The 140537-nt window shown below is 53.3% G+C and overlaps 1 protein-coding gene and 2 long non-coding RNA genes across 6 annotated transcripts; 2 read left to right on the top strand and 1 right to left on the bottom strand.

The window, feature by feature from the left end:
• Nucleotides 1-42991: 42991 nt before the first annotated feature.
• On the top strand, nucleotides 42992-104904 carry TCERG1L (transcription elongation regulator 1 like). Its single transcript, XM_071446474.1, has 13 exons — nucleotides 42992-43419; nucleotides 44867-45013; nucleotides 46003-46183; nucleotides 58784-58942; nucleotides 80540-80665; nucleotides 85608-85702; nucleotides 86728-86816; nucleotides 88329-88483; nucleotides 93876-93945; nucleotides 95598-95733; nucleotides 99536-99625; nucleotides 101535-101653; nucleotides 103990-104904. The coding sequence occupies exons 1-13, from the start codon at nucleotides 43114-43116 to the stop codon at nucleotides 104144-104146; spliced, it is 1830 nt and encodes a 609-aa protein (XP_071302575.1). The 5' UTR covers nucleotides 42992-43113; the 3' UTR covers nucleotides 104147-104904.
• On the top strand, nucleotides 89894-91225 carry LOC139599293 (uncharacterized). Its single transcript, XR_011682211.1, has 2 exons — nucleotides 89894-90435; nucleotides 90466-91225. It is a non-coding gene; the product is annotated as an uncharacterized lncRNA (long non-coding RNA).
• LOC139599292 (uncharacterized) lies at nucleotides 91052-91805 on the bottom strand. Of its 4 annotated transcripts, none has more exons than XR_011682210.1 (4): nucleotides 91714-91805; nucleotides 91388-91651; nucleotides 91194-91346; nucleotides 91052-91154 (listed from the first exon to the last, which is right to left on the bottom strand). It is a non-coding gene; the product is annotated as an uncharacterized lncRNA (long non-coding RNA). The 4 variants fall into 4 exon arrangements; XR_011682209.1 differs by having other exon boundaries at nucleotides 91694-91762; XR_011682207.1 differs by lacking the exon at nucleotides 91714-91805 and having other exon boundaries at nucleotides 91388-91679.
• Nucleotides 104905-140537: the final 35633 nt, after the last annotated feature.

Raw genomic sequence — 140537 nt, 5'->3', positions numbered from 1 at the left:
CGGGATCAGGGACTGGGAGAGCCGGGATCAGGGACTGGGAGAGCCGGGACTGGGAGAGCCGGGATCAGGACCTTGGACAGCCGGGATCAGGACCTTGGACAGCCGGGATCAGGACCTTGGACAGCCGGGATCAGGCCTTTGGACAGCCGGGATCAGGACCTTGGAGAGCTTCTCGGGGATAGTGGGATCCCCGCTCCGTCCTGGTGAAATCTGAGTGTCCCGGGCAGGTTTAACCCGCTCCATCCCGGTGCAATGTCAGTGTCCAGGGCAGGTTTAACCCGCTCCATCCCGGTGCAATGTCAGTGTCCAGGGCAGGTTTAACCCGCTCCATCCCGGTGCAATGCCAGTGTCCAGGGCAGGTTTAACCCGCTCCATCCTGGTGAAATCTGAGTGTCCCGGGCAGGTTTAACCCGCTCCATCCCAATGCAATGTCAGTGTCCCCAGGCAGGTTTAACCCGCTCCATCCCAATGCAATGTCAGTGTCCCCAAGCAGGTTTTCCCTGCTCCATCCTCACACACTCAGGGTTGGGCAGGGTCACTGCTCCCCATCCCAAAAACAGTGGCTCAGGCTGTGGAAACCACACCAAAACTGAATTTCTCTGCCAAATAAATGCTGTGCTGAATTAGGTGCTGAAATGTTTCAGCAGAGAAGTGTCCTCTACGTAGAGGAATTTGGTTTTCAAGTAGGAAATTTGCTTCTCCTTGCCCTAAATTATAGAAAGGAAATATCAATGCCAAGGGATAAATTCAGGTAATGGAACTTTTAAATCCCCAGAACTGAGGCAGTCAATAAGGTGAAGGAGGTCCTGGTTTTAGGCTATTTCCAGCCCAGGTGATCTGACAAAAAGCTGCTCTGCAAGTTATCCAACACCTTTTCTGGGAGGTCTTGCAGAAATTTTGTGCTTGGCTTAGTACTGACATTTAAAGCTGGTCAAGAGCCATTATTCCTGGGTTTCTTCTATAAAGTGAAATCCTTACTGTAGCAGTTCTGAAAGGAGTTTTATGTTATTTAATCCTGTGATGTCTGAGTGCAGTAACAGGGCTCCCTTGGGAGGCTTGGGGCACTAATTTTAGGTGAACACCATTTGCTGCCAGTTCCCAATCACAGCGAGGAAAACTCATCACTGTGGTGCCACAAAGTCCTTAAAATGCACCAAGTTTGTGGGAACAAAGCTGGTTCTGGTGTGTCCCATTTCAGTGGTGTCTGTAAGGGGAACAATACCGGTAAAGCTTGGTCAGAGGTTGGTAAACGGTAGAACAGAAATGTGCAGGGCGAGTTTGCAGCTGCTTGTAAAACCTCTGGAGGCCGGGACAACACTTCTAGTGAGAGGAGAGGGCTGGAATGATGCTGGAATGATGCTGGAATGATGCTCCCATGGGAACTGTGGGAGTTGCTCTCTGGGGCTGAGGCTGGACCAGCTGGCTCAGATCAATGAGTCAGAAAAGCTTTAGCTGGGGGTCTGTCCAGCCCCCTCACATCCCAGTGCTCAAAGTTCATCCCGTTTGTTTCTGCAAACAGCAATTAGGATAATTACAGCACAGCCGCACATCCCTGCCGCTGGCCGCCGACCATCCACGCTCATGACATTCCCATTCAAATGAAGGTAATTTGAGCTCATGACATTCCCATTCAAATGAAGGTAATTTGAATTTGGCGTTCTGAGGCAGGTAAATAAAAGGAGCGCTGTGTTAGGTGGCAGCCCCTGCTGTTTCTAATGGCCTTGGCAATTACCGAGATGGATGGGCTGGGCACTCAGGGCTGGGGATGGGGGATGCTGAGGCCTGAGCCTCCTGCTCAGCTCCTGCCCTGCAGCCCCAGGGCACGGGAAACAAACCCAGAGCTCCCTCCTTCCAGGGGAGACAAACCCAGAGCTCCCTCCTTCCAGGGGAAATAGATAAACCCAGAGCTCCCTCCTTCCAGGGAGACAAACCCAGAGCTCCCTCCTTCCAGGGAAACAAACCCAGAGCTCCCTCCTTCCAGGGAAACAAACCCAGAGCTCCCTCCTTCCAGGGAAACAAACCCAGAGCTCCCTCCTTCCAGGGAGACAAACCCAGAGCTCCCTCCTTCCAGGGAAACAAACCCAGAGCTCCCTCCTTCCAGGGAGACAAACCCAGAGCTCCCTCCTTCCAGGGGAACAAACCCAGAGCTCCCTCCTTCCAGGGAGACAAACCCAGAGCTGCCTCCTTCCAGGGAGATAAACCCAGAGCTGCCTCCTTCCAGGGAGACAAACCCAGAGCTCCCTCCTTCCAGGGAGACAAACCCAGAGCTCCCTCCTTCCAGGGGAAATAGATAAACCCAGAGCTCCCTCCTTCCAGGGAGATAAACCCAGAGCTCCCTCCTTCCAGGGCAGACAAACCCAGAGCTCCCTCCTTCCAGGGGAAACAAACCCAGAGCTCCCTCCTTCCAGGGGAACAAACCCAGAGCTCCCTCCTTCCAGGGAGATAAACCCAGAGCTCCCTCCTTCCAGGGAGACAAACCCAGAGCTCCCTCCTTCCAGGGGGATAAACCCAGAGCTCCCTCCTTCCAGGGGAAATAGATAAACCCAGAGCTCCCTCCTTCCAGGGGAAATAGATAAACCCAGAGCTGCCTCCTTCCAGGGAGACAAACCCAGAGCTCCCTCCTTCCAGGGGAAATAGATAAACCCAGAGCTCCCTCCTTCCAGGGGAAATAGATAAACCCAGAGCTCCCTCCTTCCAGCCAGGCTCAGCTGCCCCTGCCCATGGGCTGCCCTGCAGGACAGGTTGTCACTGTCACCCAGCCTGCTCCGTGTCCCATTCCTTGGATGCAGTGTGGTCCCATGACCACCCTGATCTGGCACAGGTGCCCAGAGCAGCTGGGGCTGCCCCTGGATCCCTGGCAGTGCCCAAGGCCAGGCTGGACACTGGGGCTGGGAGCACCTGGGACAGTGGGAGGTGTCCCTGCCAGGGCAGGGGTGGGGTGGGTAGGATTTAAGTCCATTTTCCACCCAAACCATTCCATGCTTCCCTGATTCTTTGTCCCCAGGCTTGCCCAGGCAGTGCATTCCAGCTCCATTCTGAACACCTGGCCAGGTTTAGCAGGGCCAGGCCTCAGGTCCAGGCTGCTGCCCTTTCCCAGAGCCAGGACACAGCTCAGGACCAGCATCTCCAGTCCTTTCCTGCCCAAAGTTCAACCAACCAGGCCATGTGGGGTAAGCCCCATCCCTCATCCCTGTGCTCTGCTGTTCCCTTAGTGCAGCTCCAGCCCAGCCTGGGTTTGGCCTCAGCAAATCTTGGCTGGGAGTAGTTAAACCCTGCCTAACTCTGAGAACTCAATTGGAGAGCAAAGAACTCTCACTTAGAGAGAGTTGGGTAAAAGTAAAATATTGTAGAGTGTGGGGATCTCACCTGTGCAGTTTGTGAGGCTGGGGAATCCATTTAAAGGATGAATTATTTAATATTAACGCCCCCCTCACCCTCTGAGCAGGAGAAGTGGGTAATGTATAGCACAGGCACAGGCTCTGCCTTCCCCTGCAGCAGGATTGCCAGCGTTTATTTATTGCCAATATCATCAGCAATGTCCTGAGCCTGCTGAGGCTGCTGCTCACAAACCACTGGAATGTTTCTAGATGAAATACAAGATGGATAAAAAGGATCTTTATGCTGTCAGTTTGATGAATAATTACAGGATGGGAGAGACTGAAGAGCTGAGCTTGGTGCAGTTTCACCAGCAGAGTTAGGGCTGACAGAGAAATGGGGTTTTTTACTAGATTAACAAAGGCTGTGTTTACAATCCAAAAATTGACTGGATGGCCCCAGTCCTTTACAGGGGTATTAATGCACGTTTAATTCAAATATATGGCATTGATCCAGGTTGTGCTGAATGTAATGGAGCTTCCAGCACGATGGGCCTCTCCAAAAGCCTCAGCCTGTGAGTACTGGCTGGCTCCACACCTTCTGAGTCTGTTTTTCTGCAATTAATGACAATCCATGAACTTCCCTCGGCCCTGCCATTGGAAATCAGTGCCTGTGATGAAGCTGTGCCACACCAGCAGAGTCCCTTTGGGGCCACACCTCCAGCCCTGTGCTGTGTCTGTGTGTGTTCCTGTGGGAGATTGAACACTAATTTCCCAATTTGCATTCCCGGAGATCCTATCTATAAAAATAATCCTGGGAATGAGCTTGGAGCCCCTCAGTTCTGTAGGGGAGGGAGTAAAACCCCATTGATTTATCCCTGGAGCCTGGGAGAGCACACAAGGGGATGGGAGGAGGGGGGAACGTCCTTGAGCCCAAGGAGGGCTCAGAGGCTGTGCCAGGAAAATCCCTCCCTGTGAGGGTGCCCTGGCACAGAATGTCCAAGGCCAGGCTGGGCAGGGCTTGGAGCAGCTGGGCCAGTGCAAGCCCCAGTTCGTGTTCCTGAGTGCTCTGACCCCTCAGCTCTTCGCTGAGCTCAGGACTTTGCTCTTGAGAACAAAACCTGCCATCATCAGATGAAGAATGTGGGCAGAATGCCCCCAGGGTGGGTGGGCTCCGTGCGATGTGCTGAGCGCCTCCCGATTTCTGAACAACATCCAGTCTGGAATTTAGCCCAGAAAGTGCATCTGCCCCAGCAATTTACACCTCATTGGCTAAGCCTGAGGAGGGAGGAGATGAAGGTGATTAATTAAGGAAAAATAAATTAGTCTCACTTTGTGCGGACTGAGGCTGATTTGCCTTTGCACTGAAAAGCTGTCGGGGCTGGTTTGGCCTTGGATTCTGAACCACCACCAGGTGAGAGTGTGTGATGGACTGCCAGGGAGCAGCTCAGGGGAGCTCAGCAGCCTTTGGCTGGGGAGGGGAAAGTGCAGTGCTGCTCAGAAGGGCTCTTCCCCCGTGCTGCCATTTGTCTTTCCATAAGGTTTTGTTCTCACTTCATTCTGTGCTAAGTTTGATGCTAAATTTGCTATTTTTGAGACTTAAGAGTCTAAAGGAAAGTTAATCGCCCCTGAGAGTGGATAAAACTTTCCTGAAAGTATATTTATTTGGGGGAAAAAAATCTTCTAATGGTGTTCAGGCTCTGGGTGGGATCCTTTCTTCATGCTGGTGTAGATCAGAAGCAGAACACGTCTGCTATTCCCTGGGGAGCTCCTGAGGGGGACGTTCCTCAGGGCTGTGCATGAACCCCCTCAGGCCATGCCAAAGAGGGTCCCTGTGCTGCCCAGGGCTCTGCTGCCCCTGCACTCCCATCCCAGGCCCCTGTGTGGGCTCTGACTCTGTTTGTGTGCCTGAGCAGCTCCCAGGGTAGCTCCTGATCCCCGGTTCCTGACTGCCCTCATCACCAGCCCCGACTCCTCAGAGCTGAGGGTGCTCTGTTCTTCAGAGAGCACTCCCAGTCTTCTCTTCTTCTTTTAATGGGGCTGGGTTCTGTTGGCGGTTGGTTATTCTGAGCCCCTCATCACAGGGAAAAGCTCCTTTGGAGAATGCATCCAGGCTCTCCTTTGTGGGACACCAAAGGTTTGAGTTCATTTTAATACGTCAGAGTCAGGGAAAAAAAGTAATGAAGATTAAAAGGCTTATGACCATCTCCTTTGGACTTTGCTCTCCCTTCAGCAGCAGCATCTTTGTTGGCTCCAGGAGCAGGAAAATATCCTCTGAGATAATGAGACTGGCAACTTAAATCTAAATAAGCTTTTGCTTGGAGCAGGGCAGTGCAAATGTTGGCAACTTCATTGCCTGACCCTCAAATTCACAAGAGAAGACCTCAAGGTCACCCTGGGGTGAGAATGAGTAAGGGATGGAGGAGAGGAGGAAAACTGAAGCTGATCAAGCCTTTTGAAGTCAGTTTTGTTCCAGCTACACTGAAACTTGTTTAAAACTCAGTCAATTAAAGTAATAGGCAGCACACTCTCGTGCTAGGGAGAGCCACAAATGAGCAGCACAAAAAGAGAAATGTTTCCTTCTCTGAAGCCACTTAGATGAGCCAGATCAATAACACATCTGTGCCAGGGGAAAACAGCCATCAGGCACTCAGAACTCCTGGGTTTGAGCACATCTCCGGGCAGATGGGCACACACAGAAGTGCTGCTGCCAGGAGCTGTTGCAGTCCTGTCCCGTGGCCCCTGGAGCTGATGGGGCCGGCCGGCCGCTCCCGGAGTGACCGCTGGAGAGCACGAATCCCCCCACTGCCGGGTCCTCTGCCAGAACCCCTGGGCCATGGCTCCGTCTGCGGCGGGGTGGCACAGGCCAGAGCAGGACTGCGAAGCACTGAGGGGAAGGAAGGATGGAGTGGACACACGTGTGGATGCCAAGGCATCCATTAACCTTCATTGACCCAGGCGGGGCCAGTAATGGTGTCAGGGAAAAACCATTGGGGAGGCACTGATAAAGGGGAGGGTGTAATGGAAGGAGCCTCGAGGGAGCAATGAACGAAGCCCAGGGGAGGAGCGAGGGACACAACTGAACCAATAGGAATGGCCCAGGGGAGGGAAAAGGCTCAGGGGACAAATCATATGTTAGGTAAGGGAAGATTGACATAGAAAGTTCTCGAAATGAAAGGGGGTTGGTTACAATGATAGGTAACTGGCGGGAGGAACGAACCATTATGAGGGAGAACATGGGGGGAACCGAGGGTCAAACCAAATCTTAACTTATAAAGAATAACCAACTTTACAATAAAACCCGGATAAATGACACAATGCTACAAGCTGTCCCTGACGGGGCAGAGTAAATGACCCCGGCTGCTGCCACAGCAAGGGAGGGGTGGGTGGGACATGGGCACAGGGACAGAGCCTGGAGGGGACATGGAGTGAAGGAGCTCAGGAACTGTGTGCCAGGCTGTGGTGACAGCTCAGAACTGTGTGCCAGGCCATGGTGACACAGAGTGAAGGAGCTCAGGAACTGTGTGCCAGGCTGTGGTGACAGCTCAGAACTGTGTGCCAGGCCATGGTGACACAGAGTGAAGGAGCTCAGGAACTGTGTGCCAGGCTGTGGTGACAGCTCAGAACTGTGTGCTAGGCCATGGTGACAGCTCAGGAACTGTGTGCCAGGCCAGCTGTCACCATGGCCTGGCCCAGGGTTCCTGAGCTCTGTGTCACCATGGCCTGGTGTAGGAGCGTTGGGGGGTAGCACGGTTGGGATGGATGGAGAGCAGAGATCTCTGCAGCCAGGTCGGGAACTTGTGGTTTATTGCAAAGGGCCTGGGGGCAGGGGCCTGCTGGGATTTGGGGTTCATTGCAAAGGGCCTGGGTGCAGGGCCCTGCTGGGAGCTGCCAGCCACAGCTCAGAGCAGGCCTGAGAGAAGAGAGGGGTACAGAGGATGGGAGGGTAAGAGGCCATGGTGACACCATGCCAGGCCATGGTGACACAGAGCTCAGGAACCCTGGGCCAGGCCATGGTGACACAGGAAGGAGCTCAGGAACCCTGGGCCAGGCCATGGATTTCACATCCAGCCTCACCTTGGGTGTGAGACTGGGAAACTCCATCTCTCACCACAGCCAGCACTGCCATGGAGGGAACAGCAGCTCTGAAAATGCATCTCCAGCTGTCCTTCACCCTGGGCATGGCAAGTGCTGGCTTCCTTTAGGTGGAGGGGTCATTGCTCAGACATTCCTGGGCCTGGGGGGTGCTGGGGAGGGGATCTGAGGGCACGGGGATGGTGCCAGCAGCCCCAGTCTGGGGGCACAGGGATGGTGCCAGCAGCTCTGATTTTGGGGGCACTGGGAGGGTGCCAGCAGCCCCAGTCTGGGGGCACTGGGAGGGTGCCAGCAGCCCCAGCAGCAGCTCCATGATTCCCAAGCACAGCCATTTCCAGGCACAGCTTGGCCAGGTGCCTGCTGTTCCTTCCACACTTGCCAGACAGCTGATGGGGATGTGGAGCTCGGAGCTGGCCCCTCTGGGGCTGCAGCAGCCCATGCTTACAGCTCCCAGGGTTTTCTGGCTCCAGAACCCACGCTGGGAATGGTCAGGAGCCAGCAGGGGAGGACCATGGGCTGCAGGAGGGATGGCAAAGCACTCAGGGAAGCTGAGCTGGTGTTCTCTCCTCTGCTCTCCAGTTCTCCCAGGATAACAAGAGCTGCTGTTTGCAAAACAAGCAAGGGCTGGTTCAGGTGTGAGTTCCCTGTCCTGGGCTGTGCAGCTGCACTCGCAGTCAGGCTGCAGAGGAGCAGCTCCAGGCAGAGCTCAGAGCCCCTGGCAGGGCCTGAAGGGGCTCCAGGAGAGCTGCAGAGGGACTGGGGACAAGGATGGAGGGACAGGAAGGTGTCTCTGCCCATGGCAGGCAGTAGGTGACCTTAAAGGACCCTTACAGGATCTCTTCCAGCCCAAGCCATCCTCTGGCTCTGTTCCTTCTGCTCTGCAGCCCAGCCTGAGGAGATGCAGAGTTTCTTCCATCTGACTTCTGCTAAATGAAATTTGATGGCAATACTGCATCAATAAGCTCGCAAGGTTTGTGCTGAAGATGCTTGGCAGAGCTGAATGATTCCTTGGGGGGATTGTTCGGCACTTTGCAGCCTCCTCCATGAATCTCTCTTGGGGCTTAGAAGGGAGGAACAGCAAAGGGGAGGGTGGGATTCACCTATCAGCGACTTTATCAGTTACTTCCAAAGCCATACACAGAAAATGTTTTATGGGGGCTCTGTTATCTGCTACTCCATCTCCTTATTACAAGAAATTTCTTAGCAGGATGTTTTAATATCACTTTTTCTTTGCTTATCAGAAAGTCTAACGCTGAGCAAACAGGCCCCAGCTGCTTGGTGGGCTTTATCTGAGCTCAGAAATGCAGTGTAATAACAGATCTTTAATAATGCAGCACGGGGCTGTGCCTGCCTGATTGATGAACTCCATGGCTCCAGCAAGCCCCAGCTAACAGGGATTTACTGCTCCCCCTGCACCCAGCAGCGATGGGGAGGGGATGGGCTCTTTAAAGAGTCACCATTTGTTTCAGCAGGGCTTGGGATAAATCTGTCCTGCCCTGACAGAGGCCTGAGCCTTGCCTGGGGGCCAGGCAGACCTGGAGACAAGGAATGAGCCACAGGGGTGGGAGGGGGAGATGCAGGTGGGGATGGGCAGGCCAGGGCTGGCAGAGCAGCTCTGGGGTGTCTGCTCAGAGCTCAGTGTCACACACATCTTTTATGGAAAATCCTTTCCTTAGGATCTTTTCCTCCTGAGAAGCTGAGAGGCCTCAGGAACAAAATGTACCCAATGGTTATCTGCTGCTGTGGGATGCAACAGGTGCAGCTGGGATTGGGCTCATGTGCTTGTTTCTAATTCATGGCCAATCACAGCCCAGCTGGCTCGGACTCTCTGTCCCAGACACAAACCTTTGTAATTCATTCTTTCTTTTTCTATTCTTAGCCAGCCTTCTGATGAAATCCTTTCTTCTATTCTTTTAGTATAGTTTTAATGTAACATATATCATAAAATAATAAATCAGCCTTGTGAAACATGGAGTCAGATCCTGGTCTCTTCCCTCATCCTGGAACCCCTGTGAACACTGTCACAGCTCAGTGCCAGGAATTTCTCGTGTCCACCCTAAACCTTCTCCCTTTTCCATCCTAATGCCTGACAGCTTGGTTCAGCAGAGGGACACAAGTGCCAGCACCCCTGGCTGAGGCAGGAGAGGTCATTGGGTCCTCTGTGCCTTGTTGGCCTGGGCTGGACCACCCTTTGTGGCCCTTCCAGAGCCTGATCCCACCCAGAGCGCTGCCCCAGGCTGCCAGCCCAGCACTGACCCTCCCTGGGCAGAGCCTGGGCAGGGCAGGCTCTGGGAGTGCAGAGCTTCCACCCCTGAGAACACCAGGACCGGGTTGGGAAGAGGCTTTGGAGCAGCTCTGGGCTGGGTCTGGGGGGATCTGAGTGGGACCCATCCCACTCCAGCCTTGTTCCCCATGGTTCCAGCTCCTCAGCATGGTTTTACAGACCCTGAGTGCTCTGAATGTGTGCAGCCAGCTGGGTTTGCCATGGATAATCCATCATCCCTGTGACACTGCTCCTCACAGCCTGACAGCAGCTCCAGATGGCACTGGGGGAGCTCCTGCCCGTGGAGTGGCAAAAAATCTGAATATTGTCTTAGAACGTGCCACATCCAGTCCTTTCAAGAGAAGGGTCGGGAGGTGAAGGGGTTAAATGTGATGCTAGTCTGGGACATGCCAAGATCTTGGGCCTTTTCCATGTGAAGGGGAAGGAAAGCTGCAATTGGAGATTCAGGACAAACAAGGATTTGGGGGTTTTCCTGTAAGGAGCTTTTAAAACACCTTGGATTATGTTGAAGCATTTGTACCAAGTGATGAGTGGGGAGGTTTGTCAACATCTTCAGTCTCAGCTGCCTTCAGAAACCCAAATGTCACAGCCAAGAAAAACACAGTGAGAATTGTCTGAAAACTTTGAACTTTTCGGGGGAAAGAAAGCAATGACGACATTATCTACAAATTCCCTCAGAAGAGCTGTTCCCAGTGCTCCCAGGGAAGGAGCAGAAAGGAGTTAACTGCTGAGGGGGTGAGCAGAGCTGTTGAACAGACTGGGATGAGAATTCTTCATCCTCCTCTTTCCATTCTTCAGCTGAACAAATGGCAGAAGCTGCACGTTGCTGCTCCCAGCCCATTATTGTGCTCGTTGTCAGGGCAGCTGCTGCTCGGTTACAGAGCAGGGAGAGGGCTGTGCTGCCTCCAAAGGGCATCCTTTCACTCCTCCTGCTCCTGCTGCCACTTGGAAGGCAGATAAGGAAAATGAGGTTCTATTTTTCCCCGTGAATACCTGTTTATCCTCGTTGTCATGTCTCTGCTCTGAACTCTGGAATGCGGTGGGAGGATTTCTCTCGCTCCTCCCGGGGCTGTTGCACAACTAAATCACAGCAGAAGGCAGAGAGTTCTGGCACAGCCTCCTCCTCCTGAGTGTCTCTGCGGGGAAAAATAGCATCCTGCAACTGGGGAGCTGGGAAAGGACCTCAGGGATCATCACACATGGGCAGGGTCCTGGGGAGGAGGGGTCAGCCTTGAATTCCTGCAGTCAGGGATGGGTTGGGTGGAAGGGATCCCAAATCCCATCCAGTGCCACCCCAGCCATGGCAGGGACACCTCCCACTGTCCCAGGTGCTCCCAGCCCCAGTGTCCAGCCTGGCCTTGGGCACTGCCAGGGATCCAGGGGCAGCCCCAGCTGCTCTGGGAATTCCATCCCATCCCTTCCCCACCCTGCCAGGGAACAATTCCCAGCTCCCAGAATCCCATCTCAGTCCAATCTCTGGTCACTGCTCTTGCAGACACCTTGCTGGTGGCTCTGCCAGCCTCTCCTGAGGCACGTGCCTGCTCCTCTCCCTTCCCCAGCCCCAAACATCCCCCTGCTCCTTGAAAGGCATTTTTATGCCCTTGGTTCCAGCAGGAGAGCTCATTCCCCCTGCTAGGTTGGCTTTTCTCTCAAATACATGGTTGAGAGCTTTAATCTGCTGCAAGCAGGTGCCACTGCAGGTGAGCTCTGCTAAGAGCATATGTGTAATTATGCTGCTGAAGTCAGAAAAAGCTGTTATTTTAAAAAACTTCCTTTAATAGTCTGGGTAAGCGTTGGCAGCCAAACATTCTCAGCTGCAGATGTATTCAGCTTATTATTCCAAAACAAATTTTAGACTTGCAAAAATATTGAATTGAAGGAGCTTAAGTACAAAGGAAAAATGAGAGAGGTTTCATTCAGGGAGCTGTGGTCGGCTCCCAGCATCCCTCAATTCCCAGGAGCTGAAGTGAGCAGAGAAGCCTCAGCCCTAGGGGGAAATCTGGGATCAGAGGCTCTGGGTAAGTGGCTCTGAGAGATCAAAGAATGAAGGGGTGTGTGCTTGAAATCAAAGAACGAAGGGTTTCCATGTCCCACAGGCACAGGGTGGGGACTCCCTGGACAGGCTGTGCCAGTGCCTGGCCACCCTTCCGGGGCAGGAATTCCCCCATGCCCAGTGGCAGCCCCCGTGGCACAGCTCCAGGCTGTTCATGTTGTGCCCTGGGAGCAGAGCTGGCTGCACCCTGGGGTCAGGAGCTGCTCTGCCCAGGCACCACGGCTGCAGGGCTCAGGAGCTGCTGGGGCGGGGGCTCAGGACACCCCTCCATCCAAAACAACCACAATTACCCGTGGCTTTCTGGGAAATAACGACTCACACCTGACTCTCCCAGGGAAATGTGTGTCCGTGCTTCCCAGGCAGCCTTTGGAAGGGACAGAAACTTTTGGAAAGAGCAGGAAGGAGCCTTTGGAAGGGGCAGGAAGGAGCCTTTGGAAGGGGCAGCAGCCTTTAGAAGGGGCAGAAGCCTTTGGAAGGAGCCTTTGGAAGGGGCAGGAAGGAGCCTTTGGAAGGGGCAGAAGCCTTTGGAAGGGGCAGAAGCCTTTGGAAGGAGCAGCAGTCCATGGTGTGAGTGCTCCAGCAGGATCCCGTCCTGGCTGCAGGGAAGGGAAGGGAAGGGAAGGGAAGGGAAGGGAAGGGAAGGGAAGGGAAGGGAAGGGAAGGGAAGGCTCTGCTGTGCACCACTGCAGGCTCAGAGACTTGAGGGCAATTTGATTTATGGGTAAATAATCCTCATCCCCCAGCTCCTGAGCATTCATCTCACAGCGAGGGCTTTGCCTCCACATTCCTGATCCTGTACAGTGAAGGCCAGGTCGGGTGCACTGCAGAGTGCAGCCACAGGCTGCAGGTGTGTGGGGCTGCACGGCCAGAGCCCTCCCCAGGCACATTCCTGGGAGCTGAGCTGGCTGTGAGTTCAGGCCACAACAACCAGGTGGGAATCCCAGGCGATGCTCCAAGTGCCTGCTGTCCCACGGAATGTGAGCCCTCTAATGATGCAAGGCTGAACCCCTCCCGAGGGCTCCCTGCAAGCAGAGCTGCTCTCAAGTGTTGAATCATCGCACCAGACGAGCTCTGCTGGAGCACAGAAGGTGTCTGTGCCTCTCTGGGTGTCAGGGACCTCGCTGCTCCCGGGGCACGTGGATTGAATGTCTCCTGGGGTGCTGGGAAAGGACTTGGCAGTGGGGCTGAGAGGGGCTGGGAGGGTCCCTGGAGCTCAATGGGCACAGGAGGCAGTGCCAGCCCTTAGAGAGGGCTGGGGTCTCCTCCCAGGGACATTCCAGGTTCCCTGGAGCTCAATGGGCACAGGAGGCACTGCCAGCCCAGAGCAGAGCCCAGGCAGGGCTGGGGTCTCCTCCCAGGGACATTCCAGGGTCCCTGGAGCTCAATGGGCACAGGAGGCACTGCCAGCCCTTAGAGAGGGCTGGGGTCTCCTCCCAGGACATTCCAGGGTCCCTGGAGTTCAATGGGCACAGGAGGCACTGCCAGCGCTGAGCAGAGCCCAGGCAGGGCTGGGGTCTCATCCCAGGGACATTCCAGGGACACAGGGACATGCTGCTGTGCCCTGGCGTGGCCCTGCTGGGGCAGTGTGCCCCTGGGGTCCCTGCAGCCAGGCTGGGGTCCTGGTAAAGGAGCACTGCCAGCCTGCTCGGTGGGAATTCCCTGCAGGGTCACTGAAGTGCCCCTGAGTGAGTAAGTGTCTCCATTGCCCTGCTCTGCCCTCAGGGCTGCTCCTGGGCCAGGTCCTGCTGGGAAATGCCCTCATTTCCATTCCAAACCCCTCGCTCAGGAGTGCCAACGCTTCTGGAGATCAGAGAGTGAAAGTGGGCTCTGAACCTGCATTGAACTTCTGCTGAAACCTCTGAGTGCCCACTGAGGAGCAGTTCCATTGATTCCCAGCCCAAATCAGCAGGGCTGGGACAATCCCACCCTGGCATCCAGCCCCCACCAGCCACGGGGAGGTTTCACCTCCTGCAGACCCGGGGCTCACTGCTCCCACACCCTCCCAGCCACCATCAGAGATTTACTGGGCATTAACCTGTCCCAAAATGTCTTTGAACCAGAAATGCACTCGTTTACCTTTGTGGTGTGGTGTGATGTTTGCTTGATCCTGGTGAAACAGGGAAGACTTCCAGAGCTGAATCGAGCCAGGGGTAAATTATTCACATGCAGCATCTGGAAATCTTTACATTGCTCTCCTGAATCGGAGGCACTGGGAAAGCTGGAGCCCTCAGCTAATCCCCTTGTAATAACGTGTCACCCTTGGGGCAGTTAGAGCTGGGCTTTGGCACCTCTCATACAATAACGTGTCACCCTTGGGGCAGTTAGAGCTGGGCTTTGGCACCTTTCATACAATAACGTGTCACCCTTGGGGCAGTTAGAGCTGGGCTTTGGCACCTCTCATACAATAACGTGTCACCCTGGGCAGTTAGAGCTGGGCTTTGGCACCTCTCATACAATAACGTGTCACCCTGGGCAGTTAGAGCTGGGCTTTGGCACCTCTCATACAATAACGTGTCACCCTGAGGAGTTAGAGCTGGGCTTTGGCACCTCTCATACAATAACGTGTCACCCTTAGGGCAGTTAGAGCTGGGCTTTGGCACCTCTCATACAATAACGTGTCACCCTTAGGGCAATTAGAGCTCAGCTTTGGCACCTTTCAGCACTTGGAGAGCGCTGCTGGATGGGAGGCTCTGTGCTCCAGAGGGAAAGCTCCTGGTGGAGATCGCAGAGCAGGGACACTGCAGGGCAGGGACATTGCAGGGCAGGGACATTGCAGGGCAGGAATATTGCAGAGCAGTGAATATTGCAGGGCAGGAATATTGCAGGGCAGGAATATTGCAGAGTGGTGAATATTGCAGGGCAGGAATATTGCAGAGTGGTGAATATTGCAGAGTGGTGAATATTGCGGGCTTTCATCCCAGAGCCAGCCTGGGAAAGGATTCCTGGAAGTGCAGCCTCACCTTCAGAGGGGGGAAAACCAATCCCTGTGACAGGCAGGAGCTCGGGGAGAGGCAGCAGGAGCTCGGGAAGGGCAGGAGGAGCTCAGGGAGCATCAGGAGGATGCTCTGGGTGGGGATGAAGGGAAGGAGGATGCTCCGGGTGGGGATGAGGGGCAGGAGGATGCTCCGGGTGGGGGTGAGGGGCAAGAGGATGCCCCGGGCGGGGATGAGGGGCAGGAGGAGCTCAGGGAGCATCAGGAGGATGCTCTGGGTGGGGATGAAGGGCAGGAGGATGCTCCGGGTGGGGATGAGGGGCAGGAGGATGCCCCCGGTGGGGATGAGGGGCAGGAGGAGCTCAGGGAGCATCAGGAGGATGCCCCCGGTGGGGATGAGGGGCAGGAGGATGCTCCAGGCAGGGATGAGGGGCAGCCCCAGGGACAGAGGATCTGCCCCTCTGAGTTGGGGTCACTCCCAGCCAGCTCCGTGCAGTGCCCAGGGCAGTGCTCTGGCTGGCGCTGGCGCTGTCACCATCAGGGACTGCAGGCAGCGGCACCTCGGTGTCAAAGGGCATTTCTGGCCTTGGTGCTCCCTTTCTCTGCGTTTCTCTCGCCCTTTCTACAGACGGGGGGGATCAGGGGCCCCACCCCTCGGGGCACGGGGCTGCCCGGGCTGCAGAACGGACCCGGAGCTCGCTCGGGGCTGTGCCTCGCTGCTCCCCCGGGCCGGGCTGGGCTGGGCTGGGCTGGGCTGGGCTGGGCCGGGCTGGGCCGGGCTGGGCAGGGTTGGGCTGGGCTGGGCCGGGCTGGGCAGGGTTGGGCTGGGCTGGGCAGGGTCGGGCTGGTTCCAGGGCCACGCTGTGCTCCGGGGTCGGGGACACAGCCCCGTGTTTGTCACCACACCCTGCTGCTCTCAGGCACACCCCGGGCTGGCTCCAGCCTGGCATGGGGGGCACAGGGGCGGCTTGGTGGGGTCACGATTCTTTGTGGAACCACAGAATCCCAAATGGTGTGGGTGGGAGGGATCCCAAATCCCCCCCATTCCCACCCCTGCCATGGCAGGGACACCTCCCACTGTCCCAGGGGCTCCCAGCCCCAGTGTCCAGCCTGGCCTTGGGCACTGCCAGGGATGCAGGGGCAGCCCCAGCTGCTCTGGGCACCTGTGCCAGGGCTGCCCACCCTGCCAGGGAACAATTCCCAATGCCCAGATCATGCTCCTGCAGTGCCTCAGGGGGAAAGGGCTCCGTGTGACCCCCAGTGTCCCCTCAGTGCCAGCAGTGGCTGGGAGCAGCTGGAGCCTTTCAGCCCCAGCAATAATTCCTTTAAAGTCCAGCTCTCCCTCCAAGCCAGGAGAGCCGGAACCAGATGGAAGCTGACGAGGTAAACATGGAAATAAAAAGCTCAGAAATGGCTTTAATGTTTACTTTGAAGCAAAGTTATTTTAATGAATTCCAATTAACGTTAAAAAAAAAAAAATCACTTTTGCTGGATGGTCCCTATGGTTAACAAGGGATGCAGATGTTTTCTGCACTAATTGTTCTAATCTAAGTGTTTCCCTACTTTGCATTCTGAGTGCACCAGCTCTCATTGCCCCATGGTATTTAAACAGGAGAAAGTGATTCCACGATGCTTTATTTCCCCAAAAAGCAGAAAAAACATCCTGCTATACTTTGCATTTCAACGTTATCTGTCAAATTTGATGACTTTCTAATAAAAAAAAAAAAAAGAGCTGGTATTTCAAAGATCTTTTGTAACACAGTAACCAAGATATTCCAATTTAGAATTTTGTTTACTGTCAAAATATTTATTTCACCAAACTCTTGTCCTGTACTCCAAAAACTCCTCACTGGAATCTCCTGTTCAGTGAGGCCATCAAAGAGATTTGATGCAAAGAAAAAGTGAACTGGAGGCCTGGGTCTTCAGTTGTTGAAAAGCCATTGTAGATGATAAAGAATTGGGTTGGCAGGGGTCTCACAGCCCATCCATGGCAGGGACACCTCCCACTGCCCCAGGCTGCTCCAAACCCTGTCCAGCCCGGCCTTGGGCACTGCCAGGGATCCAGCTTCCCTGGGGATTCCATCCCAGCCCCTCCCAGGGAGCAATTCCTGCCCAAATCCCACCCAAACTGCTCCCTGTCTGTCTGAATCCCTGCCAGGGTTCCAGGGGCAGCCGCAGCTGTGCCAGGGCCTGCCTATCCTCACAGGGAACAGTTCCTAATTCCCAAAACGCCCCCTAAATCTGCTCTCTGTTTGACGTGGCGCTGCAGTTCACTCTAAGGGCAGGGAATGTGCAGGGGGTGGATGTGTGTTCCTGCTCTCCCCACCCAGAAACACCCTCAGTGCATGAATGGCTGCCAAAACTCAGGAAAGGCCAAACCCAGCTTAGACCTTGCCTTCTGCTGAGCCAAACTCCTCCTAGAGCTCCAAAGGCCGGGCTGGACGGGGCTGGAGCAGCCTGGGCTGGTGCCAGGGGCTGGGTGGGGCTGGAGGTGCCTTGGCAGGCAGGCAGGCTGGGATTCCAAGGGTTCTTCCCTGCGATTCCAGGAGTTCCTACGATTCCACGAATTCCATGTGATTCCATGGGTTCTTCCCTGGGATTCCACGAATTCCATATGATTACACAGGTTCTTCCCTGGGATTCCACGAATTCCATATGATTCCACAGGTTCTTCCCTGCGATTCCACGAATTCCATGTGATTCCAAGGGTTCTTCCCTGCGATTCCATGAATTCCATGTGATTCCATGGTTCTTCCCTGGGATTCCATGAATTCCATATGATTCCACAGGTTCTTCCCTGTGATTCCACGAATTCCATATGATTCCACAGGTTCTTCCCTGCGATTCCATGAACTCCTGTGATTCCAAGGGTTCTTCCCTGCGATTCCACGAATTCCATGTGATTCCATGGTTCTTCCCTGGGATTCCATGAATTCCATGTGATTCCATGCGTTCTTCCCTGTGATTCCATGAACTCCTGTGATTCCATGGGTTCTTCCCTGTGATTCCAGGAGTTCCCTGTGATTCCATGTGGATTCCCTGTGATTCCAGGGGTTCCCTGTGATTCCATGCGGATTCCCTGTGATTCCACGGGTTCTTCCCTGTGATTCCAGGAGCTGCAGGCAGGCTGCCAAGCCCGGAGCTGCAGCCACCAGGAGAACTCTCAGAGCTGCGGCTCATTAGCAGCGAGCAGCTGCTGGCTCATTGACAATTAACGGCGGCGATAATGAACACACCCGCTGCGGGGGGGGCTGGGGCTGCTGGGACACCGGGCAGGACCCGAGTGTCACATCCAGGGGGGACTGGAGCTGCTGGCATTCCAGGCAGGACCCGGGGGTCACACCCAGGGCAGGACCCGGGGGTCACATCCAGCTGGAGCTGCTGGCACTCCGGGCAGGACCCGGGGGTCACACCCAGGGCAGGACTTGGTGTCACATCCAGAGCAGGACTCAGGTGTCACATCCAGGGCAGGACCCCAGTGTCACATCCAGGGCAGGACCCCAGTGTCACATCCAGGGGGGAGCTGCTGGGACACTGAGCAGGACCCGGGGGTCACATCCAGGGCAGGACTCAGGTGTCACATCCAGGGGAGAGCTGCTGGGACATTGGGCAGGACCCGGGGACCCAGGTGTCACCTCCAGGGCAGGACCCGGGTGTCACACCCAGCTGGGGCACACCCAGCCAGGCTGGGGCACTGCAGGAGGCAGCGAGGGCAGAGGCAGGGGAATGTCCCTCCACGCTCTGACCCCTGTGCAGCTGGGAACTCACGCAGCAGAGAAAACATTGCTGGCATGGTTTCAAGTATGGAACCTCCAAGATAGATATTTTTATATATATTTATATAGATGATGCTGTTCATGCGTGAGGCAACCTGACTTTGCTGCTGCTGCATCAAAATTTTGCCCTGGAGAATATTTGAAAAAAAAAACCAAACCCAAACCCTCCTGAAATGAAACTCACTTCATTTGTTTTCCATTTCTGAAAATATAGGAGAAGAGTTTACAAATCCTTAACCATTTTGCTGCCTTTTAAGAATTCAGAAGGAAACAGCAGATCTGCAGCGAGGGTGTTCATTGTATTCCAAACCCAGAAAACATAAAAGCCAAGCAAAGCATTTGCTGGAGGAAATGTGTTTTTATACAAATTACCATGTCTGTACAAATTACAGCTTCCATCCAAATTACAGTTTTAATTCAAATAACAAATATTTAGCAGAGATTAACAGTGGTGGTGCTGCTGAATGAAGGGAGGGCAGAAAATGAGAGCAGCAGCCCAGGGTGAATAGGAAAATGCATGTACCCAGGGGTGGGATGGGGAAGGAAGGAGATGGAGCAGTGGCACAGGAGCCTGGGAGGGCTGTGCAGGCCTGGGGGGCTCCAGGGTTAATTCTGGGCCCAGGTTTAAATGTCTCAGCCCTGCAGAAGGATTCTGGCGAGATCAGGCCCCATGAGGGAACCCCCCCTGCTGGGAGCCTCCGAGGGACTCTGAGTTCAGGCTCAGATGTGGGGGCAGCTGCACTCGCAAGCAGCAGCAAACAGCCGAGAAACCTTTAAATTCAAACTGCAAAGGGCCCAAATGCAGCACACACAGCCCAGCCTGGCGTCACGCTGTGCCCTGCAGCACACGGTGACCAGTGCCACCATGGCAGCCTGCCACCGGTGCCACCGGTGTCACCAGTGTAACCAGTGCCACCATGGCAGCATGTCACCAGTGTCACCATGTCACCAGTGCCACCATGGCAGCGTGCCACCAGTGCCACCGGTGTCACCAGAGTCACCATGTAACCAGTGTCACCAGTGCCACCATGGCAGCGTGCCACCAGTGCCACCGGTGTCACCAGTGTCACCAGTGCCACCATGGCAGCATGTCACCAGTGTCACCAGTGTCACCAGTGCCACCATGGCAGTGTGCCACCAGTGTCACCAGTGCCACCGTGTCATTGTGTCACCAGTGTCACCATGAACCAGTGTCACCAGTGCCACCATGTCATTGTGTCACCAGTGCCACCATGTAACCAGTGTCACCAGTGTCACCAGTGCCACCATGTCACTGTGTCACCAGTGTAACCAGTGTCACCAGTGTCTCCAGTGTCACCATGTAACCAGTGCCACCGTGTCAGCGTGCCACCAATGTCACCAGTGCCACCATGTCACCAGTGTCACCAGCGCCACCGTGTCATTGTGTCACCAATGTCACCAATGTCACCAGTGTCACTGTGTCTCTGTGTCACCAGTGTCACCGTGGGGTTTTGGCCATTCTTGGCTGCTGCTTGTGCTTTTCCTTGTGGGTGCAAGGCTCCCATGAGCTCATTAGCATCAGCCCCAGCCACATCTTCTATGCAAATACTGGATCAGTTTATGAACTGCTCCTTGTTTTCAGTTTCAGGTGGGATAGTTATAAATACCCAGACAAAAATAGGCTCATTACAAAAGCTCTGGGCTCATTAGGAGATTCAAAGGTGAGTTGATTTCTCCTGTATTAACATATATTAACTTGTCTGGTTTCCAGAGTCCCCAGGGAATAATGTTATGGCTGGGCTGAGACTGGGGGTCACAAGTGATGGTGCTGGTGGAAAAAACCCAATTTTTTCTACATTGTTAATATGATAAGAAATTAGAGGCTAATTTGAGCATGCGATGGGTTTTTATTTTTGTTTTCTGTAGCTCTGTGCCTTTCCCTGACTCTCCAAACCTCTCTGGTTTTAGGAGAGGGGTGAGGTGAGGAGGGTCCTTTCTCAAGTTGGGTGTTAAACTTAATGGGGAAAAAAAGTCCTGAATGAGAATGAACTTTGCAGTGCTCCAGGTGAAGCACTGACCCCAATGCACCTGGTTTTCTATTAAAAAATGAAGATGTGCTGAAATTCCTTTTCTGCTGCGTGCTTGGGGAGGAGCAGGGCTGCAGGAGAACAGAGGGAAGGGCAGGATGAGCCAGGGGGGCTCCTGGCCTCACTTCTGGCCAGTACAAATGATGCTGTTTGTTGGGATGGTTGGGATTTTATTGGCACAAGGCTGGAGCTGCCCACGGCAGCCTGGACCTGGCAGAGTGGGGAGAAGCAGAAAAAGTCAAAACAGTGAAAAATTATCCTGGGTCTGTGCTCAACGGTGCAGGAGATGAGCCCTGGATCCCTGGCAGTGCCCAAGGCCAGGCTGGACACTGGGGCTGGAGCACCTGGGACAGTGGGAGGTGTCCCTGCCATGGCAGGGGTGGCACTGGGGGGGATTTGGGGTCCCTGCAGCCCACAGCAGCGTGTGCAGGAAGGCAGCAGCAGCTCAGACCCTGCTTTATCCTTTACCTCTGCCCAGCCCTGCCCCAGGGAGCTCTCAGCACCACTGCCCCAGATGTGTCCTGGGAGGGAATGATTTCCTTGGATTAAATCCCTGCTTTATCCTTTACCTCTGCCCCAGGGAGCTCTCAGCCACCCCATGGACAGCCAAGGCTCACCAGGAGTGTCCTGGTGCTGCTGGGCTGACCAAAGCCAGTGCCAGGCTTGGGCAAACAGCCCTGAGTGCCAAAGGAGCAGCAGTCTGGCATGTGTGAGGCAGTGACAGAGGTGTCCTGGTGGGGCTCCCAGACCCAGTTCCAGGAACACAAATGGTATTTTTGGTCCTGTTTTAGCAGTTGCTGTGTCTCTCAGTGAGGGCATGGCTGCAGTGTGTGTTTGCACATGCCAGCTCCATGCCTGCTCCCCCTGCCCTCACACCCTGGTGTGTGGCCATGGTACTTCATGAAAAATCCTTTCCTTAGGATTTTTCCTCCTGAGAAGCTGAGAGGGCTCAGGAACAAAATGTACCCAATGGTTATCTGCTGCTGTGGGATGCAACAGGTGCATCTGGGATTGGGCTCATGTGCTTGTTTCTAATTCATGGCCAATCACAGCCCAGCTGGCTCAGACTCTCTGTCCCAGACACAAACCTTTGTAATTCATTCTTTCCTTTTCTATTCTTAGCCAGCCTTCTGATGAAATCCTATCTTCTATTCTTTTAGTATAGTTTTAATGTAATATATATCATAAAATAATAAATCAGCCTTGTGAAACACAGAGTCAGATCCTGGTCTCTCCCCTCATCCTCAGACCCCTGTGAACACGGTCACACTGGTGGCTCCCAGAGATGGGGACAGGCTGTGGGGCTGGGGTTTCTTTATTTTCCCTGTGATTGCTGTGATCTGCTGCAATGTGAGGGGGTGGCCATCCTGCCTGGCATCTGCATTGGCTATATTTAGCAGCAGCACATAAATAACAGGTAGTGATGCATTAGTGCTGAGAGGGACTCCTCAGAACTCCTTCTTTAGGTGAGGACAGCAGCCCCTGGGCTTGGGCAGGTGCTGGGATGGAGCCAGGCTGGGGTGGGCCCTGGGCACAGGGACAGGTGGTGGCTCCTGTCCCTTTGTCACCCACAGCACACAGAGCTCTGTGTGTGTGTTAATCCCTTGGCTGTGCTGTGCTCCCTCCTCCCTGGGATCCCTGCTGGGTGTCTGGCTGTGAGTTCAACCAGCAGAGAGGGATGACTTGTTAATAGAGGTGAAAGGCCAGCTGAGCTGGGTGATAGCTGCTTGCCTGTGAAACGAGTCTAAGTTCACTCTTAATTCTTCTCCAAGGAAAACCCCAACTGCAGGGAGCTGCAGCCCTGGGCATCCCAGCTGGGACTGTCCTGCTGCTTGTCCTGTGCCTTGCCCGGGATTTCTGTCCTGGAGACTGAGCAGAGGTGGGGGCTGCACTGCCAGGGACCCTCTGGAAGCCAATTCCTGGCAGTAAATAACCAGAGGAAAGGAGGGAGCTCTGGGGAGCCTGGCAGGCTGTGCACCAACACTGGGAACCCATCTCTGGTCTCGGGAGTTTGGTTGTTAATTGCAGCCCTGAGATGTGGGAAAAGTCTCTGCTTCGGCCCGTGCGTCCAAAGAACGAGTCAGAGCTCTTCAGTTTTTGGTCTTAAAGTTGTTTATTAATTCTTATCTTTAAAATATTTTCTTCTGCCCAGCCGAGATCTGCTCAGCAGGGCAGCCACAGGCACTGTGACCACCCCTGGGGTGGTGTTGTCCTTTATACTACAAACTACATAGAACATATTGACACTGAATTCCAATACCTATCACCCATGTTAGTGCACTTCTACTCTAAATATAACATATTTACACTGAATTCCCAACATCTATCACCTGTGTTAGACAGTGCACTTCTACTCTAAATATAACATATTTACACTGAATTCCCAACATCTATCACCTGTGTTAGACAGTGCACTTCTACTCTAAATATAACATATTGACACTGAATTCCCATACCTATCACCTGTGTTAGACTGTGCACTTCTACTCTAAATATAACATATTTACACTGAATTCCAATACCTATCACCTGTGTTAGACAGTGCACTTCTACTCTAAATATAACATATTTACACTGAATTCCAATACCTATCACCCATGTTAGACAGTGCACTTCTACTCTAAACCAATCCCAAAGTGCCAACATCACTGCAGAAAATGGAGACAAGAAGAAGAAGAAGAAGAAGAAGAAGAAGAAGAAGAAGAAGAAGAAGAAGGACTGGACACGCCCGAGTTCCTCCATCTTGTCCCCAAAACCCCCATACCAAAAATCCTAAAATCTACATTTTCACCCTGTGATCATTTTGTTATTGCACCATTCAAACCTGTGTGACCTTCATGCCCTCATACAAAGCTGGTAACTCGCTCCAGGGCTCACAATCAAACCCCCAGGTGCTCTGGGCTGTGTGCCAGGGTCTCTGAGCCCCTGGTGGGGTCCCAGCAGCTCTGGACACCCAGAGGGATGCACTGAGTACCCCAGGAGCTGGCTCCAGTGGGGCTGTGCTATCAGCACTGATAAACTCCCTGCTCAGTGATGCACATCTCCTGCCCCTGCCTGGCCTGGGGAAGTGTGATTCCTTCCCCCAGACACCCCCTGAGCTCACTGCTGCTGGTCCTGATTGCAATCAGCCCTGGCCACAGCTCCGAGGTGAGGGCTCTGTGCTCCTGCAAACAGAGATGGGAGCACACATTTCTGCCAGCTGCCCAATGAATATTAATCTGCTCAGAATAAACTGGCTCATAAATAATTCCAGCTTCACAAAGTGAGGGAGTTTAAGATACTGCAAAGTTAAATGAACCATTAGTGATGTGTCTCTTTGAAGTTCCACCAGTGGTTGGATGTTGTTTCAGAGTTTTCCATCATGTACTTTTATTAATTTATGAACATGTGACAAAGAGCCCTTAGCTTTTGTTCCTTATCTGTCTTCTTATTGTTTCTGTTGAGAGGTGAGATGGATTTATTTGGATTACAGTGGTTGGGGCCCATTTCTAAGAATGAAAAGGCTGCAATGCTACCTTTTCAGTAGCATTGAGGAATGGCAAAGGAGGTGGCAGAGCAGCTCCATGAAACGAGGGCTGAGGATGTCAGAGCTGAGAGCTTTGAATCTGAAATTCCCTGCCTTGGCCAGGACAACACCTGAAGCCATCCTGAGTCCCCCATATGATAAACCAAGGATGCCATTCCCTATTTTGTGGGAGAAATCCTTTCTTGATGAGAATTCCTGGGCGGACCTGCCCTTTCTGCACGAGTGTGGGAGAACTCAGGGGAGGAAGCTCTGTTGGCGTGATTTTGTTAATACCAAAAAATTGGCCAAGTTTAATCCAATTCAGCTTACATAAGTAAAAAATGAAATAAAAGCTAGAATGGTTTGTGTTAGAAGGGACCCTCAGGACCATCTCATCCACCCCTGCCATGGCAGGGTCTCCTCCCTCTGTCCCAGGCTGCTCCAAGCCCCAATGTCCAACCTTGGGCACCTCCAGGGATCCAGCCCTGCTCTGGGCAGCCCTTTCCATGAGGAACCTTTCCCTATTCTCCCCATGCTCCCATTGTTCTCTTATTTTGAAGTAGAACACGTTGTTTAGGTGAGCGTCGGGTGGGTGAGATGAAGATTTGCCTTTGAAATCACAGAAATAGTCAAACCACATGAGCTTAATTATCAATCACTGAAACTGCAGAGAAAAATTTGTGGAACTGCCTCCTCCAAAATAAAAGGTCTAATAAACTGTGGAAGAAGCAATTTTAAGGGAAATGTTTATCGTAGTGAGATGATTTATTCCCTGGGAACCACTCTCAGCTTGACTTTTCTGAATCTCTCAGTACTGAACAATAAATTGCCACTTTGAGCCATGAAAAATTTGGAAGTAGACAAAGTCACAGTGACAGTGGCCAACTTTAATCTGCCATTTGGAGCTAATTAAAAGCTCCCCTGTTTGTGGGTGTGGGTTGGAATGCTGTTGGCATGTCTGGTTGTAGGAATGCCTCCAGGGCTGCTGGGATCTCCCCTCTGCCGTGTGGGGAAGGAAAGGCTCTGGGTTCTGTTTGCAGCTCTGCCCCTGGTGCGGGGAGAGTGAGCAGGAGCAGGGAGGTGCTGTGCCAGAGCTGCTGGGACTGCAGGAGTGCCAGGGCCTGGCTCTGCTCTCTCACACCTGCAGGGCTGATGCTGTGCAGGGTTCACCCAACCAGCAGCTGAAAGCCTGCCCCGATGGGGAGGCAGCTGCACGGTGGCCATCAATCCATTCCCTCTGGGAAACCAGGTGGGACACAGAGCGCTGGGCTCCCAAACTGAGAGCGGTTAAGGAATGCAGTTATTTATAAAAACATGCAAGCTGTACCGAGGGAGATAAGCCTTGCTTATGAATAACATTAGCCTAAAGTGCTCAGCTGAGCTCTCAGCCCTTGCCTGCCACTGCTCTCCCTGCAGATTGGAGGGGGGATAAGGGCCATCTGTGAGCCATGGGGAAGGGCTGCTGTAAGCTATTCCCCCATTCCAGCTCGGTTTTTCTCTTCCCACGTGGTGTTGCTTTGGACCTGGCCTCTTCCATCACTCCTGGTGAGGTGCCCAGCTCTTGGTGCCACCTGCCCAGGAGCCTTGGGGTGCCACACCTGGGGGTGCCACGTGTCCAGGGGTGACCCCTGGGGAACCTGGGCAGGAGCAGCAGGGTCAGGGTCAGTCCCTGTGTCCAGAGGATTGGAACTTTATCCCCATTATTCCTCCCTGGCACAGGTGCCCAGAGCAGCTGGGGCTGCCCCTGCATCCCTGGCAGTGCCCAAGGCCAGGCTGGACACTGGGGCTGGGAGCACCTGGGACAGTGGGAGGTGTCCCTGCCATGGCAGGGCTGGCACTGGGGGGGATTTGGGGTCCCTTCCCACCCAAACCATTCCAAGACTGAGCTTGGATGGTGCTGGTGCTGAGCCTGGAGAAAGAACAGGTCACAGTTCCACAAACTCTGCCCAGCCCCAGCCCCTGGAGCCCAGCCCTGGCACCTGCCCTGCCCTGGGCTGTCTGTCCATCCTCCCTGCCAGCCATGGGAATGTGGGGCAGCAGCAGCAGCAAAGATGGAGCTGGTTTCTGGAGGTGATTTTTCAGCTTTGTTCTCTCACAGAAAATTAATTAGGCCATTATCAGGGCTCAGCAGCAGCAGGTTGCCATGTGGCTCTCGGGTGTGTGGGTGGAGTCCTGGAGGTTTTCTGAGTCTTTTAATTACCAGCCATGAGTGTGGCAGAGCTGGAGGAGCTGTGTGCCCATGGAGGGAAGCATTAACTCTGTCTGCACGGGGGGCTCTGGGAATGTCTCAGTGCCCACAGCCAAACCTGCTCCAAACAGGCCTGGGGAGAAATGAACCCAGAAAGAACAATTCCAGGGCTTTGAATCATCGGGGCAGAGGCACTGGGGATATGTACATTCTGTTTGAATTTTAACAATCCTATCAAATCTGCCTTCCACACAGGGGGTTCGCGGGGCCTTTAGCATTGCCAATATTTCTCCTCCACTAAAAGCAAACTTTTATGTGTTCCCTCCTGGAAAACAAACCCAAACCCTTCCTGTTTTCACTTGGCTCATCTGATTTCTTGTACAGATTTCTAAAGTTTATTGCTTAAAAACAGACGCCCCTCAGCCACACACAAGGTGGGTGTCATTCCTCAGCTGTCCCTGGCAAAGGAAAACCTTTTAATTCCTATTTCCATGGCAGGATGCTGCACCCACCACCCAGGGCAGACTGAGAGACTCCTCAGCAGCTGGGAGTGAGGTCTGGGACAGGGTGAGAAATGAAGGGTCTGGTCCATAAGCTAAATAATTTTTATTTAGGTATTTATATATATATATATATTTTTATATTTATATATTTGTATATTTGTGTATTTATATATAAATATATTTATATATATTAAATATGTTTATATTTATATATTAGTATTTTCTATAATTTTATATATTTATACTTATAGGGTCATATATTATTTATTTATTTATTTATTTATTCATATATGTCTTTGTACATATAATATATACACATTTCTACGTAATATATAACTATTTAATACATACATTTATATATTTATATACTTGATTATATCTATATTTCTATATAAAATAAGCCCCCCCAAACCCAAGCAGATTTCATGGGTGGCTTCCTGGGGCACAAATCCATTGGATGGGCAAATGCAGCATCTCCTGGACCTTGGGACAACAAAGAATCCTGCATTAAAGGCTTGGGGCTTCTCTTTCTCTAATAACCTGGCTGTCTGAGCAGTGAGATGTTGCTGCTGCCCAGGAGCCCCTCGCTGTCATTCCAGGCTGCCCAAAGCTGATTGTGCACAGCACAGGGGAGGGAGAGGGGACATGGGCACTGGCAGCCTGAGGTGCTCGGCCCCTTCCCATGGGGTGAAAAAGGGGGATAATGGGAACCCCAGTGCACAGAAATGCATGGATTTGGGACCTTTCCTTATTGGGAGAAAATTCCAGCACATAATTCTGCCCTGAGGTGGAGAAACACCAAAGCATTGAGTGTTTGGGCTGTAGCTTTGAACAACAACAACAACAACAACAACGTTTCTGAGGGATTGTGGATTCCCCTGGAGTGTCCCAGGCCAGGCTGGGCACTGGGGCTGGGAGCCCCTGGGACAGTGGGAGGTGTCCCTGCCATGGCAGGGGTGGCACTGGGTGGGTTTGGGGGCCCTCCCAGCCCAGACCAGGCTGGGGTTCCATGGCTGTCCCCTGTGTGCTCCCTGTGCTGCTGTGCAGCCTCTGGCAACTCTGGAATGCCACAAGGGCTGTTGAAGCTGGAGAATTTGAGCAGCATTTGCTGCCCTGCAAACCCCAGCAAGTCTTTTTGTTCCATGGCAATCTCTGGATCATCCCCGTGCAATTGTGGAGACATATTGATGCATATAATTTTCATTCTGAGGACAGGCATTAGTTAACAAAAGAACTGAAAAAACCCGTCTAATAGCCTGTAATAACTCATAATGTCAAGCCCTAAATTGTGTTTCTGTGGCATTGAGATTGGCATTGAGATTACACAAAGGTTTTCCTCCACCAGAGGCTCTGGGAGACCTTGAATATTCCATTTGTTGATGAAGACAAATCCTCGCCGTGCTCAGCTGGGGTAGGTTAATGTCTGAGCGTGTTTCCTCTGCAATATGATGATAAATTAAAGGGCTGGTGCTGCCCACACGTGTGCAGCTGATCAGGGCCAGGATCTGGGCTCACACAGGCCCCATCCAGCTGGAAATGTGTTCTGTGTTCAAGGGCTGCTGCCATCCCCTCTGCTGCCGCTCCTCTCTGAGTCCAGCTGGTCCTGGAGCTGCTCCAGAGCTGCCTTTGCCAGGGGCTGGGCTCCATCCATCCCTGCCTTCAAACCCAGCGCTGCCTTTGCTGGGCTCCATCCTCTGGGTCCTTCAAACTCAGAGCTGCCTTTGCTGGGCTCCATCCATCCCTGCCTTCAAACCCAGAGCTACCCTTGCCCAGGGCTGGGCTCCATCCATCCCTGCCTTCAAACTCAGAGCTGCCTTTGCTGGGCTCCATCCATCCCTGCCTTCAAACTCAGAGCTGCCCTTGCCCAGGGCTGGGCTCCATCCTCTGGGTCCCTCAAACTCAGCTCCTCTGTGACCTGGGACTCACCTCCGCTGGGTGCAGCTCAGCTGATATGGGAAATTCCTCTGGAGCTCTCTGCTTCTGTCCAGCCTGGGTTCCTCATGTAAGGAATGTTCATCTGTCACATGGTTTAAAACATGTTTTCCTTTTAATTGAGTTTCCTCATTCTCTTTGTGTCACTCTGATTTTTTAAGTTTTTCCAAGCCTTCTGATGTTGACATTCTTGTAAGGAACTTTCTCACACACTTTCTGTAAATAACTCATTGTTTTGCATTCTTTTATGGAGGAGGAGAAATTTGATGGGCTGTTGGTTTGTGCAGTGTCATTGGAGAGGTGGCACTGTCACCCTGCAATCCAGGGTCACTTTTGGAAATCTAGAAATGTTGGAGTCAGAAAATAAACTTCCCTTTTTTCTTCACCTTGAGAGCAGCAGTGTGTGCTTGTGTTCTTTGGTGTCCTATAGTGTCCTTTGTTTCATTATTTTCCTTCCATCACCTCTTCTCACGTGTTTTATCCATCACTCTGCCTCTCCTCTGTTTTATTTACCCTTCTTGGTTTCTTCCCCCTCTTGCTGACAGGACAAGACACAGGTGATTTGCTCTAATGAAAGAGGGTGGGACAAGATTGGATTTTAGGAGGAAATCTGTCCCTGGCAGGGTGGGCAGCCCTGGCACAGGTGCCCAGAGCAGCTGGGGCTGCCCCTGGATCCCTGGCAGTGCCCAAGGCCAGGCTGGACCCTGGGGCTGGGAGCAGCTGGGACAGTGGGAGGTGTTCCTGCCATGGCAGGGCTGGCACTGGGGGATCTTCAATGTCCCTCCCCACCCAAACCAGTCCATAACACTCCAAACCCCCAGCTCTGGTGGGGCAGCAGAACAGAAAAGTGCTCATTTCCCACCCTGAATAATCCCATTTCCTCGTTTTGAAAAGTTGAGTTTAAAGAGAAATTCAACCTTTTTTCCCTTTGAATTTTCCTTCTGATCTCTGTGTAGGAATATTTCAGAGGTTGCACTGAACCAACTGGAAAGTAATCACATAAAGCTCCTGTCAGAATGTCTTAGTGCTCCAGCTAATGAAAGGACAAATAAAATACCAGCATTATTGCCAACCTTTGAAAGTTGCCTTTCTGAGGAGTCCTTTTTAAGTGCTAATTAATCAAATCAGTGATATTTTTCCAGGGTCAGTGACTCATTACTGCTGCACTTGCTGGAAGTGAAGAAGGCTGAAATATTAAACTAAATAGATCATAATTCTTCCATAGATGGCCAGGCTGTGTTTGAGGCAGGAGCAGCATTCTCTTGAGTCAAACCCATTCTGAATCACTTTCTTCTCCCTCTCTCCTTCCTTTTGATGGCACTACAGAAGCAGGAGGTGCCATTAGGGGAATCATTCCATGAACACCTGACTGGTGCAGAGGAGCAGCTCCAGGGCCACCCTTCCTGCCCCAGGAGCTCGAGGGCAGGGATGTGACCCCGCTGCCGCCAGGGCTCAGCTCTGAGCCCAAACCCTGCCGGGCACTGACAGCTCTGGAGGGCACAGCTGGCTCCCAGGCTGAAACTGGATTTTTGCTGGGATGGAGAACAGGGAGGGGAGGAATCCTCATTCCCAGGGCTGCCCTCTGCCCTGGAACTCCCAGCTGCTCCAGCTGTGCATCCAGAGAGGAGAGCTGGGAAAGGGTGTCAGAAGGAGATGCAGAGAGAGCCATGACAGGAAAAGGCAGAGAGAGGGGGCTGATGGAAGATTCCAGAATGGTTTGGGGTGGAAGGGACCCCAAATCCCCCCCGGTGCCACCCCTGCCATGGCAGGGACACCTCCCACTGTCCCAGGGGCTCCCAGCCCCAGTGTCCAGCCTGGCCTGGGCCCAGTTTCCTTTGGGGACTGGGGCCTGGGGCTGGTGAGAGGCTCCAGACAAATTCCTGGGTGGGATAAGAGCTGAGGTGCTGCAGGGGTGGCAGGGGTGGGGATGGTGGCTGTGCTGGGGAGCTGGGCACCCTTGGAACTCGGCTCAGGTGGGGCCATCCATGAGGGGAGGATGAAGCAGGGGTGGATGAAGCAGGGGTGGATGAAGCAGGGGTGGATGAAGCAGGGATGGATGAAGCAGCATGGCCAGGCCAGAAGCAGCCCTGGGGAGGACTCTCCTGGCCAGTTCCAAGCACTGGCACCAACGATCAATGAATCAATGATTCAAGAAGCCCACAGCCCTGGATTAATCAACAGCTCTGGATTTCACAGAGTCCACGGCTGCACCTGCTGAATTCTGATTGCCAGGCTGGGCTGCTCAGAGGGCAAGGGGAGAGGGGAGAGGGGAGAGCAGCTCTGCCTCTGGTTCCATCCAGGGCTGCCTGGGCTCTGCAGTCATTGGGGCTTTTGTCATAGACACATTTTATGGAAAATCCTTTCCTTAAGATTTTTCCTCCTGAGAAGCTGAGAGGCCTCAGGAACAAAATGTCCCCAATGGTTATCTGCTGCTGTGGGATGCAACAGGTGCAGCTGGGATTGGGCTCATGTGCTTGTTTCTAATTCATGGCCAATCACAGCCCAGCTGTCCGGACTGTCTCAGTCAGACACAAACCTTTGTTATCATTCTTTTCTATTCCTAGCTTAGCCAGCCTTCTGATGAAATCCTCTCTTCTATTCTTTTAGTATAGTTTTTTATATATATATAATATATATAAAACTATATATTATATATTATATATAATAATAATAATATTATATATATAATAATATTATTATAAAATAATATATATATTAATGTACATACTATATGTATTATATGTATAATAAAATAATTTAAATATAAAAATAATATAATATAATATAATATAATATAATATAATATATCAAGCCTTCTGAGACATGGAGTCACCATTCTCGTCTCTTCCCTCGTCCTGAGACCCCTGTGATCAGCAGCACCACAGGGTTTAATCTGGACAGGGGTTACAGCTCCCATGGCTGATGGCAGTCATTGCCTGCTCATGAATTCACTGCAATGGCTCCCTGGTGATTAGTCAGGCACTCCAGTGGCACTGGGGCACAGGGGCTGGGGGTCACACACGTCCTGCAGAGCCCCACCTTGTGCTGCTGTGAGCAGGAGCAGCCCTGGCATTTGCTGTGCTGAACTTTAGCCGGGCCCCCCGTGCCTCTGGGGCCTCCTGTGATCCGTGCTGTTTGTGTGTGATTGGATTAAAGCTGCTTTCATAACTGCACGCAGCCCTGTCTGGATTAGGGAGAGAAATTATTGCTGCAGGAAGGAAATAATGAGGGTGATCCCACGGCTCGTGCCTCTGCTGCAGCCTCCTCACACAGACACGGGCTGGGCAGGGGCTGGGGGGCTGGGGGGCTCCCTCAGAGGGGCTGGAGTTGGGGGGATCCCTCAGAGGGGCTGGGGGGATCCCTCAGAGGGGCTGGGGGACCCTGGGGGGCTCCCTCAGAGGGGCTGGGGCTGGGGGGCTCCCTCAGAGGGGCTGGAGTTGGGGGGATCCCTCAGAGGGGCTGGGGCTGCACTCAGAGCTCCTGGGAGCTGAACAGCTCCTGGATGCCGAAGCTGGGCAGGTGCCACAGGGTCCCAGCTGAAGCACAATGAGGTGTTGGGGTGCTTGGTGGGGCTCTCAGAGCCCTGTGACTTGGTCACTTCTCCTTGGGCCACGGGGCAGGGCAGGGCCTCAGCCTGGCTGGGCAGCTGGGCCCTCACCCAGCGTGGCTCTGGGTCTGGGACAGCCCTGCCTGGAGCTCCTGGGACACCCAGGACACATCTTCCACCCTGTGTGCTGTGAGAGTGGAGTTCAGCTGCCAGGAGCAGCTCCAGGGAGAGCTCAGAGCCCCTGGCAGGGCCTGAAGGGGCTCCAGGAGAGCTGCAGAGGGACTGGGGACAAGGATGGAGGGACAGGAGCCAGGGAATGGCTGCCAGTGCCAGAGGGCAGGGCTGGATGGGAGATTGGGAATTGGGAATTGTTCCCTGTGAGGGTGGGCAGCCCTGGCACAGGGTGCCCAGAGCAGCTGGGGCTGCCCCTGCATCCCTGGCAGTGCCCAAGGCCAGGCTGGACCCTGGGGCTGGGAGCCCCTGGGACAGTGGGAGGTGTCCCTGCCATGGCAGGGGTGGCACTGGGGGGGTTTGGGGTCCCTCCCAGCCCACCCCATGGTTCTGAAGGTCTGGAGGATCAGAGTGAACTCTGTGAAGCCAGGGCTGGTCTGGGATGCTCCATCCCGGCTCCATCAGGATCAGCTGCCCCAGGGACACACAGGAGCAGCCCTGGGGCTCAGGGAACTGCTGGGAGATCAATCCCCATCCCATGGGACAGGAAAAGTCCCCCATGTCCCCTGTGCTGGCCCAGCATGGCACATCTGCTGCTGCAGCAGCTGTGGGAAGTTGTTTTTTTAAAGCTTTTATTGGTATTCAACAAACAATAATAATGTAATCAGAGCCATCAAATCCTCAAGCACTGTCAAATTATTTCTGGGAGATGAAGGCAATGAAATGTTCTGTGCTCCTGGCAGTTTGTGCTGCAGAACCTGAGCAAACTGGGGAGCTTGGGAATGCAGAATGGCGCTGGTTTGGGGAGGAGCTGCCTGAAATGCCCCATTTCCCTGCCACAGGGGCACTGGGGGGGCTCTCCTGTCCTTTGATGTGTGGGGGCTGTCCCTGCTGTGTCTGACCAGCACTGCCAGCCCTGGCACACAGCCCTGCAGGGCAGCAGCACCTCCTGGCCCTGCCTGGGGCAGGCTGAGCCTCACCACACCTGGGCAGGTACAGGAACGGCCCCTCAGGGTGACACTGGGGGATATGGGTGACACTGAGGGGCCTGGGTGACAGGAACTGCCCTCAGGGTGACACTGAGGGACCTGGGTGACACTGAGGGGCCTGGGTGACAGGAACTGCCCTCAGGGTGACACTGAGGGGCCTGGGTGACACTGAGGGACCTGAGTGACAGGAACTGCCCTCAGGGTGACACTGAGGGGCCTGGGTGACACTGAGGGACCTGAGTGACAGGAACTGCCCCTCAGGGTGACACTGAGGGGCCTGGGTGACACTGAGGGGCCTGGGTGACAGGAACTGCCCCTCAGGGTGACACTGAGGGGCCTGGGTGACACTGAGGGGCCTGGGTGACAGGAACTGCCCCTCAGGGTGACACTAAGGGGCCTGGGTGACAGGAACTGCCCTCAGGGTGACACTGAGGGACCTGGGTGACACTGAGGGGCCTGGGTGACACTGAGGGGCCTGGGTGACAGGAACTGCCCTCAGAGTGACACTGGGGAACCTGGGTGACACTGAGGGGCCTGGGTGACAGGAACTGCCCTCAGGGTGACACTGAGGGACCTGGGTGACACTGGGGGGCCTGGGTGACAGGAACTGCCCTCAGAGTGACACTGGGGAACCTGGGCAGGTACAGGAACTGCCCTCAGGGTGACACTGGGGGGCCTGGGTGACAGGAACTGCCCCTCAGGGTGACACCTCAGGGATTTGGGGAACCAAACCCCTCTGTGGTTAAATGTTTGGGTATTTTTTACATTGGGTTTTCTCTGGAAAAAAACCCATGAAAAACCTTAAAGAAACCAAGAAACAGCCCAAGCCCAAAAGAGCCCACAAAGGCTGAGGTACCTCAGGGACCTTCCCCTCACTTTCTGCAGGGACACAGGAAGAGACCCAGAAGTTCATTACCAAGGAGAATTCCCGTGGCAGATGGAATTGTCATTGCCAGCAGGACCCTCTGGATTGATTCCCTTCTCCCTTTAGGACTTTGCTTGTCGATTGAGCTCTGCCTGCATTCAAACGCTTCCTTTTTCTTCCCATTTTCATCTGCTCAAAAATATCCTGAAAAGAAACTGAGTTGGTTTTTTTCCTCTCCAGTAGAACGGCACTACCAGCAGCTGCTCAGGGTATTTTAAAATGAAACAGAGCAGAGGAATTTCCTAATGGGAAGGGAGGATTTCAGTGGTTATTAGTCCTCCTTACAGCCCAAGCCCAGAGCAGCAGATCCCCATCCCCAGCTGTTCCCTTTGCAGAGGGAAGGAACAATTCTGTCAGCCAGGCATGGGGCTGGATTGGGCTTTGGTTTTTTGTTGTAAGGCTTCTGTCTCAAATTTGCAGTGTTCAAGTCTAGGGAATGCAATGCTTGAGGTCAATCAGGAGTCCTTGCTGAGCAGTGATTGTGACTCTTTCAGTGGCTTTGAGGGCATTTCCTCAAAAAAAAAAAATTAAAAAAAAAAAGAAAAAAGCAGTGATTTTTTTTTTTTTTAATCACAGAATCAGAGAATGGTTTGGGCTGGAATGGACCTTAAACATCATCACATTCCAGCCCTTTAAAATCCCCCCCAGTGCCAGCCCTGCCATGGCAGGGACACCTCCCACTGTCCCAGGTGCTCCCAGCCCCAGTGTCCAGCCTGGCCTTGGGCACTGCCAGGGATCCAGGGGCAGCCCCAGCTGCTCTGGGCACCTGTGCCAGGGCTGCCCACCCTGCCAGGGAACAATTCCCAATTCCCAATCTCCCATCCAGCCCTGCCCTCTGGCACTGGCAGCCATTCCCTGGCTCCTGTCCCTCCATCCTTGTCCCCAGTCCCTCTGCAGCTCTCCTGGAGCCCCTTCAGGCCCTGCCAGGGGCTCTGAGCTCTCCCTGGAGCTGCTCCTGTCCAGGTGAGCACCCCCAGCTTTGTCCCAGCTCATCCCAGCTCTGGCTGTGCAGCCATTCTGTGCCTTTAGTGCTGGGGAAATGCAATGGGAAGGGCTCCAGATGGAATAATTGCTTCTTGGTAGCTCGTTCTGCATCCTGGCACTGCCATTGGCACCCTGGGCTCCTGCAGGAAGTGTGCTGGGGGATCTGGGGCTCTGTCTCCAGCCCTGAACCCGCAGTAATGCTGATGTTACTTAAGAGCAATAATCTGGGAAGGGAAATAATTAGGAAACAAAAGTGTATTAAAGTTACTGCAAAGAGGATAAAGCCCATAAAACTGTAATTGCTCGGCTGATAAAGTGAAGTTTAAAACTTGCAATCAGCTTTGACATAATTGCGTTAATGCGGGGAGGTAAAACCACCTAATTAAGGAGCCAAAGCCATGTGTTCTTCCTTAGGATAACGAATGAAATGCAGGGGTGGGGACAATTTCCCCCTGTGAGACACCAGGGCCCGGAATCCTCCCCCTGCACTCATGAATTGCACTCCTGAGGATAGGTCTGGCATCCTGGGGCAGCTCTGGAGAGCCCTGGAGGGGCTGGAGGGTGGCCAGGGCAGGGAACGGAGCTGGGCAGGGGCTGCAGAATCCCTGAGGGAGCCGGGCAGGGGCTGCAGAATCCCTGAGGGAGCCGGGCAGGGGCTGCAGAATCCCTGAGGGAGCCGGGCAGGGGCTGCAGAATCCCTGAGGGAGCTGGGCAGGGGCTGAGCCTGGAGCAAAGGAGGCTCAGGGGCCCTTGTGGCTCTGCACAGCTCCTGCCAGGAGGGCACAGCCGGGGGGTCGGGCTCTGCTCCAGGGCACAGGGACAGGAGCAGAGGGAACGGCCTCAGGCTGGGCCAGGGCAGCTCAGGGTGGGCACAGCAGGAATTTCCCCATGCAAAGGGGGCTCAGGAGCTGCCCAGGGAGGGTTGCAGTGCCCATCCCTGCGGGTGGCACCTGGGGGTGGCACTCAGGGCTGGGGACAAGGTAGGGACTGGTCACTTGGTGACCCTGGAGGGCTTTTCCAGCCCCAGTGGTTCCAGAACTGTGATAACTTGAGCATCCCTCAAGGACCTGCAGTCCCTGTCCATGCTGGGAACAGCAGGATATCTGGAGCTCCTCACACAAGTGTGAAACTCATGAAAGAGTTAATTTCCAGATGAGTTATTTGGAGTGGACTCATTGATCTGGCTCCACCGAGAAGCTGCAACGCTCAGAATTTCTTCCTTAGCTCCCTGAGGTTCCTGGAATGCTTATGAGATGAGTGGTGGTGCAAGGACCAGCTCTCCAGGCTGGCAGGGACGGCTGAGGAATGGGAATGAGGGAAGCACCCCTGGAACCAGCCGGGGCTGAGGCAGCTGCAGAGCTTCTCCTGCAGCCCTTGGTGCCACGCCTGTGTCTTGGAGGGCTCAAAGGTGCAGCCTGAGAACGCTGTGTGTCTGCAGTGTCTCCTTGGAGACCCACAGAGCCCTCCAGGCAGCCTGCAGCCTCTGGGGAGGGCAGGAAGGAGGGAATCTGTCTGTCCTGCTGTGGTCATTAGCGCCTGCCAGGACAGACTGCCATGGACAGGAGAAGGGCTGGCCCTGGGGCCCTTCTGGAGCAGCTCCAGGGCAGCAGATCCATGGAATGAGGGAGCCCCAGCCTGGGTTGGGTTGGGAGGGACCCCAAATCCCCCCCAGTGCCACCCCTGCCATGGCAGGGACACCTCCCACTGTCCCAGGTGCTCCCAGCCCCAGTGTCCAGCCTGGCCTTGGTCACTGCCAGGGATGCAGGGGCAGCCCCAGCTGCTCTGGGCACCTGTGCCAGCAGTGCCAGGGTTTGAGGGAGGCCCCCACCTCCCTGGCATCTCCCCCCTGGTGTATTTTGTGAATTTGGAGCTCCATTGAGGCTGGGTTGAGCCATCCTCCCCCTTTTCCTGGATGTAGAGAGGAGCTGAGTTGCTGCATCTGCCGAGTGCTCAGCCCCCAGTTGAGCATGGAAACTTCTTTGGAGGCTTTTGAATGGATGCTGGATCCAAGAGAGCCGTGTGTGCTCTCAGGAGAGCTCTGGCACAAAGGGGGGCAGAGGCAGATATCTTTATCCTGCTTTTCTTTTATCTTTCTGCTGCTGTGCAGTGGCACAGGGGCTGCCTCCCCAGAAGGGTTAAATCCCTGCACTGGAGATGGATTCCAAGGAGCTGGTACAAAGCAAACCCTCCCCATTGACTCTGCTCTTTATTCTCCAATTCACAAAGAGAATGTTTCCAGCCTCTCCTCTCATGCACACACAAAAGATGCCTTTTTCTTTTTTTTTTTTGTATTTCTCTTGGTTTGAATGTTTTCTGTTTCTTCTCACAGCTACCCAAAGTGATCCTTCTGTGTGCAAACCCTGCCAAGCCTTACCCTGCACCTGGGCTGGTGTTAAAGATGAAAAGTGATTCAACTTCTGCATCCAACAGGATTAGAGGAAACTGAGGATCTGAGGGAATGGGCTCAGGTGTTACCCAAAGAGGCTGGGGCTGCCCCTGGATCCCTGCAATGTCCAAGGCCAGGCTGGACACTGGGGCTGGGGCTGGACAGGGCAAGGTGTTTCTGGTGGGATTTGGGGTCCCTCCACCCCAAACCAGTCTGGGATTCTGTATTTGCCTGTGCCCTCCTGCCCTGCTTTCAGCTGCCCAGGAACTGAAGGGCAGCGAGCCCTCGTTTGTTTTTCCTTCCTAAATTACCCGAGTTTGAAGTTTTGGTGCCGATAATTCCGACTTTGGATAAAACCAGCTTGTGAATATTGTATAAATACCAGAAAACAAATGGATTGAGTGCAGTCGAAGGGAAACTGCTGCTCTGCAGAGGGGATTTTGCAGGAGGAATGCTGCTGAATCCTCTTCCAGCCAGGCTGCAGAGGTCACCTCCTGCTGGAGAGCTGGGGGAGCCTCCCGAGGAGCCCGGGGCCATCCCCACCATCCCAGAGAGTGAGAAAGGCTCCTGGGGAGGCCCAGTCCTGCACACGCAGGTGCTCCTGCCGGGGTTTTCATTGCTCTGGAGCTACGCCTCATTTGCCTCCTCTTTATTTGATACCTCTTAATGGGGCTGTAACAAGGCTCATGGAAATCGATGGAATTCAGCAAAAATCCCATCAGAGAGCAGGGATTTCACACACCAGGAGCCAAAACAAGGGGTCATTTTCTGTCAGTCTTTGATTTGATGTGTTTGCCTGGGGCTCTGCTCGGTGGGAGCTGGACGTGTGCTCAGAGCAGCAGTGGGAGCTGCTGCAGCACCCAACACAAGCACCCTCAGCAGCCCCGAAATGCCATGGGAGCCCCGAAATGCCATGGGAACCCCGAAATGCCATGGGAGCCCCGAAATGCCATGGGAACTCTGAAATGCCATGGGAGCCCTGAAATGCCATAGGAGCCCGGAGATCCCATGGGAACTCTGAAATGCCATGGGTGCCCCGAGATCCCATGGGAACTCCAAAATGCCATGGGAGCCCCGAAATCCCATGGGAACCCTGAAATCCCACGGGAGCCCTAAAATCCCATGGGAACTCTGAAATTCCCCGGGAGCCCCAAAATTCCCTGGGAACCCCGAGATCCCATGGGAATCCTGAAATGCCCTGGGAATCCCAAAATCCCCCTGGAGCCCCGAAATTCCCTGGGAGCCCCAAAATTCCCTGGGAACCCCGAGATCCCATGGGAATCCTGAAATGCCTTGGGAATCCCGAAATCCCATGGGAACCCCAAAATCCCACAGGAGCCCCGAAATCCCATGGGAATCCTGAAATGCCACGGGAGCCCCAAAATGCCACGGGAATCCTGAAATGCCATGGGAGCCCCGAAATGCCATGGGAGCCCCGAAATCCCATGGGAACCCCAAAATCCCACAGGAGCCCTGAAATGCCACGGGAGCCCCGAAATGCCATGGGAACCCCGAAATGCCATGGGAACCCTATAATCCCATGGGTAGCTGCTGCAGTTTGGGATATGAGGGAATCGATCCAAGGCTCCGAGGAGCTGTGCAGGAGGGCAGGAGCAGTGCTGGGATGGAAGCCGTGGGCGCAGGGAGTTCCCGTTGTTCCCAGAGCAGTCCCGGCGGGCTGGGCTCGCTGCCCTGGCTGTCCCGCACAGCTGGAGCAGCGTGGGTCGCTTTGCTCCCTCCGGGGTCTCGCTCCTCAGCGCTGCCGGGAGCCAAGGGGCGGGCAGGGATCGGGGTTAGGCCGGGACTGGGCTGGAGCTGCCCGCGGTGATGCCCTCGGTGCCCCGCAGGGTCACTCGGGCGGCCGGGGCTGTGCCAGCGCTGCCCGGCAGGACCGGGGCTCCGCACACGGCTGGGATAATGGGATGATGGGATAATGGGATAAGGGGATGGGATGGATGAGGGGGAATCAGGGTGTGCTCACCCTTCCTCTGTCCCGCAGCATCAGCCGAGGACAGTCCCGGCCCCTGATGCTGCCCCGGGACTCAGAGCGCACAAACAGGCAGGGATTGATTCACCGGGAATGGGCAGGGGTGTAATTTATTCACTGGGAATGGGCAGGGCTTTGTTCACTGGGAATTGACAAGGATCTACACACTGGGAATGGGCAGGGGTTTATTCATTCACTGGGATTGGGCAGGGGTTTATTCCCTGGGAATCGGCAGGGATTCATTCCCTGGGAATTGACAAGGATTTATTCACTGGGAATGAGCAGGGATTTGTTCACCGGGAATGGGCAGGGATTGATTCACCAGGAATGGGCAGGGGTTTGTTCACTGGGAATTGACAAGGATCTACACACTGGGAATGGGCAGGGGTTTATTCATTCACTGGGATTGGGCAGGGGTTTGTTCACTGGGAATGAGCAGGGATTCATTCCCTGGGAATTGACAAGGATTTATTCACCGGGAATGGGCAGGGATTGATTCACTGGGAATGGGCAGGGATTTATTCACCGGGAATTGACAAGGATTTATTGACTGGGAATGGGCAGGGATTTATTGCCTGGGAATGGGCAGGGATCTGTTCACTGGGACTTGGCTGAGCGTGGATTGTGCCAGGATTCCGGGCGCTGTTGGCACCTCCAGAGGCTGAAACAGGCGCCGCAGGCGCGGCTGCACTCGGGGCTCCCCGGGATGCCTCAGGCTGTGCTGCGGGACCCGGGCTGTCCGTGGCCAGCGCTCCAAATGAAAGGGATTCCCGGCGATGCTGCTGATCCACAGCGCCCCTTCCTTGAGTCATTGGTGCATCGGCACCAGAGGGTTTGGTCTTCACCCGACGCTGTCTCACCAGACAGCCCCGGCAGGAGGAGAAGTGGTGAAGAATGCCCTCAGGGAGAGAAATCCATAATGTAGATATTAACAAAAGGCATGTCTCTTTGGAGTGCTCAGACTCATTTTTCAAACTTAAAAATGAAGATGATGGGTCTAAACCTTTTATTTCAGCACTAAATTGGCTTTTTGGCTGCCTGGAGTGCTCTTTGCAGTGTTCAGGGGCCAAGGTGTGCACTGAGGTGACACTGATCAGCTGTCTCAGGTGCCTTTCCCCCACTGCATCCAAGCGCAGCTCCTCGAGCACCACTGCATTTCACAGGGAACAGCCCTTTTTCTGTTTGTTGTTTTTTTTGCTGTTGATTTTGTCATTGTGTTTCCGTTCCTCTGCTCAGTCCCAATTACCGGGATGTGGTTTTGAGTTTTACAAACAGCCACACACTGAAACATTTAGCAGTGATCCTCTGTTCATCTGATTTCTGTCGTTTTGTGCATTACTCCAATCTCCATCTCCCAGTGTCTCTCAGGGTAATTAGAACCAATGCATTTCCCTGATCTCCTGCTCAGCCACAGATGATCATCATCTGATTCCAAAACTTCTAGGATATTACCTTTATGAAGGTTATTTGCTGCCATGGGAATCAAACTCCTCTGCAATGATCTTAAACCGTGAAGCTGAAACATTTGTGTGTTGTGTGAATTCAGGCTTGGCCCATTTTGCCGTTATTCGTTCCTTTAATTTTTTGCTGGAGCTGCTGGAAGCTGTGATGCCGTCAGCAGAGGCTCACTCAGCTCCTTCATTTCACAGCAGGGAGGAGACGGCAGGAGAAACAAACCCACAGGTTTGTGAGGGACAAACCCAGGGGTTGTGAGGGACAAACCCAGGGGTTGTGAGGGACAAACACACAGGTTTGTGAGGGACAAACCCACAGGTTTGTGAGGGACAAACCCAGGGGTTGTGAGGGACAAACCCACAGGTTTGTGAGGGACAAACCCAGGGGTTGTGAGGGACAAACACACAGGTTTGTGAGGGACAAACACACAGGTTTGGGAGGGACAAACCCAGGGGTTGTGAGGGACAAACACACAGGTTTGGGAGGGACAAACCCAGGGGTTGTGAGGGACAAGCATACAGATTTGTGAGGGAAAAACCAGGGGTTGTAAGGGACAAACCCACAGGTTTGTAAGGGACGAACCCAGAGGTTGTGAGGGATAAACCCAGGGACTGGAAGGGACAAAACCCACAGGTTGTGAGGGACAAACCCACAGGTTGTAAGGGACAAACACAGAGGTTCGTAAGAGAAAAACCCCTTGGCTGTAAGGGGCAAACCCAGGGGCTGGAAGGGACAAAACCCACAGGTTGTGAGGGACAAACCCATGGGTTGTAAGGGACAAACACAGAGGTTTGTGAAAGGTTTGTAAGGGGAAAACCCCTTGGCTGTAAGGGACAAACCCACAGGTTTGCGATGGACAAACCCAGGGGCTGGAAGGGACAAAACCCACAGGTTGTAAGGGACAAACACAGAGGTTTGTAAGGGAAAAACCCCTTGGCTGTAAGGGACAAACCCACAGCTTTGTAAGGGACAAACACAGGGGCTGGGTGGGAAAAACCCCCAGGTTTATAAGGGACAAACCCACCGGTTTGTAAGGGAACGCTGATGGCCCCGGGGGGCTCAGCCTGGAATCACCTGGGCTGGGCTGGACAAGGGAGCTGCCCTCGGGCAGCAGCAGCGGCACCAGGCTCCTCTCCGCTTGTCTGCCATGAAATTCATAGGATCCCAGACTGCTCTGGGTTGGAAGGGACATTAAAGTCCATCCAGGGATCCATTCCCACCCGTGCCATGGCAGGGACACCTCCCACTGTCCCAGGTGCTCCCAAACCCCAGTGTCCAGCCTGGCCTTGTGCACTGCCAGGGATGCAGGGGCAGCCCCAGCTGCTCTGGGCACCCTGTGCCCCTGCTCCCAGGGAAGAATTTCCTCCCTCTGTCCCACCCAAGCCCATCCTCTGGCAGTTTCAATCCATGCTGTTTTCCCTGCCGCCGGAAGGGTCTCGGCTGAGGGGCAGCCGTGGGACACCTGAACTCGCTGATGCCGCGGCACTCGCACGGCCTGGGGAAGGGGGAGATCGGGGGTCTCGGGCAGGTTTGGGGGCTTCTGGGGATGGCCAGCAGCTTGAGGACCCCCGGAGGTCGGAGGTGTTGGGGGGTCTGGGGGGTTTTAATGGCGAGGGGTCTCCGTGAACCTGGGGGTGCCGGCGCAGCCCAGCCTCCTCCGCCATCCCCCGCGGGCAAGGGCTGCCTCCGCACCTGCGGCCACCGGGGATCGCCCGAGAATCCCGCTTGCCCGAGAATCCCCCTTGGCCAAGAATCCCCCTTGCTCCTGCACCGAACGCGGCACGGCCGCGCTCCCAGCGGGGGCTGCACCGGGGCGGCGCCCCCTCCCTCCTTCTCTCCTTCCCTCCGTCCGTGGGTCCGTGGGTCCGTCGGTCCCTCCCGCGTCCCTGCCCCTCCCCGGGGCGGCCCCGCTCTGCCCGCCCCGCTCTCCCCGCGCCGGGCGGAGCCTGTCCGCGCTGCCGCGGGCTCGGAGTTGCGCCGGGCGGCGGAGGCGAGCGGAGCGCGGCGCTCGCAGCCCGCTCCATCCCGGGCCATGCAGGATGCTCCCGGCCGCCGCCCCGCGCCCGCCGCCGCTGCTGTGGCCGCCGCCCGCCGAGCCCCCCGCCCCGCCCTGGGCCTGGGTGCTGCCCGCGGCCGCGGGGCTGCTCCGGGTGGGCGCTGCCGCCGCCGGGGCCCCCCCTCCGCCGCCTCCTCCTCCTCCTCCTCCTCCTCCTCCTCCTCCTGGGCCGCCGCTGCTGCTGCCGCCCCCCGCGCTGGTGCGGCCCGGGCCGGGCTGGCGCGGCCCCGCCGAGCCCCCGCTGCTGCCGCTGCTGCCCGCGGCCGCCGAGCCGCTCCTGCACGGCCAGGTAAGGGCGGAGCCGCCGTGCGGGGACACAACTTTCCCGGAGCCGCTGCCCGGCGCCGGCACCGAGACCCCCGCCCGCGGGCTGCGGGGAGGCGGCGGGGGCTGCCCGGGCTCTGCATCCTCCGCTTCCCGAGCTCTGCATCCCCCCTTCCCCGGGCGCTGCATCCCCCTTTCCCCGGGTTCTACAGCTCCCTTTCCGGGGCTCTACACCACCCCCTTCCCTGGGCTCTGCATCCCCCTCCCTCGGGGCGCTGCATCCCCTCCTTCCCACGCTCTGCATTCCCCTTTCCCCGGGTTCCACATCCCCCCCTTCTCGATGCTCTGCACCCCCTTCCCCAGCTCTGCATTCCCCCTTCCCCAGCTCTACATCCCCCATTCCCTGGGTTCCACATCCCTTTCCCCGGCTCGGCATTCCCCCTTTCCCCAGCCCTGCACCCCCTTTCCCCAGCCCTGCACCCCTTCCCGACACTCCGTGCCCCGTGTGTCTGTCGGACCGGCGCTTCCCGCGGCTCTGGGAGCGTGCGGCGGGCGTTTCTCCGGGGGCAGAGGGGCTGCCGGGGCGCTGCGGGTCCCTCCGGGGGGCTGGGCTCCCCACTGGCTGCAGGATGCGCTCTCCGCAGCTGCGGCCGCAACGGGAGCGATGCTCCCGGCGCGCTCCGGCAGCCGGGGCAGCACCGCCGCCGAGCGTTCTGTGAATATTTATAAAGACGAAAGTTTTGAGCCGTGTCACTGGAACCAGCGTGTCGCGCCAGTGCTTTCCCTGATGAATATTTCAATTATTAATTGCTGCCGTGAGGCTGCTCGCAGTAGCGGAGCCCTCAGCCGGGTGTTCGCCCCTCTCCGCGGAGGGCTCGGAGCCGTGCGCGCAGTTTTGCCTCGGCTTTATGGTTTTGGGTAGACAAAAGTAAAAATAAACGCGAGCCGCGAGCGCTGTGGCGTCCGCTCGATTCCGTGTGATGATTTCCAGCCTTTTCGAGCTCGAGCGTCTCTTGTGGTTCGGGAGAAAACAGTCGGTGCTGCTCTAATGAAACGGGAACATCAATTATTCCCCAGCGGGAGACCGCTCGACGAACCTGCAGAGGTGGTTTTGCTGTGGGAACCCGTTTGCCGGGCGAATTTGAGTTGAGAAAAAAATACATTCCTGCGTTTCCTTTGGCTCTCCCGACGCATTTTCAGGCTCCTGCCGGCGCTGTACGGTTCAGTGTGAGCAGGGGAGCCCCGGCTGCCGGTGTGCCCTGCTCCAGGCTGTGCTTTGGGCTTCCCGAACCGCTCCGAGCTCTCACCCTGCCGAGCCCAGCGAAACACAAACCCTGGGCGGGCTGAAGGGACATCCCTGACATTTTCCGTCGCGTAATTAGGAGATCATGGAAAGCATCGGTTACTCGGGGTAAAATCCTTTTGTTGACCCTTCCTCTTGTGTTTGTTTGGTTTTTTTGTCCCCTCCGAAGTGGATATTTGGAGCTCATTCGCCGGTTGTGGGATTCTCCCCTTCTTCCAGCGTGGAATTCGTCCCGGTGCTCCCGCCCGTGTACAGCGCCGCGGTGCCGCCGCACGCCGGCAAGGGCTGGATGGAGAAAAGGCTGCCCAGCTGCAAAGTAAGTGCGAGCCTGGCCTGCCCGGGGGCTTTCGGGGCTGTTTTTATGGAGTACATCAAGTACATGAGCTGCAGAGTGCTGTGCGTTCAGGGGTGTGAGAGCTCGGTGTTTGTCAGGAGAGCCCTGCGGAGGAGAAATGTTGGGATGCTGGAAGGGGCAGGTGATGGAGCAGCAGTTGCAGCTTCGCTGCTCCCAAGTTTTAATAGGACTAAAATGTCGCTAATTATTCCTTCGGGTTTCCTACCAGATGTGATTATGGGGGTTTTCCGTCTTCCCTTTCTCCCTGGTTTTCCCACTGTCTGTCCCAAAAGGCTGCCACACTCAGGGGCTGGCAGAGCGGTGTCACCATGGGTGCTGCCACATCCCTGGTGCCAGGGTGGCCTCGGGGTCCCGTGTCCCCATCCCACCTCTGGTCCCCACATCTGCCCCTCTGCCAGCTGAGTGCTGAACATCTGGCGTTGTGCTGCTGTCCCTCAGCTGGTTCTGTGCTCTATCCTCCCTGTCCCTCAGCTGGTTCTGTGCCCTGTCCCTGCTGTCCCTCAGCTGGTTCAGTGCCCTGTCCCCCTGTCCCTCACTGGTTCTGTGCCCTGTCCCCCTGTCCCTCACTGGTTCTGTGCCCTGTCCCCCTGTTCCCCTGTCCCTCACCCCCGTGTCCCCAGGCTGGGGAGGTGGCCGCTGTCCCTGGTGCTGATGGGGTCACTCGGGGTGGCCGTGTCAGGACCAGGAGTGGCCGTGTCAGGACAGCTCTGCCTCCAGGCATCCCTGGCCTCCCATGCAGCTGCAGCAGCTGATCTGTCCTGTCAAAGCCAGTTAATTTTTTAGTGGTCACTTCACTTCAGCCTCAGCACTGAGGGACCCTGGCTTGGGCAGTTTGTCCCCAGCTGAGGCTCTGCCTGCTGAAATACCGAGTTAAAGATGCTTTGTTCTCACTTGCATTTCTGAGTTTGGGATCTCAGACCGTAACATTTTCCTTTCTTTCTGTTGGACAGATCTACCTGAACAATGCCTTTGCCCTGGATGCGGCCTGGGTGCAGCCTGAGGAGTCCAGGCTGTTCCAGGGGGCTGAGAAGCCTCTGCTGCTGAGCAATCAAGTGGCCATGGCTGTAGCCAGGCCAGCTGCTGCCTCCAGGCCACTGCCCACGCTCGTCCTGGCCCCTCAGCTGATCCCAGGTCAGGAAATGAACGCATCAATAATTGAGTGTTGCCTGTTTCTCGGTGGTTTTCCCTTAGGGCATCCCCCAGGGAGGCAGGGCTGCTCTCTAAAGCAGAGCTTCACTTCCACTCAGCTGCAATCCCTTCCCTGAGCAGAGCCCTGATGGCCAAGTGCAGCTCAGCCTCTGGATGACTCTGAGAGGAAGAAAGGGCCCGGTGTAATTACAGCAGATTGTGCCATGCTGTTCTGGAGCTGCTTGGTGACCCCTGCCAGGAAGGGACCAGCACTCCCCACCTGCTGAGTTTATTTTTCAAACAGAAATCACTGTCAGCCTCAGTGATTCTGTGGTTCTGTGTAGGATTCTGCTGGCTGCTCGTTTGCAGAGTTTGGTGGGCTCTGCACAGAGAGCCAGCAGGAGAGGAGCAGTGGATCCATCATCTCATTAAGGCTCAGTCATTTGTGAAATCAATTCCATTAATCTGCATAACTGAACAGAAGAACTAAAAGTTATAAATATTTACTGTGTAAATATTCTGTGACTCTTTAGGTAAGCGAGATTTACAGCTGGTAAAGAGCATTTATCCTTGCACAAGAGCAGACCATTCCAGGGCTGCATCTCTGTTTTGCGGCTGCAGGAGTAAATTAAAATAGCAGTTCTATACAGAAGGCTGAGGAGAAAAGTGCCACTGATGTTTCAGCCTCTAAATACACTCCTGAACTGGGAATTGGAATTACTGCCTTGCTGCCAGATGTTCCTGCCTTCCTCAGAGCAAAGGTGCTGTCCCTGGTGCTGAGAGCAGAGCTCCCCTTTCTGCAGGCTCTCCCCAAAAGCAGTTTGCATTGCAGAGCTGTGCAGCACCCAGGATGTGGTGTTTGCCATCAGTGCTGAGGTTCAGAGTGTGAGGAGGAGATCCTGGCTCCTGGGCTCGTTAATTAGCAGGGAGTGCCTTGGCACCTGTTGGCCCCTTCACCTGGGTCTGTGTTTTGGTGTTTGAGCAGAGCTGGGGCTCAGCCTCCTCTCCTCTGCCAGCCCTGCCCGGGGCTCAGCTGGAGGAGTCAGTGCTGTGGGGAAACCCTGGTATGAATTCATTTCTGTTTATTAGAGGATTTATTGGTATTTATTACACACAAATGCAGCTGCACACCCAGGCTGCCTGGGGAATCACAGGATGGGTGTGCTGCTGAGGGGGGTCTGGGCAGGGGAATCACAGAATCACAGAATTTCTAGGTTGGAAGAGACCTTCAAGATCAGAGCCACAGCCCCTCCTGTTCCTGCACCTTTTAAAGACTTCAATGTTTTAAAATAGTTCAGTATTTTAAACGTGCACAAGCGTATTTGATCACATGTAGAGTGGCAGATATGAGGCAGGAGCATTCCTGCCAGCAGCTGAGGGGCAGTGCCAGGCAGAGCAGGGACAGTGCCAGCCTGGTGCCACCTCATGTGCCCATGCCCATGGCTGTCTGCTCAGGAGCCCTGCTCTGGCCCCTGCTCCTCCTGCAGCAGCTGGCTCTGTGCTGGCTGCCAGCTGAGCTCCCTCGGGTGGGAGAGGGGCAGGGAGGAGCTCAAATCCCCCAACCATCTCTGTAAATAATGAGATCACAGAATGAATCCTGGAGTGGTTTGGGTTGGGAGGGACCCCAAATCCCCCCCAGTGCCACCCATGCCATGGCAGGGACACCTCCCACTGTCCCAGGTGCTCCCAGCCCCAGTGTCCAGCCTGGCCTGGGCACTGCCAGGGACCCAGGGGCAGCCCAGCTGCCAGGGCCAGTCAGGAATTCCGTGCCATCCTTGTTGAGCTGATGGTGCCAGTCCATCCCATCCCAGGCTGTTTGGGGCTCCAGAGCTCGTCAGGGACCTGTGGCCATTCCTGCAGGGTGGCCCCATCCCTGTCCTGCAGGCAGAGCAGGAGCTGCTTCCCCATGGCAGCGCTGGAAGTGCTCCCTGTGCAGTATCTGCCCTCAGTGGGAGCAGTGGTGAGGATCCTGGGGCAGGCTCTCAGTTAGGTGGGACAAGGGCACTTAATCAGGTTTCTGTGCAGCATTCACTCCAGAGCCGCTGTGGCAGAGGCAGCTCTGCCTTCCCCAGCCATCAGCAATGATATAATTGTTTTCTCAATGGAGCTGCAGCCTTCCTGAGCTCCAGGAGTGAGCACGGAGCCTGGCAAGGCTAATGTGCATAATTGAACAGCTGCAGCCCCAGCCACTCCAAGGTGCTATTTGCTGTGAGGAGCAGCAGTTATTGTTCTCTGCTGAAGTGCACACCATGAATTACGTGCTCTGTGTTGTGTGTTTCTGAGGAGCAGGGTGCCCTGTGCCCCTGGCAATGACGCCTGGCTCATGGCTTGGCAGTGGGATATCCCTGTGTCTGTTCCCATTGTAGGGATATCCCTGTGTCTGTTCCATTGCAGGGATATCCCTGTGTCTGTTCCATTGCAGGGATATCCCTGTGTCTGTTCCATTGCAGTGGGATATCCCTCTGTCTGTTCCATTGCAGGGATATCCCTGTGTCTGTTCCCTGTGCAGTGGGATATCCCTGTGTCTGTTCCATTGCAGGGATATCCCTGTGTCTGTTCCATTGCAGGGATATCCCTGTGTCTGTTCCATTGCAGTGGGATATCCCTGTGTCTGTTCCCTGTGCAGGGATATCCCTGTGTCTGTTCCCTGTGCAGTGGGATATCCCTGTGTCTGTTCCATTGCAGGGATATCCCTGTGTCTGTTCCATTACAGAGATATCCCTGTGTCTGTTCCATTGCAGGGATATCCCTGTGTCTGTTCCATTGCAGGGATATCCCTGTGTCTGTTCCCATTGCAGGGATATCCCTGTGTCTGTTCCATTGCAGTGGGATATCCCTGTGTCTGTTCCCTTTGCAGTGGGATATCCCTGTGTCTGTTCCCTGTGCAGGGATATCCCTGTGTCTGTTCCTTTTGCAGTGGGATATCCCTGTGTCTGTTCCCTGTGCAGTGGGATATCCCTGTGTCTGTTCCATTGCAGTGGGATATCCCTGTGTCTGTTCCCTGTGCAGGGATATCCCTGTGTCTGTTCCTTTTGCAGTGGGATATCCCTGTGTCTGTTCCCTGTGCAGTGGGATATCCCTGTGTCTGTTCCCATTGCAGGGATATCCCTGTGTCTGTTCCATTGCAGGGATATCCCTGTGTCTGTTCCCATTGCAGGGATATCCCTGTGTCTGTTCCATTGCAGGGATATCCCTGTGTCTGTTCCCTGTGCAGGGATATCCCTGTGTCTGTTCCCTGTGCAGTGGGATATCCCTGTGTCTGTTCCCTGTGCAAGGATATCCCTGTGTCTGTTCCCTGTGCAGTGGGATATCCCTGTGTCTGTTCCCTCTGCTGGGATATCCCTGTGTCTGTTCCCTGTGCAGTGGGATATCCCTGTGTCTGTTCCATTGCAGGGATATCCCTGTGTCTGTTCCCTGTGCAGTGGGATATCCCTGTGTCTGTTCCCTGTGCAGGGATATCCCTGTGTCTGTTCCCTGTACAGTGGGATATCCCTGTGTCTGTTCCCTGTGCAGGGATATCCCTGTGTCTGTTCCCATTGCAGGGATATCCCTGTGTCTGTTCCCTGTACAGTGGGATATCCCTGTGTCTGTTCCCTGTGCAGGGATATCCCTGTGTCTGTTCCCTGTGCAGTGGGATATCCCTGTGTCTGTTCCCTTTGCAGTGGGATATCCCTGTGTCTGTTCCCTGTGCAGTGGGATATCCCTGTGTCTGTTCCCATTGCAGGGATATCCCTGTGTCTGTTCCCTGTGCAGTGGGATATCCCTGTGTCTGTTCCATTGCAGGGATATCCCTGTGTCTGTTCCCTGTGCACTGGGATATCCCTGTGTCTGTTCCCTTTGCAGTGGGATATCCCTGTGTCTGTTCCCTGTGCAGTGGGATATCCCTGTGTCTGTTCCCTGTGCAGGGATATCCCTGTGTCTGTTCCATTGCAGTGGGATATCCCTGTGTCTGTTCCCTGTGCAGGGATATCCCTGTGTCTGTTCCATTGCAGTGGGATATCCCTGTGTCTGTTCCCTGTGCACTGGGATATCCCTGTGTCTGTTCCCTGTGCAGGGATATCCCTGTGTCTGTTCCCTGTGCAGTGGGATATCCCTGTGTCTGTTCCCTGTGCAGGGATATCCCTGTGTCTGTTCCATTGCAGTGGGATATCCCTGTGTCTGTTCCCTGTGCAGGGATATCCCTGTGTCTGTTCCATTGCAGTGGGATATCCCTGTGTCTGTTCCCATTGCAGGGATATCCCTGTGTCTGTTCCATTGCAGGGATATCCCTGTGTCTGTTCCCTGTGCAGTGGGATATCCCTGTGTCTGTTCCCTGTGCAGGGATATCCCTGTGTCTGTTCCATTGCAGTGGGATATCCCTGTGTCTGTTCCCTGTGCAGGGATATCCCTGTGTCTGTTCCATTGCAGTGGGATATCCCTGTGTCTGTTCCATTGCAGGGATATCCCTGTGTCTGTTCCCTCTGCAGGGATATCCCTGTGTCTGTTCCCTGTGCAGTGGGATATCCCTGTGTCTGTTCCATTGCAGGGCTATCCCTGTGTCTGTTCCTCCTCTGGAGAGGAAGGCACCATTTCATGTTTCTGCAGAGACAGCCCTGGTGTTTCTGGGAGGGAAGGATTCGCGTTTCTGTCTCCTGCGCTGTGTGGGTGAGGCCAGGGCTGGCCAGGTGCCCTGTGCCACTGTGCCTGTGCCAGCTGGGTGTCCTGCACATCCCTGTGGTGGGGTTCCACCGCCCCAGGGTGGAACCCAGGGCCCTGTGGCACAGGACATTCACCGGTGTCGCTGGCAGCTGTGCTGGGGTGGTTTGGCACTCCTGGACCATGCCACCAGTGCTCCCTGCCCGAGCGGATGTTCTGATGCTGTATCTGGGGAGGTTTTATGGAATTGTGGAAAGGTTGGGGCTGGAATGGACCTTAAAGCTCATTGGGTTCCACGTGTCTCCTGCATGGAGATGAGGTTGTCGGGTGGGGCATCCCAAGGAAATTACATTTTGATCCCTCTCATTCATGTCTCTTTGTCCTGATGGCAGTACCCTTTACAGAATCAAGACAGTGTCAGCACTGACGTGCAGATACACATCCAAACACGGGCCCAGCTTGCTAGGTAATTCCATTGACAGATTATGAATGAAATAGGGCTGCTCTCTGTTGAATTTGGGTTCTGTTTTCTCATGAAATACACCACCCAGGACCTCTGACCTCCTGTATCTCCTAAGCACAGCTCTGTGTTTGAAGCACATCTCCATTTATAAGCACTCGGGTTTTGGCTTCCCAAATTGGATTATCTGGTATTTAAGTGCGTGTGCTGGGGCTCCCTGTTTGGGGACAGAGAATAGCACAGCAGGACCCCATTCATGTCCCTGAAAAGCCATCAAACCTCTCTTTGTTTGTGGAGCATTCAAGCACTGCCAGCCAAGTGCTTTATTAGGTCTGGGAATGCTTGGCTTTAACCACAGCTTTCACGAAGTTTTTGTTTTGCTCATTAAGCTTATGGTTTTTTGGTGCTTTTCCCGTTATCTCCTCAAATCAAGAGAAACTTAGAGCGAAGTTTGTTTTCCCACTTCAATGACAGCAATAACCCCAGGAGCAATGTGTTTATGGGCAAGGCCGCTGTTCTGCCCTTTCCATAGCATCATCCCTCCTGACCCCGGGAGCTGCGTGTGAATAAATGCAGCTCTCGGTGCCTGCAGGGCAGGGCTGTCAGGGAACAGCCAGGGATTTCTATTTACTGCACACGAGCAGCAAAGTGAGCAGGGCTGCTCCTGGCAGTCACTGAGTGGCTTACAGTGCCAGCTGCTGATTTCCCCCTTGGAAAGCAGGGAGATCAGGAAAGAAGGGAGATCAGGAAAGCAGAGAGATCAGGAAAGCAGGGACATCCCTGCCTTTGTTTGTTTCCTTTGCAGGGCTATTGGTGTGTTTGTTTGTGTTTGCAGGGCTATTGGTGTGTTTGTTTCCCTTTACAGGAATATCCCTGTTCCCTTTGCAGGGACATCCCTGCCTTTGTTTGTTTCCTTTGCAGGGCTATTTGTGTGCTTCCCTTTGCAAGGGTATTGGTGTGTTTTTTTCGCTTTGTAGGAATATCCCTGTGTCTGTTCCCTTTATAGGAATATCCCTGTGTCTGTTCCCTTTGCACTGGGATATCCCTGTGTCTGTTCCCTGTGCAGGATTATCCCTGTGTCTGTTCCCTGTGCAGGGATATCCCTGTGTCTGTTCCCTTTGCAGTGGGATATCCCTGTGTCTGTTCCCTGTGCAGTGGGATATCCCTGTGTCTGTTCCCATTGCAGGGATATCCCTGTGTCTGTTCCCATTGCAGTGGGATATCCCTGTGTCTGTTCCCTGTGCAGTGGGATATCCCTGTGTCTGTTCCATTGCAGGGATATCCCTGTGTCTGTTCCCTTTGCAGTGGGATATCCCTGTGTCTGTTCCCATTGCAGTGGGATATCCCTGTGTCTGTTCCCTGTGCAGTGGGATATCCCTGTGTCTGTTCCCTGTGCAGGGATATCCCTGTGTCTGTTCCCTGTGCAGGGATATCCCTGTGTCTGTTCCCTGTGCAGTGGGATATCCCTGTGTCTGTTCCATTGCAGGGATATCCCTGTGTCTGTTCCCTGTGCAGTGGGATATCCCTGTGTCTGTTCCCATTGCAGGGATATCCCTGTGTCTGTTCCCTGTGCAGTGGGATATCCCTGTGTCTGTTCCATTGCAGGGATATCCCTGTGTCTGTTCCCATTGTAGGGATATCCCTGTGTCTGTTCCATTGCAGTGAGATATCCCTGTGTCTGTTCCCTGTGCAGGGATATCCCTGTGTCTGTTCCCTGTGCAGGGATATCCCTGTGTCTGTTCCCTGTGCAGTGGGATATCCCTGTGTCTGTTCCCTGTGCAGGGATATCCCTGTGTCTGTTCCATTGCAGGGATATCCCTCTGTCTGTTCCATTGCAGGGCTATCCCTGTGTCTGTTCCCTTTGCAGTGGGATATCCCTGTGTCTGTTCCCTGTGCAGGGATATCCCTGTGTCTGTTCCATTGCAGGGATATCCCTGTGTCTGTTCCATTGCAGGGATATCCCTGTGTCTGTTCCCATTGTAGGGATATCCCTGTGTCTGTTCCATTGCAGGGATATCCCTGTGTCTGTTCCCTGTGCAGCACCCTAACCCTAACCCTAACCCACACCCCTCCTGTCTCAGTCACATTTTCACATCACCTCCCTGCTGCAGAATCCATCCACCTCACCCGTGTCCCTGCGCCTGCCTGGGCCCTTTTGGGTCTCTGGTGTCTATGGGGAGGTGCCCCTCTCTCAGCTCAGGTTCAGCTCAGGCTGCAGAAGCCCAGCTCGGTGCCAGGAGGAGGTGCCAGGACATTGCCCTGCAGGCTGTAGTGCACAGGAGCTTTCAGCACACTGAGCAGCACCTGTCTGACACACCTGGGAACATCTCTGCTCTCAGAGGGTGACAGTGGCACCATCGGGCTCCATCTGCAGCTGAGGTCAAAGGAAGGGACACTGAATTCTGCCCAAAGCCCTGGAGATAAAAATGCAGAGAATCCAACCTAAAAATAGTAAAAATTCTGCTTAGAGACATCGGCTGGGCTGGATGCAGGCACAGCAGGGGGAGGATGGTGATGGGAACAGGATGGTGTTGAGGATGGCTTTGGGAACAGGAACACTGCATGTGCCCAGGAAGGTTTGGAGTGCCCATCCCTGGAGGTGTCCAGGGAATTCCTGGAGGTGGCACTCAGGGCTCTGGGCTGGGGACAATGGGGCACAGCGGGGACTCTGATCCTGGAGGGCTTTTCCAGCCCCAGTGGCTCTGGGATTCAGAGGAGAAGTTGGCACCTCACTGCCAGGGTGTGCCATGACCTGGGGAAAACACCATGGCTGGAAAGAGTCCTGCATGTTCCCCTCATTGCAATATCAGTGATGGTGATATCAGTGATGGTGATATCAGTGATGGCGATATCAGTGATGGTGATATCAGTGATGGTGATATCAGTGATGGCGATATCAGTGATGGTGATATCAGTGATGGTGATATCAGTGATGGCGATATCAGTGATGGTGATATCAGTGATGGTGATATCAGTGATAGCGATATCAGTGATGATATCAGTGATGGTGATATCAGTGATGGCGATATCAGTGATGATATCAGTGATGGTGATATCAGTGATGGTGATATCAGTGATGGCGATATCAGTGATGATATCAGTGATGGTGATATCAGTGATGATATCAGTGATGGCGATATCAGTGATGATATCAGTGATGGTGATATCAGTGATGGTGATATCAATGATAGCGATATCAGTGATGGTGATATCAGTGATGGTGATATCAGTGATGATATCAGTGATGGTGATATCAGTGATGGCGATATCAGTGATGGCGATATCAGTGATGGTGATATCAGTGATGATATCAGTGATGATGATATCAGTGATGATATCAGTGATGGCGATATCAGTGATGGTGATATCAGTGATGGTGATATCAGTGATGGTGATATCAGTGATGGTGATATCAGTGATGGTCTTTGACTCCCCTTCTCATGGCGTGTGACTTTCAGAATTCCCCCTGTGGGTGCTGGGTGATTGATGGTAGCTCTGAAACCCTTTCAAGGCCTTTTTGGGCAGAACCCACAGCACAGTCTGCTTTGTTTGTGAGGGGAATCTCTCAGGTGGGTGCCCCCAGCGCGGGGGGAGCCTGGCCCAGCTGGCAGTGCCTTGGGCAGAGCTGGGCTGTGTTTGGGGATGCTGCCCGTGCTCTCCCCAGCTCTGAGCCCCCAGGGATGGCCCTTCCTCCCTGGAGTTATGCACCAGCAGAGACAGAGTGAGAGCTCCATCAAAGGAGGGGAAACCACCCAAACTTCTCTTTCAGCTGAGCAATGAAACTTTGATGAGGGCATTGATGCAAGTTTAATGAGCAGCCCAGCTCGGCGCAGGCTGTGCCTGCCCAGCTCACATCACTCTCCTGTTCTCCTGCCCTCTTTGGGGAAATCACATCCTCCTCTCCAGAAGAAAAGAATCAAATGAGAAGTAAACAACCTTCCTGCTCATGTGCCCTGCAGGAAGGCACAGCAGAGTCGTGTTTGCAGACAGCATTAGCTTTCACAGGAGGTGCTTTGCGGGTTTCTCCCAGCAGCAGACAGCTGGAATTGGGAATGAGCACAGGCTCTTGGAGGGCAGGTGTTTGACCCCACTGAAGGATTGTTCCACTCCCCAGGTGAATGAACAATGAGCTTCTGTTTAACACTTGGATTGGTTGGACACTGATGGTTTTTTTATTTTTTGTTTGTTTTTTAATTTCTGCCAGTTGGTCTGGCAGAAAAATCTGTTTTCATTTATCCATTGCTAAATGATCAAAACTTAAATATTTGTGGGGTTTGTTTGGCCTGTTACTTAGTGCATCTGCAGGTGCTCCTTGGCATGGAGGAATAATGACTGTGGAAATAATGGGCTTTTTATGGTGACACTGAAAACACTAAAACTTCTGCTTTGCTAATGCAGGGCGTATTTTGTTGGGAAATAATTGTTTGTAAAGGGCTGGGACAAAGCTGGGGGGGCTCGCCTGGAGATGAGCAGCTCCAGGGAGAGCTCAGAGCCCCTGGCAGGGCCTGAAGGGGCTCCAGGAGAGCTGCAGAGGGACTGGGGACAAGGATGGAGGGACAGCACACAGGGAATGGCTGCCAGTGCCAGAGGGCAGGGCTGGATGGGAGATTGGGAATTGGGAATTGTTCCCTGGCAGGGTGGGCAGCCCTGGCACAGGTGCCCAGAGCAGCTGGGGCTGCCCCTGGATCCCTGGCAGTGCCCAAGGCCAGGCTGGACACTGGGGCTGGGAGCCCCTGGGACAGTGGGAGGTGTCCCTGCCATGGCAGGGCTGGCACTGGGGGGGTTTGGGGTCCCTCCCAGCCCATCCCCGATGCTGGGATCTCAGCCCAGGTCCCTGCTGGGATTCTCCTGCCTGGAGCTGTGCAGGGGCTGCATCCCCCACCCGCTGCCTCCCTCCCCAGCACCCGCTCCCTGCTTTCCTGGGGTGCACATGGAAAGGGACCCTCGGGTGAGGGAGGGGCTGCAGTGGGATCAGCTGGGGGTTCCTGCAGCCTCAGCTGCCTCCCAGCGCCTGCAGGGTTTCACCCGGGCTGGGCTTTGCTGGATGCCACAAGAAGCTGATGATTGCTTAATTCCTGAATGCCGAGCTCGGTGGAGGGAGGAACAGCTGCTGTTTGTCAGATTTGCTCTGCTCCTCAAGAGTTTTGCACTGCTGTTCTTGTTTATTTAACTTAATTAGCCGAGATTGAGCTCTGAAGGTCTTCCCTGCCACTGTCAGGCTGGGGACAGAATGGTGCAGGGGCTGCAGGGTGTTTGAGCTTTGGTTTGGGACATTCCTGGGGCTGCCCAGGGAGGGTTGGGGTGCCCATCCCTGGAGGTGTCACCTGGGGGTGGCACTCAGAGCTCTGGGCTGGGGACAATGGGGCACAGCTGGGACTCCATGGGCTGGGAGGGCTTTTCCAGCTTCAGGGATTCCATGAAGCGTCCTGCTGTGGTTTTGGGATGAAGGAGATGAGATGTGGAGCTTGTCAAACTCAGGGATTTGTGTGCAGGACACAGCTGAGCAGCCAGGCAGGCCAGGGAGCAGTGGGTGCCTAATATAGCAAGGAATAAATTCAGATTTGCCATCAGACAGTTACACTTTGGAAAGCTGAGAATGACTGTGTTCCCTGTGATCAAATATTTGCCTTTTTTATTAAGTTTTTTTCATTTAAATGTAATAACTCTGCACAGTTTGAGTGTGAGTCACTGCTGCCTTGTCCCTGTGGGTAATGTGCTCACATCTGTGGGGTTCCATGGCAGGAAATGCTCCAGCCACCAGCTGGGCATGGAATCACCATCACCAGAGGGGCTCTGGGTCCTTTGGAATCACCATCACCAGAGGGGCTCTGGGTCCTTTGGAGTCACCATCACCAAAGGGGCTCTGGGTCCTTTGGAATCACCATCACCAGAGGGGCTCTGGGTCCCTCAGGAATGGCTCAGTGCCAGAACAGCTGGGCTTTGGAATCACCATCACCAGAGGGGCTCTGGGTCCCTCAGGAATGGCTCAGTGCCAGAACAGCTGGGCTTTGGAATCACCATCACCAGAGGGGCTCTGGGTCCTTTGGAATCACCATCACCAGAGGGGCTCTGGGTCCCTCAGGAATGGGTCAGGACAGAACAGCTGGGCTTTGGGATCACCATCACCGGAGGGGCTCTGGGTCCTTTGGAATCACCATCACCAGAGGGGCTCTGGGTCCTTTGGAATCACCATCACCAGAGGGGCTCTGGGTCCTTTGGAATCACCATCACCAGAGGGGCTCTGGGTCCTTTGGAATCACCAGCACCAAAGGGGCTCTGGGTCCTTTGGAATCACCATCACCAGAGGGGCTCTGGGTCCCTCAGGAATGGCTCAGTGCCAGAACAGCTGGGCTTTGGAATCACCATCACCAGAGGGGCTCTGGGTCCCTCAGGAATGGCTCAGTGCCAGAACAGCTGGGCTTTGGAATCACCATCACCAGAGGGGCTCTGGGTCCTTTGGAATCACCATCACCAGAGGGGCTCTGGGTCCCTCAGGAATGGGTCAGGACAGAACAGCTGGGCTTTGGGATCACCATCACCGGAGGGGCTCTGGGTCCTTTGGAATCACCATCACCAGAGGGGCTCTGGGTCCTTTGGAATCACCATCACCAGAGGGGCTCTGGGTCCTTTGGAATCACCATCACCAGAGGGGCTCTGGGTCCTTTGGAATCACCAGCACCAAAGGGGCTCTGGGTCCTTTTGAATCACCATCACCAGAGGGGCTCTGGGTCCCTCAGGAATGGCTCCGGCACAGCTGGGCTTGGGGCACCTCTGGGATCAGCCCGACCCCTGCCCAGGCAGGGCCACCTGCAGCAGGGACACAGGAACGCGCCCAGCAGGGTTTGCAATGGCTCTGCAGACTCAGGAAATTTTTTCTGGCTGCTTTGGAAGGCTCGAGCCCCTGCCCAGGGGGCTCAGAGACTTTGGCACAGAGCTCAAAACTCTTGTGCTTTTGATTTAGCTTTTGGGAAAAAAACAATTACTAACTTTATATGAAGAATTATAAGCTATGAAAGTTTAAGTAGAATGATAGTGAATTTACCACAGGATGGAAAATAGATTTTTGAGGTTTTCAGCATGGGGGTTTAGGGGGCAAGATGGAGGGATCTGGGCATGTCCAGCCTTTCTCCTTCTTCTTGGCCTCCATCTTCTGCTGTGATGTTGGCACTTTTGGATTGGTTTAGAGTAGAAGCTCACTGTCTAACATAGGTGATAGGTATTGGGAAGTTATTGTAAATATTGTACACGTAGTTTTTAGGATAAAAAATTAACACCAGCCTGGGGCAGGCAGAGTGCCTCTGTCTGTCCTGCTGAGTGGACCTTGGCTGGACAGGAGAAAGAATTTTATAGATAAGACACAATAAACAACCTTGAGACTGAGAACTGAAGAGCTCTGACTCCTTCTTCAAACGCCGGGCTGGGAAAAGAGACTTTCTGACACATCTTGGAGTCACTGTGAGCAGCAGAGACCCCGAGATCTCACCCCTCTCTCTCTCTCTCTCCCACAGGTGGGTGCCAGAGCAGCCTTAAAGCCGTGGGTGGCACACAGAGCCTGGCGCTGGTGGCCCTGGAGCCCGAGGCCCCGCAGGCCGCGCCGGGCCTGCAGCCCTGCCAGCTCCTCACCCTGTCCCCCATCAAAGTGCCCCTGCTGGCCTCGCCCTTCCCAGGTAAGGCTCCTGTGGGGCTGGGGACAGTCTGGGCAGCTCAGGGGCTCTGGGGTGGTGCTGGGTGCTGGGCACTGCCGGGGTTAAACTGGGGGCTCCGGAGCCGTGTGGAGCTGTGCTCTGGGCTGGCTGTCAGGAGTGGGTTCAGAGCTCCAGGGATGTTTGTCATGGAGGTGTCCCTGACATTTAGGGCCAGCTGAGTTCGTTCCTGCCTCCTCTGAGGGGGTTCTGTGGGCAAACCTGTGAGCCCCCCAGCCCACCCTCAGGTTATGGTTGTGTGGTCACAGCTGAGCTGGAATGTTCACGTCCTCAGCTGGAATGTTCATGTCCTCAGCTGGAACGTTCATGTTCTCAGCTGGAACGTTCACTTTCTCAGCTGGAACGTCCATGTCCTCAGCTGGAATGTTCCTGTCCTCAGCTGGAACGTGCATGTTCTCAGCTGGAACGTTCATGTCCTCAGCTGGAACGTTCATGTTCTCAGCTGGAACGTTCATGTTCTCAGCTGGAACGTTCACTTTCTCAGCTGGAACGTCCATGTCCTCAGCTGGAATGTTCCTGTCCTCAGCTGGAACGTTCATGTTCTCAGCTGGAACGTTCATGTCCTCAGCTGGAACGTGCATGTTCTCAGCTGGAACGTTCATGTCCTCAGCTGGAACGTTCATGTTCTCAGCTGGAACGTTCACTTTCTCAGCTGGAACGTTCATGTTCTCAGCTGGAACGTCCATGTCCTCAGCTGGAATGTTCCTGTCCTCAGCTGGAACGTTCATGTTCTCAGCTGGAACGTTCATGTCCTCAGCTGGAACATTCGTGTTCTCAGCTGGAACATCCACTTTCTCAGCTGAAAGGGCCCTCACGAGGTGCCTGCACACCGTGGTACAACACTTTATGAAGTCCCCAGCAGATTGTCTGGGTGTTTTCAGTTCCAAACGTGCTGGGAGAGCTCAGCCCGGGTCCTTTCCCAGCGCTGAGGTGTGGCTGGTGCCCTCAGAAATGGCTTTTTCCTGGGTGCTGAGTGGAACCTTTCTGAAGGTGGCAGCTGAGGGGGCATCCCTGCCTGGCTGGGCAGGCCTGGGTGGTCACAGCCTTTGGGCAATGTTTGTGACTGCACCTGGGGTGTCTGGGGCTGTTTTTAGAACAGTTATCTGCCAATTAAGTGAAAAATGTAAATGAGTGAAAAATGTAAATGAGGGTGCGTCTTGCATCCTTTTGGTAATTGAGGTGTAGCACAGCAAGGCACAGGGAGACTGAATTCTGCAGAAGGTGCAGCTCTGCTTTGGTGTTGCTGGGGAGCTCTGGTTTGGTGTTTGGTGTTTAATGAGAGCTGCATCCCAGGGATTCTCCTTTCTGCCAGAGCAGGGCTGTGGGACCAGGGCTGGGAGCAGCAAAGGAGGCTCAGGGGGCCCTTGTGGCTCTGCACAGCTCCTGCCAGGAGGGCACAGGGACAGGAGCAGAGGGAACGGCCTCAGGCTGGGCCAGGGCAGCTCAGGGTGGGCACAGCAGGAATTTCCCCATGGAAAGGGGGCTCAGGAACTGCCCAGGGAGGGTTGCAGTGCCCATCCCTGCAGGTGGCACCTGGGGGTGGCACTCAGAGCTGGGGACAGGGTGGGGATGGGGCACAGGCTGCGTTTGTCAGATCCACATCTCACCTAATAACTGACCCTGGGGTTAAGGACCTGTGAGTTTGGGGTTAATGAGCTGTGACCCTGGGGTTAATGAGCTGTGACCCTGGGGTTAATGACCTTCCCACACTGCCCTCGTCTAAAGTTTATGAAAGGCCACAGGCACACAGTAGCAATGAACTTAAATACCCCAAAACGACATGAGTTCCAGCTTCAATCTCCATGTTTATTGGTGCCTGGAAGGCTGAACACTGTGTGTTTGGTTAGCCCAATAAATTGATTATCCCCTGTTAATTGATTCTATTAGAGAGCAGTGTCCTGTTCCTGCCTTGTGTGGTCCTGTGTCTCCAATCACAGGCATTTGCTCAATTTGATCAATAGTCTTAGGAGTGAATATTTATCTTTTAGGCTTTGATTGTGGTTAGTTTTGCAGTCTTGCAGTTAACTCCTAGCAGCCTAATTAATACCTTTGGGAATAGCAGGGTGTTCACATGAGGTGGGAGGTGTGGGAAGGGCACAGGGCAGGTGGAGACCCAGGCTCTGCTGCTTTTCCATCCTCACAGAGGAAATTCCTTAGAATCCCCTCAAAGCAAAACACCAGGAATTTAGGGGAACTGTGAGTGTGCACAATGCAGCGTGGTCATTTTTAAAAATTCCCTCTTAATACAATTTATTTTACATTTTGGGAAGGAAAATCAGAAGCAAAGCTATGAGAGAGCAGAGGATATTTGGGGAATTTAAAGGCAGCCTTTTCCTGCAGGAGGCTGTGAAGGATCCCAGCTGGGTCCCTGGCACTGGGGCTGAGCACACAGGGCTGGGAGGTGCTGGCTGCTGCAGGTTGCTGTGCCTCGCCTCTGCAGCCAGTGGTGCTCTTGGGGATTGTTTTGTCACTGTGCTGAGCCTAGAAAAACTTGTAATGATGAAATAAACGTGTGGGAGAGAAGCAGCATAAAAGTCCCGGGTTTAATAGCAACATAAAATGCTGTTTTATATGGAATAAAATATTGAAGCTTGAGGAAGCTGTCCATGGAGTGATCTGTGGCTGGAGAGGCTCCAGCTCAGGCTCTGTGCAGTGAGAGGGGCCCTGGCCCCCATTGCTGTGCTCTCTGCTCCCACACCAGTGAGGTGAGGAGAGAAGGTTCCAGCAATGCAATTGCAGCCCCATTTTGGGTTAGTATTGCTTTTATTTCCCTTCTTCATTTTGCAACTACTGGTGGTGCTGCTTGTGCATCTCCCAGGCAAATGTTCCCTTAAATATTTCATGGCAGCCTGGCTGTGAGTGTGGATTTTGTGCCAGGTTTAACAGAAAGACTAAACAGGAGCTTGTGGAGATGCAGCTCCTCGCTGTGCTGCATCTTCCTTGGCCCTGCTGGGGGAGGAAACTGCATTTCCCAGCACTGCCACGCAGGGCTCTGAAATCTGCCTCAAAGAAACCCTAAATGCATTACATTTGCAAGCACCAGCACTTACCTGCAGTAATTAAAGAATGGGGTGTCTGGTAATCTCTAATACCCCTCTGCAGCTCCTGCATAAAGGAGTGGGTGTTTATTTTCCTCACATGCAGGTTTTTAATGGTAGCAGTGAAGAAGGTAAGAGATGAGCCTGTGCTTACGGACTCTGTAAATTAGCAGAGAGCACAAATATTAAAAAAGGCACCATCTGCCATAGAATCCATTTGCCACCTGTTCCCTGGCTCTCAGCATTATTTAAGGGTTTAAATGTGGTGGTTTAGGCTGCCACGGAGCAGCTGGGAAGTGACTGAGCCTTTTCCTCTCAGCACCTTAATGCTGAGTGCCAAGGGCAGCCTGGTGCCAGCTCTGTGCCCGAGTCTGTCAGTCTGTCCATGTCTGTCAGTCTGTCCATGTCTGTCAGTCCCTCCTCGGCAGGGATTGACCGAGCCAGGCTCACTCTGTCCGTGTCTGTCAGTCTGTCCGTGTCTGTCACTCTGTCCGTGTCTGTCAGTCTGTCCGTGTCTGTCAGCCCCTCCTTGGCAGGGACTGCTCACTGAGCCAGGCTCACTCTGTGTCTGTCAGTCTGTCCGTGTCTGTCACTCTGTCCGTGTCTGTCAGTCTGTCCGTGTCTGTCAGCCCCTCCTCGGCAGGGGCTGCTCACTGAGCCAGGCTCACTCTGTCTGTGTCTGTCACTCTGTCCGTGTCTGTCAGTCTGTCCGTGTCTGTCACTCTGTCTGTGTCTGTCAGTCTGTCCATGTCTGTCAGTCTGTCCATGTCTGTCAGTCCCTCCTCGGCAGGGACTGACCGAGCCAGGCTCACTCTGTCCGTGTCTGTCAGTCTGTCCGTGTCTGTCACTCTGTCCGTGTCTGTCAGTCTGTCCATGTCTGTCAGTCTGTCCGTGTCTGTCACTCTGTCCGTGTCTGTCAGTCTGTCCGTGTCTGTCAGTCCCTCCTCGGCAGGGACTGACTGAGCCAGGCTCAGAGCACGCTCAGAGCTGGAGGGGCCCTGCTGCTCGTCCCAGCAGAGGCACAGACTGTCCCAGCACGGCCTGGGAAGGGCTCAGGGCTGGGGAGGGCAATGGGGTGAGTCCCACCGAAGCCCTGAGCTCAGCCTAAGGTGCCCAGGGCATCAGCATGGACTGGTTTGGAGGGACCTCAGAGCCCTCCCAGTGCCAGCCCTGCCATGGCAGGGACACCTCCCACTGTCCCAGGTGCTCCCAGCCCCAGTGTCCAGCCTGGCCATGATGTTCCAGCATTTTCCAGATGTTTCCTGGCCAACCTCCTCCCTCCCAGTTCCTTACTGGGAGGGCTGGGCTGAGCCATGTGTCCAAACCTCTGTGCACACTTTTTCCTTCCTTGTGTTAATGAGATTAATTAATAGCTGCAATCCAGTGGGTCAGAGCCTGGGAAGCCCCTGCAGCCCTGGCCAGGGGTGGCTCCTGCTGGGTCTGTGCTGGGTCTGTGCTGGGCTCACTGCCCCCCTTTGGCATCCTCCCTGTGGGAATTCTGAATTCTCAGCTCACCTCAGCCCAGCCTCCCCTGCACAGGAATTCCACAGCATCAGGTGAGCATAAATGAACGATTTTGGGGGAGCAGCCAAAGTTCCAGGCAGGAATGTGGGGCTCACTGTGATGGTGCTCACAGGGGTCCCAGGATGGGGGAAGAGACCAGGATCTGACTCCATGTTTCACAAGGCTGATTTATTATTTTATGATATATATTACATTAAAACTATACTAAAAGAATAGAAGAAAGGATTTCATCAGAAGGCTGGCTAAGAATAGAAAAAGAAAGAATGATAACAAAGGTTTGTGACTGACTGAGACAGTCTGGACAGCTGTGCTGTGATTGGCCATGAATTAGAAACAAGCACATGAGCCCAATCCCAGCTGCACCTGTTGCATCCCACAGCAGCAGATAACCATTGGGTACATTTTGTTCACCTCTCAGCTTCTCAGGAGGAGAAACCCCAAGGAAAGGATTTCTCATGAAATACCATGGCCACAGCTCCTCCCCTGGGGAAGCCTCCCCTGGCCTTGCTGGGTGTGCCCCTTGCCTGGCACTGGCACAGGGGAGTGCTGGGTGGCACAGGCTGTGCTTTATGAGCTGCCTGTAAATGCTGTGCCCAGCTCTAATGCTGGCTAACGAAGCAGGCAAATGAATGTTGATAGTTATTAGAGTGATAACTTCCTGCCTGGGCTGACGTTCAGCACAAAATCACGTTTTGGTTCCCTGTCTGTGCTGGCACACCAGAGGGAAGGGGGGCTGGCACAGGGGCTCAGATAATGCCCAGAGCCCACTGAAATGGTACCAGTTCCCTCCTCCTGCACAGTGAGCCCCTGCTAGGAGCTGGAGCTGCCATTCAGGAGCCTGTGATCCTGGGGTGATGGCTCTCAGTGAAAATTCAGCTTGTTTGGGTTACCCAGGCAAAATGCAGGAGGAGGACGGGCAGGGTGAGGTCAGGCACAGCTCTGTGGAATTGCACATTTTTGCACCATCCAAAGCCAGTCACGGGGAGTTTCTTGCTGCAAATCCATGGTGGGTTTATGGATCACAGTGCACTCGGTACCAACAGGGGTTCCCAAGGCTTTGGGATGTCTGGGGAGCAGGAGCATGACCTGAGGGTCAGGCTGGACATCAAGAAAAGGCCCCACCTCAGTCCTGCTTAGGCCAGGCTCATGGTTAGGCAGCTGCTCCCATGGTGTGCTCCAGGAGAGGCTCTCAGTGCCTGGGATGTAATAGCAAGGTATTGACAAAAGGAAAAATATCAATACTGCAGTGGCAGTCACAAAAGACAAACAACCCAAATCCTCTCAGTCGTGCCCAGCTTTTGGTAAATGTCATGGAAGTCAGAGTTAATTTACTGTGTCTGTAAGTGCTTGTTAAAGCACTGAGCTGGGCTGTGCTGTGGGAAGTGCAGTGCTGGGCACTGTTTCCATCAGGTTTCCCTCCCAGGAGCAGCAGCTCCTCTGCTCAGAGCCCTGCCAGGTGGGGTTTTGTCGCACACATCTTTTCATGGAAAATCCTTTCCTTAGGATTTCTCCTCCTGAGAAGCTGAGAGGTGAACAAAATGTTCCCAATGGTTATCTGCTGCTGTGGGATGCAACAGGTGCATCTGGGATTGGGCTCATGTGCTTGTTTCTAATTCATGGCCAATCACAGCCCAGCTGGCTTGGATACAGAGTCCAAGTCACAAACCTTTGTTATCATTCTTTGTTTTTCTATTCTTAGCCAGCCTTCTGATGAAAGCTTTTCTTCTATTCTTATAATATAGTTTTAATATAATATATATCATAAAATAATAAATCAGCCTTGTGAAACATGGAGTCAAATCCTGGTCTCTTCCCTCACCCAATCACCCCTGTGAACACCACCACAGGTTTTCCCCATCCAGGTGTTTTGCAGAGATAATCAAAACCCCACAACTTTTGTGGAAGTTGTAAAGCCGGTGTGTTTATTACAGTGCTGGATGCATGTGGGAATCATTCCCCTAAAATGAGGTCCCTTTTTATCCCCCTCTCAAATACACATGCACACAATTTCACAATAGGTTCGTACATATTCATTTTAATGAATTTTGCCTGAGTTTGCCGCTGGTTCTTCTTTATCAGAAAGGATTCCCAGGTCAGGCTGACCTGCTCTCACAGCAGTCTCTGTCTCTCTCTGTGTCCCTCTGTGTCCCTCTGTGTCCCCCCTTATCTCTGTCCTTCACTGAAGCAGTTTCTCTGAGCCTAGGTTCTGCAGTCAGGCTAAATAGCTCTGTTTTCTAACCACAATTCAACTCAAAAATGTACACTTCACCTAAATCAAAATGGATTTCTGCCCTGGAAAATTTCCACTCTGCTCCACAGGTCCGGCTGGGGCTGGCAGCACTGCTGGGGCTCGGGGGTCACACACTGACACAGGAGTTTGTCCTTTTCCCTGGTCCCTCTCAGGAGCCTGGCCTGCATGGGGCAGGCTGGGCTCTTTTTCTTTCTCTTGGAGGCTCAGATTAACTGAGATTTGTGTCATTTTAAAAGCCCTCACTAAACGGGATATATTTCTTGTAAGTGGAGCAGAAGTCTTAGAAGGAAAACCCAAACTGAGTGAAAGGAAGGAATGAGCCTTGGAAGGACAGTGGGAGCCCCTGCTTGTCCCTCTCCAGAAGAAGATGAATGGATGAGAATTCCTGTGAGAATCCCTGAGAGCTTTAAATCAGGGCTGAGGGAACACCTTGTTGTGGTGGCTGCTGCATCCTGATATTTATTTATGCAGTTAAAGCATTAGGAGCTCTGCAGGGGTGGCCAAGGCTTGGTGGAATGGTGCTGGGATGCAAAACAATCCCCAGGGGATGTTCAGGCCCAGCTTTTGTGCTTCTGGGGTGCCCAGCAGGAATATTGGGGACTTGGAGAGGGGACCAGGGCAGCAAATCCTCTGAGGCCCCTGTAAAAGATGGGAGTGGTGTTGCTTTGTGTGCTTTTGTCTTGTTTATTAGGGAGGGGGGAAAAAAAGGCATTTTTAGACCTTATTTTTTATGTGTTCAACTTTACTATTCAGCTGTTTGGGGACTGGTTTTGATGCTGTAAAATGAAGCCACAGAGTGGATTTCAACTAATATATTCCCAATGTTTGGCCTGAATCAGGGCTGGATGTGGGGTAAACTCAGTACAAAGCTAAACCTGACGGAGGAGGAAGTTCCACAATCCCAGTGGATTAATCTCCAATTTTAGGATTTGCATCTGCAGAACCTTGTCCCTCCGGGTGCAATTCCCAGCATGGTGTATTGGGCAAGGGGACAACCCTAGCATTCCCTGGAACAGGAGGGGACCCTGCAATGCTCCAGACACTCTGCCCAGTGGGACTGGGAGCTGAGCAAACCCTGTGCCACAAACCATCCCGTGGATCACTCAAACTGCTGCTGTGCTTCATCTTGGAAACTCAAATTAATGTATAAATACCTGATTGGGAGTTCATTATGGGGGAACAGAAATTCCAGGGCACCATGACGTGATGTGGGGGGTCTGAGAGCTCAGGGTTTGTATTATTATTATTATTATTATTATTATTATTATTATTATTATTATTGTGGTTGTTGTTGTTGCTCCTCCAATCAAAAAGCCATTCCTGTTCAGCCCCCTGGATGGTGGAAGCCAAATCCTCAGGGATTTTCCTGGTGTTTGCTCCCAGCTTTGCTTTGGAGCTGTGGCTGTTTCCTGGTGCCTGCCCCGTTCCTCAGTCAGGCCCCACTAAAGTGTACAGAAATGTAACGAGGTAAAACAAATCTTCCTTCTTGGCCAGAATATAAATAAGGGAACTTAATTACATTTCTCGATTTTAAGTGTGCCACAGGAGCTTCCCCAGGGCACTGAATGGAATTTCATGGATTTTCTTGCCCTTGCAGCTCTGTTGGCACATGCAGGACGTGGGGATGGTGGAAGGGGAAAGGGAGAAGGACCTGGGGACACTGGAGGGTCCCTGCCCTTGGCAGGGGTGCCATGGGATGGGCTCTAAGGTCCTTCCAGCACCAACCAGGCTGGGATTCTGTCACCTCCTGCCAGCCCCTGTTCCACACCGAGCTCCCTCTGTGGTGTCAAGAACCTGGGACCTTCAACCTGACTCAGAAACCACCAAAAAATGGAGCACAAGGGTCACAGTCCTGGTTTCTGCCTGGCTGGGCTCAAATTTCCAAATCTAATTTCTGACTCAAAGCCTCCCAGAAATGAGTGCTTGAAGATTTCACTCCAAAACACAAAGGATTGGTTCAGGCAGAAATAATTACAGTGCTGTGACAGGAGCAAGGGGAGGTTCTGGGGGTCTGATGCTGCATAATTCAGTGTGTTCTCTCACAATTACATCCTGTCCAGAGAGGAGATGGAAATTTGCTGCTGGGGTTTGCGTGAGGCTGGAAAAGAATCAGAAAAGTTTGGGAAATGGGACTGGGCAGAGCGGTGAGAGGGGCTGCGGGAGATGAAGGCTGTGGGGTGACCATCACCATCACCATCCTCACTGCCCCCTTTTCTCCTGCTGAGGGCAGAGGCTCCTGGGCTGCAGGGTGGTCCCCCCTCCCCTCCCTGGCCTTGCAGAAGCTCTGTCCCAGCCCAGGAGAGCCCCAGTCCCTGCAGCCAGGCTCAGCACAGATCCTGCTGTGCCCTCGGGCCCCTCCAGCCTTATTTCCCAATTTTCTGATTTCTCAGTCACTGGTGGCTCCATGAATAATTCAGGAGGCGCCTTTGGTCTGGGCTGGCTGCCACCTGCCCTGCTGGGAGGGCAGGGAGGTCACCCGGGTCAGGAGCTGCTGCTTCACAAACTGCCCAAAAATCCAATCCAGCTTTTCCCCCCAGTTTGGAGGCTCCATGAAGATGTGCAATGCAGCAGGAGGGCAGAAGGTGTACAAATAATACCAGCAGGCCTGGGCAGATCTCAGTGCAGTTCTACACCTTGGAACCAGGCTGGAACCGTCTGCAGTCCCTGCTGGCGTGGGCTGTGCCCTGGCTGGGTGTCCTGGGAGGGAGGGGATGCCAAGGGAATGCCACAGCTGTGTCCTGGGCTAACAGGAATTGGGATGAGCTGCCAGAAAAGTTCAGATTGTTGAGGCTTTCTTAATCATTAATAATGGTTTGTGTTGCTCTGCTCCCTGGGGCAGGGATGGGACCCAGGGAGAGGCTGGAGCTGGGCCAGGGGGTTTGGATGGATTTTAGGGAAAGGTTCATTCCAGAGGGTGCTGGCTCTGCCCAGGGAATGGGCACAGCCCCGAGGCTGCCAGAGCTCCAGGAGAGCTTGGACAGCACTGCCAGGGATGCCCAGGTGGGATTGGGGGTGTCTGGGCAGGGCCAGGGGCTGGACTCAATGATCCCTGGGTCCCAGCCCTGGATATTGCATGATCCCACAGGATTTCAAACAAAGCCCAGGAGAGGATCAGAGCTCTGAGGCTGCAGGATGAACAATCCTGGGGTTTTTCCCTCAGTGAGCAGCAGAGCTTTGGGACCGTGGTCACAGGGGTTTTCAGGATGAAGAAGAGACGAGAATGTTGACTCCATGATCAGAAGGCTTGATTTATTATTTTATGATATATGTTACATTAAGACTATACTAAAAAGCAATAGAAAGGAAAAGGTTTCTTCAGAAGCTAGCTAAGCTAAGAATAGAAAAGAATGAATAACAAAGATCTGGGTCTCAGACAGAGCAAGAGCCAGCTCTGCCATGAGTGCTCAGGAAATCCAAACATCCACAGGAGACCAATCACAGGTCTACCTGGTGCATTCCACAGCAGCAGATAACCATTGTTTACTTTGGTTACTGAAACTGCAGCTTCTCACAGGGAAAAATCCTGAGAAAGGATTGTTCATGAAAGATGTCTGCGACAGAGCTTGGCTTGGCTTCACCCGGTGCTCGTGGGGGTGGCAAATCCAGGGCATGGTGGAATTCCATGGGCTCTGCAAGCCCCACAGCCTGGGGCACTCCCCTGGGCAGGAGGAGGCTCTCCCTGATCCCAGATGCAGCTCCTGGGTGCCCATGCCTGGCAGCAGCGCTCGTTTGCAGAGATGGGGAGTGGAGAACAGCTGGTTTGGGTTCTGCTCTCTGAATTCCCCCAGGGTTTGGGTTCTGCTCTCTGAATTCCTCCAGGGTTTGGGTTCTGCTCTCTGAATTCCCCAGGGTTTGGGGTCTGGTCTCTGAATTCCCCAGGGTTTGGGCTGTGGTCTCTGAATTCCCCAGGGTTTGGGTTCTGGTCTCTGAATTCCCCCAGGGTTTGGGCTGTGGTCTCTGAATTCCCCAGGGTTTGGGTTCTGGTCTCTGAATTCCCCCAGGGTTTGGGTTCTGGTCTCTGAATGCCCCCAGGGTTTGGGTTGTGCTCTCTGAATTCCCCAGGGTTTGGGTTGGGGTGTCTGAATTCCCCAGGGTTTGTGTTCTGGTCTCTGAATTCCCCCAGGGTTTGGGCTGTGGTCTCTGAATTCCCCCAGGGTTTGGGGTCTGGTCTCTGAATTCCCCCAGGGTTTGGGTTCTGCTCTCTGAATTCCCCAGGGTTTGGGGTCTGGTCTCTGAATTCCCCAGGGTTTGGGTTGTGGTCTCTGAATTCCCCAGGGTTTGGGTTCTGCTCTCTGAATTCCCCCAGGGTTTGGGTTCTGCTCTCTGAATTCCCCAGGGTTTGGGTTGTGGTCTCTGAATTCCCCAGGGTTTGGGTTCTGCTCTCTGAATTCCCCAGGGTTTGGGTTGTGGTCTCTGAATTCCCCAGGGTTTGGGCTGTGGTCTCTGAATTCCCCAGGGTTTGCTGTCCAGAGGAGCATTTCTGGGGCTTTGGGAGGTGCAGAGGCTTGGGAAGGACAGACTCACTGAGCTGTGGTTTGGGGGAGCCCCAGCTGTGGTGAACATCTCCTCTGCTGGGTTCCCAGGGCATGAATGAATTGTTCAATCAGCGATTGCCTGGTGGTGATCTCGTGTGTGGAGTAACCCAGGGAGGGAGGCAGGGCCTGTGGCCTGACCCCTGTGCCAGCCTGCAGACCCAGGGCTGCCCAGGCTCTCCCCAATCCTGGTGGCACCTCAGGGATATGATGGGCCCTGTCCTCAGAGGAGGATTCTCCTTGCTGGAGACTTTTCACCATTTTCCCTCTTCCTTTCTGTCTTTTCTCTGCAGCCCAGTCCAGGCAGGGAAGGTTTCAGAGGGTTTTGTTTCACAGTGTGTAAAATGTCACTGTCATTGTCACTTGGGAACGGGATCTCTCAGGTGGAGAAAAGAGATTTGTCTCGTTTTGGGGCACAGTTCTGCCAAGATTTCTCTTTAATGAGTAAAGCCAGCTCGATGGCTCAGTCTCAGTGCAGAATTTTGAAATTCAGGGGAATGTTCACTAGAGAGGTGTTGATGCAAGAGGAGCAGCAGATCTGAGGCAGATAAATGGTGATAACTGGTTTGTCCTGGGAAGTGATGGGTCCCTTTGCAGGAGTGCCATTCCCACCTTGCCAGAGCAGCTCAGAGCACCTTGTCACAATTCCCCATACTGCCAGAACTGTCCCCAAAGGAATGGTTTGTGCTTCTCAGTAGAAATTCTGGTGCCTTTTGCTCTCCAGTTCCTCTGGCACAAAGCAAGCTCAAGGAGAAGCCACCCCTGGCTGGGGCTCTGCTTTCCCTGGGCTCCCAGGGCAGGAGGGATCTCACACTTCAGCTCCATATCAGAGCAGTCAGAAATAAGAGAGAAAAGCTGAGTTTTACTCTGGATCACAGCACACCCCAAGCTGGAGGGGACCCCAGGGGCCCAGCCCAGCTCCTGGCCTGGCACAGGCACCCAGCAGTGCCCCGTGCCTGAGAGCCTTGCCCAAACACTCCCTGCCTGCCCCTATTCCAGAACAGAAGCGGGCAGGGAGAGCCTCCAGCAGGAGCTGGATGTGCAGCCTGAGGCTGAGGAGCTGAGCCCAGCGGGGCCTGGAGCAGGGCTCAGCTCTGCAGTCACCCAGGGACACGAGCTGAGCCTGCCAGGATTTGCATCATTTGCTTTTCTAAGCAAGGCTTGAATGGGGTTTAATAATCCTGCTCTTTTTGTTATTAAATGTGTCGGGTTCAATTCCGTCATGGTGAGCCCTGCTCTTACAGCTCCTCTGATGAGAAATCTCATTAAAAGTTGGGAAATGCTTTCTCTTGGCTTCTGCTGCTCACAGACTTCTTGTTTTGGTCTGAACTTCTTTTTTTCCCAGTTAAAGCCACTGTTGGGATTTGGCACAAAGGGAGAATTCCTGCCTGGGATCACAGGGGCAGCACCAGAGGATGTCAGGGTGGGCAAGGGCTTTGTTGGGATGGGCACAGGGCCTTGAGCAACCATTCCCCCCCAAAAGAGAAGAAATGGGGGTGACAGACCCTGTCTGAAATGATTCCTCTGAGGAATTTCTAAGCTGGGACTCCCCAGGTGTCCCAAGTGCTGCAGCAGGGCTCTGGAGGGTGGTCAGAGCCGTGGTTTCCTGGGGTTATCCCTGGCAGGGAGGGCCAGGACCCTTCACAGGGCTCTGGAGGGTGGTCAGAGCTGTGGCTTCCTGGGATTGTCCCTGGCAGTATGGGCAGGACTCTTCACAGGGCTCTGGAGGGTGGTCAGAGCTGTGGTTTCCTGGGATTATCCCTGGCAGGGAGGGGCAGGACCCTTCACAGGGCTTTGGGGGGTATTTCCTGCCCCTGAACCCAGCAGATTTGGGGTGTGGGCTCTGCTGGTGCTGCCACTCTCATGGAATAATTTGGTTTTGAGGGGCCCTTCAGAGGTCATCCTGTCCCCCTCCCTGAGGGAGGAGTGTTTCCCTGGCTGGTTTTTACAGGTGGCATTTCAAACACCAATAGGACAGGACTGTAAGAAATGGCTGAATGTGGCACTCCAGCCTTTGGGGGGGTTGATTTGTTTTGATTTCACTTTGCTTTTGAAGCCTCTGTGCCTTCCCTCGTTTCACTGCTCATTTGGTGGAAATTGCAAAAAACCAGGTTGTTAAAGGAGGAGAAATTGGAGAGGGAAATGCTCCTCAGCACAGCTCACTGCAGAACGTGCTCATTGCCACTTAGGCCTGACTCTGCAGATTTTCAGGAATTCTTGCTGACTTTCTTCCCTTCCCGCTCCAATAAGCAATTTACTCCAGCATTCACCAGTTCTGAAGTGGTTATGGCGATGCATATTGAAATGAAAGCTCCAAATGACCCTGCAGAAACAAAAGTGCAGCTCCTGCTCTGCTGGGGAGGGGCTGGGGGCCAGCAGGGGCTGGGATCTAATGGAGATCCAGCCTTGGAATGGGTTGGGATGCCCTAAATCCCACCCAGTGCATGGCAGGGAGCCAGCAGGGTTGGGATCTGATGGAGATCCAGCCTTGGAATGGTTTGGGATGCCCTAAATCCCACCCAGTGCATGGCAGGGATCCAGCAGGAGCTGGGATCTAATGGAGATCCAGCCTTGGAATGGGTTGGGATGCCCTAAATCCCACCCAGTGCATGGCAGGGAGCCAGCAGGGTTGGGATCTAATGGAGATCCAGCCTTGGAATGGGTTGGGATGCCCTAAATCCCACCCAGGGCATGGCAGGGATCCAGCAGGGGTTGGGATCTGATGGAGATCCAGCCATGGAATGGGTTGGGATGGCCTAAATCCCACCCAGGGCATGGCAGGGATCCAGCAGGGGTTGGGATCTAATGGAGATCCAGCCATGGAATGGGTTTGGATTCCCTAAATCCCACCCAGGGATCCAGCAGGGACACCTCCCTCTGTCCCAGGCTGCTCCAGCCCTGCTCCTGGCCCTGGGCACTGCCAGGCTGGGAGGTGTCCCATGAACAGAGCAGTGATGTCTCTCCACATTTGTGTTCTGCTGCACACTGATTTGTCTGGGCATAAATCTCTCTCCAGATGTAGTTCTGTGCCTCATGCTTTTATTTTTCATTTCACCAAAGAGAGAAGACCCTTCATTCAATTTCTGACCTCCTCCCTGGGCAATTTATCCCTCTGATGGAATCCAGTGGGGTGACTTGGCTTCTACACCATCAATTTTAAACTAAAAAAAAAAAACAAAACCCAGAGCATTTCTGTGCCAAAATCCTGCTTCTCCCAGTCCCTGTGATGGCCTCGAGTCCCCAGTGCCAGGGCCAGGCTGTGCCATCCCTGCTGCTGCCACCCCTCACCTTCCAGCTCCTTGTCATTCTGCTGTGCTGCCCCCAGCCCAGGGTGGATTCTTTTTGTCCCTTTCCAGTGCAGCAGGGAAGGAGCTCTCCAGCAGAAATTTCTGTAATTTCTGGATCCTTTTTGGATACAGGAGCTCTCCAGCAGAAATTCCTGTATCCTTTTTGGATACAGGAGCTCTTCAGCAGAAATTCCTATGTCCTTTTTGGATGCAGGAGCTCTTCAGCAGAAATTCCTGTATCCTTTTTGGATACAGGAGCTCTCCAGCCAAAATTCCTGTAATTTCTGTATCCTTTTTGGATACAGGAGCTCTTCAGCAGAAATTCCTATGTCCTTTTTGGATGCAGGAGCTCTTCAGCAGAAATTCCTGTATCCTTTTTGGATGCAGGAGCTCTTCAGCAGAAATTCCTGTATCCTTTTTGGATGCAGGAGCTCTTCAGCAGAAATTCCTGTATCCTTTTTGGATACAGGAGCTCTCCAGCAGAAATTTCTGGATCCTTTTTGGATACAGGAGCTCTCCAGCAGAAATTTCTGGATCCTTTTTTTCAGTTTGCAAATGGGAAAACCCAGACAAACATAAAGCACGGCACAGGTGGATGAAGGAGAGCAGAGCAGTTGGGTCATTCTGCCAAAGCCAGCAGTGCTGATTTCCAGGCTTGGCTCTGACTGGGTGGGAGAGCAGAAAATCTGATTTATAAAATTCTCCTCCTTTTTCCTCCCTGCTGATGGAAGTGGCCCCTGGGCACTCCCCAGGCCAGGTTGGACACTGGGAGTACCTGGGGCCCTGGGAGGTGGCACTGGGTGGGGTTTAGGGGATATGGATGTGGATGGGATTTAGGGGAGGGATAAACAGGGGTTCCTCCCTCCAGCCCACAGCAGCCTGGCACTCTGGGGTTCTGCAGATGCTGTGCTTGCCTGGTGTGTCCCTCCCAGCCCTGTGTGCCCCTCGCTGCTGCTTTGCTGGTTCTGTTCCCAGCTGTGCCCACCCATGCCCAGTGCCCTGTGACCCCTGGGCTGCTCCTGATAGTGGAGCCCTGGAAAATGTTAAAGATAGAAAATGAAAATGTTGGGCTTTGGGTTTTCTCAGGTCACTGCACCTGTGTAAGCAGTATGATAAATGGTATAATTGTTAGATGTGGTGATTGTTTAGTAACTAAATATAATTATTGTATAAGCATCAGAAGAATCGTGAGAAACCATGTTAGAAATTTAAGGGGGGGAACCATGAGAAGCCATGCTTGACTGAAATCTATGTATACAATAGAACAATATAAGTTTGATAATTAACATGAAAGTTATATAACAATAGAATATAAAACACGTTCACCTCGAATGTATGGTGGGAGTCAGATTTGGGTGGAAACCACCCCGATTCCCAGAGCTCTTCAATAAAAAGCACCACATATAATGGTTGATGTGATCATGTGGTTTTGAACTCCAACAGTCCCAGCTGGCACTGAGGGGTCAGAGCTGTGCCCACCCATGCCCTGTGACCCCTGGGCTGGTCCCAGCACAAAGGGCAGCAGGGATGGCCATTCCCAGCCCCACTTGGGTGGGTTTGGGCTCCCAAAGCACTGCTGGGGGCTCTCCCCATCAACCCAGGGAGCTCCATCTGCCCCTGGGGCTGAGCTGGGGCTGGCACTGGGGCAGGGCAGCTGTGCCGAGCCCGCAGCAGCTGTGCCAGCTGTGCCAGCTGTGCTGGGACGCTCCCCCCAGCCCTGTGCCTGTGCAGGCAGCCAAGGGCAGCTGCTGCTCAGGAAGCACCACACGTCCCCAGTCTGAGCACAGGGAAGGGCATAATCACATTCAGAAAGTGCTGAATGCTTTAATGAACGCGTCTGGGCCGTACAAAGGAGCAGAGGAAGGAAGGGAAGTTCCTCAGAGGTGGCTCTGGGCAGCCTCGTGCTCACCCAGCAGGGGCTGCCCTGAGGAGGAGTGTGCTGTGTCCTTGAGGGGAAGGGGAGCAGGGCTGAGGGCTGCATGGAGCTCAAGGGTGCTGCCTGCTTGGGAAAAGTCGATTTTTATTTTTTTTTTATTACTCCTTAATTCTTCCTCTTTTTCCAAGCAGAGAGTATTCTCTTGTGCTTTGCAGGTAGGCAGGACTGCCCCAAATTACCTCATCAGGATGGACTGACTGTCCTTCCAAATGAAGCAAGTCCCTGGGCCCTGATCTCCAGCACCTCCTGGGGCCAGGAGCTGACAGCAGCACTAATAAACATGACTGGGTGCATTTCTGGGCCTGCCTGTCAGACACTGGGGCTGCAACTGCTGATTTCACTGCTCCTTCCCATTAGGAGAAGCAATGGTGATGTGCCAGGGTGTCCCAAACTCCTCCTCCCTGTGCCTGGGGACCGTGGGTTACATCAGGGTGAGTGCTCAAGGGCCAGGGCGGCCACGGCAGGGCAGTTCAGGTCAGAAATTAGGGGAGGTTTATTCATGGAAGGGTTGTAAAGCCCTGGAACAGGGAATGGCGGAGTCCCCATCTCTGGAGGGATTTCTGAGAGGATGTGGCACCTGGGGACATGGTTTAGTGGTGACCATGGTGCTGCTGGCTGGGCTTGATGGTCTTGCAGGTGCTTTGCAGCCGTAGTGACCCTGGGATTCCCTGATCCCAGCTGGTGCTGCTGGGGCAGGGAATGGCTCCCCTGTGATGGCCCAGCAGTGCCAGGACTGCGTGAGGTGTGGATTTATCCTGATTTATCCCCTCAGCCCTCTCTCCTCTGCTCTCCTGTGCCTGGAACATCCCTCCCCACTGCAGGCTGGGCTCCTCTGTGGGGCTGCCCCACCTCGGGCAGGGCTCTGTGCTGGTGCCTCACCCTCATCACAGCAGCAGCTCTGAGCTCTGCCCTGCTTCTTCTCTCATTCAGTTAAAAACGCCAGCTTTGGGAGCTGCAGAGGAGGGTTTGAGTCCTTTCTTCCCAAGATAGGATGGTATAGCAAAGGTGTATAGTAGAGGTGGTTTTTGAGTTTTAGTAAAATGTATGTGTTGTATTTAAATATCTGTATAGAAGCTTTGTTTTAAGAAGTTTTAGTTGTTTTTGATAAGCTGCAGCTGCAATGTCTTTAATTGAACTGCAGCTGTAACTGATAAAAATAACTAAAATAAAAGAAAGCAAATTAACCAGTCAAAGAGAGCCTTAAAAGAGCCCTGAACTGAGAGAGAACAGCATGCAGAGGAAGGAGTCTGTGCTGTGAAGATCTGCAGCCATATGAGCACACCAAGGAAGTATGGACATTAGAAATCTGATAACAGCATTATGGGACTCTAGAGAAATAGAACAACAACAGGATGGGGGGGTAACTCTAAGAAGGGGTTTAGTCTTCAATCTTTGGCCTACCAGACCAATGTTTTTACAAACTATTGGAGTTAATTCGGGTTTGAGTGATTTATTGCCAAGCCCAGGTCCCGCGGGGGCCCTGCAGGGGCAGCAGCAGCAGCGAGGGCACTGGGAAATGCTGGCACTGCTGGCTCTGAGGAGCTGAGCTCTGCCTGCAGCACCAGCAGGGCACGCTGGCTCCTGCAGCTGCCTCCTGGAGCTGCCCACGCAGAGCTGGCAACTGCAGGCACTGCTCACATCCCACGGGCTGGGGCAGGGCCCAGCACCGAGCTCAGCCACATCACAGCTGCAGCTCAGTGCCACGAGGGGCTGGGGCAGGGCCCAGCTCCCAGTTTCTGACACCTCACAGCTGCAGCTCAGTGCCAGGAGGGGCTGGGGCAGTGTGTGATGGTGCTCACAGGGGTCCCAGGATGAGGGAAGAGACCAGGATCTGACTCCATGTTTCACAAAGTTGATTTATTGTTTTATGATATATATTACATTAAAACTATACTAAAAGAATAGAAGAAAGGATTTCATCAGAAGGCTGGCTAAGAATAGAATAGGAAAGAATGATAGCAAAGGTTTGTGACTGACCGAGACAGTCCGAGCCAGCTGGGCTGTGATTGGCCATGAATTAGAAACAAGCCCATGAGCCCAATCCCAGATGCACCTGTTGCATCCCACAGCAGCAGATAACCATTGGGTACATTCTGTTCCTGAGGCCTCTCAGGAGCAAAAATCCTAAGGAAAGGATTTTCCATAAAATGTCATAGCTGCAGCAGTGCCCAGCACTGAATCTCTGACTCCTCACTGCTGCAGCTCAGTGCCAGCATGGCCAGGGAGGGGCTGGGGAATGGGGCAGGCACCAGAGAGACCAGGGGATATAAATCTGTGTTGGGCATGGAGCAGCCTCCTCTCCTCCCCACCTCCTCCTGTCCCTGCTCACCTTGTCCCTGTCCCTGCTCATCTTTTCTCTGTCTCTCTCACCGCCTCCTGTCCCTGCTCACCTTGTCCCTGTCCCTTCCTCCTGTCCCTGCTCACCTTGTCCCTGTCACCTCCTCCTGTCCCTGCTCACCTTGTCCCTGTCACCTCCTTGCCCTCTGCCTTGTGTGGCTGTGTTGGAAGATGCTGGAAATGGCTGAAAGGATCCCAGGAAGGTGCAGATGTTCTCCAGAGGCACCGATGGCTCATCAGCCTGCCCTGGCCCCGCCAGCACCCAGAACTTCACAGGGAACAGCACTGCCCTCCTCCCTCCCCCTCCTCAGCATTGTTTTAGAGTAGAATTGGCCTGAATTTAATCACAAAGCAGCAGAGTGTGGGTTCACATTCAGGTGTAATTCCAGCCCAGGTTATGTTCAGTTCAGAGCAGAGGCTGATATTGCACCGTGACATTCAACTCCATCCAGGCTGTGTTTGTATTCCGAAGCCATCCATTGCAAAGGCTGCTCTTCATAAGCACAAAGAGCTCCAAAGCATAAATATTTATTCCTTAAAGGTTAAGATTGCCTTAAATCATTCCAGCTTATTTGAGCAGCAGTTATAATTAAAATAAGCAGTTGAACCCCATCTGCATGTATGAAATGCATATATATGTGTATATAAATATATATTTATATGTACTTGACTCTGGTGCGGATGGAAGCCGTGGGATAATTGCTTCCATCGCATCAGAAGATGCACTGATATTGTTCCTGGATGGGGTAATAAATCAGCATAAAGAAGCAGCTGAAATTATAGAATGGCACGGCACGTTTGAGAGGTGGCAGAAGCCGAGGTGGGGAATGAGCAGAGCTCGTCTCCAGTGCAGGGTGCAATTGCAGGGATAATTATGCAAGTTATGGAAATCATTCCAGTTTTGGCTGCAGAGAACTCACAGAACCCAAGGATGGTGTGACCGTGTTCACAGGGGTCTGAGGATGGGGAGAGAGACCAGGATCTGACTCCATGTTTCACAAGGCTGATTTATTATTTTATGATATATATTACATTAAAACTATACTAAAAGAATAGAAGAAAGGATTTCATCAGAAGGCTAGCTAAGAATAGAAAAAGAAAAAATGATCACAAAGGTTTGTGTCTGGGACAGAGAGTCCGAGCCAGCTGGGCTGTGATTGGCCATGAATTAGAAACAAGCACATGAGCCCAATCCCAGATGCACCTGTTGCATCCCACAGCAGCAGATAACCATTGGGTACATTTTGTTCCTGAGGCCTCTCAGCTTCTCAGGAGGAAAGATCCTAAGGAAAGGATTTTCCATGAAAGATGTCTGTGACAGGACAGGGCTTGGAGCACCTGGGACAGGGGAAGGTGTCCCTGCCATGGCAGGGGTGGCACTGGGTGGGATTTAAGGTCCCTTCCAGCCCACACCAGGCTGGGATTCCATGCTCTGTGTTGGAATATTGTGCTGTGGCTCCTGGAAATGCAGGGACACGGAGCCATGAGGGCATTCAGAGTGTGTGAGTGGGCTTTTGTAACGCAGTGAAGGTTTCAGAAGTGACCCATCCTATTCCAGGACGTGCAGAAGTCGGGATGGGAGCTGTCTGATAACCCTGCAGGAAATGCTGCAGCTTGGGCTGTGCTGGGAATTGTGGTGTTCCCAGTCTGCCTTCAAGCAGGGATGGGATGTACAGCCATGAATTTACAACAAATGGCACTAGCAGTGCTGGCTGGGAAATGGGGCATGGGCACTGCTGCTGGGACACCTGGCTTTACCCTGGCAGGAGGTGGGCTTGGGTGGCTCTTGTGTGGCTCAGCTCCTGGAGAACTTCCCAGATCATTGGGAATGAGTGCTCCAGGTTGGAGCACACCTCAGGTGTGGCAGCAGGCAGGAGTTCTGCTGCAGGACTGAGAGCCTGGATTAACTGGCCTGCTTCTAGCAGCAGCACCACTGCTTCCTCATGAATAATGCACATGAGCAAATCACAGCTTCTGCTTTGGGCCTTGTCCCAGCAGACTGTGAAGCCCTGGATAAAGCTGCACTTTTAAAGTATTGGCAAAATAATTTCCCGTGGATAGAGTGGGACACCAAGAAGTTGTGATGAGTAACAGTGGAAACCAGAGGAGTGTTATTTAAAATGAGAACACTGATCTTGCTGTGACCTGCTGGGAGGGCATCGATCTATCCTGGCAAATTCTTACTTTGAGGGCAGCATTTTCATTAATTTTAAATTTCTGGTGCCTTTCACTGGCTGAAGATCCGTGGGCATTGTGGCCAGGAATCGAGCTGAGCGCAAACCTTGTTTTAACCCCGCAGTGGGGGCAGGAGATGTGCTCAGCAGATGAATTCCCTGAATCACTGAGGCTGGAAAAGCTCCCTGAGATCCCCCAGTGCAGCCCCGTGCTCAGCACTGCCACGGCCTCGAGGGCCAAGGGCTGGGCACGACCGCTGAGGGTTTGAAAGGGAATTGTTGTTTACCAGGGCAAATCCCCCCGGAGCTGGGCATCAGCCAGGGGAGGTTTTGGGCTGATCTCAAACTCTGAGATGATCTCTGATGAGCCACGAGGTAGTGGGGACAGACAGAGCCGGCCTGTGGAGATTCTGGGGGAGGATAAACCCCACAGTGTGGGGTGTGTGTAGGTAACCAATCCTTCCCTTGTGCTCTGCTCACAGGTTCTGCCTCCAGGCTGGACACTGCCCTGGGGCCCCTGGTGCCAGCACAGGTCACCCGTGTCACCGCCCTGGCCGCGCCCGCCGTCACCCTGATGGCCACCAACCTGCTGGAGCAGGCACGAGCAGGTGGGTGCTGTCCCCAGGGCTGGCAGGGCATGGATCCGTGCTCTGTGTCCCTGCAGCCAGGCTGAGCCCTGTCCTGCAGGGCTGGGACCCCCAGATCCTCTGGGCTGTAGGAGCATGGGGGGTAGGACAGTGGGGATGGATGGAGAGCAGAGATCTCTGCAGCCAGGTTGGGAACTTGGGGTTCATTGCAAAGGGCCTGGGTGCAGGGGCCTTTTGGGATTTGGGGTTTATTGCAAAGGGCCTGGGTGCAGGGCCCTGCTGGGATTTGGGGTTTATTGCAAAGGGCCTGGGTGCAGGGGCCTTTTGGGATTTGGGGTTTATTGCAAAGGGCCTGGGTGCAGGGGCCTTTTGGGATTTGGGGTTCATTGCAAAGGGCCTGGGTGCAGGGCCCTGCTGGGAGCTGCCAGGCACAGCTGGAGCAGGCCTGAGAGAAGAGAGGGGCAGAGAGGATGGGAGGGGAAGAGAGTAAGAGAGCAAGATTCCCATTACAATACCATAAATCATCTTCTGTGCTGAATATTCTGATTCTCACTGACCAATCTACTACAATATACAAATCCTATAGCATTTACAAACAGCCCATGACAATCATTACATTACCACACTGGGTTACATTTTAAACCCTACAAACTCCTCTTTGAGCCCCTTCTGCCAAGCTATAGGGTCTGCTCTGACCCTTGGGCCTGTCTGCAAGCAGAGGGTGTTGTTCCATCAAAAGGGGATCACCTTCAGCTGGCCATGCCATTGTTTTCCTGCTGTTCAGTAACTGAGGTATCTCAAAGCTTGCTTTAATTTCAATCTCACTGATAGTTTCCATATTCTCAACATCTTTTGCCAGGCAATCATATTTGTAAGGCTTTCCTGTTCCATCTTCCCCAACACTGGGCTGCTGCTTCCCCTGCCTGACCTGGGGCCACTCAGCCAGGGAGGGGTGCCACTGTCACCTTGGGGGCACCACAGGGTCCTGGGGGCACCTTCCCAGACCTGTTCTGGGGAAACAAAGGTGTTTATCAGGAATTCCTAGGGATCAGCTCAGCCATAACCCACCTGACCCTCCACCCCAGGGAAGCTGTGGCTGCCCCAGCCCTGCAAGGCTCCAGGGCCAGCTTGGGCAGGACTTGGAGCAGCCTGGCACAGTGGAAGGGTGGGACTGGATGGGCTTCAAGGTGCCTCCCAACCCAAACCAGGCCGTGGTTCTGTGATTTCCAGGACAGTGGCAAAGAGCAGCTCATGGGCAGCGTGGCTGTGTGCCTGGAAATCCAGCCATGGAAAGAGTGTGTCCCTGAGCTCCACACCAGCACTGAATTTGTCTGGGTTCTCATTTGTCCCTGAACTCCACACCAGCACTGAATTTGTCTGGGTTCTCATTTGTCCCTGAACTCCACACCAGCACTGAATTTGTCTGGGTTCTCATTTGTCCCTGAACTCCACACCAGCACTGAATTTGTCTGGGTTCTCCTCCTGTTCCCACTCCGAATGCCCTGAACAATGACAGGGAGGGTGGGCAGTGTTTGCTGCAGGAAGGAGAAAAGCTCAGCTCAAGGAGATTTGTTCTGAGAGGGGAAAGGAGCACTTGGAGGGCACAGCAGGAGTGCTCAGAGCACCAAAGAAACAGAGTTAAAGGGAAACCAGCGTGGGCAGGCAGGAGCTGTGTCCCTGGATTGGGGCAGGACCTGGCTGGTGGGACCAGAACTGGGATCCCAGTGCCTGGATTGGGGTGGGACCAGAACTGGGATCCCAGTGCCTGGACTGGGGTGGGATCAGAACTGGGATCCCAGTGCCTGGATTGGGGTGGGATCAGGACTGGGATCCCAGTGCCTGGACTGGGGTGGGATCAGGACTGGGATCCCAGTGCCTGGACTGGGGTGGGATCAGGACTGGGATCCCAGTGCCTGGACTGGGGTGGGACCAGAACTGGGATCCCAGTGCCTGGACTGGGGTGGGATCGGGACTGGGATCCCAGTGCCTGGATTGGGGTGGGACCTGGCTGGTGGGACCAGATCTGGGATCCCACACTTGGACTGAGTAAGAGCGAGCAGCAGAGGAGCTGGGGATCAGTCAGGGGAGGTTTTGGGCTGATCTCAAACAGCAGAGCCATGAGGCTGTGGGGACAGACAGAGCTGGCCTGTGCAGATTCTGGGGGAGGATAAACCCCACAGTGTGGGATGTGTGTGCTCAATAAATCAGTTCTTGGGAGCACTTAAGAGTCCAACTGTTAATGCTTTTTGAGATTAATGGAGGTTTGGCCTCTTACAAAACAAATTTTGACTATGCCTTGTCCACAGCTCCTCATGGCATTGGATCCATCTTCCCTCTTCCCCTCCCTCTCTAATTCTGTTGTTTGTGATCACACCCAACATCCTCTGTGCTGTACCCAAGGCAGTTTTGCTGCTTCACCTTTCCTTGCATGCTGTGAATTATTCATGTCCCTGTGCTGGTGGAGCCTGGGAGAAGGAGCCTCTTTCATCAGGAGCCTTTATCTCCATCTCCCCTCATCCTCCAGCAGCAGCAGCAGAACTCCCCAGTGCTGGCTGTGCTGCTGACTTTGGGGTGAAAAAGGAGTTGGAAATGTCTCATGCTGGCTTCCCTGTTGGGCTGCAGCTCAGTTTGAGCACTTAGGGTGGGGGAGAGAGAGGGTAATTAATGAGCAAAGAGTGGAGGTGTGCCCGGTGAACACCTGGTGCTGGTGGGCACAGGAGGGGAGGCACTGATGGGGTTCCCTTGGGAAGCAGGGGCCCTGGGGCTCCTGCCTGGCACAGTCAGCCCTGCTCCAGGAGGGATCCCTGAGCCTGGGGAGGGAGGAACAACCTCTTTGTTTGATTTTCCTCTTTCCCTTGCACTGCGGGCAAACACTCAGCCTTCAACTGCAGGTGTAAAACTGAATGGCTCCTGCTGTGCACAGGCCTTCAGGGCTTCCCTTTGTTAGTTTATTTTCTTGATTGTTTGCTTTTTCTTTTTTATTTTGTTTTATTCCCATCTTCTTTTCTGCCTGCTGGCTGCCCAGAGTGCTGTGGCAGCGGGTTCCACATGGGAATGCCCGAGGAGCTGCCAGCTGAGAGCTCACCAGGGCTGCAGCAAGCAGGGGAGCCCCCAGGGCCTTGGATGGGCTGGGAGGGAGCTCTCCAGGAGGGAAAGGAGAGGGAGAACTCATGGGAGGGAAAGGAGAGGGAGAACTCATGGGAGGGAAAGGAGAGGGAGAATTCATGGGAGGGAAAGGAGAGGGAGATTCCCAGGAGGGAAAAGGAGAGGGAGAATTCCCAGGAGGAAAAGGACAGGGAGATGTGCCAGGAGGAAGCAGAGGCTGCCTGGGTGCTGCAGCAGTGTCCCCTCAGGGGCAGGGGAGGCTCAGGAGCAGAGGCCTTGTGCCCACAGCACCTCCCTGCTCTGAGCCTCATCCTCATCCTCACTGATCAGTGACCAAGGCACCTGCTCTGGGTTGGACTTTGCACAACCCAGAGCTCCCAGAGCTCTGTGCTTTGGGCTCTGCTACTGTTTCAGTTTCCATCTGCAGTTGACATCTGTGTATTCCTGCCTGGCAGGGTGGGCAGCCCTGGCACAGGTGCCCAGAGCAGCTGGGGCTGCCCCTGGATCCCTGGCAGTGCCCAAGGCCAGGCTGGACACTGGGGCTGGGAGCCCCTGGGACAGTGGGAGCTGTCCCTGCCATGGCAGGGCTGGAATGGGTGGCATTTGGGGTCCCTCCCAACCCAAACCATCCCATGATTTTTATCAGAGCTTCCAAAGGCAGGGAATTTTTCCTGTCTCTCGAGCCCACGTGGCTGTGGGATGAAATTCACCCTGTATTTCATATGGATAAAATTCACCCTGTATTTCACAGGGGTGAAATTCACCCTGTACTTCAGAGGGGTGAAATGCAGGGCTGCTTCCCAAATCAATGGTGAGTGCAAAAGCAGCACCATCACCCCTGGCCATTGCTTGTGCCCTCTCAGTGCCCCTGGGGCTGCCCTGGCCGTGCCCCTGTGCCACCCTCTGTGCCAGGCCGTGCTCAGGGCTGTCCTTGCCCTCCCAGCAGCCAGGCAGGGGGAGGCACTGGCACCGGGTGTCACCTCCTGTGCCCAGAGTGCCTGGGAAGGCTTTGATTCCCAATTACCAGATGTCCAGGGAGGGAAGATGAATTCCCAGCCCCTTTTGATGTGTATCAGCAGCTGCCTGCTCCTGCCTCCTTTAATGTGGAAATTAATAGCTCTTGTTTGTAGATCTTCTTTTTTGCTCCCATAAAGCCATCTTCTGAGCAAAATGCCACGGGTTTAATGGTGGATTATTCTGAGATATTCTGGGGGAAGCAGACTCAAATGGGGGCCTGTTGTGTAACCGAGGAGTTTTGAAATAATTGGAGGAGCATTTCGAGGGGAATCTGCCCCATGGAACCCACAGTGGTTTGGGCTGGAATCCCATCCCATTATCCCATCATCCCCTTATCCCATCCCATCCCCTTATCCCATCCCATCCCCTTATCCCATCATCCCCTTACCCCATCATCCCCTTACCCCATTCCCCCTGCCCCTGTGTCCCCCTGCAATGGGGTGTCTGGAGAGGAGGTGCCCCCTGGGCACGGGGGCTGTGACTGAAGAGGGAGGAGTGGCAGGAGGAGGCTCAGAGCCATGGGCAGCACTCTGGGGTTTGTTCAGCAGATTGGGCTGTTTGTGAGTTTGGTTATTGGTTCCACGTTTGCTCCTCTCCACGGGCAGCACTCTGGGGTTTGTTCAGCAGTGTGGGCTGTTTGTGAGTTTGTTTGTTGGTTCCACATGTGCTCCTCTCCACGGGCAGCACTCTGGGGTTTGTTCAGCAGATTGGGCTGGGTGTGAGTTTGTTTGTTGGTTCCATGTTTGCTCCTCTCCATGGACAGCACTCTGGGGTTTGTTCAGCAGTTTGGGCTGGGTGTGAGTTTGTTTGTTGGTTCCACATGTGCTCCTCTCCCTCCCAGAGCGTGGCAAGGAGCCGAGCAGAGCCGCCTGCACCCCGGCGCTGATCCTGCACGCGGACAGGAAGAGTGTCCCCACGGGCAGGGACAGTGACAAGGTGTGTCCGCCTGCAGAGCCCCCGGGAGCCCTGAGCTGCACAAACCCGGCTCAGGCCTGGCCTTCACAGCCGGGATCCTTCCCTGCTGTGGAATTTCAAGAGCCATGGATTTAACTCACCCTGGAGCTGTGCAGGAGCTCTGGCACTGCCAGGGCATCAGGGCTGGTTTGACCCCCTTGGAATTCCAGAGCACTTTAGGCTGGAAGGGACCCCAAACCCACCCATTCCACCCCTGCCATGGCAGGGACACCTCCCACTGTCCCAGGTGCTCCCAGCCCCAGGGTCCAGCCTGGCCTTGGGCACTGCCAGGGATGCAGGGGCAGCCCCAGCTGCTCTGGGCACCTGTGCCAGGGCTGCCCACCCTGCCAGGGAACAATTCCCAATTCCCAATCTCCCATCCATCCCTGCCCTCTGGCACTGGCAGCCATTCCCTGGCTCCTGTCCCTCCATCCTTGTCCCCAGTCCCTCTGCAGCTCTCCTGGAGCCCCTTCAGGCCCTGCCAGGGGCTCTGAGCTCTCCCTGGAGCTGCTCCTGTCCAGGTGAGCCCCCCAGGTGTCCCAGCCTGGCTGCAGCCCTGGGATCATTTGGTGCCTCCTCTGGACTCCCTCCAGCAGCTCCAGACATGTTTTTGCCGTGTGCTGGGGACAGAGGAGCAGCTGGGGACAGCCCTGCAATGTCCCTGAGCAGTTCCAGAGGAGCTGCTGGAACGAGCAGGGCTGGCACAGGCTGCTCCCAGGCTGGTTCCTGTCCTGGTGGGTGCCACCCTCAGGGTTGCCCGTCACCCACTGTGCCACGGGAGCTGCTGGCATGGACAGAACTGCTTGGCTGCTTTTCCACCTGTGCTGCTCTACATGGGGAGGCGTTTTTGTAACCCCCATTGATCTGGGCTGCTCCAGAGGCAGCTGCCTGTCCATAAAGCCTGTCCATAAAGCCTGTCCTGCAGTTCTGGCCACAGGGGGGATTTGTACCCTGGAGCAGCTCTGTGCAGCTGCTCTGTGTGCTCACTGACCCCTGTGTGTCCCCAGGATCACTCCTTCAAGCTGCTGAGCGAGGCTGACAGCGCTCCCAGTGGGAACAAGCCCGTGGCATCGGCCCCAGTGCCAGGATCGCCGTGGTGAGGAGCTGCCAGGGCCCTTCCTGGGCTGCCACAGGGGCACAGCACTGCCAAGGCTGCAGCAGCGTGGCTGGGGGCTCCTGGCAGAGCTTTTCCATCCCCATGGCCTGAGGAGGGTGAGGGAGGGAGCAGCAGCCAAAGCCTGGGGTCTGCAGGGCAGCTGTGCCCCGGCTGGGCTGGCACTGGGCTGGGGCACAGGGAAAAGGAAAAGCAGCACTGCAAAGAGGTGGTGCTGCTTTCCAGGGCCAGCTCCTGCCTGTCCCAGCTCCTTGCTGTGCAGGGTCTGTCTGTCTGTCTGTCTGTGTGTCCGACACAGGCTGTGCCTCATGCCCCGAGCACTGACAGCAGGAGCTGGGTCAAGCTCTTGTGGGATTTTTAAACAGACAAACCTCTCTGCACTTTGTGGCCTGAGTGGTTGATAGAAGGATCTCTATCTCCTTTACCCCTAGAATAATCAGTTTAGACCTGGTTTAGTTTCTTTAGTTTTTACCCAGGGGCTGACACCCATGGGGCCTTTGCTCCCAGCCCATCCAGCCTGGCCGTGGGCACATCCAGGGATCCATGTGACCCTGCCAGCCCAGCCTGTCTCTGCCTGGATTCCTGGAGCTCCCCTTCCTTCTGCAAGAGCTGGGATGGCACAGGGATGTCATTGGGATGGCACAGGGATTGGCACAGGGATTGGCATGGGCATGGCACAGGGATTGGCATGGGGATGGCACAGGGATTGGCATGGGCATGGCACAGGGATGTCATTGGGATGCCATGGGGATGGCACAGGGAGGTGTCCCTGCAGTGTGCCCAGGGTGTGCCTGGGCTGTCCCCAGGTCTGTCCCCAGGTCTGCCCCAGGGCTGTCTCTGGGTGTCCCCAGGTCTGTCCCCAGGTCTCCCAGGGCTGTCCCCCAGGTCTGTCCCCAGGTCTGTCCCCAGGTCTGTCCCAGGTCTGTCCCCAGGTCTGTCCCCAGGTCTGTCCCCGGGTGTCCCAGGTCTGTCCCCGGGTGTCCCAGGTGTGTCCCCAGGTGTGTCCCCAGGTGTGTCCCAGGTGTGTCCCAGGTCTGTCCCCAGGTCTGTCCCAGGTGTGTCCCCGGGTGTCCCAGAGCTGTCCCCAGGTGTGTCCCCGTGTGTCCCAGGTCTGTCCCCGGGTGTCCTAGGTCTGTCCCCAGGTGTGTCCCAGGTGTGTCCCAGGTGTGTCCCCGTGTGTCCCAGGTCTGTCCCAGGTCTGTCCCCAGGGCTGTCCCAGGTGTGTCCCCGTGTGTCCCAGGGCTGTCTCAGGTGTGTCCCCGTGTGTCCCAGGTGTGTCCCAGGTGTGTCCCAGGTCTGTCCCAGGTGTCCCAGGGCTGTCCCAGGTCTGTCCCCGTGTGTCCCAGGTCTGTCCCCGTGTGTCCCAGGTCTGTCCCAGGCCTGTCCCAGGTCTGTCCCAGGTGTGTCCCCGCGTGTCCCAGGGCTGCAGTGCCCTGCTGTGGGCGCGTTGCTGTCTCTGGGCAGGCTCTGAGGCTGCTGTGTCTCCTGGAGCAGGTGTGTGGTGTGGACTGGAGATGACCGGGTGTTCTTCTTCAACCCCAGCATGCAGCTGTCGGTGTGGGAGCGGCCGCTGGACCTGCGGCACCGCGGGGACATCAAGCGCCTGCTCGAGGACCCCCCGCACAAGCGCAAGCTGGAGGCTGCACCAAGTAACCAACGGCCCAACCTGGCCTTGTTCCCCTCTCCCTGAGCCCCTGGAGCCCCCTGGAGCTGGGCTGGGTGTGCTGGTGGGGGTGTGAGACCCTGAGCCAGAGAGGGCGGCCTGGGGGCATTCCCGATGGAGGGAAATCCACGTTGGGCACAAACTCCTTGTTCTCCCTGCAATGCTGGGCTGGGCACTGAGCCTCCCCCTGCTGCAGAGGAGCAGGAGGCCTCCTGCAGGAGCTGGATCTCTGCTGGCTGCAGTCCCTCTCGGCTCAGGAGGCACAGTGTGCTTCACTGCCCGAGCTCAGGGTGTGCATCAGCACAGCATCACAGCCTGCTCCTAAAGCTGGGGATGGGATCACCCTGCAGGGCATCACTGCCTGCTCCTAAAGCTGGGATCACCCAGAGAGCATCACTGCCTGCCCCCAGAGCTGGGGATGGGATCACCCAGAGAGCATCACTGCCTGCCCCCAGAGCTGGGGATGGGATCATCCAGCAGGGCATCACTGCCTGCTCCCAAAGCTGGGATCACCCAGAGAGCATCACTGCCTGCCCCCAAAGCTGGGGATGGGATCACCCAGAGAGCATCACTGCCTGCCCCCAAAGCTGGGGATGGGATCACCCAGAGAGCATCACTGCCTGCCCCCAGAGCTGGGGATGGGATCATCCAGCAGGGCATCACTGCCTGCTCCCAAAGCTGGGATCACCCTGCAGGGCATCACTGCCTGCTCCCAGAGCTGGGATCACCCTGCAGGGCATCACTGCCTGCCCCCAGAGCTGGGGATGGGATCACCCTGCAGGGCATCACTGCCTGCTCCCAGAGCTGGGATCACCCAGAGAGCATCACTGCCTGCTCCCAAAGCTGGGATCACCCAGAGAGCATCACTGCCTGCTCCCAGAGCTGGGGATGGGATCACCCTGCAGGGCATCACTGCCTGCTCCCAGAGCTGGGATCACCCAGAGAGCATCACTGCCTGCCCCCAGAGCTGGGGATGGGATCATCCAGCAGGGCATCACTGCCTGCTCCCAAAGCTGGGATCACCCAGAGAGCATCACTGCCTGCTCCCAGAGCTGGGATCACCCTGCAGGGCATCACTGCCTGCCCCCAGAGCTGGGGATGGGATCACCCTGCAGGGCATCACTGCCTGCTCCCAGAGCTGGGATCACCCAGAGAGCATCACTGCCTGCTCCCAAAGCTGGGATCACCCAGAGAGCATCACTGCCTGCTCCCAGAGCTGGGGATGGGATCACCCTGCAGGGCATCACTGCCTGCTCCCAGAGCTGGGATCACCCAGAGAGCATCACTGCCTGCCCCCAGAGCTGGGGATGGGATCATCCAGCAGGGCATCACTGCCTGCTCCCAAAGCTGGGATCACCCTGCAGGGCATCACTGCCTGCTCCCAAAGCTGGGATCACCCAGAGAGCATCACTGCCTGCCCCCAAAGCTGGGGATCACCCTGCAGAGCATCACTGCCTGCTCCCAGAGCTGGGGATGGGATCACCCTGCAGGGCATCACTGCCTGCCCCCAGAGCTGGGGATGGGATCACCCTGCAGGGCATCACTGCCTGCTCCCAGAGCTGGGGATCACCCAGAGAGCATCACTGCCTGCTCCCAGAGCTGGGATCACCCAGAGAGCATCACTGCCTGCCCCCAAAGCTGGGGATGGGATCACCCAGAGAGCATCACTGCCTGCTCCCAGAGCTGGGGATCACCCAGAGAGCATCACTGCCTGCTCCCAGAGCTGGGGATGGGATCACCCAGAGAGCATCACTGCCTGCTCCCAGAGCTGGGATCACCCAGAGAGCATCACTGCCTGCTCCTAAAGCTGGGGATGGGATCACCCTGCAGGGCACCATTGCCTGCTCCCAGAGCTGGGAATTGGTCACCCAGCAGGGCATCACTCCATGGCTGGGGATCACCCAGCCAAGCTGTGCAGCAGGAAATCCCAGCAGGGAGGTTTGGGGGAAAGGAAATCCCAGCAGGGAGAATTTGGGGAAAGGAAATCCCAGCAGGGAGGTTTGGGGGAAAGGCTCCCCCGCTCCTGGGAGCTGCTGTGTCCATGCCAGAGCTCCTGAGGCTCCACCCTGGCTGTCCCTTGCTGGGGACATCAGCCATGGCCGTTCTTGGAGCTGCTCCTGGCCTTGGCTGGCTGCTCGGGGTTCTTGAATATTCTGGTTTTGGTGGTGAAGGAACAGCCACATCCTCCAGCTGCTGCTTGCTCCTTGCTGGGGAGGGGGAGAACTCGAGGGGCACAGAGTGAGAGTTTTGTGGTTGTTTGCAGGTGCTGTGCTTTGTAACTGAATTGGGGTGGTGGCACTGCCAGGCTGCTGTGGGACCTGCCCTGTCCCCCCAGGCACCAGGGATGGGCACTGGCTTTGGTCCGGGGGGACAGCTGCCAGTGAACCCCTGCAAACCCCAAAGAACTGCTATAAACCCCAGTGAACCCCTGCAAACCCTAATTAACCACTGCAAACCCCACAGAACCCCTGCAAACCCCAAATAACTGCTATAAACCCCAATGAACCCCTGCAAACCCTAATTAACCCCTGCAAACCCTAATTAACCACTGCAAACCCCAAAGAACTGCTATAAACCCCAATGAACCCCTGCAAACCCCAAAGAACCCCTGCAAACCCCAAATAACTGCTATAAACCCCAATGAACTCCTGCAAACCCTAATTAACCACTGCAAACCCCAAATAACTGCTATAAACCCCAATGAACCCCTACAAACCCTCATTAACCCCTGCAAACCCCTAATTAGCCTCTGCAAACCCCAATGAACCACTGCAAACCCCCAAAGAACCCCTGCAAACCCCAATGAACTTCTGCAAACCCCCAGATAACTGCTATAAACCCCTAATTAGCTGCTGCAAACCCCAAAGAACCCCTGCAAACCCCAAAGAACCCTTCCAAACCCCAATTAACCTCTGCAAATGCCCCAAGTAACTGCTATAAACCCCAAAGAACCCCTGCATGCCCCAAATAACCTCTGCAAAGCCCAAAGAACTGCTGTAAACCCCAAACAAACGCTGCAAACCCCAAAGAACCCCTGCAAACCCCCAGATAACTGCTATAAACCCCAAAGAACCCCTGCAAACCCCAAATAACCACTGCCAACCCCAATGAACTTCTGCAAACCCCCAGATAACTGCTATAAACCCCTAATTAGCTGCTGCAAACCCCAAAGAACCCCTGCAAACCCCCAAAGAACCTCTGCAAAGCCCAAATAACCTCTGCAAAGCCCAAATAACCTCTGCAAAGCCCAAATAACTGCTATAAACCCCAAAGAACCCCTGCATGCCCCAAATAACCTCTGCAAAGCCCAAAGAACTGCTATAAACCCCAAACAAACGCTGCAAACCCCACAGAACCCCTGCAAACCCCACAGAACCCCTGCAAACCCCACAGAAGCAGCAGCCCATCCCTGCAGGGAGATAAGAGTGACCATTTTCAGCTCCTCTGTCAGCAGCAAAGCAGCTCCAAGGAGGGCTCTCTGTCAGTGTCCTCCTGTAGACACAGCCTGTAATTCCATTTTTCCCTCTGCATTTCCACAGCAGCTGCTTGTGGGTACATTTCTGTAAAATTTTTGTGTATGGCTTGAAGAGCTTTAGCTGTGGATGAAAGTCCTCCAAAGCCTATCTGCTGAAATTCATCCTTCAGGAGAAACACGGAGCTTTTAACTGCAGGATCTGCTGCGAGCTCAGTGAATTCCTGCCGAGGGATGGCCAGAGACAAAGCTGAGGGTCATTGTTCATGGTCTCCATCATTGTTCCTGCTCTGTAATTAATTAACAGCAGAGTCTGAACTCAGGGCTGATAGGTGCCACTTCAAAAATCTATTTTTTGCTGTGCTCCATGCTTCCCTTTTATTATCTCTACCACAAAGATTTGATTCATGCTCCTGGTTTTCCATTGTTGTTAAATATCTTAATCCTCCCTGCTGTAATTGGGCCCTGTGGTTGCTCAGGGTTGGAGCAGTTCATAATTAGTATAGATTAGCTCTGAGGTGAGGGGGATGATTTGTTACCTCTTCTCTTAGCTTGTAATCTCCAGTAAATAAATAACACAAACGAGCTGAGTGTTCCCAACAATGCTTCCCACATTTATTTAGCTGAGTGGCTGCTGCTGAGATTTAATTAGAATTTTCAAATCAAACATCTTAAAAAATAAAAAAAAACCCCGATGTCAAGCAAAGTTATCCACGGGATGCTTGGGGCTGTCTCTGCTGAGGGATCAAGTGCTTTTAAATTTGGGCAGAAATGAGGAATTGCTCATTTCTCAATTCCTCCTCCTGCACCAAGGGTTTGTTCCAGGAGTTGATGTGGCTCCTCCCTGGTGGCTCCCACGGGCCTGGGGCGCAGGGCAGCTCCTCCAGAGCATCTGATCTGCTCTGATCTCTTCCCCAGCTGCTCAGGGTCTGCCTGGCTGCTGGGGCTGAGCAGGGCTTCCCAGCCAATTCCCAGAAAATGGACATTATGGAGTCACCAAATCGTGGGATGGTTGGGAGGGGAAGGACCTCAAAGCCAATCCCATTGCAGCCTGGCCTTGGGCACAGTTGGCAGAACTCCTCCTGAAGCCAGTGCTGATGTCATTTACTGAATTGCCCCGGTGTTTGGGGCCCTTTGGCACTCAGACAAGAGGCTGCAGCCCATCCCTGCATCCAGCACATGAGTATTTGCCAGCCCCTGTGCTGGGACCCTCCAGGGCAGGCCCTGCAGGGATCTGGCTCCTGTCCTTGGGGCCTTTGGGGAGAGCTGCAGCTGGCAGAGGAGAACAGAAAAGGGGTCAGAATTCAGGATTTGTTCTCAGAATTCAGAATTTGTTTTCAGAATTCAGGATTTGTTCCCATTGTCTGTGAGTGAAAATCCAAGCTCTGAGGAGCTTGGCCTGACCAGGGGCTGACCTGGCCTGGGAGCTGCTCTGCAGCCTCAGGAGTGTGGGGCTTGCTGGATTTCCCCAGGCCTGCCAGGTGCTGCTGGAATTCCTGGCAAAGCATTCTGAGACCCCAGGAGGAGAAACGGGACAGAATTACCTCCAGGGGATCCCTCAGGCTGTCAGCACAGAAATGGCTTTGCAGGAATGTCTTCGGTTGCATTTTGAAGGGAAGGGAGGAGGGAGGATCAGGTGAAACAATAATAAGATTTAAAGCAATCATGCCATGAATGAAAAATGAGGAATTTTGCTGACTGGAAACGGTCACTTTATTGCTGTTCCTTCCATTTGGATGAAGGCAATTCTGAGGATTTTATAAAATACTTGTTATTTCTAAAACCCTCTGTGGGGGTGAAAGCCAGGAAATACCTGAGCAGCAGAGACAGGGAAGAGAAGTCAATCTCAGGAATTTGTATCCCCATTTATCTCGTTCAAATCTGATAATGACTTATTTCTTTTCAGCAGACAAGTGTGTTAACTCTTGTCCAGGGGATGAAAATGATGATCTGAGCATCAAAACCAAGAGAAATAAGTGAGTTCTAAAGTTTCCTTGTGTCTGTCTAATGGTGGGAAGGGCTGGTCCAAAGAAGGGCGAGTTAAAGCAGTTTTGGTCCTGTGTGGGTGAATGATGGAGCATTCTCCAGGTGTGCCAGGGCCAGGACTCTCTGCAGCCTCTGTTTCCCATGCACATCACCTGGGTTTGCCTGGGGGACTCTTCCTTTGTCAAATGGTTGCAGACAAGGCTGTGGGTCATTCCAAAGGCACTGGATCAAGGTGCAGCAGATTTTCCCTGCTCAGCCCCAGGAGCTGCTGTTTCTGACCTCCATTCCCAGGTGTGCCTCACACTCTGCTGAAGGCATGACTGGAAATGCAGCTCTGGGCTGTGCAGAGTGCCCAGCTCCGTGCCAGGCATCCTGAGAGGGCAGCACAGCCTTTGTGCTGTGAGGCCTTGGGAAACCTGACCTAGTTCAGCTGGACAGAGGCACAGAGTAAAGCAGGGATTCATTCAAAGCATCTCCTCCATGGATCCACCTTGGGCAGCACCAGAGCCCAGCCAGGGCTGCACCCAGGATGAACCAAAATGGCCCCAAAATGCACGGCCGGGCACGGGCTCTGTCCCTGGGATCAGTTCTGCTCCATTTGCACCTTGCAGTTCATTGTCCCATCCCAGCTTTAGCCCCTGCAGTCCCACCCTGCTTGTTTTTCTCTCTCCAGCCCACGGGGTTTGTGCTCTGGGGCTGAGATTTGGATCATTTGTCCTTGGTGCCCAGCTGGAGCAGGAATTGTTTTGTCTCCCTGCTCTGTGCACAGAGCTCAGCATCCCCTGATGTGAACCCAGACCCACACACTAAAGCAGCACGGAATGGGAAAATAGAAAAGCCAAACCTGAGGCATCAGTGGATTATTACAGCTGTGCTGGACTGGATCCTTTATGGTGATTTTTGCCATGAAAAATGCCCCCTTTAAGGTGCCCCCTCCTTGGCAGGGCTGTATGAAGCTGTCACGTTGCTGTAGTTTGACTTTGGGTGTCAGATCCCTCTGGTGGCCCCGAGTGTCCCTCCTGCCCCAGCAGGAGCTGCTCCATCCCCTCCAGCCCCTCCAGCCCAGGTTTGGTGCCCAGCTGTGGGCATGGGAGGTTCTGGGATGCTCCAGGGAGGATCAAGGATCCAAAGGATGGAAGTGCCTGTGCAGGGGAGCGTGGCTGAGCCTGTGTGTGTGTGCCCTGTCCAGAACAGAGCAGTGCCTGACCCTGTGTGTGTTTTCCTGTGCAGAACAGGAGTGCCTGACCCTGTGTGTGTGTGCCATGACCAGAACAGAGCAGTGCCTGACCCTGTGTGTGTGTGTCCTGTGCAGAACAGAGCAGTGCCTGACCCTGTGTGTGTGTGTGCCCTGTCCAGAACAGAGCAGTGCCTGACCCTGTGTGTGTGTGTGCCCTGTCCAGAACAGGAGTGCCTGACCCTGTGTGTGTTTTCCTGTGCAGAACAGAGCAGTGCCTGACCCTGTGTGTGTGTGCCCTGTCCAGAACAGAGCAGTGCCTGACCCTGTGTGTGTTTTCCTGTCCAGAACAGAGCAGTGCCTGACCCTGTGTGTGTGTCCTGTCCAGAACAGGAGTGCCTGACCCTGTGTGTGTTTTCCTGTGCAGAACAGAGCAGTGCCTGACCCTGTGTGTGTTTTCCTGTCCAGAACAGAGCAGTGCCAGGCTGCAGGCCCAGCTGGTGCTGAGGAGGAGCAGGCAGGGGAGGAAGGCTCAGCCCCACAGATCTCACCGCCCCTGGAGGAGAGGATCACCCACTTCAGGGACATGCTGCTGGAGAGGGGGGTAAGGAATGGCCCTCCCTGCATACAGCACAGCCCTGGAGCCATGGCCTGGCCCAGCAGCCACTGCAGGAGCCACGCTGGGGTCCTGTCCCCGAGCCCTGTCCGTGTCCCCAGTGCCACCCCTGGGAACTGGGACCCTTTCCAGACAAACCCCAGGGTGTCCAGAGCCTGCAGCTCTCCCAGCAGGGGCTCAGGGGGACGTGGGGCTGTGGGCACTGCCCTGTCCTGGCCAGCTCTGGGTGCCCATCACCACAGACCCCAGCACTGGGGAGCCAATTGCACTGACTGCCCACCCAAAATCCTGGGATCATCAGTGGTTTGGGGTGGAAAGGACCCCAAATCCCCCCCAGTGCCACCCTGCCATGGCAGGGACACCTCCCACTGTCCCCCAGTGTCCAGCCTGGCCTTGGGCACTGCCAGGGATCCAGGGCAGCCCCAGCTGCTCTGGGCACCTGTGCCAGGGCTGCCCACCCTGCCAGGGAACAATTCCCAATGCCCAATCTCCCATCTAACCCCATCCTCCAGGAGCATAAAGCCATTAATGCTTATCCAGATCCTTGGGAAGGATGTTGTGGAGATGATTCCAGCTGTGCTGAGCTGCAGGAACAGGGAATGCTCTGGGTTTGGGCTCAGGGGGACAGGGAGGGGTAAAATGAGCAGTGGGTGCAGATCCTGTGCCTGCCCACACTGCCACGTGCATCCCATAAGGGGAATGTCACTCCTCTAGGAAATGCAGCCCAAGGTGGCTCTTGTCAGGCACTAAAGCCTATAAAATTTATCCCAGCAATCAGCAGGCTTTAAAGGGGGATAATTAGAGCTTCAGCAGCTCAGCAATGAATTATCCCCACGCCAGAGCTGCTTTATTAATGCAGCTTGTTATTTATGCTGCAGAAATACAGAAGGGCCATGAAGGAGCCCTGGGTGAGGACTTTGCTGGCAGATTGGAACTCGGGGGGCAATAAGTCAGTACTTGGAAGGATTAGGGGTGCTCTAGAACAGGATTCTCAGGTGTTTCTATGTAAGATTTTCTCCCAAAAGAAAGAAATTTGGGAAATTCACAGTTTGGATTCGCTGATGTTTAAAGATGGGGAGGGAAGAGGTTACTTTGCTTTTACCCTGAACATTTTCCAACTGACCAGCTCAGCAGCAGCTGCTTGGCGTGGCTGAAGCACAGGGAGACCATTAATGCCATTTAAATCTGATTATTTAATGACCACCCCCTGCCCTTTCCTCCTGAAGGAGCTGCTGGATGGAATCACAAAGAGCTCGAAGCAGATGGAGTTTGCCAGTGGAGTTCTGCAGCTTCCCACAGAAATTATGTCAAGAGAAGAATATTTATTGTAACATTTTAAAAATAGAGGGGGTTTGGGGGAGCTCCAAGACTCAGCCACTCTTTATTCTGAAGTCTGGGGTGAGTTTTCCTCTGGCAGAATGTAATCTGGATATTCTTCTGGAAGTTTCAAAGTTTCCACAAAATTCTAAGAGGAAGAGGAAAATTTAAGGTTCCTCCTGGCTCCCTCTCCCACCTAGCATCAAAATATCCAGGTTCTAAGCCAGCATTTCCAGGAAGGTCTTCTCCCTGCTGGGCTGCTCTCAAGGCTTCTGAAAGGATTCCAGGGGCTGGTTTTGCTCAAGGTTCTCCCTTCTTAGTCCCGGGGAGAGAGGGGGGTTTGTGTGTGAGGTGTACCTGGGATGAAATCAGAATTACCAGGTTATTTTAGGTGATGTTTGCCAAATGTGCAGTGTAATAATTGCTGAGCACAGAATCATCAGCTGGAATGATTATGTGATGAACTAGTCTGAGCTTAATTAGCCTGAGCTCAGAGGGGGATTTGTGCAGGGGGCAAAGCTGATGTCCAGGAGAGTGTGAAAGGCACCAGGAAAAGAGAATTCCTGGTTCTGGAAACGCCAGAGCTCAGGACAGGGGCACAGGGAGGGGAGCTCGGCTGTGGGAAGGGGATGCTGGGGGGACCTGGCCTCAGATCCCAAAGGCAGCCTGGGCTCTGGGGATCCCAAAGGCCTCAGATCCCAAAGGCAGCCTGAGCTTTGGGGATCCCAAAGGCCTCGGATCCCAAAGGCAGCCTGGGCTTTGGATTTTCCAATTGCCTCAGATCCCAAAGGCAGCCTGGGCTTTGGGGATCCCAAAGGTCTCAGATCCCAAAGGCAGCCTGAGCTTTGGGGATCCCAAAGGCCTCAGATCCCAAAGGCAGCTCAAGCTTTGGGGATCCCAAAGGTCTCAGATCCCAAAGGCAGCTCGAGCTTTGGGGATCCCAAAGGCAGCCTAGGCTCTGGGAATCCCAAAGGTCTCAGATCCCAAAGGCAGCCTGGGCTCTGGGTACACCAAAGGTCTTGGATCCCAAAAATCCAAGCCTGGGCTTTGGATTTTCCAATTGCCCCAGATGCCCAAGGCAGCCTGGGCTCTGGGGATCCCAAAGGCCTCAGATGCCAAAGGCAGTCTGGGCTTTGGATTTTCCAATTGCCCCAGATCCCAAAGGCAGCCTGGGTTCTGGGGATCCCAAAGGTCTCAGATCCCAAAGGCAGCCTGAGCTTTTGGATTTTCCTTGGTCCCCAAGCCAGCCTGAGCTTTGGATTTTCCACTCTCAAGCCACTCTGAGAGGAAAACGAGTCCACTTAAAGCCACTTTACTTCATCAGAGCTTTCCTGCTGGAGTGTTAATTACTGTTTAATTATACTTCACATCTTTTTTTTTTTTAGTGAATTCATTCTTTTGTAATTAGTTGGAGTGGTTAGAATATTTTATTTCCTTCAGATTTTTCTGTCGGCAGTGAATTAGCAGGGATGTTGTAGAAGCTTCTGAGCCGGTGGGAGCTGTCCCTGCCCAGGCAGGGATGGATCTGGGCGGTCTCTGAGGTCCCTTCCAGCCCAAAGTGCCCTGTGATGCCACGCTCAGGAGGATCCTGCAGGATGGCACATTCCCATCCCTGTGCTGCTCTCAGGGCGTTCACTGCCAGCCCTCCCTGTGTGCCTCAGCTGGGTCCCAGCTCCAGCTCTGGGGTTGAAATTGTCCCTCTGGTGGTGCATTGGTGCCTGTGGTGCCCAAAGTGCAGCAGAAAATGGCATTTCCTGCCTGCTGCAGGCTCCTGGAGCATGGCTGGGGAGCATCTCCAGAGGAGCAAACCCATCCTGGCCCTGAGGGGCTGTGACCGTGTTCACAGGGGCCCAGGATGAGGGGAGAGACCAGGATCTGACTCCATGTTTCACAAGGCTGATTTATTATTTTATGATATATATTACATTAAAACTATACTAAAAGAAGAGAAGAAAGGATTTCATCAGAAGGCTGGCTAAGAATAGAGAAAGAAAGAATGAATAACAAAGGCTTGTGTCTCAGACAGAGTCCAAGTGTTTTGTGGAGATAGCCAAAAACTCCTCAACTCTGTGGAAGTTGTGTGGAGATCAGAATCTCCACATGCGTCCAGTGCTGTAATAAACACACTGGCTTTACAACTTCCACAAATTGTGGAGTTTTTGGCTATCTCCACAAAACACGAGCCAGCTGGGCTGTGATTGGCCATGAATTAGAAACAAGCACATGAGCCCAATCCCAGCTGCACCTGTTGCATCCCACAGCAGCAGATAACCATTGGGTACATTTTGTTCCTGAGGCCTCTCAGCTCCTCAGGAGGAAAAACTCCTAAGGAAAGGATTTTCCATAAAAGATGTCTGTGACAAGGGCCACCAGAGCTCTGCCCGGGGTTAGAATCAGCCACGCCAAGGGTGCTGCCCAGCTCAGGAGCATTCACTCACCCCTTGCCTCACAAAACGCTGCTCTGTGTGCCCAGGTGTCGGCGTTCTCCACGTGGGAGAAGGAGCTGCACAAGATCGTGTTTGACCCGCGCTACCTCCTGCTCAACCCCGAGGAGAGGAAGCAGGTGAGTGCCCCGGGCCCCAGGTGAGTGCCCTGAGCCCCAGGTGAGTGCCCCGGGCCCCAGGTGAGTGCCCTGAGCACTCCAGTGCCTCCGGTGAGTGCCCTGAGCTCCAAGTGAGTGCCCTGAGCTCCAGGTGAGTGCCCTGAGCCCCAGGTGAGTGCTCTGTGCCCCAGGTGAGTGCCCAATGCCCCAGGTGAGTGCCCTGTGTCCCAGGTGAATGCCCCATGCCCCAGGTGAGTGCCCCGAGCCCCAGGTGAGTGCCCTGTGCCCCAGGTGAGTGCCCTGAGCTCCAGGTGAGTGCCCCATGCCCCAGGTGAGTGCCCTGAGCTCCAGGTGAGTGCCCCAGCCCCAGGTGAGTGCCCCATGCCCCAGGTGAGTGCTTCATGCCCCAGGTGAGTGCCCTGTCCCCCAGGTGAGTGCTTCATGCCCCAGGTGAGTGCCCTGTGCCCCAGGTGAGTGCCCCGTGCCCCAGCCTGACCAGGAGCCTGCAGCAGCTCCCCTGGGAGGGGAGAAGAATTCTGTAAAATCAGAATTTCCCTGGGGACACTCCCAGGTTTGGCTCTGCCCATTGGGGGGATGCTCACCAGGCACAGGGTGGGGTTTGGGGGTGTGGGAGCTGGACTCTGTGGGGTTTGGGGTCTGAGAGCTGAACTCTGTGGGGTTTTGGGGGGTCTGGGAGTTGTGAGTCCCTTCCCAATCAGGACATTCTGTGGTTCTCAGGGCTCTCTCCTTGGACAAGCAGGGGCTCCAAGGTTTGATCACAGTGACCCTTGGGGTGCAGGAACAGCTCCTGAGCCAGAGAAACCTGGGAATGGGGACATTGGAATGGGGATCTGGGACCTGGGGACCTGGGAATGGGGACATGGGAATGGAGACCTGGGAATGGAAGCCTGGGAATGGGGACATGGGAATGGGGAACCTGGGAATGGGGACCTGGGAATGGGGAACCTGGCTGGGTTCTCAGGGAAATGGCCCCAGAGGAATGGTTCTGCCCTGGATTCTTGGGATAGTGCAGGGACACTGCTGGATTTCCAGTGTTTAGGACCTTTCCCAGGGTCTGGCAGGGATTGGTGCTGACCCCACTGGACAGAGCACTGGGGGCTCCCTGCCAGGGTTGGGTTTTTCTGGGGACTCCAAAGGGATGTGGGGTTTTGCTGCCCTGGTAATTTGGGCATTAATTATCACAAAGGGTTGGTTCCAAGGTCTGCAGATGAGTCTACGGAATTCAGGAGAGATGCAGGGGTTTGCAGAGAAGGTGAACACTGCTGTTCTGTGGGTATTTCTCTCCCTTAAAAGTCTTTTGTCATCCTGCAGAAGGAATAATTTTTAATATTGAATGGTCCATTTTTTAAATAAACAGGATGAAAAATGAACTTATTCCATATTGTCCCATGGTTCTCCAGAGAGCTTCCTGTAGGTATTTACCACAGGAATGGGCACATACATCTTCATTTGCTCCCTTTCCAATATCTCCTTTCCTAAGGAAAAAAAAAGTGAAACAAAATAATAAGGAAACACAGGAATGAAAATGTATGAGGAGCTGCCAGGATGGAAAGGGCTACTCAAGAGCCTGAGCAGGGAGTTTGGGATTCGTTTCAGGGAATGGGCAAGGACAACACCTGGGCACGATGAGTCAATCAAGAGACATTCCTTGGAGCCATGGAATCATTTTATCAGCCATGGCTGGGCTTTGAGTCCTTCCTGCCCAAACCAGGCTGGGGCTCTGGGATCAGTACCAGCACTGCTACCCTTTAATTAATGCCCAATTACTGCCAGGACAGAGGGCCGAGTCCTTGGAGGTGATGGGACGGAAACTCCTGGGCACGAGGGGAGGCAGATGAGGACTGGGCTTGCCACAGCCCCCCAGGGGCTTTGCCCATGACTCCTTGTCCTGGCTCCCTTCCCTGGCCAGATTTTCGAGCAGTTTGTCAAGACCCGGGTGAGGGAGGAGTACAAAGAGAAGAAGAACAAGCTGCTGTTGGCCAAGGAAGAATTCAAGAAGCTTCTGGAAGAATCCAAGTTATCCCCAAGGTGGGTGTTGCCTTAGGAAGGGTTGGGAAGCTTGGCTTTGTCATTTAGGCTGAGCTTTGCAGCCCAGAATTCTTCCTAGCAAGAGGAAGATGCCAGTTTCCAGTGCTGGGGTGGCATCTCTTCCCTGGTATTCTCCAGAATTTTGTTGTATTCCTGGGAGAGGAAATGTTCCATCTGTGTCTCCCACTCTCCCTGTCCCTGTCCCTTCCCCTCTCCCTCTCTCCCTCAGAATATGCACCACTTTGCACAGCACATTTATTTTATATTCCTGTATATGCAGTGATTATAGAACACACATTACTTATGGAAAATCAGTACCACAGTGTTCAGTCTCATCCATATTACACATGCAGGTGTAATTACTCAGAAATTGCATTTAGTCTTGGGCTTTGGTGGAAGAGAAATATAATTTCTCAAAGTTCCCATTAATGCCATGCCATTAAATTCATGGAATGTGTCCCTGCCCATGGAAGGAGGTTGGAACAAGATGATCTCTGAGATTCCTCCCAACCCAAAGCCTTCTGTGACTCCACAATTCTGTGATTAAATTAAAATACAGCGTGCAAGGCACAATTTATGTTTTACTTTGTTTTTCTAGTGGTGGATCCAGACTCACACAGTGGCAGAGCTTAGGGCAGTGCTCTCTCATTTGTAAATTACATGAAAATAAAGGGGTTTATATTGTAAATATTGTTAAATTGCTGGAACAAAGAAATTACTGTTTTCTCTGATAAAACATGCAGATAATTATTCACCATGACCTGCGTGGGCACATGGCTCCAGACAGCACGTGGGACTGGAATAATTGTAATTACAAGAAACATTTTACAACACAATTAGGGATATTCTGGGCTGGTGTCCCACCCAAACTCTGCTTCCAGCACTAATATTCCCAGTGCCCAGGGGAAAAGCTGTGCTGGCCCAGAGGCCAGGAGCATTTCACCCCTGAAGGGTTTTGGGAGCTGCCTGTGACAACAAAGCACTGAGGAAGCTCCTTTCCCTGCCTTGATTTAGGCACACAATGAGAGGAATAAATCCCAAATATTTCCAATAAAAAGCAAAGAGTCACCTTGGGGAAAGGAGCTGGGCACGCAGCCTGAAAGGCAATGAAGGTAGAAAACCCTGCTAGGAGGAAGCTCGCCTTGGAAATACAAAACATGCAGGAGCTGAAATAAAACCTCCTTGTCACTGCTCTGTGAGCGTGGCTTTAATGGCTCAGCAGCCTCCTGCCAGCCACCAACCCTTCTGAAATCCCATTCTAATCCTTGCTGGCTGCCCCAGTGCCCGGAGCCCTCCTGCGGGGTCACCTTCCTCCATCCCAGGAGGAGGAGGAGGAGGATTCTCCATTCTTCCAGGAGGAAGAGGAGGAGGATTCTCCATCCCGTTCCTGTCACCCACTCCCATGCCCTGGTTCTTGGTGTGGGTGCAGGGCAGGAGCCTGGGGCTGGCTGTGACAGTGTTCACAGGGGTTCTTGGATGAGGGAAGAGACGAGGATCTGACTCCATGTTTCACAAGGCTGATTTATTATTTTATGATATATATTATATTAAAACTATACTAAAAGAAGAGAAGAAAGGATTTCATCAGAAGGCTGGCTAAGAATAGAATAGGAAAGAATGATAACAAAGGCTTGTGGCTCGGACTCTGTCTGAGCCAGCTGGGCTGTGATTGGCCATGAATTAGAAACAAGCACATGAGCCCAATCCCAGCTGCACCTGTTGCATCCCACAGCAGCAGATAACCATTGGGTACATTTTGTTCCTGAGCCCTCTCAGCTTCTCAGGAGGAGAAATCCTAAGGAAAGGATTTTCCATGAAAGATGTGTGTGACAGGTGGCAGGCACAGCCCCAGCTGCCCAGTCCCTTTTTCCATACCCTGGTTGTTGGTGTGGGTGCAGGGCAGGAGCCTGGGGGTGGCAGGCACTGCCCCAGCTGCCCAGGTCCCCTTTTCTTGTCCCAGTACAGGCAATAGTAAAGACACCATTGGCGCGATAGAGACTGCGTACCATAAGGGAAAGATGAAATAATAATGAAAACTGAGCTATAAACAGCAAAGATCAACCCTTGTACCTTTTGCATCATGGTCTAGCAAGAAAGACCAAGCCAAATGAATTTAAGTTTGCCATCCCGAAACCCAAGCGAGCTCCTTAGGAGCAGCTGTTATTGAGCGAACCCGTCTCTGTGGCTAAAGAGTGGAATTCCCTTTGAACACCCTGGTTCTGGGTGTGGGTGCAGGGCAGGAGCCTGGGGGCGGCAGGCACTGCCCCAGCTGCCCAGGTCCCCTTTTCCACAGGGCCACCCTTCCAACTTTCCAAAGGACTTTGCCTTTTCCACAGGACAACCTTCAAGGAGTTCGCCGAGAAGCACGGCCGGGACCAGCGCTTCCGCCTCGTCCCGAAGAAGAAGGACCAGGAGCATTTCTTCAACCAGTTCATCCTCATCCTCAAAAAGAGGGACAAGGAAAACAGGATAAGGCTGCGGAAAATGAGATAAGAGCGAGTGGAGCTGGCAATAAAGACACGTGCCTGCGGGAAGGGGTTCCAAGGAAGGAGGAGACGCTCGGGGTCCCGGGGCAGCGCCAGGAGAGGGGGGTCCCAGGGAAAGCTGCCTCTGGACGGAGTTTGGGCAGCGCCCGCTGCAGTGGGGAAGGCTGTTCTGCAGGAATGGGAAGGATATTCTGTTCTCAAAGAATTAATGTTTCATATTGAAGCTCTCTTTTGTACAACATCCAGAGTTCGATGCATTTCTAATTGCCATGATATGTCGATCCCTTAATTGTTTTAATTATGCAAATTACTTGTAATATACACAAGTTATGACTCCGATGCAGATTTATAATTAAGCAGAAGCAGATGCCATCCAGAGCAATCTCAAGGCATTTCCATCGTTTAGGGGAATTATCTCAAGCAATCTTTTGGCACCTCTGCATTTCCACCAAGCGTGTGGGGTCTGGTGGTCTGCAGGACCCGCTCCCACTGCTCATCCGTCCCTGTCCAGTCCTCTGAGTAGTAGTAATCAGCTATTCATTGTAAATCTTGGTGAAGAGTGTGGAAATCTTGGCACATGTTCCATAGGAGAACTCTCCGGCCCAGAACTTGCCGTGGGCAGGGTTCCCCTCAGCCTTCCAACCCCAGTTCCGTGGTGAAGCCATCCCAGTTGGATTTGGGTTCTGTTCCTGTGTGTGAAGAGTCTGCATGAGATTTTTCTCATCATATTTGTATAAATAAATATTTAACTTTTGTAATTAAGAAGCATTTCAAGCCTGATTTCAGGGGTGGAACTTGTTGAAGAGTTTTGGGTTTTCTTGCCAGAACTCAAGTGGAAAATGCTGTCAGGGACAGGGTGGGGGTTGTTGGGGTGTCTGTGCAGGGCCAGGGGCTGGACTGGATCCTTGTGGGTCCCTTCCAGCTCAGGAGACTCTGGGATTCCAGGAAATAATGGGGAAAATGACACAGGGCTGATGATTTTTACTGGAAAGATGGAAAACCAGAGGGGGCTCCTGCCAGCCAAGATTTGTGTGCAAAATCAGTGAGATCCATTGGAAACCTGAGGATATTGGGAACAAAAGAGTCACTCTGGCTGCACAGGTAGGATGTGGCTGGGGGGACATCAGCAGATCTCTGTGCTGCTCCCAAGATGCTCTGATTGTGATTTTTTTTTTTTCCCCAGGACACCTAAATTTTAAGTTATTGCTCCTTAAATCCATAGACCTCTGTTTGCTTGCAGTGAGTGAGATACTTTCTCCAACTCCCAGTAGTTTTTGTTCAGGTGTGTGCTGGATATTTTTATATTCAAGGCCATAAAGGAACTTTCTGCTGCCTCGGAAAAATGAGCTTGGAATGCTTCAGAGTGGCAGGACAAGGGGGAATGGCTTCCCAGTGCCCGAGGGCAGGGTCAGTGGGACACTGGGACACTGGGAAGGGGTTCCTGGCTGTGGGGTGGGCAGGGACAAGGGAAAGGGCTGTCCCAGGCCCTGCCACCTGCCCCAGGCCAGCCCAGGTGCTGCCTTCATTGCTCCCTGCTGCTGCTCCGTGGTCTCACATCCCTGAGGGATCTCCTGGAACTGCTCCTGCTCAGGTGAGTGCCCTGGGGCTTCTGGAGGGCTGCATTCTGTTCAGTGTTCAAACTGGAAAAACACTGAACACTCAAGGAGTGGGATGGATTTGATTGTTTTTAATGGTTTTTAATGGTTTTTAATGGTTTTTAATGGTTTTTAATGGTTTTTAGTGGTTTTCAGTCCAACCAAGAGCACTGAGAGACATCCCTGGAAGGTCCCCAGACAGCCAGGCCAGGCCAGGCCAGGCCATGGGGAGCAGCTTCATTTGGAGTTGGTTGGATCACAGGGAGGAGAATGAACCCAGGGTATCTCCAGATGGAGCTCAGGGTTTGCCTCCCCGGGGACAAGGCACTGAGAATTAGGAAATTGTCATTAAAAGCTAGATTAGGGTGGAGTGGGCTGCCAAGGGCTTGAGCTTGGCTCATGTGCCAATAAAATGCTGATAATGGCTTTGCTTGGGGATTGTGAGGAGCAGTTTGTGTGCTGGCACCCTTGGCTGGCTTGGTGTGAACCCAAGATAAACAGGAGCAAAAATCAAAAGTGATAATATTGTGTGGCTTTTCTTCATTTTGGTGAAATCCTGAGGGAACAAACTGTGCACAATGTGGGCGATGGGAAGATGTGCAAAGGATGATTTTGGGAGGTTTTGGTCAGTTTGGGATGGTTTTTTTCTCTGGTTTTCAGCCTCCCAACAAGGCTACAGATTTTTTAGTGGTTGAGCAAGAGTTAAAACCATTTTGGTTCTCTTTTTGAAGGACTTTGTGATTGTTTGTTTGTTTTGTTTTTTGTTTGGTTTTTTTTTAACTCAGTTCTTCATATTTTGATTTCTTTGCTCGGGTTTACTTTGGTAAATATTGCTTTCATGCACCCCCCTGGGAGCAGGTTTCCCTGTTGCTGTGATCGTTGCTGGGAGAGCTAATCCCGAGCAGAAATGAAGAGAAGTCAGAGAAATGAGAACAAATGATGGCAGAGCTCCCAGGAGACTCCCAATTTTCTCCCCTGGATGCACAGAGAGACGCTCTGGGTGTGCTTCTGTGAGCAATCCCAGCTGCTTTATGCCCAAGGGCCGGGGCAGTGTCCACACCTTGTGTTTCCCTGGCTCTGCTGCTGCCCCAGCTCTTCCCTAGGAATTGTCTGTTCCCAGAGCCATCCTGGGTCCAGGCACTCCCCACGGGTTCCTGAGGCTCTTGTGTTTAAAGTCTCCACTCTGGGAAGGGAAATGGGACAAAACTGGGAATGCAGAAATGATGTTTTTCCTTGAAAGGGAAAACTCTGTCCCCTTTGCAAGGAAAAATGTCATTTCTGCATTCCCAGTTTCCCTTCCCAGAGAGGGGGCTGGAGCTGGCTGGGAGCTTTTAGGAGTTTGTGAGAAGTTCCTGCCAGCCCTGACTGGATGCTTCATATTTGTCAAAATTGCTCCAAATTGAACTTTTTTCCCCCTTCACCCGTGAGGGAGGGAAGAGCCTACAACTGCTTTTTGATTGTTGTATTTCCTCATCCAGCTGCTCAGCAGAGCTTGGCTTTGGGAGAGAAGCAAGGATTTATTTTTGTTCTTTTTTGAAATAATGAACAGTCAGAGAGCTGATCCTGTGCTCTCACCCTCAGTGCAGACCACAACCCCATCCCTTTCCTCCTCCTTTAATATTAGTGAATAATTTGCCAATATTTAACTCTGGGGATAATTTTCAAGGTCAATCATTGAATGGTCTGGCTTGGAAGGGACCTTAAAGATCATCTCCTTCCCCCCAGTGCCTTGTGCAGCTCATTTTGGAGTCAGCTGCTGATAAAATGAAGGGTTTGATTTCAGAAAAGGCAAAGAAATCTTTGCCAATTCACTGAACATTCTCTGGGCACTCCTTTCTCAGCTTGTTATTTATTTAGAGAGAAAAAACCCCAGTCTTTGTAAATTCTCCTGCTTGCTCGAGCTGCACCTTTCAGGCAGCTTTTCAAGGACATGGGGTCTCCAGCTCTGCTGGGGCATTGCTGAGCTGGAAGGACTCACTGGAACCTCTCCAAGTGAGCTTTTCCACGCTCACCTGCTGGAATCAATGTGGCCATTGCTGGGTTTGAAGCAATGACACCAGGTGGGGATCAACCATCAGAATTCCCAGAGCAGCTGTGGCTGCTCCTGGGTCCCTGGCAGTGCCCAGGGCCAGGCTGGAGCACCTGGGACAGGGGAAGGTGTCCCTGCCATGGCAGGGGGGCACTGGATTGGGATTTCCAACCCAAACCAGTCAGTTCTTAGACCAGGCTTTACCCCATGAAACAAAATATCTTTTTATTTTTTTATATATATATATATTTCTCCTTTTTCCCCTTTGAAGAGAAAAGCCTTTCCCTGGAATCACAGCAAAGCTGTGCTTCTGCTTGGAACAGGCACTGCCTGCAAAACAAGAATTCATTTAACTTTAAAGAGCATTTTTAATAAAGACCTTCTCCATCTGAGGGGGCTGTGAGTGTAGGCACGGTAGGCTGAGCCTTTCAAGGCCCGTGTTTTGTTTGTATTAAAAATAATTTTCCCCTCAGATGTGATGTTTTTCCTCCTAAAAGAATAAAATATTGATTTAATAATTCAGACACAGTCAGCTGGAGGTTGATGTGTCTGGATCTTCCGCACAGATCTCCTTACAAATTGCAGCTGCGTGGTTTTATGGCTTTATTGTGAAACAAACGCTGCTCCTGCATCCCCCAGAGCATCTCAATGTGCCTGGGGTGCTCCCAGGGCAAGGAAAATCCTGTTCCTGCACAGCTGATTGCCAAGGAGGGGCACAGGCAGGGCCAAGCCTGCCCAGGGCTGGGGGACTCAGCTCTGGGGGCCCTGGGGAGCGCCCAGCTCTGCCCCCACTGCTGGGAATAAACGGGATTTGCTGCTGGGAATAAAGGGATTTATTGCTGGAATAAAGGGGGTTTCTGGGAATAAAGGGGATTGCTGGGAATAAAGGGGATTGCTGGACATCAAGGGGATTGCTGGGAATAAAGGGGATTGCTGGACATAAAGGGGATTGCTGGGAATAAAGGGGATTTCTGGACATAAAGGGGGTTTCTGGGAAGAAAAGGGATTGTTGGGAATAAAGGGGATTTCTGGACATAAAGGGGGTTTCTGGGAAGAAAAGGGATTGTTGGGAATAAAGGGGATTTCTGGACATAAAGGGGGTTTCTGGGAATAAAGGGAATTTCTGGACATAAAGGGGATTTCTGGACATAAATGGGGTCTCGACATAAATGGGGTTTCTGGACATAAAGGCGATTTCTGGACATGAAGGGGATTTCTGGAAATAAAGGGATTTTTGGACATAAAGGGGGTTTCTGGATATGAAGGGGATTGCTGAACATAAAGGGGATTGCTGGACATAAATGGAGTCTCTGTACATAAAGGGGATTTCTGGAAATAAAGGGATTTTTGGACATAAATGGGGTTTCTGTACATAGAGGGGGTTTCTGCACATAAAGGGGGTTTCTGTACATAGAGGGGGTTTCTGTACATGAAGGGGAGTTCTGGAAATAAAGGGATTGCTGTACATAAAGGGGGTTTCTGTACATAAATGGGGTTTCTGCACATAGAGGGGGTTCCTGCACATAGAGGGGGTTTCTGTACATAAAGGGTGTTTCTGCACACAGAGGGGGTTTCTGTACATAAATGGGGTTTCTGCACATAAAGGGTGTTTCTGCACATAGAGGGTGTTTCTGCACACAGAGGGGGTTTCTGTACATAAATGGGGTTTCTGCACACAGAGGGGGTTTCTGTACATAAATGGGGTTTCTGCACACAGAGGGGGTTTCTGTACATAAAGGGGGTTTCTGCACATAAAGGGTGTTTCTGCACACAGAGGGGGTTTCTGTACATAAATGGGGTTTCTGCACACAGAGGGGTTTGTGGGCACTGCAGTCCCGGGTGGGTGTGGGCTCACTCAGGGGTGAGTGGCTGTGGCTGAGGGGCCAGGAGAGGTCTCAGCACTGCAGCATTGATGGTCTCTCCTCTCTGGCACTGACAGGAGAGGAGCCCAGGTGAGGCACTGATGGGTTTTGGCTTCTCACTAATTAAAAATGAGTAAATCTTTCAAGTCACTGCCTCTGCTTTCTGTTGCTGAGGTCTCAGCAGTGAGCAGAGGGTGCTCCATGTCAGCCTCTGAAATTGCTGCACCAAAACCTCCATTGCCCAGGGATGCCCTGGGGAAAGCAGAACAGTGAACTGCTTAAAAATTAAAGTCTTTCCTTTGGGCAGTTTCTGAGAAAAACCCACAAATCCATTTTGACTTTCAATTTAAAAAACAAAACAAAGGAAACTAGAAATTCCAATGCAGAAATGGAGAGCAGGACTATCCTAGGCTCCTCCCTGGGATCCAGGGGGAGCCACAGCTTCTCTGGGCACCACTTATAAATGAAATACAGAATTTGTTGTATTATATTTTATAATTTCATATTGTTTATATATTATTTTAACATTATTATGTTATATAACTATTGATTAATTCTTAATTAATAACGCTCAATATAATAATTATCATAATATATAATAATCAATATATTGATCGATTGCATATAATTTTGTATTATTTATATTTTATTTTAACATTAATCTACTATGTTATATAACTATTGATTAATTAATAATTAATAATAGTTAATATAATAATATATAATAATTAATATATTGCTAGATTGTATATAATTTTGTATTATTTATATTTTATCGTAATATGATTTTATATAATTTTATATGGTGTTATGTTATATTACTGTAAATAAGCAAATGGGAAATAAGTTTAATGCCCCTCCCCATTTCTGAGTTAAGCAAAGTGCTTGTCTGAAGGGTCAGGGAAAATAAATAATAAACCAGATGATCTTGGAGCAGTAAAGGGGCATCAGCAGGGTCTGTGCTCCCACAGCTCAGCAGATTGTTTAATTGATCCCACAATTGATTGGTCTCAGCTAATGACAATTGTGCCTTCCTTGCCCTCCTGTCCTGGTGGACAGTGTGCTGGTGATGCCCTGTGCAGGCTGCCCTAGACAGAGGCTGGGCAGAGCTCCAGAATAAAGCAGGGATTCATTCAAAGCATCTCCTCCATGGATCCACCTTGGGCAGCACCAGAGCCCAGCCAGGGCTGCACCCAAGATGAACCAAAATGGCCCCAAAATGCACGGCCGGGCACGGGCTCTGTCCCTGGGATCAGTTCTGCTCCATTTGCATCTTGCAGTTCATTGTCCCATTCCAGCTTTAGCCCCTGCAGTCCCACCCTGCTTGTTTTTCTCTCTCCAGCCCACGGGGTTTGTGCTCTGGGGCTGAGATTTGGATCATTTCTCCTTGGTGCCCAGCTGGAGCAGGAATTGTTTTGTCTCCCTGCTCTGTGCACAGAGCTCAGCATCCCCTGATGTGAAGCCCAGACCCACACACTAAAGCAGCCCAGAATGGGAAAATGGAAAAGCCAAACCTGAGGCACCAAGGGAGCTGGGCAGAGCCATCCCTGGGGGTTGAACAGCCCTGCTGTGGTGGCACCTGGGGACATTGGTCAGTGTGGCCTGGGCAGTGCTGCCAGCAGCTGCACTCAGCCACCTTCAGGTCCTTTCCAAGCTGAATAATTCTGTGTTCCTGGGGCTGTCCTGTGGGCCACAGAGGTGTGCTGTGACCAAACCCCAGATGAGAGAGCAGCTCCAGGTGCTGGGCCTGGCTGGTACCTGGGCACTGACTGGAATCCCCAGCCCTGCATTCCAGCCTCACATCCCTGGAATTGTGCTGCAATGCCTGGAATTCCCCAGCCCTGCATTCCAGCCTCCCATCCCTGGAGCTGTGCTGGGAGGGCCCAGGGAGGGGCAGCCCTGGAGCAGCAGGGTGGGCTTGGGTTGGGCTGTGGGACCCCAAACCCAGCCTGGCTCTGGGCTGAGGCTCCTGGGGGACAATGTGCTCAAGGTGGGTGTAAACCATGAAGGAATGAGGAGCAAAGTTGATTCTGCAGGCCAGCAGCTTGAGCAGAGCAGCAGGAGAGCGCTGCAGTTCTGAGCAGGGTCCGGGGGAGCTCTGGGCCTGGGCAGGGTTTATTTTCACAGGTGCTGAGTCAGGAGCCATCAAAGCCCCTCACCCTCGTTTGTGTCTCCAGTAGCCCCAGTTCTGCTCTTCATTCACTCTTTCCATGCTGCTCCTGCACGTTGATTCACAGCTCTACCTGCCTCTCCTTGCAATCAGTAGCATTAATTAGTTAATGAATGCCCACAGTGCAGAGTTACAGGCATTTATTCAGGAAATGGATGGTGGCTGTGATCAGGAGATTGATCCAAGCCCCCTGTGCAGGGAGCTGCTCCTGCCCCCTGATTGCAGCAATCTGTCCCCAGAGTGGGTAATCAGGAGTGGCACCAGGAGACAAATGAGCAGGGCTGGGGATGGCAGGCAGGCACGGGGCTGATTAACATAAATATCCCATCCTGCCAGGCAGGCCCAGAGTGGGGCTGCACAATGGAATCGTTCATTGCATAGCTGCAGTGGGGAGAAAAATGATATCATAAGCAGAATGGAATAAACAGCAGAATGTAATTTAATGATGGCTGGCTCATTCTGATCCCTGCACTGGCAGTCTGGGGCATGGGCACTGCTCTGGATTTCACATTCTTTTGGCTGAGAGGGAATCATTTTCCAAGAAGTGGATAAAGGAGTGTGCAGGATCCTGCCAGGTGTCCTGGGGATGTTCCCCTTCCTGAACTTAGCAGGGATTTCCCAAGGCAAGAGCTGATGCCCCAGGTTTGGCTTTTCTATTTTCCCATTCTGTGCTGCTTTAGTGTGTGGGTCTGGGCTCACATCAGGGGATGCTGAGCTCTGTGCACAGAGCAGGGACACAAAACAATTCCTGCTCCAGCTGGGCACCAAGGAGAAATGATCCAAATCTCAGCCCCAGAGCACAAACCCCGTGGGCTGGAGAGAGAAAAACAAGCAGGGTGGGACTGCAGGGGCTAAAGCTGGAATGGGACAATGAACTGCAAGGTGCAAATGGAGCAGAACTGATCCCAGGGACAGAGCCCGTGCCCGGCCGTGCATTTTGGGGCCATTTTGGTTCATCTTGGGTGCAGCCCTGGCTGGGCTCTGGTGCTGCCCAAGGTGGATCCATGGAGGAGATCCTTTGAATGAATCCCTGCTTTATTCTGGAGCTCTGCCCAGCCTCTGTCTAGGGCAGCCTGCACAAAGCATCCATTTTTTGGGGGCTTTTTTGTTTTGGGGGGGGGTTTTTTGTTTGTTTGTTTTTGTTTTTTTTGTTTGGTTTTTTTAGTTAGTTTTGTTTCATTCTTTTTTTGTGGTTTTTGGGTTTTTCGGTTTTTAAATTTTATTTTATTTTTTGTTGCTTGTTTTTTTTTGTTGTTGTTTTTGGTTTTGTTTGTCTGTTTGTTTTTTGGTTTTGGGGTTTTTTGTGTTTTTTGTTGGTTTTTTGTTTGGTTTTTTTGTGGTTTTTTAATGTTTTTTTTTTTGTTGTTGTTGTTGTTTATTTTTTCTTTAAACCAGGGTGCTCAGGCCTTGGCAGGGGCTGCCCAGGGAGGTTTGGAGTGCCCATCCCTGGGGGTGTCCCAGGAATGAGCTGCACTTTCCTGGCCCCTTGGTGGTGGGGAAGGTGTGGCAGGTGCTGCTGACACCTCTCAGGTAAAATCTGCTCAAAGCATCAACTCTTGGTTACCCTTGCCACCCTGTGATGCTGCTGGGACTGCCCTGAACGTGGAGCTCCTGAACCTGCTGGGTTACAGCAGCCCAGCCAAACCTTCCTGGCAAAGCTCCAGTGTCCTGACGTGTGCATTACTGTGATGATCTCCTCTGATCAGCCACTCAGCTGTGCTGAGGAAAAGCCTCTTAGCTGGGATTACTCCTTCCAAAGCCAATGAGTCAATCATGGAATTAGAGCGTGCCTCGCAATCCGTGGGTGTGTGCTCAGCCCAGCCCAGCAGGCTGGGACCTCCCCAGAGCTGCAGCAGGGGCTGCTTTCGTGGCATTTATTTGCTCCACCTTGTGCATGCCCATGCCCAGAGGGCAGCCCCGGGAGGGAGAGGCTGCAGCAGGAGCTCCATCCCTGTGGCTCCCAGCAGGAGCTGCCAGCTCCTTTCCCAGGGGTATCTCCCTGCAGGATGCTGCTTCACTCCATGGAAGGCTGTGTCCTCAGAGAAACAAAGTAAGTCAGAAGGAAAATTAGTTCTGGGTTGGAAATTGGTGTTTTGTACCCAGCAAGAGATATCAAGTACCAGGTTTGATGCCTCTTGCTCTTCTCTTTGTAATTCCATCAGTCCCTACAGGATCCCCTCTGATTTATTTCCTCTTGGATAGAGCTAGCCCGTTTTCTGATTTTTCATCTCCTGACTGATCATGGCAACCTTCTGCCTGCCCAGCTCTGCTGAGGCAGTGGGGAGCTCTCAGTGCATTCTCCAAGTGAGGCCACTCTGATTTAAAAACCCAGATTTAGGCTGGGACAAAGGCTGTGCACCAGCTCGGATGCAGCCCTTGGTGCCTGCACCCAGCAGTGCCACACAGGGAGCCTGGGAATGGTTCCAGGTCCTCCCTACAGGAATCTCCCAGGATCTGTGCCCGTGTGTCCTTGGCAGGCTGGGCTCCTGCAGCTCCACCCTCCCAGCTGGCCTGGCTGCTCTGTGCCCTCTGGATGCTCTGCCTCTGCTTCTCCTGGCCTCTGCCTGCTCCAGGGAGTCCAGCCCGTCCCTCACCGGGGAATTCAGACAGCACAAGGCACAAATTTCAGCCACAGCAAATCCTGGCTGTTCCTGCCTTGCCCTGGCTCTGTGAGAGGGCTGGGCTGAAAAGCCCTGGAGCTTCTGCTGAAATCCTGGGGAATCTCCTGGGATCTCTCAGGGTCAGGGCAGAGGGATCCAGCACTGCTCCTGCTGCCCTGCAATCCCCATGGCTCTGGGGCTGCTGTGCCACCCCCAGCTCTGCCTCTGGCTCCCATCTGCTCCTTCTCCCTGGGAATCTGGGATTTTCACCCTGCTGGGAGCAGCTGTGCCAGGAGAGCCCTGGCTGTGCCAGGAGAGCCCTGGCTGTGCCAGGACATCCCTGGCTGTGTCCAGGACATCCCTGGATGTGCCCAGGATATCCCTGGCTGCCACCTCTGTTATTTTGGACAGTTTTGATTGGGAGGTGCAGGGGCAGGGACTGATCCCAGCAATTCCCCTATCCAGGAGGCAGAACTGCTGCCCTTGGCAGTGCCAGCCCTGAGCAGAGCCCAGGCAGGGCTGGGGTCTCCTCCCAGGGACATTCCAGGGTCCCTGGAGCTCCCCGGGCACAGGAGGCAGTGCCAGCCCTTAGAGAGGGCTGGGGTCTCCTCCCAGGACATTCCAGGGACACAGGGACACGCTGCTGTGCCCTGGGGTGGCCCTGCTGGAGCAGTGTCCCCCTGGGGTCCCTGCAGCCTGACCCAGGCTGGGCTCCTGCCTCCATCAGGAGCAGCCTGGTGGTTTTGCCTCCAAAGAGGAGCCCCCAGCATCCCGCCCTGGCTGGTGCCTGAGCCCTGCCCTCACTGGGGGCAGCTCCAGTCCCACCCCACAGCCCCCAGCCCACTCTCGGGGCAGTTCTGGTGCCCAGGGTGGAGCTGTCCCAGCACTGTGTAATTCACAGTACAGGGGGAGCAGAAAGCTCAGGCACTGAGCTCTGTGCTCTGCCGGGTTCCCAAACTCATAAACACCAGGATTCAATAATGTCTTAATTCAGGAAAACTAATTTCCCAAGCCATTAAATGGTGTTTAGCAAATTAGCTCAAATTTATTTCTTCAAACCTGGAATTAAAGTTGCAGTACATCTCGACTGTGCTCTGCTTTCCCTTCCCTCTGTAACCAAATTCCAGCTGTGCTGCTCCCTCCAGCCCAGGGCTGGATCCAGCAGTGCCCCCCATGCTCCTCCCCAGGGACTGAGGAGGCTGGAGAGCCCTGGAGTGACTCCCAGCTCAGCCTGGAGCAGAATTCCACATTTCAGAGCTGCTGCCTGTGTCAGTGCTTGTCACACACACATTTTATGGAAAATCCTTTCCTGAGGATTGTTCCTCCTGAGGCCTCAGGAACAAAATGTCCCCAATGCTTATCTGCTGCTGTGGGATGCAACAGGTGCATCTGGGATTGGGCTCATGGGGTTGTTTCTAATTCATGGCCAATCACAGCCCAGCTGGCTCGGACTCTGTCCCAGACACAGCCTTTGTGATCATTCTTTCTTTCTCTATTCTTAGCCAGCCTTCTGATGAAATCCTTTCTTCTATTCTTTTAGTATAGTTTTAGTGTAATATATATCATAAAATAATAAATCAGCCTTGTGAAACATGGAGTCAGACCCTGGTCCCTTCCCTCAGACCCCTGTGAGCACCACCACGAGTGCTCAGATTTCTGAGCAGGGTTTGTGATCTCTGCCTTTCCCCTGTGATGTGAGCTCAAACAGGAGCTGTGTGTGCTGCAGTGGAGGAGGGTGGTGGATGGTCAGAGCTGATCCAGCACACCCTGGCCAGGATCTCAGCTCTTTCTGGGAAACACTGAGCCTCACCAAAAGAACAGGAGTACTGATTTGAACTTCAAATTTTCCAGGATTAATCTGCACTGTTTGTAAATTTTCTGGGCTCCTCCATGCAGCAGGCAGAAGGGATAAATGCTGCACTTTCCTTTTCCATCCCTCCTGCTTCCAGGGCCCCTTTTGTGCCTGCCCAGGCTGAGTTTGAGCTCAGGGTAAATGCTGAGCTGAGCTAAGGTTTGAGCTGAGTGTAAATCCCCACATTGGTGTCTGCATTTTCCTCTCATGGCTGTTTTATCTGTTTTATCTCCACTGTGGGAGCTGGGCAGGCTCAGGCCAGGACCTCAGGGCCAGGGAAGGGTTTGTTCCTCGGAGCTGGAACCAATCTGTTCCTCCTTGCCACCAGCCCAGGGCTCTGAGGTCCTTCCCAGCCCTTGGGTGGATCCATGGTCCTGTTCTGCTTACACTGATTTCCATTAGGCTGTCACTGGGCCGCGTTAATGACTCCAAATAAAAACTCAATACAAATTCTCAGTGCCCCCAGAGCTCAGGAAATAAATCCATCACATTGAGCAGATGGAAATGCAGGCAGCTCAGCGAAGGGCTCTGTAGCAGCACGAGATATATTGGCTTATTCCAATTTCCTCCTTGTTATCAGAGGCTGTTCTGAGTGGAAAACTCCTGACCCTTGGAGCAGAAACTCCTCTCCCAGCATACCAGGGTTGTGTTATCAGCCCCTCCTGGGATGGTGAGGAGCTGTCCCAGGGTGATGTTCTGATGCTGTTTCCCCATTCCTGTGCTCTGTTCATGCTGGATATCATGTTCTGTGCCTCCCACACTGGCTCTGCAGAGCCAATGTTTTGGTTTGGTTTTGCTCTCAGCCGCTCCCCCACGGCTGGCAGGACACACAGATAGGGCAGTGCACGGTGCTGCTTTTGCTTTTTGCTTGGCTTTTCCCTTTGCTCTTGCTCCTGCTTTGCTCTTGCTTTGCTCTTGCTCCTGCTTTGCTCCTGCTTTGCTCTTGCTTTCTCCTGCCCATTAGTTAGTTTAGCTGAGCAGCCCAAATTTTCCCTGGACTGTTTCTCCTTTCCCCTTTTTGGACCTACTCAAGCCTGCTCCGGACTGGGACCTGGGAACACCGAGAGTTTGCCCCTTGTGGCTGCAGCAGCTGCCCCAGCACAGGAGGGACTGAGAACAGAGCGACCACCCCCAGAGAGACTTTCTGAATTTGTCATCATTTCAGAGCGGTGACAGAGTGGTGTCACCTGGTATTGTTCATTCTGTGTGCTGGGGGTGCTGTGCCTGGAAAATAAACAGGTTCTTTCCACTTCTCTCCAAGGAATCCTTCCTGACCCAGTTGGGCAGAGGGGCTGTGTGGGTTTGCTTTCTGGAGGGGTCCCTTTGGAGGTTTTCTCCCCAATTTGCCCTAAGCCAGGACAGGTGGTGGCCGTGCCCTCTCCCAGGTGGCACGGGCAGACAGGCTCTGATCCATGCTGGGGCACAGGGGAAGGGCAGGCAGGAGCATTCCAGGATTCCTCTCCAGAGCCCTCCCCTCCAGTGCCTGCCACAGGAGAATCTCCAGCACCACGTCCTGCCTGCCTGCTGCATCCATTTTCTGGCACACTCTTGAGAGGGATGGCAGGTTTGTCTTTCCAAACCAGCTGTGGCTCTGCTGGCAGATAAAACCAACACTGAGAGAGGAAGGGAACAATGGGAAGGGTTCCACTGATTGATGAATGGAAAAAGAGATTTGCTTTTGACAAATGAACTTTAGGTTTGCTGAGAAATGAAATTAGACATTGAAAGATGAAAGAAACAATGGGGAAGAAAAAACCCTAAATTCCATAAGAATTAAAAATGAAAAGGGAGGGTTGTACATTAGAGGGGAATCTTTGGGATCAGGTGTTTTGGGAAGTCTGAACCTCTCAAGTACCTCAGAAATGGGGAAACAGAGAAGGGAAATGTGGCTGGGAAATTGGGATAAAAAGGGAGGCTACATCCTCCAAAAATTGGAGAGATCCCAGGGGGATGCCCCATGGCCTCTGCCTGTATTGGAATACAGCCAGAAAGGGACTCCTCTGTCCCCTTTTTGGACACAAACCTCTGGTGTTTGTGCATTGATTTTCCTGACACTCTGCAGGAAAAATCGGGCTGGGATTTGTCTCTGAGTGTTTTCCCAGTCAGACAAGGCCCAGGATGAGAAAGCCAACAGGTGCCATTTGTTCTCCCTTGTGAAGGACAGCAGGTGAAATGGCCCAGCAGTGCCAGGTGAGCTTCCCCCTGTGCCTGAGGCTGTCTCTGAGCTCAGGGGGTGGTTTGAGATTTGGGATTTGGGGTTTGGGGTGTGGGGTTTGGGATGTGGCACCAGGGAAAGGTGCCTGCAGGGCTCTGGGCTCCCACAGGGCCCTGTGCCTTCCCTGAAGTGCTGCCATGAGAGGGTTTGTCCTCCAGAATCTGCAATGATTGCAATCCCTGTAATCAGGGAGCACATGGAGAACATTTGGTGTCTGCTTTTGTCTCACGTGGTTGTTCTATCTGGTGATCTCTCCAGGCTCCAAACCTGCTCTTATTTCATGTGCTGTCAGCCCTAAACATTGACAGCCAAACTGCTCCAGAAAAGGTGGTTTGGAGAGGTTCACACTGAGCAGGATCACCCAGCTCTCCTCCAAGCACTGCAAACACTGACCCTGGTGCCAGGAGCCAGAGTCACAGAATCCTGGAATCCCTGAGCTGGGAAAAGCCCTCCCAGCCCTGGAGTCCACCCTGTGCCCCATCCCCACCCTGTCCCCAGCTCTGGGTGCCACCTGCAGGGATGGGCACCCCAACCCTCCCTGGGCAGCTCCTGAGCCCCCTTTCCATGGGGCAATTCCTGCTGCCTCAAAGCCTTCCTGGAGCTTTCCTCATTCCTGGCTGTGGCTTCCACTCTTCCCAAAACTCCCCCAGGTTTCTGGTTATGAGCACCCCGTGCTGGACGTGGTGCTGCTGCCCCATCACCTTTTGGAGCTTTTTTTCTCCCCGCTTCCTCCCATCCTCCCAAAATGTCCCAGACTTGTTCCCTTGCTGGCATGGAATCACCATCCCCACTATTCCAGAGCTGCCAGTGCAGGTTATTATCCCCCAGCCAGGGATAATAAATCCAAAAATAAGGATAAAAATAAATATTAAAAAATAAATATTAAATCTTTCTGAATTAGCTGAGTCCAACGTTCCCAGCAACATCAAAGCAGGCTCTCTAAAAAAAGAAGATTGTTTCACTTTAGTCCAAGGAGATGAGAGGGAATGGGAATGGAAATGGAAAATTATCAATCAGCAGCATTTCCTTCAGAGCCCGAGAGTGAAATATTCCATGATCACGTTGCCATCAGGGAGGGGAGTCACGGCTTGAACCCGGCCAGAACCAGGCCCAGGTGGAGCTGCACTTTGATCAAGGGCTTCTTTTGAAGATCCACTGCTTGATTTGAGAATATCAGATGGAATAAATAACACGAGCAGGAGCTGAAAGGAGAACGTCGGAGGCGGCAGAGGCTGGGAGTGGGAGCAGTGGGACTGGTTTGGAGCAGCAGCTGGAGAGGGACAATGGAACAGGTGACAGGAGCCACCAACCCTCTTCATCTGTCACCAGGGGGCTGCTGTGCATTGACCTGCTCCTGATGCCGCTAATTACACACTAATTACCCATTAACTGTGAGCATTAACCTGCTCCTGATGCCACTAATTACAGCCCTCACATTAAGGGGAGCATTAACCTGCTCCTGCCCGCCACCAGCTGCACCCCATGGAACATTGCATGGAACAGAACCTCACCAGGGTGGCCTCATGTCCTGGAGGAGGATGGAGCTTGGAGAAGGCAACTGCAGGGGAATCTGGGAATATTTTCTGGAATCTGGGAATATTTTCTTTAGAACAAGCCCCTGAAATTCCCTGTGTAGGTTCTCCTGGGCAAGGGGACCTGCAGGAGCAGAAGGACAGGCAGGAATGTGGATTTTTGCGGTCATACACTCCTCCCCTCCCCTCTTTAAGTAGATTAAAAGGCCTAATTGGTTTCCCTGGAAGAGAAAAGAACTCAAGCTGCTTACAGAGCAAACAACAATAATTTGCTTTTCCCCTTTTATTCAGGAGAGCTCGATCCCAGAGTTAGGAGAGCACTTTCAATCCCTGTTTATTCTCCTCATAAACAAGCCCTGTGCTGCTGCTTTGTCAGGCTGCAAAGCTCAACCCCTGCTAAACTGGGCCTTAATAACTGAATGGATTGGAGGGGAGCCTGGGCAGGGGATCTGCTTCAGTCCCACTGAGGAACCCACGGGGCTGGGACACAGGCTGGGAATGGGCCCAGCTCTGCCCAGCCCCCTGAGCTTGGCGAGGAGGGAGCAGGAGAGGCCTTTGGGATGGCAGAACAGCAGAATCCAGACTGGACTGGGCTGCTCCTGCTCCTGGTTCTGCTCCAACTCCTCATTCTGCTCCCGGCTCCCAGTTCTGCTCCAGGTTCTGCTCCCAGCTCCAGGTTCTGCTCCTGGTTCTGATTCTGCTCCCAGCTCCCCATTCTGTTCCTGGTTCTCCTCCAGGTTCTGCTCCCAGCTCCCCATTCTGCTCCTGGTTCTGCTCCCAGCTCCAGGTTCTGCTCCTGGTTCTGCTCCTGGTTCTGATGCTGCTCCCAGCTCCCAGTTCTGTTCCTGGTTCTGGTTCTGCTCCAGGTTCTGCTCCTGGTTCTGCTCCCAACTCCCAGTTCTGCTCCCAGCTCCAGGTTCTGCTCCCAGTTCTGCTCCCAGCTCCTGGTTCTGATTTTGCTCCCAGCTCCCAGTTCTGCTCCCGGTTCTTCTCCCAGTTCCCCATTCTGCTCCCGGTTCTTCTCCCAGCTCCTTCTGGAAGCTGGTGGAACCCTTGGAGAATCCCTGAGTCCCCCGGGGTGAATGCTTGGCTGTGAATTCCCATTCACATCCGTTGTAAGAGGTGTTCTGGCTGTCAGAGCTGTGCCAGGAGGAGCCATCCCCTCGGGGAGCAGGGAAAGGGGGACACAAAGCCACCGGGAGCCCTGGGAGGTGATTTTCATCTGCAGATAAATCCTCCTCTGCAGCGTGCAGGAGATCCCAGCGTGCCTGGAGCTCCAGTGCCCTTCACACAGCAGAATTTATTTCCCTTTCAAGATCCTGGCAGCTGCAGGAGGCTGCTGGAGCCCCACATCAAAGGCCAGCCCAGGAGCTGGGCATGAGCTGGGAAGGCTCAGCAGAGCAGGAACAAAGGCACCAGGTAACAGGGAACTGGAGGGGAGCAGTGGAAATGGAAATCCCTTCATTGACATTTCATTCCAGGGCTGGGCTGCAACGCTCAGCCCTTTTTGTGGTGCTGACTGACTCTTGCAGCTCCCAAAATTCACATCAGATAAACCCAGGTGTTTCTCTCCTCAGCTGCTGCTGTCCTCGGGGCTCCTCAGAACTCTGGATTTTCACCATTTTTGAGTGCAGGATTTTACAGGAATGTTGAGGCGCCTTCTCTCCTTGCAGGGTGACAAAATCTATTCCAGGCAAACGCAGGGATTCCTCTCCTCACCCTGCATTATCCCCCAGCTGAGTGAAGGAAACCTCTTGGGTTTGTCTCCAGCCCTGACACAGGAGGGCTGCACGTGGGGCTTTTCCTTCTGAGCATTAAAACCAGCAGGTTCATCCCTCTGGGTTCCCAGGCCTGGTGAAGATCTGTGGGACCTGTGGAAGCTCCAGGGAATGCAGAGGGGGTTGTGGAGCTCCTGGGTGAGGCAGCACAGCTGGGAGGTTCTTGTGAAAAACGCATGTATTTTATGATTGGCTTTTCACAAATATTCAAATGAATGTTAGATGTGTTGTGTTAGAAAGTGATGCTGTATTAATTATCTTAAGTCGTGTGTTCAATATAGTTTTAGGTTATAAAAATTGTTAAAATAGAAACTGTGCTATGTAGGATAATTTTTTAAAGAAAGGACTCACAGTGAGACAGCAGCCACAGGACACCTGAATCTTTCAGAGAAAGGGAATTTATTGCTCCATTATCAGGAGAAATGAACTTCTGCCCACCTCGAAGGCGCTGTCAGGATTCAGAGGAAGCAGCTGGCACTGCCCAGACAGAATCCTGTGTTTGAATGGAATTTCTGCATCATGGATGAGCTGTATGAATATGCAACAGGCTGTTGCTTTTAAGGGTTAATCCTCTGGTAACGGGCTCGTGCTGCCCAGAAAAGGTGCCCGGACTGCCTGTAACTCTTTGTTCTTATTGTCTCATATTGTCCTAATCCAAATTGTCCAAATTATTATTACTCTAACTGTATTACTATTTTTATAACCATTTTATTACTATTAAACTTTTAAAATTTTAAAGACAAGTGATTGGCGTTTTTCACAGTGCTCGTGGGGAATCCTCAGCGAGCACAGCCAGGAGCCTTCCCCTGGCTCTGTGTTTCCTACAAAAAGGTCAGACAAACAGGATTTAAATGGGATTTTAAACAGGAAAATTACATGCAGTGTTATTGCATTATAACACCTAATGTGAAGTACCTTTTAGTGCATTATCATGCAATTTATGGTCCATGCCAGCAGCACGTGGTCAGCCTTTGCTGCAGCTGCTCTTCCTGAGGCACCCGGGGCAGGGATGGGTGGGATTTTGGGAATTAGGGATTGTTCCCCGGGAGGGTGGGCAGGCCCTGGGTCCCTGAAGTGCCCAAGGCCAGGCTGGATGAGGCTGGGAGCACCCTGGGATAGGGGAAGGTCCCAGATTCAAAGGCACTTTGCCTGTAAGAGCTGAGAGAGTAGAAAAGGAGAATTTCCCTGAATGAATGTAGGGACTAAGCAATACATATTTTTATTTCTATCTATTTTAGTATATAGAATTGCTTTATTTATATTGAAATTGATGTATTTTTTATTTGACTCCAAGTCTCTTACAAGAGCTCATCCCACCCTTGTCTCTGGGCACATCCTTACAGTAAGAAAATGATTCATCTGACACACAGGAGAGCAGAGGAAACCAGGTAAATCATTTTGCAAAACAACATCTCACGGTTTCTGTATCTATTTTTTATATATTTCATATAAAATAACAGGTCTAAACGCCCCAGTTTGCTGTGGAGCTTATTGAATATCATTGATTCTTTTTCCTAAACGACATATTAAATAGTTCCTATCACTTCCCAAAGCTTTAACCTCAGTCTTAGTTAAGTCCTGCCCTGAAATGTCAATTAGCCTTATCAAATACGACATAATTGTCTCACAGCCTGAATTTCCCTGCGACTTCCAGGGAATCATAGCCCCATTATCCCATTGCAAAGCCTCAGAGCTGGGCTGTGAGCTGAGGGATGGATCCAGCGGGCAGAGCTGCCCTGCAATGTCATCAGAGCTGTCAGGGATGTCAAGGAGCCCTTGCTTTGCTGGGAATGGGGACATGTCCCTCATCCCCCTCTGCTGCCGTGCAGGGCTGTCAGGAAAGCCTGGGATTTGTGCTGCCTCCTGCAGAGGAGGGGCCTTTATTCCATTTACTCGCTCAGGCTGGCGCCACAGGTCACTGCCCAGCACGGGTGTCCCAGCAGAACCTCCCAAAGCTCCATGGAAGAGCCTGATGAGGCAATCCTTGGGAAGAGCCTGAAGCTGGCACAGGGAACCCCCAAATGGCCTCATTAGGGCCTTTCATTCAGCCCAGTCTGGGACTTTGCTCATCGCTTGTCTCAGGCCTCGTTTCCAGAATGTCTTCATCAGATCTGCTGAAGCCAGGACGGGGCAGACTGAGGAAAGCCAGGGAAGCTGCAGCCCAGGAGAGGATGCTGACCTCAGGGAGTCTGAGTCCCTCTGGCTGGGAAAACCCTCCAGGCCCTGGCTCCAGATGTGCCCAGGTGCCACCTCCAGTGACCCCTCCTATGGTACATCAAAGGTGACTCTGACACAGGGGAGAGGATGATGAGGAGGACTCCATGGATATCAGGGGGCTAATTAATGACTTCATTACAGGAGGACAGCTCAGGGGTGCTGTTGGAGACCCGAAGCTGGCTTGGTATGAGGTGCTGGGTGAAATCTGGGGAGGGAGAGGTGTGCCAGCAGCCTGGGAGGGGAAAATCAACTGTTTGGTGCTGGTTTTCCTAACAGGCTTCAGGCAGCACAGGTAAGGGGGGCTCTCCTGGGAATTCCTGCCCTGCTCTCAGCAGTGGTGCGGGCAGGAATCAGAGCTATTTCAGCCCAAGCAAATAACAGCTCCTGAGATCTTTGTAAAGCACAAAATCTCCCTCAGCAGCCACATAAACACGAGGCAGAAGCAGGGAAAGCCAAGGTGGTCGGTGCCTCCATGTTCCCACAGACCAACCCATCCATCCTGTCTAATAGGCAGGAGAAACAGCCTTGGACCTCGAAAACACTTGGATTTATTGACTGACAGCCTCCTAAGCAGCCCCAAGTTTAATCTGGAAGCTGTCAGGGAGCAGGGCTGAGTCCCTCAGCATCCATCAGACACAAGCTGGCAGCTTGGCACAAGGGACAGGTTTCTGTAGAACTTTCCTTTTTGGCTGCAGGTCACAAACTCTGCGTCCCAAATGTCCCCCCTGGGTGTGGGCAGAGCCTTCCCCTGCCCTGTGCTCACACCCAGCTCCTGTGGGAGGGGATCCCTGGCAGGCTTGGGTGGAATGGGGAACCCAAACCCAGCCCTGAGCCCCTGCTGCTGTCACAAGGGGCAGGAGGGGGCTCTGGTGGCCCCTCAAAGCCAGCACAGAGCTCTCAGCTTTCTGTGCTGGGGATGACTCCTGAACTATTAGAAAATCTCTTTATTTCCCAGCCCGGTGACCAAAGAAGGAGCTGAGATTCCTCAGCTCTGGTTCTCAAGGTTGTTCATTTTCTCTTATCTGTTCCATCCTCTCTGACCTGCTGAGATCTGCCCAGCAGGTTGGGTTGTGGCTCAGTCCCTGCCCTTGGCGTGGTGTTGGCTTTTGACACTAAAAACTGCCTGTATTTATTTACAATAATTTCCAATACCTATCCCCTATGTCAGACAGTCTGTCTGTACTCTAAACCAATCCAGAAGTGTCACCAACACAGCAGAGGATGGAGGAGAAGGAGGACAGGACACACCCAGACTCCTCCATCTTGCCTCCTGAACCCCCATTCTAAATCCCCAAAATTCTCCATTTTCGCCCTGTGACAAATTCACTGCCATTCTACTCAAACCCTTGTGGCTTGGAACTCCTCCCAAAGTTGGGAATTGTTTCCATGGGCTAAAATCCAAGGCACAAGTGCCAGAGCAATGTCCTGGGTCCTACACAGTGCCATCAAAGGGCTTCCTTCAAAACAAGCAATCCCATTTGTATTTCAGCTTTGGCTCTTTCCCATCCCTTCTCCCGAACCTTTTGGGCTCGTTAAGGAGGCCTGGGAGGGGTTTCTGGCTTTCTTTTCTCAGGCAAGGACATTTGATAGATACCAAAAGACTCCAGCTGCAGCAGAAATCAGGAGTGTTAATGAGCAAACACTTCCAGGATCATGGAGTGCGAGGCTCACTGGGATTTTGGGAATGGCAGGAGGGACACTGGGATTTGGGAATGGCACACTGGGATTTTGGGAAAGGCACACTGGGATTTGGGAATGGCAGGAAGGGCTGTCCAAGGCACACTGGGATTTTGGGAATGGCAGGAGGGGCTGTCCAAGGCTCACTGGGATTTGGGAATGGCACACTGGGATTTGGGAATGTCAGGAAGGGCTGTCCAAGGCTCTCTGGGATTTGGGAATGGCTCTCTGGGATTTGAGAATGGCACACTGGGATTTGGGAGCACCAGGAGGGGCTGTCCAAGGCTCACTAGGATTTGGGAATGTCTCTCTGGGATTTTGGGAATGGCACACTGGGATTTGGGAGTGCCAGGAGGGGCTGTCCCAGCTCTGGCCCTGCCTGTTGCCCTTGGCCAGGCTCTGGAGCAGCTGACCTGAGGAAAGGAGGAGATTCCTCCTCAGAAAGCTGCAGGGAGTGCTTGCATAGAGCAGCTTTTACCTGCTACAAGCAATCCCATAAATCCTCTCCTGGAAATAATAAGACCCAGTAGGATAGCAGTGCAAGGCTTGCAGCTCCTGCCCAGGAGCTGTTTTCCATGTGAAAACACACAAAGCCCATCAAAGCCTCCGTTCCAGCTTTTATGGGAAGGTTCAGTGTCGTTTAACAAAGGATAACAACAGCAAATCCATGGGGGGGTGGAGGGGGAGAGAGGCAAGTTTGCTGTGTAATATAAATTACCTGGTTGTTGAGGTAATTACCTAAATTACCTGTGCAATATAAATTACCTGGAGTGAATGATGCCTTTTGGCCTAATGAATCCCTTGGTTTGCAGGGAATGTGGGATCTGTATTGAGCTGTGTCCCATCTCAGTCACTGTCAGGCTGGGGTGGAGCTGGGAGCTGCTCCCTGCTCAGGAAACCTCTCCTGTCCCGCTCGGGGTTTGTTCTGTCCCTCAGGGCACATTTCCCTCCTGCTCTGGGCTGCTGGGGGCTGGCTGAGGGAATCAAACAAGTGCTTGCATCCTGCCCCCACCCTGCCATCACCAATTAATCCATTAGTTAAATGAGTGTAGGGATAAGGCGGTGCATATCTGTGTTTCTATCTATTTTAGTATGTAGAATTGTTATATATTGAAATTGATTGTATGTTGGAAAATTGATTATTAATATTGAAATTGATTCTTTATGTTGAAATTGTTATGTTTTTCATTCCACTCCAAGAGCTCATCCCACCTTTGTCTCTGGGCACATCCTTACAGTAAGAAAATGATTCATCTGGCACACAGGAGACCAGAAGAAAACGGGTAAATCATTTTGCAAAAAACATCTCACGTTCTCTGTATCTATTTTTTATATATTTCACATAAAACAACAGGTCTAAACACCCCAGTTTGCTGTGGAGCTCATTGAATGTCACTGATTCCTTTTTCCAAACCACATTTTAAAGAATTGGCACCAGCAGGGTCCCCTCAGCCCCGCTGCCAGGGAGCTGGGTTCACTGCAGGTGGTTCCTCCATTAACCTCATTTCTCTAAAAAGGCAAGAAAAGAGGCAAAGGGAGCAGGAGGGAGCCCGGCTGGGAAGGTGAGTGGGGGGCTCCCTGCTCCTGCAGGGGTTTCTCTCTGATCTGGGGGCAGTTTGGACCCAGGGAGTGCTGCAGGTGGGTTCATGGGCCTGGAGAAACCCTCCAAGTGCAAGCTGTGCCTGCTGCCCAGCTTGTCCCCAGCCCAGAGCCATCCCAGTTTGCCCAGTTTGGGACACAACGGGTGCTCCATGCTGCCCGTGTCTGGTGGGGCAGGGGAAGGAGCCCCAGCCCATCCTTTCCTGGGGATTGTCTCTGCTGGCTGTGCTCAGCATGGAACAAACACTGCACACGTGTTAATATTTAAAGGTGCTGTAAAATTATGTTTGCTTTGAAGGCAGAGCATATTAGCAAAGGAAAACACCTCCTGCTCCTTAAGCAGTTTCATCTTTATTGACTTTGGTTTTTAAGTGAGCTGACAGCACGGGGAGTGACAGTGACAATTTGGGAACTGGTGGGGAGCCAGATAATGCCTGGATTTGGCACGATTTGGGTAAACCAGCTGCTTTTTTTGTTTTTCAGGAGCTGTGCCAGCTAAGGTTTGCTGCAGAGGGCTGGGGGCTGTGTCAGGGTGACACACGGTGCTGGCAGGCAGGTACAGAGCCCTTGGGCATCCTCAACATTACTCCTCTGAGGTGACAGAAACATTGCTCGATTTGGCAGAAAAAGCCTATCAGAGCTGTGGGAGGTGAAGTGATATTCCTGCAGGCAGGCTTTAAAAGCCTGAGGTACTTCCCCATTGTCCACTTGCTTCCCCTGTAAAACACCATTTATTTATTCTCATTCCACTTATTCCAAGTGCAGCTTCCCCAGCTCATGGGTGTAGGTGTCAAACTGCATCCTCCATGGGCACAGGTAAATCTCTTTTACTGCCCCTTCCCTGCTGCTGGCACTCGTGCTGGGATTCCAGACACATTCCATGAGGTTTTGTGCTGCTCTGCCAGCACAGAGCAGGGGGAGTTCCAGCTCCTGCTTCCCTTCACAACGAATTCATCCTGAGCCAGGACAGCTCGGGCTGGAACAGGACCCTGTAATTATCAATAATGCCCTTTCAGATAAGCCCAAAGCCACTTGGCTTTTCTGTCTCGTTGTAAGGCAGTTTTCTGGGGGAGCAGATGAAGCAGTGCCCAAAGGGAAGGGATTTCTCAGATGGGATAAGTGAGATAACTTCCTGGGCCTGACGTTTCCCTATTATTTGTGATGCCTTGGGTGATTTCTTGGAGTGTTAAAGGGAATAAAAGCTGGCATCAGTCATCAGAGTGGAAGTGAAGTGGGGCAAGGCAGCTCTGTACTTCTGTACACCCATACAGCCAGGACAGCGTGCAGACTTCAAGATTTATATTTCCAGAGAGTATCCTGCTGGAAATGTGTGTTGAAAAGACAAATCAGAGCTTTTACAGCCTCTGTTTGCTCCTAGAGCAAGCTGTCAGCTTGCAGGCAGGCAAACCTGGAGCTGCTCCTCCAAAACCTCCCAGCCCTGCAGCCTCCAGGTGCCACAGGGAGGGAAAACAGCCCAGGCAGGGAAGAAATGGGGGTTTTCACCTCCTCCCTCCTGGAAAGGTGTGGTGGTGCTCACAGGGCCCAGGATGGGGGAAGAGACCAGGATCTGACTCCATGGCTGATTTATTATTTTATGATATATATTACACTAAAACTATACTAAAAGAATAGAAGAAAGGATTTCATCAGGAGGCTGGCAAGGAATAGAACAGGAAGGAATGATCACAAAGGTTTGTGTCTGGGACAGAGAGTCTGAGCCAGCTGGGCTGTGATTGGCCATGAATTAGAAACAACCCCATGAGCCCAATCCCAGAGGCACCTGTTGCATCCCACAGCAGCAGATAACCATTGGGGACATTTTGTTCCTGAGGCCTCTCAGGAGGAACAATCCCAAGGAAAGGATTTTCCATAAAAGAACAGAGCTACAGAAAGGGGTCTGGAGAGCCAGCCCTGAGCTCCTGCCAGGGCCTGGCAGGGATCACCCCCAGGGTCATGGGATGCTCTGGGTGGGAAAGGGCCTTAAATCCCACGCAGTGCCACCTGTGCCATGGCAGGGACAGCTCCCCTGCCCCCTGTCCAGCCTGGCCCTTCCTGCTGCCCCTGGGTTTCAGTGTCCTGCAGACCAATGAGGGCTTTAAGGACACTGCCCATGGAAAACCCTTTAAACAGGGTCCTTGTTCTTCCTTCCCCATTTCTGCTGATGGGCATTAATGGGGCTGGGCCTTTCTCTGTCTCTCATTTTAAAGCCCAGCTGGGACAATGAAAAGTCTGACACCCAATTGTGGCCCATGGGTCACAGCTTCTCCTCATCATCCCCCAGTGCCTTTCATGTCCCACCTTCCTGTGCCTTCTGCAGGGCAGAGACACCTGGAAATGGATGTGGGGGAGCCCCAGGCTGGGATCCCCGGTGGGCTGGAGGTGCTGGGCAGGGGTCCTGGGGAGCTCAGGGGATGGAGCTGTCCTGTCCCCCCCTGCTCTGCCTGAATCTGCTGCTTGCAAGCTGCCCATGGGTTATATTTAATTTTATTCATCTGTTGTATGGAATGTGTTTTATTGCCATGTATGATAATAGAATGTATTTGGTTGTATTCAATGGGAATGTTTGGCTGCGAGCTGGAGCTCTCCTGAACACTCTGTCATTGCTCTGCCCTTCCCAAGGGAATCCTAAGGATGATAAAACTTGGGAAAATGTAACCTAAAACATTATAAAGATGACAAATGTTCCCGTTGATTGTGATGAAACTTTAAGGGGTTTTTATCAGAAAATCCTGGTGGTGTAATTTTAATTTTTCATAAACTCTACCCTGGGTGCAGCTTCCTAAACCAGCATGTTCCAACCCCACTGAGGTCTCTTTGTGTTCTGCAAGCTGTTGTGGGCAACAAATAATATTAAAATTAATATTACGCTTCTTTTGTTTCCCCTCTCCTGAGGGAGAGAACACATTTCTTGTCTCCTCCTGTATCAGAAGCTGTAATGTGAAATATTTCAGTGTGTGTGTGATGAATGGATTTCAGCTCCCAGCCCAGGATCTGCCTTGGCACCATCTGTGCTTGGATTTCTTTGCAGGTTGAGGTTTCTGAGGAGCAGGACGCCAGGGAAGGGCTGGGTCTCCATCCCTGCAAGGGCTCAGGGCTGGGCTTGGTGCAGCTCCGGCCTCAGTGACCCTGGGATTCCAGAGAACAGGGACAGGAGCAGAGGGAACGGCCTCAGGCTGGGCCAGAGCAGCTCAGGGTGAGCACAGCAGGAATTTCCCCATGGAAAGGGGGCTCAGGAACTGCCCAGGGAGGGTTGCAGTGCCCATCCCTGCAGGTGGCACCTGGGGGTGGCCCTCAGAGCTGGGGACAGGGTGGGGATGGGCACAGCTTGGGCTGGGAGGGCTTTTCCAGCCTCAGGGATTCCAGGATTCTGGAGGAAAAAAAGCCTTTGCAGCTCCAAAAGGTGCTGGGATGGGGCAGCAGCACCAGGTCCAGCACGGGGTGCTCATAACCAGAAACCTGAGGGAGTTTTGGGAAGAGTGGAAACCACAGCCAGGAATGAGGAAAAGCTCCAGGAAGGCTTTGAGGCAGCAGGAATTTCCCCATGGAAAGGGGGCTCAGGAGCTGCCCAGGGAGGGTTGCAGTGCCCATCCCTGCAGGTGGCACCCAGGGCTCTGTGCTGGGGACAGGGTGGGGATGGGACAGTGACAGGGTGGGCTCAGGAAGGGCTTTTCCAACCCCAGGGATTCCATAAGAAAATGCAAACAATGTCCTGGGACAGAAATCCAACCTTTTCCAAGGGATGGGCAGGAATCCAGGGTCCCTGGCCTCACCCACTCCCCAGCCCTGCTGGGTGTCTGCTGCAATGTGTCTCTGGCTTTAATTGCTGGCAGTAATTAACCGTGCAGGCAGCTGTCGTTAATTATCCCCTGTAATGAGGCAGCCTGTCCTGCGGGCTCCTGCCAGCAGGATCTGCACATCTGGAGCTCCCTGCTCACCTCTGCACCCCTGCAGCAGCTGCTGGAGCCAGGCCCAGGTGAGCCAGGCCCGGGTGAGCCAGGCCCAGATGAGCCAGGCCCAGGTGAGCCATCCCCACCTGCCCCAGGTGAGCCAGGCCCAAGTGAGCCAGGCCCAGGTGATCCATCCCCACCTGCCCCAGGTGAGCAGCCCCACCTGGCCCAGCCCTGCAGGAACCCCCAGAGCTGCCTGGCAAGGGTGAAATGTTTGGGAATCCTTTCTGGAGCTGCACAGGAGCTTTGGGGAGCACGGGCAGAGCTCTGCCAGGGAGGGTTCAGGGCTGCAGAGGGATTGAAGGAATGGCCCAGCCCTCGGTGCTGAGCGTGTGTTACTTCCCCTGAAAAGTTTTGGCGTGGTTGTTTTTAACCTTTGGAAGGTTTTGAACGATTTATTCTTCCAACACAGCTGATCTCTCCTTCTTGCAAGTTTATCCCGTGGAATTCTGTTTGGCATTTGTTGTGAAACACCAAATAACAAAGTTCTATTACCTATAAATTGCCTTTGTAGGCCCAGAGATCATTTGTTCAAAGGAATGTGATTGAGGGGGATCCATTCTCATCCCTTCCCAGAGCCATTGTGGGAGTTAATGCTCTGTATCAGCGTGGCACCCCCAATCCCCAAACCAGCAATATCTGAAAATGATGAGTGTGTGTGTGTTTAACAGGTGCATCTAAACCTGCAAAAAAGAGAGCAAAATCCATCAAACCCACCAACCCTTCTGCTTTGTGAAGATGCTAAACAGAAGTCACTTTATCAAATCAAAACAAATGGCATTTTCATAAGAGAGAGTAATAGGGAATTATTTTATTTGCTGCAGGAAATGATTGCCAGTCTCCTGCAGGAGGCTGGGAGCGATGTGCACTTGTAGAACACGGAGCAGGCAGAGATACAATCACATTATGGGGCTTGTTGGAGCATTTGTTCCAATAAAAGCAGCGTGGGGCTCCATCCATCACAGCTCCCAGCGCTGACACGGGCTCCTCTGTCACCTTTAGGCACAGCAAATAATGCTGGAAAGAGCTGCTGCTGCCTCCAGAGCTGGGCTTTGCTCTTCATTAGACCAGCTCTGAATCCCCTCTGGGCTGCTCTGGGGGCTCAGGGCCATTTCTTGCCTTCAGTTCCACGCTGGGAATGGATCCTGAGCCTGCTGGGGAAAACCTGGGGTGCAGGAACGCCTCAGTCACCTTCCTGGGGCTCTGGGGGGACACCTGGGACTCCTTCCATGGCTTGGGAATTGTGCCCCTGTGCCCAGGTGAGCCCCACCTGCAGAGCCCAGCCCAGGAGGGACCTGGAGCTGCTGGGGCATCCAGAGGAGGCACCAAATGCTCAGAGGATGGAGCAGCTCTGCTGGGACACCTGGGGGGCTCACCTGGAACAGGAGCAGCTCCAGGGAGAGCTCAGAGCCCCTGGCAGAGCCTGAAGGGGCTCCAGGAGAGCTGCAGAGGGACTGGGGACAAGGATGGAGGGACAGGAGCCAGGGAATGGCTGCCAGTGCCAGAGGGCAGGGCTGGATGGGAGATTGGGAACTGGGAATTGTTCCCTGGCAGGGTGGGCAGCCCTGGCACAGGTGCCCAGAGCAGCTGGGGCTGCCCCTGCATCCCTGGCAGTGCCCAAGGCCAGGCTGGACCCTGGGGCTGGGAGCCCCTGGGACAGTGGGAGGTGTCCCTGCCTGTCTCTGTGAGAGCTGGCTCTGGGTGAAGTGGCATCATTGCTTGGATTCACCATTTCTGGGGGCTGGAATAGGGAAAAAACCTGAAATCCTCTCTCTTCTATTGGTAAGGTTAAGATTGTTAAGATTATTGATAAAATAATATTAAGATATTGATAAGATTGCTGTGGGAATGTTGTCTTAGAGCAGTGTGGGGTTTGTGTTGTTTGTTCCAAGAGGGGGCTGTGAAATCTCATTTCACAGAATGTGCTGGGCAGGAAGGGACCCACAGGGACCACCCAGTGCCGGCCCTGCCCTGCCCAGCAATGCCCCCTGTGCCTGGGAGCAGGTGCCCAGCCTGCCTGGAGGAGTTCCAGGCTGGGCAAAGGGAGGCTCGGGTCAGTGAGGGAGCCCAGGGAGATCCCTGGGGTTGGAGGGGCTGCAGGGCCCTGGCCTTGCCCTGTGTGGCTGAGAAACGCTCCTGGAGCCAGGGCTGTGATCCCAGCCCAGCTCTAAAGGAAGCCCTGACTTTGCACAGGGCTCTCTGAGCATTTCCACAGCGGGGATTTGCACTCTCACGTTTGTCAGGGAGGTGCTGGCAGCCACACACGTGACAGACATCCCACATTAAAGCTCTTCCCAGTTCAATTTTTAATTGTGCTTTATGGGTAAAAGGAGTCTCTACATCGGTGCAGTCTAATAGCATTGATTTCAGCATGGAGTTATCAATTATTATTCAGAATTCTCTGTTATCTCGCTGCAGCTCTGCAGGTTGAGCTGATAATTCAATGTTCCATGTGATAGCCTTTAACTACCATCACTGTCAGAGCCAGCTCCTGGGTGAAATCCCAGCCTTTTCCTGGTGTGTCCCTGGGTAAACAAGGCATTTGTTGCTTTGACAGGGAGGTGATGCACTGAGAACTCTCTCACTTGTGATGCTGCTTGCAGAATCAGCTGCTCCAGAAATAACAACTCAGAGCAGTTCTGGGCTGCAGGAGGGATGGCTGCAGTGATCCCATGGCAGGGAAATGGGAACAGCAGGAAAACTCCACCAGGCCTTGCAAGGTTACACCTGAGCAGTGGGGAAGTGCTGAACGGGCAGAACTGGGTCTGTGGAACTGGAAATGCCCTGGATCCCTGGCAGTGCCCAGGGCCAGGCTGGACACTGGGGCTGGGAGCACCTGGGACAGTGGGAGGGGTCCCTGCCATGGCTGGGATGGCACTGGGGGGGTTTGGGGTCCCTCCAACCCAAGCCAGGCTGGGATTCTGGGGTCAATGCAGCTCCCTCCTGGTTCTGCTGCACAGGAGGAGGAGCTGTGTGACAGCCAGGTGACACAGTGGCACACAGCCAGGTGACACAGTGACACAGAGCCAGGTGACAGTGACACACAGCCGGGTGACAGTGACCTGTGTGACAGCCAGGTGACCCAGTGACACACAGCTGGGTGACAGTGACACACAGCCAGGTGAGACAATGGCACACAGCCGGGTGACAGTGACCTGTGTGACAGCCAGGTGACCCAGTGACACACAGCCAGGTGACAGTGACACAGCTCCTGCTGGTGACAGCAGCCCGGGGTGACCTGTGCCAGGTCCCCCAGCCCTTCAGAGCAGGAGGAGCTGGCAGCAGGGGCTGTCGCAAGGAGCAGCGTTCCCTGAGCAGCCTCCAGCAGCTGATCCGTGAGCTCCCACAGCTCCTGCCCCTCTGGGGGTGAGAGAAGCCAGAATTCCTTCCTGGAGGGCCCATGGGGCTGTGCTGGGAGGGCTCAGGGCAGGCACAGAATCCTGGAATAGTTTGGGTGGGAGGGACCCCAAATCCCCCCCAGTGCCAGCCCTGCCATGGCAGGGACACCTCCCCCTGTCCCAGGTGCTCCCAGCCCCAGTGTCCAGCCTGGCCTTGGGCACTGCCAGGGAAAGATGCAATTCTGTTTGTGCATAAGGAAATTCAGGAAGGCCAGTTCCCAAATGCATGAACCGTGTGCTGGGAGGGCAGGGAGTATTTCCTCTTTCCAGCATGAATTATTCCTTTCATTTCCCCCCTCCTTTCAGTCTGTTGTAACCATAACTTTATTTAAAAGCCGCTTTTCTTTCCATTGTGACTGCAATAATTTCTTAAAGAACATATTTTAATAGCTTGCCTATATGCTCAGGATTTCTGTTTGCTCCCATAATTGCTCCTTAATTATTTTCCAATTGCTGAAACAACAGTTTTCACAGTTTATTAAAAAGCCTTTTTGAAAGCGCTCCCCCAAGGCATTGTCAGGTTTTATGGCTGTCACTAACAGCCAGAGCAAGTGAATAATCAGCACCAGGCAGGGAGCATCAGCAGTGCCAGGGCAGCTCCTGCCTTTCTGGGGCTACCTAAAACCAGAGACAGACAGAATTAAGGGATCAAAAGCAGTTGTGTTTATTGCAGGGCCCTCAGGTGCATTTAGGGCAGACAAAGCCCCCCAGGGTCTACACCTAAAATGGAGCACAGGTCACAGATTTTCATAGTTTTATAAGTTTGGTCCATTTGTATATTGGGGGTTAATCCTCCAATTACAGCTTCAGCTACTGAAGTCATTTAACTCAAGTTTTCTCCCCCCAAAACTCACTTTTGTTTGCCCTTCAGGGGCCTGAGGCAGTGAGGTGTCCTTGGTTGCCAGCCTGGAGGGGAATTGCTGTGTCTGCCCCAAATGGGGAAGCAGCAGCTCCCACTGTGTGTGGAGTTTAGAGTTACACACTACAGAACTGCAGGGCTACAAACAGATGCAAATATAAAAGGTAAAATCCCAAGGCATCCAAGCAGGGGTGGAACGGGGTGGGGTCCATCCAGCCTGGCCCACCCTGCCAGGGAGGAATTCCTGCCCAAAATCCCATTTATCCCTGCCCCTGGCAGTGGGAAGCCATTCCCCTGTGCTCAGATAGAACTTTGATGTCCTCTTATGACTTTGCAAAGTTCTGATACAGACAATCCTAATGAGGGTCTCTAATTAGATTAATTTCCTCCCTGCTCCAGCCCCATGCAGCTTTAAACAAATTACCTGAGAGCAGCGAAACCGAACTCCCTGTCCCCAGATCCCAGGGATTCAGCAGCACTTCCACTGCTTGCTCTTCATTTTTCACTCTTGGGAAGAGTTACGTGTCTTTTTATCAGCTGGAGATGCAGGGATGCTTCACAGCCCCTCATGCCTGCCCCTCACAGGGAAATGGCCAAATGCAGCCCCTAAAGAGGGGGTTTTAGGGAAAGAGGTGCAGGCTGGGTGTCTGGGATTGCCGCTGTTCAAGGGTCACATCCTGGCAATGTGGTCACAAGGGTTTTCAGGATGAAGAAGAGACGAGAATGTTGGCTCCATGATCAGAAGGCTGATTTATTATTTTATGATATATGTTACATTAAGACTATACTAAAAAGAAATAGAAAGGAAAAGGTTTCTTCAGAAGCTAGCTAAGCTAAGAATAGACAAGAATGAATAACAAAGATCTGGGTCTCAGACAGAGCAAGAGCCAGCTCTGCCATGAGTGCTCAGGAAATCCAAACATCCACAGGAGCCCAATCAATCACGGGTTTACCTGTTGCATTCCACAGCAGCAGATAACCATTGCTTACTTTTGGTTGCTGAAACTGCAGCTTCTCACAGGGAAAAATCCTGAGAAAGGATTGTTCATGAAAGATGTCTGTGACATGGGAATTCCATCAGCTGAGGCTGACGGGGAGCTCCAGCTCTGCCCCTCGCCCCAGGTCCCTTTTATTGCCTCTAAACACTCTGGCACTCACTGCTAGAAACCATGAACTCCTGAATTCCTCTCTCCAGGGGAACTTTGGGAACCTGGGTGCCCCTTGACCTCCTTTAGAAATTCAGAATATTCGCCTTCAAAACCATCTCACTTTCTAAAATCCACCATTTAAAGCACCTCCCTTTTCCAAAGGGGCATTTTTGAGGCTGTGCTGCTGCCTGGGGGACACTGGCCTCTGTTTGAGCATTTCAATCTGCATTAATGTCATTTTCCCCATGGGTGGGGTGCAGCCACAGCCCAGGCTGGGGAGGCTGTCAGGGCTGTGGCTGGTGCTGCTTTCTGGGATGATTTCTGCCTCTCTGGGACAATGGGCACTTTGCATGGAGCATTTGTGGGAATGCAGAGCCATCCCTCACCGTGGGCAGCTGGAAGGGCCCCAGCTCAGACTGGGTTTGGTGGGTGTTGCTCCAGCACCCACCAAGTCCTGCCCTGCCCCAGGGAAGGCAAAGGCAGAGAGAGAAGTGCTCTGGTTGGCAGCAGGCACCCAAAATATCCCACTCTACAGCCCTGGTCCCGGACAGGCTGTGGCTGAGCTGCTGCCTGGGAAATGCTGATTTAGGGACAGCAGAAGGGTCTGAGGGTGCACTGGAGTCTCCTTTCTGCTTTGATGCACCACAGATAAAAGCTGTTCCCCACCCTTGGCCACCTCTGCACGAAATTGTGCCCAGGGGAGTTCATTTGTGCCATTCCTGCTGCTGGCTCAGCACCTGGGTTACCTCTGGGGCATTCCATCCCAGCCTGTGCTCTGCTTCCCCTGCTGAATAAATTACAAATGCTAATTTCTGCTCTCCAGAAGGGAGGATTAAGGCAGCAGAGCAGACAGGGATGCCAAAACATTCACTGAATGAGCTGCAGCAGTGAAACAGAGCCTGTGGGTTTCCCATTGAGCTCAGAGCAGGATTCCAGCCCTGACTCTGAGATCAAGCCCTTCATTTACCCACAAGCCAATTTAGTGCAAACACATCATAGCCAACGTCTGCATTCTGCAACCCACTGCTGAATAACCCTTGAAAATGTCATTTCCTCTCCTTCCGGTGTGTGCTTGCATACAGCTCTTGCTCAATCTCAGTAATGACCCCAATTCCACACAAAGGACCCAAGGCAGAGCTGTCCCTGGGCTGCTCTGACTCCCTGCACAGCTGCCCCACTCATGAGGTTCTCACTCATTTCCACCCCATTTCCAGGCAGCCTCTTGTGAAGGAGCAGGGAAAAAGCCACCTTCAGCCACCACACCAATATTTACAGAGAGCTCCTCGTTAACGGGGCAGTGTGAGCCCGGGCAATAAAGGGAATTTCCCTGGCAATGCTCAGAGCTCCTGGGGGGGTTTGCTCCAGCTGAGCTCTGTGGGAAGGGCAGGAGCAGCTTCAGCATCTCCCAGCAGCCCTGGGCAGCCTGGGAGCCCTTTTGGGGAGGGAATTCCCCCAAATATTCAACCTAAACCTTGAAACACCACAGGGAACTTCAATAATATCACTTGATACCACAGTCTGTAGAACTTTCTTGTAATTCCCAGCTGTTCTGAATTATGTTTCGAGTGGTTTGTGAAATCGCCCCTATTTAATATACAGAAATAGAAATTCTGTATTTTATTTTACTTTTGAAAAATAACTTCTCTAGAGTCACATTCAATTCTGCAGCCATTGCAGAGGAGATTTTACTGCCTGAAGCAATCAATTATTCTGTATTAAAGAGCAGGTATTTGCATTAGGCAGGTGGTGATCACCTGAGATGATCAGGGGACGGAGCAGCTCTGCTGGGACACCTGGGGGGCTCACCTGGAGAGGAGAAGGTTGGGGTGAGCTCAGTGGGGCATCACCTGAAGGGGCCACAGGAGAGCTGGAGAGGGACTGGGGACAAGGCATGGAGGGACAGCACACAGGGAATGGCACTGGATGGGCTTGAAGGTCCCTTCCAACCAAAGTGGATTGTTTCTCAAATGTAAAAACCGAGTTTATTCCCTTCCTGTCCTTGGTTTGTTCCCTTCCAGCTTGGATCACCTGGGACAGGGATGTGCTCCTGAGAAACCAACCCTGCCCAGTTGCAGCCCTTGGGCTGCAGGGGTAACTCCTATAAATCTCATTTGTGTCTCCAGATGGAAATCAGCCTTCCAGGCTGCTCACTGTGACCATTTCCAGTGGTTTTCTGCTTTGGTTTCAGGTGGAAGAGTCCCTTTAACAGCCGGGCTGAGAAGGAAGGAAGGAAGGCTTCGTTCCCTGCTTTGCTGTTCCCGCAGTGCCAAGATGATGATGATGATGATGATGCTTAGTGGGCACATTTGGGGAGTGCTCAAATCACAGCCCGCGCTTCGCTGGGCTTTTCTCGCGGAAAGCAAAGTTGTCATGGAAACAGAGCAGCCGGAGCTTTAATCCCGCTGAGGAACCCGCAGGGGCGGGGGCAGAGCGGCTCTGCCGGGTCACGGAGACCTGGCCCTGCTGCCTCCCCTGGCCCGGAGCCTCAGGGCAGCATCCCCAGCATCCCTGCTGGGAGCAGAGGGCATCCCGGGGCAGCTGAGAGGAGCAGGCACCATCCGCTCCCAACTCCTGCATCGTCCACCCAAATTCCATCATCATCATCATCATCATCCGCTCCCAACTCCTGCATCGTCCACCAAATTCCATCATCATCATCCGCTCCCAACTCCTGCATCGTCCACCAAATTCCATCATCATCATCATCATCATCATCCGCTCCCAACTCCTGCATCGTCCACCAAATTCCATCATCATCATCATCATCATCCGCTCCCAACTCCTGCATCGTCCACCAAATTCCATCATCATCATCATCATCATCATCCGCTCCCAACTCCTGCATCGTCCACCAAATTCCATCATCATCATCATCATCATCATCCGCTCCCAACTCCTGCATCGTCCACCCAAATTCCATCATCATCATCATCATCATCCACTCCAAACTCCTGCATCGTCCACCCAAATTCCATCATCATCATCATCATCATCCACTCCAAACTCCTGCATCGTCCACCCAAATTCCATCATCATCATCATCATCATCCACTCCAAACTCCTGCATCGTCCACCCAAATTCCATCATCATCATCATCATCATCCACTCCAAACTCCTGCATCGTCCACCCAAATTCCATCATCATCATCATCATCATCCACTCCAAACTCCTGCATCGTCCACCCAAATTCCATCATCATCATCATCATCATCCGCTCACAACTCCTGCATCGTCCACCCAAATTCCATCATCATCCACTCACAACTCCTGCATCATCCACTCCCGATTCCTGCATCGTCCACCCAAATTCCATCATCATCATCATCCGCTCACAACTCCTGCATCATCCACCCAAATTCCATCATCATCCACCCAAATTCCATCATCATCCACTCCCGATTCCTTCATTATCCACTCCTGACCCCTGCATTGTCCACTCCCAATCCCTGCATCATCCACTCCTGACCCCTGAATTATCCACTCCCAATTCCTGCATTATCCACTTGCAATTCCTGCGTCATCCACTCACAATTCCTGAATTATCCACTCCCAATTCCTGCATTGTCCACTCACAACTCCTGCATCATCCACCCAAATTCCATCATCATCCACTCCCAATTCCTGCATCATCCACTCCTGACTCCTGCATTGTCCACTCCTGACTCCTGGATCATCCACCCCCAATTCCATCATTATCCACTCACGATTCCTGCATCATCCACTCCCAATTCCTGCATTATCCATCCAAATTCCATCATCATCCACTCCCAATTCCTGCATCATCCACTCCTGACTCCTGTGTTGTCCACTCCCGACTCCTGGATCATCCACTCCCAATTCCATCATTATCCACTCATGATTCCTGCATCATCCACTCCCAATTCCTGCATTATCCATCCAAATTCCATCATTATCCAC

This window comes from Agelaius tricolor, unplaced genomic scaffold (assembly GCF_023055355.1).
Source record: "Agelaius tricolor isolate 1412-34295 unplaced genomic scaffold, bAgeTri1.0.p SCAF_22, whole genome shotgun sequence".
Lineage (NCBI taxonomy): Eukaryota > Metazoa > Chordata > Aves > Passeriformes > Icteridae > Agelaius > Agelaius tricolor.
This window is presented reverse-complemented; position numbering and strand designations above follow the sequence as displayed.

Excerpts from the sequence above, each read along its gene's own strand:
- TCERG1L (XM_071446474.1), top strand. The coding sequence starts at position 43,114 with ATGCTCCCGGCCGCCGCCCCGCGCCCGCCGCCGCTGCTGTGGCCGCCG. Across the intron at positions 43,420-44,866 it reads AGCCGCTCCTGCACGGCCAG|TGGATATTTGGAGCTCATTC; the intron begins GTAAGGGCGGAG and ends TCCCCTCCGAAG. Across the intron at positions 101,654-103,989 it reads GAATCCAAGTTATCCCCAAG|GACAACCTTCAAGGAGTTCG; the intron begins GTGGGTGTTGCC and ends CCTTTTCCACAG.